Source organism: Lytechinus pictus, chromosome 7 (assembly GCF_037042905.1).
Source record: "Lytechinus pictus isolate F3 Inbred chromosome 7, Lp3.0, whole genome shotgun sequence".
Classification (NCBI taxonomy): domain Eukaryota; kingdom Metazoa; phylum Echinodermata; class Echinoidea; order Temnopleuroida; family Toxopneustidae; genus Lytechinus; species Lytechinus pictus.
In genome coordinates, this window is record NC_087251.1 from 36961901 (window position 1) to 37106079 (window position 144179).

The 144179-nt window shown below is 37.4% G+C and overlaps 3 protein-coding genes and 1 long non-coding RNA gene across 6 annotated transcripts; 2 read left to right on the plus strand and 2 right to left on the minus strand.

Annotated features, from left to right (window-relative positions):
• Window positions 1-809: 809 nt before the first annotated feature.
• Window positions 810-13808, minus strand: LOC135154774 (uncharacterized). Its single transcript, XR_010294215.1, has 5 exons — window positions 13683-13808; window positions 12750-12899; window positions 11729-11881; window positions 10704-10850; window positions 810-7511 (listed from the first exon to the last, which is right to left on the minus strand). It is a non-coding gene; the product is annotated as an uncharacterized LOC135154774 (long non-coding RNA).
• Window positions 13809-18396: 4588 nt separating this feature from the next.
• Window positions 18397-22096, plus strand: LOC129264576 (uncharacterized). Its single transcript, XM_064101444.1, has 3 exons — window positions 18397-18972; window positions 20052-20221; window positions 20775-22096. Exons 1-3 carry the CDS (start codon window positions 18703-18705, stop codon window positions 21718-21720), a joined length of 1386 nt encoding a protein of 461 aa, XP_063957514.1. The 5' UTR covers window positions 18397-18702; the 3' UTR covers window positions 21721-22096.
• A 4171-nt stretch (window positions 22097-26267) lies between these two features.
• Window positions 26268-57900, minus strand: LOC129264450 (mucin-5AC-like). 2 transcript variants are annotated; one of them, XM_054902326.2, is made up of 14 exons: window positions 57702-57900; window positions 55500-55593; window positions 54515-54574; window positions 51822-52007; window positions 50984-51038; window positions 50308-50480; window positions 49900-49936; window positions 48689-48841; window positions 44343-44432; window positions 40630-40714; window positions 37779-37886; window positions 34275-34346; window positions 31276-31374; window positions 26268-29707 (listed from the first exon to the last, which is right to left on the minus strand). In XM_054902326.2, the coding sequence occupies exons 1-14, from the start codon at window positions 57791-57793 to the stop codon at window positions 29500-29502; spliced, it is 1512 nt and encodes a 503-aa protein (XP_054758301.2). In that variant the 5' UTR covers window positions 57794-57900; the 3' UTR covers window positions 26268-29499. The 2 variants fall into 2 exon arrangements, with proteins under 2 accessions (XP_054758301.2, XP_063958674.1); XM_064102604.1 differs by lacking the exon at window positions 44343-44432.
• A 10756-nt stretch (window positions 57901-68656) lies between these two features.
• LOC135154775 (uncharacterized) lies at window positions 68657-99249 on the plus strand. Of its 2 annotated transcripts, XM_064102606.1 has the most exons (9): window positions 68657-68825; window positions 69659-69696; window positions 78824-79041; window positions 81069-81200; window positions 82360-82449; window positions 84743-84849; window positions 86064-86129; window positions 93788-93856; window positions 96056-99249. In XM_064102606.1, exons 3-9 carry the CDS (start codon window positions 78834-78836, stop codon window positions 96149-96151), a joined length of 768 nt encoding a protein of 255 aa, XP_063958676.1. In that variant the 5' UTR covers window positions 68657-68825; window positions 69659-69696; window positions 78824-78833; the 3' UTR covers window positions 96152-99249. The 2 variants fall into 2 exon arrangements, with proteins under 2 accessions (XP_063958676.1, XP_063958675.1); XM_064102605.1 differs by lacking the exon at window positions 69659-69696 and having other exon boundaries at window positions 68739-68825.
• Window positions 99250-144179: the final 44930 nt, after the last annotated feature.

The following is a 144179-nucleotide window of genomic DNA, read 5'->3' on the forward strand; positions in this document are numbered from 1 at the left end:
ATGGAAAATACTTGTTTAGGGTGCTTTTCGAGACCCCATGGTTGCACATAGTAGGCCACTCGTCAATGAAAGTGCCCCCCCCCCCCCCCGATATAGATAACCATTTCTTTAGCCAAAGGGACACTTTTGTAAAAATCTACCAATCACTGCCCTACCCACAGACTAGAAGATTGATGAACGAACAGCCTAGCATCACTTCATGTCAACCTTCAGGACCTGGCTAAGAAACTTCTCTGACATGATCGAAGGAACTATAAGCAAGAAGGAAATAATTCTATGGTCTGCAAATCATGCTTTGTATGATCAATTGATCATTGCAAAGAAATGAAAGACTCACAAATTCCCATGAAAGATTTTAGATGGTACAAGATCATTAGCAAATTGAATCATTTAGTGGAGGCCCTTCTCCAAATATAACTTGCGATAGTAAGCAGGTACATGCATACCTTAACCTTATAAAGCCTTGGGGGGGGGGGGGCTTCTTAGCTAAGCCTCCCTCAACATATTCGCGATTTTAAATCTGTAATGATCAGGTCACAACATTTTATGAAATTTTTCTCACGCAACTTAAGACCAAATTCACAACGTGATGGTATGGGGTTGCAAAGTTAGGCAATGTTTTGTAAGTGCATGTCAGACACGAAATTGGTCATTTAATAAATGTGATTTAATTTGACAAATCCAATGAAAATTCATTCTGTATGTACATGTAGCCAAAATTCATAAATGTATCATTATTTTTACTTTTACTGATTACAAGCTATTGATTTGAAATAGTGACAACACCCCCCCCCCCCCCCCCCCCGGTCTATGTAATTTTAAAATAGCCTGGGCTATATATAGGGTGAAATAAAATAATTTCCCCTCACTTTAAGGGATTACATTTCTGAATACCTGAATGTGATGAAATTTCCTCTGAACAGGAAATCTATTCAAATTTCATTCCAAAGAGTGTTTCCTCCTGGACACATGTTGACAAAGACTTTAAGAATCTGCTTTATCAGAATTCAAACAAGTGCAATGTGGTTTAATAGCTAGAGTTACTGACTAAGTCAGAAAATGTATCAGATGTATGTAGCTTCCCTTTTGGTGACAATATAGGCATGCATGAGGAGCAAAAAATAGTCTTTATTGACTCTGACTCTGTAATACCAAGACTTCACATTGCCTTTCATTTCATCAGAGTCAAATAAATGGGAAATCCAATAAACACAGGAAAATGTCAAATGGCTGGAAAAGACAAAATTGACCAACTGGAACTAGATCCGATGAGAATTCCTCTAATGCCATCACAAAGAGGCCAACACTCTCACAAGAGATCAGCATCTGTGAGTCCAAGAAGTGCATGAGGTTTTGAAGAGCTGGATATCATGCGTAAGCTGAAAGGAACACCATTCCTTGTGGTCAGATAGTACATGAAGATCATCACAACATAACCAGATTCCAAACACCAAATATAAAGATGTCATATGCAACTGAAACTACTTTCAGGAAGACAGCAGTACTCTCTTCAAACACACATCGCCAGTTCCTCTCTCTTCTCTTTGTGCAGAACAAATGATTATCTGCGTCGATTTGGAGTGCAAACCAGTTTTTCATCGATCTTGACCAATGGCACCAAGCTCCAAAGCCATATTGACAACACTGCTCCATCAATATTTCAAATATCAATAGGGGTCAACTTGAAACACTACTCTGGGAAGGCTCTAGAAATAAAAGTTTGACATTCCACTTCTGAAACAAGATTCCAGACTTACTTATATTGCTCTGATTGAAGGAGCATTTTTTTTTTACACATTGTGGAAAAAACTCATTGAAGTGTACAACCCTCATAAAAATGGGTGAAAATTTTAAATCCGAAGTTGAAGATTTGGGCAGACAAACCTATATTGAGAATCTACCTTGATCATCACATATCTTAACATTCGTGCAGTCCACAATATCTCTTCACATTCTGTGAATACATGATGGATACACACTCAGCAAACATGAGGTTTATGTACGTACATGGTGAAATGACTGTGATAAAGTTTGAAATATTTATTCAAATTAGTCTGACCCAAAAAAATAACACATACAGAAAAGAGAATATATATTGCAAAATCATTCACATTGCTCTATCATTGCTCTGCAATTAAAAAAATCAATGTCTGTATATAAAAATTTCTTATAAAAATTGTTTATCTTCTTAGCACGTTACTAAATCAGTCATGGCAGATATCATGTTGCAGCAATGTGAAACAAAAAGAAAGTTAGAGCAACAGCTAGAACAAATAGTACTGGGAGGTATATAAAAAAGGACTATCAATGGATTGACATACCTTGTACAGCCAACAAAAAGATAAATAAATGGGGGAAAAAACAGTAAAGGTAAAGAGAAGGGATTACAATCATTAAAAGAAAAGAGAAAAAAATCCTGATATGGGGAAAATTGCTGCCCAATATTTTCACAAAAGTTATTGCCCTCAGTACATAAACTGGAAAACTGATTGCATTGTCTCACATACTTAAGGCTACAAAAATATCATTGAAATCATTATTAAAGCACTTACATTGTGGCAAGTTGTATACCATGCACAACAGTGTCCAATGCCCTTCTCTGCACACTGAAAAATATATCTCTTGGTAGTGATGTCGCTAATTGTGTGATTCTGGCAGGAAGATCCCAGCTCAAACCAGACAGGAAGCCATGTTTGCAAGGTTTAGGGCCTACCACCATCGATTGGGGTCAACTGCTATGGTCCGTATATTGAATGAATCTTCTGGGCTGCTGGTCTTACATTCTTTTTCAAGAAATAACAAAAATCATGAATACAAAGCAAGCATATAGTACAATCAAAGACTATGGGCAGGGACAGAGATTTTCCATTTCAAAACATGGTCATTTCCGTTTCTGAAAACCTACAATTCTGTTTCAAACTTGATTTAAAATGGAGATTCTGTGTTTGTACAAAGCAAAGGCATGAATTCAGTTTGCAAAGGTAAACTCAATGAAATATCACATGAAAAGAAGACAAACAAAAATAATCTTCCATTTTGATTTACAGGTATTAAACAGAAAATCACTGTCCCTAATATACAGTACATGTCGGGCAGGTCAAAACTATTTTACATACAGGTAATAGACAAATTAAAGAGGGGTTTCACAAAAATTTGAGAATGTCTCAATATGCTCTAAAATTTTCATTTGCATGTGAAAATTAAGGTATCGCCATATTGGTTAGATCTCCCAAACAGGACGAACTCTACTGAAGATGGGGCTGTGCATTAAACACTTACATGTATGCAAGATTTGAGTGTTATTTAACAATTCATGAAACTTTTCCCAGAATTGTTTCTCTAGGAGTCATAAACTTTTGAAGCATCTAATACCTATATAAACATAACTGGCACCATACATTACTGAGACTATGAGAACATTGAAATAAACTAAATCAACTCTCAATTGCATACAGTAAAATAATGCCTCTGCCATTGAAATACATATTTCATAATTTCAAATAATGGCCTCCAGGACATTTGACCTTGTGACTAAAATAATCAAAACAGATCCTCACTCGCATCCATATAAGTTGAAATTAAAGTATTAAAACATCTTCAGTTTTTGTGAGAAAGAAATATTTTTGGGCATACAATAACCCTCAAATGGTTCTTTACTTATTGAAAAAAAAAAAAAAGTTCAAAATGACCTCTGTGACTTTTGACCTCATAACCCCAAATCACTGTGCTTCTGATATGAATACATGAAACAAGTATTCAATTATTTTGTTACACCCGCATGCATACACAAGCCAATTTTGAAGTTGAACCCTTACATGGTTCTTTATCATGGGAACAAACATATTTCTGGTACATATTGACTCCAAATCTAATCAGATTCTTGCCACTCCAATCTAAATGAAGTTGATCCCTCAAACAGTTCTTCAGTGGTTGCATGAACATGATATTTAAATAACATATTTGTCATCTGTGACCTTTGAATGCATGACAATATCTTCTGTAATATATTGATTGAATTTTATAGGTTAATAACAAACTTCCCTATACTGTGCATTTGAAATACCCGTTATCTATAATTTAGATAAAAAATGAAAATGAAAATGAAAATTTACATATCATTAGATTGGACAGAACATATCAACATTATTCATGGGAAATAAGTATATATAAAGTATTGCAAAGAAAATGGGGGAGGGGGGGGGTATACAATTCTACGACAAGTAGCTCCAGGGTAAAAAACCAGAGATAAAACTCAAGAGGCAAAAACTCTGGAAAACCTTTGGATCCACTTTTGCAGAAATAGTCAACATACACTACCCCCCCCCCCAACAATTACCATTAAAAGGTCTTGTCACATCGTTCCCTTCATGCCTTACATGTAGCTTGCGGTATCTTTTTGCTATCTGTAGGTAGCCTGCATTAACAGTATCTCGCACACAGTTGCCTACAAGAGTGCAACAAAGTCTGATTTTCCAACAAAGAAAGCATTTTGTTGCAGGAGATTGATTGGTGGTGATTTTTTTTACCTGATTGCTAAGAAAGCATGAATGCTTGTAAGCAAGCAACCAGAGGACCGATGGCTTAAGGTCCCCTCCGAAGGACCTGGTACTGAGGATTAATGCCTTACCAAAGGGCACTAGCGCACCAAGTGGGAATCGAACCCGGGTCACCGGAATACGAGTCCCCCGCTCTACCGACTGCCCACAACTTACCTGCAAGGTTTGCACAGAAGGATGTGTCAGGGCCTTAACTTTATCAAGAGAAGGTAGCAAATTAAGTTAACTTCACAAAAAACTACTAGGCATAATAACCCACATATTAATAATTATAAACTTCATGATAATTGAAATAATTTCCAACCTTATGCACATATCAATTTTTTTACTCCTAGTAATAATCATGTCCTACATAGTATGCCAGCAAAGAGATAATAGCTTGGACCTGCTCCTTGGATCTACGCAAAAGTAATCAAAACATATTTAAACACTGGGTTCATAAGTAGCTGGCATTTAGTTCATTCACTTTCATTTACCGGTACATACCGTAATGGAAATCTCCCGTGTTAGGTAGACGTTTTCAGTCGATTCATAAATTTTCAATTTAATGAATACTCAAATCTTAAAACTTAGATTTATGAATGTTTCAGTATTTTCTGCTTCAAATGCTTAAATCAAAATCATGTTATTTAAGATTGAAATAGTATCATCAGCAATTTTGAAAAACAAAATAAATTTTAAAAATGATTGAAATAAATAGGAAATTTTAAAAATTATAAACTTCACAATTTCGTTTTCAAAGGAAAGTCTGATAAGAATCCCACAAAGCATCCAGAAACAAAAGTTTGGAGCTGTATTTGAATAATTAGAGCATCTAATTTATGCATAAATATAAAGCTTAATGATTAATAATCAAAATTAAGTGTACAGTCTGTAGGTAACATTGTAGGTGACATGCATACCAATTTTTGTTGCAGAGCGCGGTAGACAGCAGAGGTGACTAACGGTCATTACAATTAAGGACACCATGCTCATACAGATTTATCAAAACAAGTAATCCTCCTTTGATCTTGGAGTATTCTAAACAATTTTTTTGTGATGATTTCCTCACCCTAAATAATGCCACAAATATTTGATTTTTGTGAAAGAATGAAAACTACACCGTTTTTCTTCTGATTTGGTAATTTTGATAAACTCTTCTTGCATTGCAACGCATGACAGGATGGGATTCTAGTACGTAGCGTCATGCTTATCACCCATGTTTGCAGGTCAAAAGTGGTTGATTATTGTATACTAATCCAGTGTTTCCACCCTTAGGAAATTTCCTGAATTCTGGGAAATTTATTATCTCTTGGTAATTTTGAGAAACATAAATAAATATCCCAAAACTCTAAAAATCTAAACTCACAATAATTTTCCTCATTATATAGCTCAAATTCTTTTTCTGCTCGCTCTTTATTCGTGATTTTGTCCCCATTTTAAGTGTGTAAAAAAAAAGGAGCCCTTAAGACTCCTTGGGGTGCATTTTGAAGTCGGGTTTAACTTAAACTCAAGTTTAAAGTTGTGGTTTAAGTATGGATAGCCAATTGTTACATGAATCACTTACAGTAGAGATATCATATTTCAGCTCATTGGCTCTCAAATCATTCATAATTGTCTAGGAAGTATAAATAGATGATTGTCTTTACCATTGAAGAATCAGGAAAGAGCACAGTAAATATAAGAAACATACAACTTAATAAAAATGTTGACACATTTGGCTTCCCATAATTTTAGCACAGAGTTAGACCATGGTCTGACTTCAGAATACAGGCCCTTGAATTTTGGTCATTAGGCCTGGTTCATGCAGGGCCATGTACCATCTATTTAAAAAAAAATAAACTTCAAAATTCCAGGTTATTCATTTCCAGCAAATCTGTTTTTTAGCTGTGGAAACACTGTACTAAATCTATGTTTTTGCAATTGTCTTACCATGGTTTCTGCATATTCCATTTCAATTTCCTTGTTTGTTATTCTTTGTAGACTCCATCCGAAGCAAAAAGTGAAATTGACAAACGGTATACTAATAAAAAGCCCTTTTATTAAACTACAAAACACAATGAAGTTTTATGCACTGTCGTCACTTGCCAGTTGAGTATTTTCTGAAGAAAAACTCAGATAAAGCAGGCTTTGAAAATAAGTCTAAACATAAGTTTCATTAACTTCTCACAGACCTGAATTCTGTCACATCAGACAATTTGAGCGGGGTTGGGATTACATGAGTCGGAATGTAGAAAATATTAAATACTTTCTTGGTTTCAAAATAATGAATTTGAATCTTAAATGAACAAAAACTTACAACCCTTGAACTTTTGGTAATTTCTTTCTCTAGCTATGTTTTGGCTATGACTGCTGTGTCACAAAACTATTACAGATAGAAAGCTATAACAAAAATTTGCAAAGAAAACATGGCAAAAAATATTGCCCAGCGATAAATATGTGAGTTATTTCCATGTAATAATGATAATAATAACAAAATAAAAATAACGTAACCTGGAATTTGTTTTTTCACGTTTTAACGCATGTAATCCCAATACTATTTGTGAGAATAACATCAAAGAGTTCAATGGCCCAAGGCATTGGGGAATGAGTTGCAATCAAACACAACTCTCAAAATCAAACGCAACTTGATTATCAACCAATCAACAGCATGCACTTGAGACTTGCGATTGATATTCTGACTTGTGTCACAAGTGTCGCAACTCTTTCTTCACCGGTCCCAGGTCAGTGAAAAACACAATGACTAATTTTAAAGCCAGCTAATTTGAAAATTCATAAAAACATGATACTCATCTGGGAAACCAGGAAAATTGTGACATTTATCAATTACACTTTTTACTTCAGATGAGAACTTCAGCAATGAAGGTTGTTCTCCTGGTCTTGTGATCTCTATCTTGACTCGGAACACATCTGATCTTAATCTCTGAGGTTCTGTTCTTGATCTTGAGCTGCAAATCTTGATCTTCAAGACTTGATCTAGGGAAAAAGAAAAGGGGCAAAAGCATTAATTAGTAAACATACAAGCTGATTCACAAACCACGAGTCTCGCCTGATTTAGTGATCAATAAAATACATGCAATATAATCTTTTGACCGCTAAATCACTATTGACCTTATCATCCTCAAGAACACACGTGTGGTATAACCAAACAATTTTTTTAACCCAGCATAAAGTTGCCATAAACACAATTGATGCAGATATAAAGTACAAGTAATGTGAGTAAGTTGAACAAAAACTTGAAAGAGTGTTGCCCGCCTTTAGACCCCTAGATGACCTTTGACACCATCATCCTCAACATATGCATGGTTTAGGGCTGTTGCTAGGTCAGACTAGGTTTGGTGAATAAATTTATAGATTATCATTAACCCGTTGAGCCCTACGGCCAAGATAACTTGCTAGGGGCATTTTCACGGTAACTAACATTACACGGCACAATTTTATACACATTTCATTGCATGCATCTCTAAAACAACAAATGATGGGAGTTTGCTTTTGATAGAGTTCATAAAGTGAACCTTGCTGTATACTCTGATACTAAGTTTTTCAATGCAACCACATTTGTTACGCATCAGCAAGCAAAAATGTGTCGGTAACTTAAGTTACGCAATAAGGACATGCAATTTCAGGGTGTTCAGTAAAATTCATGTCCTTGAGTAGATAGAGTAATAAGTTGGATGTAAATATACCTTTGTTACTAGGTTAAGATGTGTCAAAATATTAAATAATTTGTTATAGTCTTTTGGGGGCTATGTATGATAATTTTTCCACGACCATGCTGGTAACTGACGTTACACTTAAATTTGCCATAGAGATAACACATGGAACATTTCAATGAAAAAACTTTTTCTTTTTCTTAATTCCTTTTCTTTGATTTGAACATTTTATTACTTGTCGGCAATTGACATTACACATGTACCATTGCTATATGATTTTCAAATGCATAATTTTCTTGGTACTGATATGTAAGGCTTTTAAAATCATAAAAGTTTCATAATACTTCACATTTTAACTGATCAAAAGATAAGAAATGTATGTTTTACTTACTCAGGGGGGGGGGGGGGCATAGCAGCTACATGTATTCCTATGCATACTTTACACATGGATTTTTTTCTTTTATATTTACTTTTTAAACCTTTTCCTTCTGCAACCCCCCCCCCCCCGAAGAAAAAGAAAAAATGGCAAATTTAATTTTAGTAAGGGTCTCCTCCCCTACCCCTCCCCTGAATCTCATGCAACCATGCAGTTTTATTGATTTTTAATTCTGGTCAGTACAAGCAATGCTTGTTCATATCTGTCGGATTTCAATTGTCTACATAATTTGTTTAATCATTCTCATTGGTAATTTCCTTTTTTAAGCCGTCAACAGAAAATAAACTACAGGTTCTAAACTGAAAGTGTGAACTATTTGTAAATTAGAAAAAAGACAAAGTTTTAGTAGATCCATGCTAGGCCCGTTTTGAAAGTCCATTTTTGATGCACATGTACATGGTGTGTTTTTCGTTCATGTACACGTTGTAAACACTGCGAGCGTCTTATGTTTTCAGTGTTTCCGACATTTCGACACGGACCCGCATCAACATGTCAATATAATATAAAAAGGGGTCTCTATATAGCCTAAGTCGCGGTTTTAAAGCTTACCTGAGAAGTTAGAAGTATCAATCCACAAAAATTGGTGCAATTAAAAAGTTTACTCAGCTTAGCAGCGCATTGAATTAATAAAGAATGCAAAAGAAAATGAGTGCAGGGCCCTAGCTAGCGCCAACGTTCGTTGGATGCGCATTTTGCATACTGTATGTACCGTACATGCATGCACAGATCGCTGCAGAATTAAGTGTAACTGAAGTTATCGATTGATTTTCATTATTTTATTGCCAATTTGAGGAGCGTTCCTTCGTAGGCTTGTGGCACATGTGTACGAGCGTATCAACACGTAACTGCAGCAATGATCGCTGTCGCAATTGGTGATTCTCAAATTGGCTCTGAGTGTGATTGAACAACGCTTTCGAGCTAGCTTTCGAGACCGGAGCAGACCCATTTCGTGGTACAAAAACTTGAGTCTCCATAATGAATGTGGATTAAATCAGCGATTTTGGAAGTAAACTCTAGGTTAATTGAAATATATTGACATATTAGTGATTAAAACATGTACAGTGTCTGAGAACTAAGAATTAAGGTGAGGCTGTGAGCATGTTCACTGACTTTACACTCCCATGCAAGCTTTATGCAGAAAATGATGCTACCGTGTACACGATGATGGAATTTAGTACACGTGCACTGACTTGACCGTGCGTGTACACGTGTACCCGAAACGGGCCTAATCCATGCAACATTGATCAAATCTGTCAAATTTCACTTTTCATCTATACTTGTATTAAACCAAATACAAAAATTGTATCACACCTCCAGAGCTACAAACCAGTACATTTTTGGCGTATTTAGTACGTTTGTGCAGCCAAAATACGACAGTACGTTTTTTCTTTTAAAAATACGCTTTTGTATTTAAAAAAAAAAATATATATATTTTTTCTATTTGTCTCAACGTGATATAAATCACAGTATGGCATAATCATTCATCTAAATACAGCAAGTAGGCGTACAAGGCAAAATAATGAAAAAATGAAATGTATGACATTTTTTTATACACACCAATAACAGTAAGGGTTTATGTTCAATTGGCCTAATGCCAGTTTGTCCACTATCCATATGGTCTAATTGCCATTTAGTCCACTCACCATTCCATCTAATAACCAGTTGGCCCAATAGCCATTTAGTCCATGTACCATTTGGTGTAATTGGACTAAAAAATGAATATTAGACCAACTGGTTATGAGACGAAATGGCCATAAACAAACTGGTGATTAGACAAAGTAATTATTAGACCAAATGGTTATTGGACCAAATGGTTGTTAGACAAAATGTTGGACAGAATGGCATTAGACTAGATATGAAATTACTTTAAAAACAAGGTTAGGTGTTCTTACAGTATCCAGAAAATCTATTTAAAATTCAGTACTACACCTTGATATGGTGATGAGCATGGAGCATTACACATTTTGGACTATTGAATGTTGTTGACAAGGCTCATACCTACATGGAGTAATATACTTTGTACCTCATATGAGACCAATGTCAACAAAGTGGGTGTATACCTAGTGCCAACTTAGTTACCTAAAACTTCCTTGTTGTTGTTCCTGGGCTGAGTAGATAATCATGGTCATGGTTGATGACATCACAGTGCTTTCTTCCTGCTATTGATTGCGCTAATTCCAGTCCTGTGATGTTCTGTCAATTTCATCAAAACTCAGAGACAATCTCCTGTTCGGGAGAGAGACAAATTGGTGCCAAATAAAAATGTGATAAGCAGATACCTTATGAAAAAAATACCATGTTCATCTCTCTACATGTACTTAAAATATTCATAATATACTTTTGTTTTCAGAACATCTTTTGTTATCATCTATACACAAAAAGAAATTGGATTTTGACCTGTGCCACTGTGGGACAAAATATTAGATGGAAAAATTTTGTTTCTTTTACGCTTTTGCAAATCAAGTCTTATATTTGGAGACTGCCTCCCATATTATCAGAGATTTTCAGATACTGGCTGTGCACTTCTACTCATTGTTGATGTATGAGTGGGATATCACACACCTTGTTCACCTTGCCAAAGGGAGGATCCTCATAGCATCAACATTCTTGGCATTCAAATGATCATAATGATATACATCCAACTTTCTTCAAGCTACTTGTCCAAACTTTATCCTTTGATTAAAATTCTATTTCACACTAGTAAGCTCACTTCACAATTTTTCACGTTGTTCAAATTCCACAGGTAGAGTTGCCAGATAATCATTTTTAATAAAAAATTTATTCCCTAAAATAAGAAAATTCATATCAGGCAATATTGTCCCAAGTCCATGTTTAATTCTTTCCTGATTCAAATGAATTTACTTGATCTACTTTAGATATGAAATGACTACACCCATCAAGCAAGGTTAGGTGTTCTTACAGTATCCTGAAAATCTACTTAAAATTCAGTACTACACCTTGATATGGTGGCATATATGGAGCATTACAAATTTTGGACTATTTGAATGTTATTGACAAAGCTTGTACCTACATGGAGTAATATACTTTGTACCTCATATGAGACAAATGTCAACAAAATGGGTGTATACCTAGTGCCAACTTACCTACAACTTCCTTGTTGTTGTTCCTGGGCTGAGTAGATAATCATGGTCATGGTTGATGACATCACAGTGCTTTCTTCCTGCTATCGATTGCGCCGATAAATCCGACAGTCCAGTGATGTTCTCTCAATTTCATCAAAACTCAGAGACAATCTCCTGTTTGGGAGAGACAAATTGGTGCCAAATAAAAATGTGATAATCAGATTCCATATGAAAAAAAATACCCTGTTCATCTCTCTACATGTATTTAAGATATTCATAATCTACTTTTGTTTTCATAACACCTTTTGTTATCATCCATACACAAAAAGAAATTGGATTTTGACCTGTGGGACAAAATATTAGATGGAAAAATTTTGTTTCTTTTACGCTTTTGCAAATCAAGTCTTATATTTGGAGACTGCCTCCCATATTATCAGAGATTTACAGATACTGGCTGTGCACTTCTACTGATTGTTGGTGTACGAGTGGGAAATCACACACCTTGGTCACCTTGCCAAAGGAAGGATCTTCATAGCATCAACATTTTTGGCATTCAAATGATCACATTGACATACATCCAACTTTCTTAAAGTTACTTGTCCAAACTTTATCCTTTGATTAAAATTCTTTTTCACACAAAGCTAACTTCACAATTTCTCAAGTTGTTCAAATTCCACGGGTAGAGTTGCCAGATAATCATTTTTAATAAAAAATTTATTTCCTAAAATAAGAAAATTCATATCAGGCAATATTGTCCCAAGACCATGTGTAATTCTTTCCTGATTCAAATGAATTTACTTGATCTACTTTAGATATGAAATGACTACACCCATCAAGCAAGGTTAGGTGTTCTTACAGTATCAAGAAAATCTAGTTAAAATTCAGTGCTACACCTTGATATGGTGGCATATATGGAGCATTACAAATTTTGGACTATTGAATGTTATTGAAAGGCTCATACCTACATAGAGTAATATACTTTGTACCTCATATGTGACCAATGTCATCAAAGTGGGTGTATACCTAGTGCCAACTTAGTTACCTAAAACTTCCTTGTTGTTGTTCCTGGGCCAAGTAGATAATCATGGTCATGGTTGATGACATCAGTGTTTCTTCCTGCTATCGATTGTGCCGATTAATCCGACAGTCCTGTGATGTTCTGTCAATTTCATCAAAACTCAGAAACAATCTCCTGTTTGGGGAAGAGACAAATTTTTGCCAAATAAAAATGTGATAAGCAGATTCCATATGAAAAAATACCCCGTTCATCTTCTACTTAAAATATACTGTTTTTATCAATATAAACAAAACCAAATGGGCTTACTGTTGATGTAGTTTCTATTCAATTTTTGCAAAACAAGTTTCAGATTAGGAGACCATCTCCCATATTCATCAGAGAGTCTCCAATACTGACTGTGCACCTATACTCATTGTTGATGTATGAGTAGGAAATCACACCTGAGGATCTTCATAGCATCAACATTCTTGGTATTCAAATGATCATATTGACATACATCCAACTTTCTTAAAATTACTTGTCCAAACTTAATCCTTTGATTAAATTTTGTTTTCACACTGTAAGCTAATTTTACAATTTTTCAAGTTGTTCAAATTCCACGGTTGCCAGATAATCATTTTCAAAACAAATTTTATTCCCTAAAAACAGAAAATTCATATCAGGCAATATTGTCCCAAGTCCCTGTTTAATTCTTTCCTGATTCAAATGAATTTACGTGATCTACTTTAGATATGAAATGACTAAACCCATCAAGCAAGGTTAGGTGTTCTAAAATGATCCAGAAAATCTAGTTATAGTTCAGTGATATACCTTGAAATGGTGGCATACATGGTGATTGACAAATTTTGGACTATTTGAATGTTATTGACAAAGCTTGTACCTACATGGAGTAATATATTTTATACCTCATATGAGACAAATGTCAACAAAATGGGTGTATACCTAGTGCCAACTTACCTACAACTTCCTTGTTGTTGTTCCCGAGTTGAGTAGATAATCATGGTGATAGTTGATGACCTCACGTTGTTCTTCCTGCTATTGACTGCGCAAATAAATTCCAGTCCTGTGATATCCTCTCAATTTCATCCTGTTTGGGAGAGAGATAAATTGGTGCCAAAAAATTGTGATAAGCAGATTCCTTATTAAAAATTACCCCTTTCCTCCATGTACTTAAAATATTCATAATCTACTTTTGTTTACATAACATCTTTTGTTATCATCTATAATACTCTATACACAAAAACAAATTGGATTTTGACCTGTGTGACAAAATATTAGATGGAAAATTTTGGTTTCTTTTATGCTTTTGCAAATCAAGTATTATATTTGGAGGCTGTCTCCCATATTATCAGCGATTTCAGATACTGTCTATGCACCTCTTCTCATCGATGATGTATGAGTGGGATATCACACACCTTCATAGCATCAACATTCTTGGCATTCATATGATCATATTGACATACACATCCAACTCTCTTGAAGTTGCTTGTCAAAATTTTCTCAAACTTTATCCTTTTTTCTGCTGCACACTAGCTAACTAAATAAGTTATCAGGTTGTTCAAATTCCACAGGTAGAGTTGCCAGAGTAATATTTTTTATTTTCTAAAATCAGACAATTCATATCAGACAACTTTGTTCCATGTCCCTGTGTAATTTTTTTTCCTGATTCATATGAATTTACATCTACTGTGGATATTAACTGACTAAACATATAAAAGAAGGTTTTAATAGTATTCTAATAGTATCCAGAAAATCTAGTACAAATTCAGCATTACACCTTGAAATGGGGCGTACATGGAGCCTGACAATTTTTTTACTAGGTTGAATGTTGTTAACAAGTCTTGTCCTGACATTGAGTAATATACTTTGTATCTCACAATGTTACGCCGCACAAGTCACCCAGTGAAAATTTCTGTTGAGATATGATGGACATATACTGGCTTTGTTGAGTTGAACTTGATTGGAAAATTACTTCATTTTTGCATCGAAAACTCAATGAATTCAAACAGCTTGTTTCCAGATATCTCATGAAGATATGAACATATTTGTATTTGCATTAGAAATATGACAATCATTTGACAAAGGGGTCTACCCCGATCCTTAAAATTATTCTGCATTTGTGACAATATTGTCAAAAACATTAGAAAATCTTGTCACCTTCTAATCAAGGATCATGAAATTGCACACATCTACAAACAAATTAGTAAATGTGATTCCAACCCTTTTTTGACAAAATATCTGTCTCGTTCGTTCTCCTTCTTTCAAAATTGAAAACAAATGGCCGATCGATACCGCGCGACGAACGCGACATGGAGATCTAACTTTTCCTTTTTTGAGGGTCCAGTTGGTGCCTGTATGTCAAGATTCTGTGTCACGATAGACCTTCATCCATATAATTTATTTTTCCCCCTTTTATTTGGAGTGCTAAATTGCGACCCCGTTCTACCCCATTTTGGAGAGTACCCGATGTCTGCTTAGTATTACACAGAAGAGTCCTGGGTTAGACTTGGTCTTGCTTCACTACACCTCATCAATAGACTCAAATTTTTCATCCACTCTGTACCGGGTGCCTATGGCTATGCCCCAAAATTAATTAAGCCAAACTGTATTAATTTTCAAAATAAAATAAAATTTTTAATAAAATAAAGTCAAAGAGGTGTCTAGGTCTTTGTATAATTTTTTTTTTATTTCTTACCCTGAAAAAGACCTGAATCTGCTGTTTTGGTCTAAAAAAAAGAGAGAATTATTCTTCTTCCATTGAGTAGTCCTCTTTGTAGAGTATAGTCTTGAGATATTATCATTGACTTATTGCATTTTTAGGTGCATGATTCATGAATAGACCACAGTTCAACTGGAGTAAATCTAGTCTAAGTACCTGTTTTCATTTTATTTAAGTTAATGTAGGTCTAGGTCTATATTTTTGCCAGCATAATATTTGAACAATTAAAATCATCTTGGGCCTGGCACAATAGTTTGTAGTAGTCTAACGTTAGCTTGTATAAAAATTACAAATCCCTGTGGCCATGGATTGGGGGGGGGGGATAAAAAATACATGGCCCTGCTGGGGACTAGTACTAATACTATTACTCGGTCCTCACACTAACTGCGTGCATGATGGCTAGCTGTCTCTGACTCTGTCTTAGACAGCTGGGAGCCGTCTGCTTCGAGGAGTTTTTTAACATTTTTTTAAATTTCTCCACGTACGTACACAGCCACCATTAGGGGGTTAAAAATGCAAAATACCCCAGACAGGGCTCATCGATTTTTGTCTTTATTTCATAAAAATGTATGAAACGAACTGGACCAAAATAAAGAATATTGGCCTGAAATGCACCAAAAAGGGGAAAAATAAACTTAAAAGGACAAAAAAAAATCAGTGACTTTCTTCGGCTGTTGCACAACTTCACTTCCCTGGTTTATCCGAACTTGATACATAAACATATGGCCATTGAGTCCCTGTACAGATCGAATTAGATCTTCGATCTCTGTATTGTAATTGGTGAGTGGAGCGAACAGAGTTCAGTGGAACAACCAATAAAACAGAGTCCGAAGCTTTTGGTCTAACTCTGTCTGTGACTGTCTGACTGTGTAGGAGGAAAAGTCTATGTCAAAAAAGTTGACAAAACGGCTCGGTTTTAAAAATGGCAAAGGTAAAAATGGCAAAGGTAAAAATGACGAAGGTATAAATGACAGCAGTAAAAATGGCAGAGGTAAAAATGGCAAAGGTAAAAATGGCAGAGGTAAAAATGGCAGAGGTAAAAATGGCAAAGGTAAAAATGGCAAAGGTAAAAATGACGAAGGTATAAATGACAGCAGTAATAATGGCAGAGGTAAAAATGACAGAGGTATAAATGGTCAGTCTTAAACCCCAATGCCAAAAAATTCAAAAAGCCCCTCCATGCAATCAGTAGATTAAATACGGTTCTGAGAAGAAAATTGGAATTATGTTTGACTAATGGAAAGGGTAACATTTTTAAATGATATTGTAGGTCTTCTGCACCAAATTGGTAACACTTGAGTTGGTATTTCTTATTGTTTCCTGGACTTACATGCACGGCCTTCTCAATTCAAATTTGAAGCACACTTTGGATCCCAAGTGTTATACTTAATTCAGTAGGGGAAATTCACACTGATATAAAGTTTATTGGAGAAATAGCAGCAAATAATTAAAATGATATTGGTGGGGGTTTTAGGGAATCCATCAAAGATTTAAAAAGCTATTAGAATTTTACATTTTAACGGTGACGTCATTTGCGAGCAGTTTTTCCCACATACCGTAAGGGCGCTAGTATACACCCAACCCAAAAAGTACCTCGCTGAGGTCAATGACCCATTCTTGACCGGCCTAGTTCCGTAACGCGTACTCTAAATTTGATGCGCATCGGCACACTTATGCCTGTAGCATAGTTCTGTACGCACACCGCATTGCACATCGTACATACGAATAATTGAATAGAAGAAATCGAGTGAAATCTTACCTTTCAGATACACTTTGCGACGAAGTTGGTGTTTCCAGATTGGTGAGTAACTTATAAATATTCAATTTTTATGTAATTTTTTAGTCCAAAATATGTTAAAACGCTTAGTCTCGCCCATCAGGGGGAGCACGGGTTCTGTAGGTCTAGACTAGTCGCCTTTCTTATCGATAATGGCCGTTTCGTTGTTGTTAGCACTGATCGAAAGTGAACGTACACGGCGAGATGGCGCTCCTCTAGTATCCGCCCAGCGTATGATTTAGCTTTGCTTTTGGCAAAGGGCCAATGGCAATGCAGGATATATGTATATTCTAGATCTATTAATTGATTGATTTGGAAAATGTACTTGTACTACAGTCAGCTTTAGTTTCACCGGTGATTACTCCATGATGAAAATAAAGGAGATTATGAGATATGTTAAGAATATAAAAGTGACTTGATGATGGATGATTATGATGGTGATTAACTGACTATGGATAATAATGATGATGATGATGATGATGATGGGGATGATGATAGGTGATGATAATAATTTCATGTGAATATGTGATGATGACAATGATGACGATGATGGTGGTGGATAATGATGATAATTTGGCGATGATGATGATGGATAATGAAGTGATGGATAATGATGATGATGATGTTGATGATGATGATAATAATAATTTCATGATGTGATAATAATGATGATGATGATAGAAGATGATGAATGATGGTGGTGGTGGATAATGATGATAATAATTTGGTGATGATAATTTGGTGATGATGATGATGATGACGAATTGACGATGATGGTGATGGATGATGATGATGTTGATGATGATGATAATAATAATTTCATGATGTGATAATAATGATGATGATGATAGAAGATGATGAATGATGGTGGTGGTGGATAATGATGATAATAATTTGGTGATGATGATGATGATGACGAATTGACGATGATGGTGATGGATGATGATGATGTTGATGATGATGATAATAATAATTTCATGATGTGATAATAATGATGATGATGATAGAAGATGATGAATGATGGTGGTGGTGGATAATGATGATAATAATTTGGTGATGATAATTTGGTGATGATGATGATGATGACGAATTGACGATGATGGTGATGGATGATGATGATGTTGATGATGATGATAATAATAATTTCATGATGTGATAATAATGATGATGATGATAGAAGATGATGAATGATGGTGGTGGATAATGATGATAATAATTTGGTGATGATGATGATGATGACGAATTGACGATGATGGTGAATGATGATGATGATGACGATGATGATGATGATAGAAGATGATAAATGATGGTGGTGGTGGATAATGATGATACTAATTTGGTGATGATGATGGATAATGATAATAATTTCATGATAATAATAATTTGGTGATGTGATAATAATGATGATGATGATGGTGGAAAATGATATTGGTGGATAATGATGACTTGATGATGAACAAATTCTATTTCTCCCTTAGATCATGCCCCGTGCTCCTAAATGGAAACAGGACGACGTAGCTGCGGCGTTACGTAGAGTACGGTTCAGTGAGCTTTCGATAAGAAAGGCTTCACAGGAATATAGAATTCCCTACGAAACCCTGCGTGACAAAGTATCAGGGAGAGCTCCGACATCGGTTTCGAGATTCGGTCCACGACCATTCCTCACAGAGAAGGAGGAGGAGGAGATAGTACGATGGACGATCAAGATGGGGAGAATCGGTTTTGGACAAACCAGGGGAGACATTCAGTCCGTAAGTATGCAGAAAAATTTTCTTCCTGATGCTTCGTGAAAGGTCGAGTCCATCCTAGAAAAATGTTGATTGGTAACAATAAAGAACAATCAAACAAAAATATCGCTGAAAATATAATCGTTATCGGATGTAAAATAAGGAGGTTATGATATTTGTAAGTTTCACTTATTTTTCACAAAACAGTTTTATGCACAACTCAGTGACATGCATGCAAATGAGAGAGTGGATGATATCCATCACTCACTATTTTTTTATTGTTTGAATTATGTCAAATTACAGATTTGACAATTAGGACCAACTTGACTGAACCATAAAATGATAACAAAATTGAATTAATTCTACATATTCTTGGATGAATAAAACTTTTTGTTTCACGTAAGAATGAGAAGAAAATGAAATTATTTCATATTTCATGCACATTACATAGTGAGTGACGTTATCAATCCCCTCATTTGCATACTGACTGGACCAGGATGTGCATTTAACTGTTTTGTGACTGAAATTAAAGAAAAAAAATAAAATGTTTTATTTTACATCCAATTTTGATGAAATTTGACTTTTCTCCTATTATTTGAATAAACTTCGGGTTTGGGTGGACTTGTCTGTCATTAACAAAACCAATTTCATCATGTAGCTAACGTGATAAATCGATAAGAATGTTGCAATTTTGGTAATGCTGCTTAAGGGCTACTACTTTTCTTACTGTTATTACAACAACAATAATAATGATAGTAAAAATTGAAATAATATGAATGGTAATGATAATAATAATAAAAACAATGATACTAATAGTTATAATGGAAGATAATTTTTGACAATTATATTTGTTATATAGATTATAATGCTATTAACACAGCTAATAATACAATAAATTAAAATAAAGACATATAAAGTAATGAAGAATAATAATTGTATAACACTATAAATTATTCATTAGCTCTTACATGTAACTGTTAAAAAAGAAAAGGAAATATTCCTCATAACACCATGATCTTTCAAGAAAATTGCAGAAAGGTATTTAATCCACTCAAATAAAGATGGAGAATAAAATGAAAGTCTTTGCTTTTCTTGTTATTCAGGTCGTGAAGAAAATGCTTGACAAAGATGGCAGGGCAAACCCCTTTGTAGAAAACAAGCCTGGGAAGCGTTGGTGGAGCAGTTTCCGTGCAAGGCACCCTCAATTAGTTTTCCGGAAGCCACAACCAATTGGAAAAGAGCGTACAGCAGTTACAAAGAATCGAATAGACAAGTATGTCTTCACAATTATATATATATTTCTGTTAAAATAGGTTAAATACAGACCGAGTATTCTTTTTTTAATAACATGTTGCCATTATATCCTTCTTTCCTTTTTCTTCTTCCTTTTATTTTTCTTGTTCCTATTATTTTCTTCTTATTCTTCTCCCTTTTTTCATTTTCTTCTTCTCCTGTTTCTTCTACTTCTTCTAGGAAACGAGTCACTTTCCATGATAATATTTTGCCCAAGATTTTCATCAAGATTTTCATGAATGGCATAATCCTAGTTGTTGTGTGTTTGGACAATCAATTTTTAAACAGCCATTTGGAAAAAGTAACCAGCTAAGTTTCATTCATTTTTGGTACAAAATTAAATGGATGACAATAATATATGGAACAAATTACTGAAATAATATTTTGTGTGTGTGTGTTAATCAAAAGACAAAAATAAGGCTTCAAAATATTAAAATGTCTACACCCAACCCCCATCATACATGCAAGTCATTAATCAAATACATATGAGTGAAGGTGTTCCACATACCTTTGTGTTTCTCCCTCATTCACAGATGGTTCAAAGAATTGGAAGAATTCTTAGGAGAAAACAATGCAAGAAGCATTCTCGATGAGCCAAATCGACTCTTCAATGCCGACGAATCAGGATTCCCGCTTGGTGGGAGAGCATCTGATCGGGTATTGTCATTAAAAGGCGAGAAAGTCATCCAACAATTTAAGAATGCTGAAAAGGGACAGGTAACTGTGCTTGTCACTGCATGCGCGAGTGGTAGCTTTTTGCCACCAATGATTGTTTTACCGGGGCGACACGGTGACGGTTCTGCATACCAAGGAGCGCCAAGGGGTGCTTTCTTTGCTAGGACCAAAAACGGCTGGATGGATAGCAAAGCCTTTTATGGTTTCATTGCTAATCTTTTCCAGCCGTATTTGGTCCAGATGAAAGTACCCCTTCCAGTGCTCCTGCTCGTCGATGGCCTTTCGGCACATCAAACGCTGGAGGTAGCGAAGCATTGTGAGGCGAATCGGATTCTTTTGTACCGATTCCCTCTCAATGCTACGCACATCCTCCAGCCGTGCGATGTGTCTGTGTTCAGATCATTAAAGGCATCGTGGAATCGAGCGGAGGAGCAGTTCCGTTACCAAAACCCCGGTGATTATGTCACAAGAGTGACGTTTTCGCGCGTGTTCGCCGGCGCGTGGAAGGAGCTTCTGGGGAAGCCAGAAATTGCATCTTCTGGTTTTCGGGCAGCAGGGATCTACCCGTTTACGAAATTGTTTCGTGAAGAGCTACTACGTCCAGCAGACTTGTACAGTTTCATAGATAAGAATCCTCAAGAAGGAGAGACACCATCATCTAGGAATAGTGCTTTTATTCCGGTAGACGATGACATGAGGTCATCTCAACCCGATGAACCTGATGATGATGCACCATCTTCGTCATCAGCTCATCGGGAACATGGAGTCAGCTGCATCGTGGATACTTCCGAGTATCCATGGTGATGCTCCATGTGGAGACAGGCCTCTAAACGAGGCATTCATCTCGCCGTCGCTAGATGAATGCCTCGTTTATCCCGAGATTGAAGTCTCAAATCAAAGGAGAAGGAAAAGGCAACTGCCTGAGGCAATAAGTGGAGAGGCGTTTATAAGATTCGCCGAGGAACGAGCGAGAGAGAAAAGAGCGGAGGAGGAGAGGAAAAAACAGAGAAGAGAGGAACGGGAACAGAATAGAGTGGAAAAAGAGAGAAGGAAGGAAGTTGAAAAGGAGAAGAGGCGAAAACGACAACAAGAACTTGAGCAGAGGAAACTAGAACGGGAGAGGAGAGTAAGAGAGAAGTTACAGCGGATGAAAGAAGTGATTGAGAGGAAAGCGAGAGAGAAGAAAGAAAGAGAGGCAGAGAGAGAGAAAAAAAAGGGCGGTAAGAGGAGAGAGAAGAGTGTGAGGGTGGATGATGATGACGATGATGTGTATGTATGCCCTGAATGTTTGATGATGAATGATGATGAGTGGATTGGATGTGATTACTGTATGGCGTGGGTACATCACAAGTGCTCTGCTCTTTGTGATGTACCAATTGTAGATGTAAATAAGTATATGTTTAAGTGTAATTTCTGTTAAAATTTAATAGGTATAAGTTATGTTATGTCAAAAAGTGCAATTTCTCTTACATGAGCAAGTCTGATGGTGACTATACTCTGAATATATAATATAACCTCTGCAATCTAATGTAGTGTAAAATGTAAACTATTCTATAGCTCTATCTCTACACCATTCTCTAATCTAGACTCCAATCTCTATATCTGCAATCTATTCTGTAACCATGCAATCTATATTATGAATTGGTTTCAGAAGTTCTCTAACCCCTTTAATAATTGTTCTGGTCAAGACTTTACAGCCAAACAGGTTTTTGACAACCTTGAATGCTTGACCAAAATATAATTATTCTGAATTGGAGGGAGTTGACCTTTTAGGGAGAAGATGAAATATAGTGAATAAGAAACCGATTTATGTGCGTGCGTCAAAAGTTTAGCTGGAAGAAGAATGAGTAATACTTTCTTAAGAAAGATGGAATTGATAGACATATAGTTTCCTGTTATACTTCTTGTAAAAGATTTGATTAAGTATTGATTATGTATTGATATGTTATTAAATATGTATTGATTTGTTTTTTAATATATTGAATATGTGAGATATCATCACATAACAATATATTCATCCGTCATGAACTTGTTTCTGCTATAACTGGAAGATTCCTGCTGCTCGGTTGGCATAGCGCAGTTACCTGTCCCCTTTCTCTTTTGTTTTTTTTCCCCCGAAATGTATTAAAGGGGAGTATCTGCTTTAACATGTTGGTCTTTCTAGCAAGAATAAATTATTAAAAGGCTTCTACATCAATGCCAATATTTGTTAACATTTACATTTTATGTATAACTGTTAAATGTGATTATTTTCAAAAAGAAAAAAAAGGCTTCTACCGTGATGTATATTATTTTGCTTGTCGTTTGAATTCTTTTAAGTTTATGACGTTTGTTGATAGAGAGTGACATGAAAGTAAACTATTTTTGGGAGCATGAGGAGGAAAATACGTAAATAGGCCTATATAATGAAGACTATATGACACTTATAATAAAAACCAAATCAAATAAAGAGCAAAAGAGGTGAAATATTTAATGAAGGGGGATGTAGGAGGTGGAGGAGGAGAAAAAAATAGCGAAAAACAAGAAGAAAAACGTGGTATACCAATGGCAAAGAGAATTGGCATTAAAAGGAAGAATGATAATTAATGAGACAAAATGGTATGGTGTAATAAAAAAAAATGAAATGTCATTTTTTTTTTTTTTTATGAAAATGGTTTTTATTGTACCTCAAGTATATCAACATACAAATCATTTCACATCTGCTCCTGAAAGAATTTTTTTTGGCAATCATGAACCACTGATTAAAAAATTGAGAAGAAGGACTCTAGGAGCCTATCTATATAATATATTTTGGTGGATAAAATACGTGGCAGCTGCTAGTATACGACCTCTGTCAATTTAACCTCTGCCTTTTTTACCTCTGCCATTTTTTTTACCTCTGCCATCTTTACCTCTGCCATATTTACCTTCGCCATTATTACCTCTGCCATTTTTACCTCTGCCATATAATCATATTACCGTACCTTTGCCATTTTTACCCGGCACTGACAAAAACTGCACAAATAAAATGAATCAGGTTAAAGATAAATACCTCCTTAATAATATTGCTCAATGCTGAATCTAACATGATGATGGTCGGTCAGCACGGGCTCAAATGTAAAGTTCAGGGTCAGCTGCTCACGACTCGACTAGTATTACTATTAGTAACGTTAGAGTCAGGGATCCGCGGCCGAATTAGAAGCGGGATTTTGGAAGGAATTGCTCTGGAGCATGCACGGGGATCCAGCGGCCCAGACCTGTTGCGTTGAGAGCCCGAGTGGCATGTCTATCCGCTCAAATTTCCGAGGTCGTGGAGTGGCAGGCTATACTGGTTCGCCTGCTATTGGTAAAATCAGACCAACTTGGAATATACAAGAGTACCGGTAATGCTGTGTAGGTCTACTGATACGTTTTTAAACATCAAATCTAGCCCAAATTTCTACAAAATTAACAGAAAAGTTCATCAATTCGAAATTCCCGCTGCGAGTACGAGGCCCCATTTTTTCCCCTTGTGAACGAAGGTATCCGACATCTAGCCATCAACGAGAAAAGAAAAATTACCTGTTTAAATCATTAATGTTCCTGTTATTATAGTTCCCACTGTCACAAATGATTTAAAACAAAATTGATATCTGGAGTCCAATGCAGCTTCCAAAATAGGCTTGCACTATAAATTAATGAAATCTTGTCTTTTCTTAAGTCGGCATATGCAGATATAAGTTAGTTAGAGATATAGACAGATTTCTGGTAGATGCTGATAAAACAAATAGTCTATTTGAAATTAAAGGAAAAACGATAGAATTAAGACAGTCAAAATATAAGAAAACTTTTTTTTTAAAATCATTATTAAAATACTGATTCACTTCACTCTCCTTATAATTGCCATCACCTTCATTACCATTAGCATAAATAAGGAGATTCAGATTTTTCATTCATCATGACACAGAATAACTGGATTGGATATGGTGAAATTTAATTTGCTGCCCATGAATACGAGTGTCATTGGTAAAGAAATCCAGAGCTCCCCATTATCACAGTCATCAGGTGTCTTCATCATAATCATCATCATACATCCTTCATTATCATCATCATTATAACCTCCATTATCATCACCAACAACATAACCTCCACCATCGTAAACATAACCTACATTACATCCTTCATCATCATGAAAACCTCATTTATCCTCATCACCATAACCTCCATCATCATCACCAACACCTTCATTACTTACATCCTTTATTATCATTATCATCATCATTATAACCTCTGTTATTATCATCATCAACACCATCAACATAACCTTGCTTCATTACATCATTCATTATCATCGTTATAACCTCCATTATCATCAACACCATCAACATAACCTTGCTTCGTTACATCCTTCATTATCATCATCATTATAACCTCCATTATCATCATCACAACCACCATCATCAACACCATCAACATAACCTTGCATCATTACATTCTTCACTATCATTATAACCTCCATTGTCATTCATCATCATCATGTACTTCATTACATCATCATTATAACCTCCATTACCATCACAACCTCCATCAACATAACCTTGCTTCATTACATCCTTCATTATCATCATCATCATTATAACCTCCATTATCATTCATCATCATCATATTATACAAATAATGCATGCAGCCGAGTGCGTTAGTGGAAATGCAGAGCACGCAAGGTTTCTTTAGATAGGTGCCGCACTGTGCACGAGCCGCTTGTGGCGAGTGCCCAGTGTGCTCCATCTGAAGAAACCGAGCTTTCTCTGCATTTACTTTTACGCACGACAGAGCAAGTGCATTATTTGTTTTATAAAATAGCAACACAGAAATTTTTTTTTTTAAAGTTACAGTACAGTTTTGTTGGACTTCTACCGCACTGGTTTGCTTGAGCGTGCAATGTCAATTTTCTTTGCGCACCTTTTGCACTGCCGTGCAGTGCACAAAAAAAGTTGGATGTCATGTGACGCGTATTGGCCAATCGCGATGCTTGAAATAATACACATATTTTATAAACTTCATTACATCATCATCATTATAACCTCCATTACCATCACAACCTCCATCATCAACATAACCTTGCTTCATTATAACCTCCATTATCATCATCACAATCACATCCTGCATTATCATCATCATTATAACCTCCATTATCATCATCATCATATACTTCATTACATCATCATCATTATAACCTCAATTATCACCATCATCATCTCATTCTGGTTATAAATTCTTTTAGAAATCTTATTAAAATTCACGTTGCAGCCAGTTGGCTACATGGATAAAAAAAAAACTAACCAAAAATGGGTCAAAATTTTTCAGTGAATCAGAATTTTTGGTCACAGAAGACGTGTAATGGGCATAAATTTATTTACCGGTACTCAGCCATATGATTTAAGACTATTTCAGACAGCATGAATAACAAACTTTGCTCTTTGCCATTCAAATGCAAGTTAGACTTTCATAGTGATATCAAATCGATTCATAAAATTTTCTCCTGATTTCCAACAATTCTAATGGCTATACTAATTCTGTATTATCTTCACTCACCCTTATTTTTTACATTCCGTTCATATAATTCAAAATTGGTCTTCCATATTCTCGATTGTAAGTTGGTATACTGAAATATTGTACATATAAACTGTATTTATATGGCTATGATTTTTTACATTTTGTGAATTTATGAATGAAGTTGCAATCAATTAAACGATATATATATATCTTTCATGATATTGAGTCATAAATATTTTGGATATGAATGATCTGATGAGAAATTTCTAGACATGTCATAAAGCCTATTACATCTACAATCTTTTGCTACTTGTATAAATAATACATGCTTGACAAAGAAAATATATTATATCATAATATATTTGACACTATATGGATACACATAATGCACATTTACAAAATAAAATACATTTATACATATATATCTGCAAGTAACATAAAATCTATACGACACCAAACACTAAGAAACTTGCTTTTTAACAATATCAATACTATATTTTTTACACTAACATTTTTAAAAGGATTTTTAAAAGAGACAACTTATTTTTAAATGATTAAATATGAAATTCATCAATATCAGGTAATAAAAACATTAAATCCAAAAAGAATATGAATGTAAAAAATATATATAAAATACATGTCATAATCCAATATCACTTGGAGTATATGAAATAATCAATTGCTGGTCTAATGAATGTTACAATTTCAAAAGTACAGTAGAGCCAACTCTTACATGTTTGTAGTTATCACAGTCAGTATCCAAATTGTACTAAAAGCCTTCACTCATCCAAAACTGCAATTAGAGAACGCTCACACTACACAAGCAAATGTGATTGGATTTGAAAAGAAATTGCATGAGCACTTGATACATGAACATTCCAACCTATAAAATCTGAATGAACAAAGTTCTGAATAGTGATATAGATGACAAAATAAAAATTCCAGTGTGTTACAACTTACAAGCCTCCCCATAGGAATAAAAAACAAATTCACTTCCAAACAGGGGAATGGTTATTACATCATCATCAGCTGCAACTTGAAGTCAATTTGGGCTTTACTCCGACCGAAGTACTGGAGCAAAGCAGAATTCTGATTTTAGTATTCCTAGCAAAGCTAGTATGGCAAACTTCAAATATATCTTTACTTTTTGGAACTTTCATATTTAATGCACAATGCGATTTGTTAAAAATTGTGTTGTAGGCGGATCGTGTAAGTGTGCGAAGAATCTGTGCGCAATAAGGTTGATTTCTGCAAATATCTTCTGTGCCATGGGTGAGAAATCAAAACCTCCTTATTAACTCCCAAGAATTGCTTAACGAATTAATCTGTTATAATGATAGTAATAATGACAATGATATCTGTATTTATAGCACTCTTTTCTGGGATACAGAGCAAAACTATTATTACCCTGGTTTTAGCGAGCTACCACTTTATCAGTAGAGCTCAATGTATTCAAGGAATAAATCCTACCGGGTACCCATTACCTCATCTGGGTTGAGTGGAACACACAGCAAATAAATTTCTTGCTGAACGAAATTACACCATGACTGGGATTTGAACCCACGATCCTCTGTTTGAAAGTCCAAAGACTAATCCAAATGGCCACAGGACTCCACTGTATGAAGCTACCCGAACTTCTTCTGCATCTTGTACTCCAAGAAAGCAATGAACCAATTTTCATATTTTCACTCAATTTTATAGCAAAAAGCTGAAGCTTACTACCACCAAACTATTTCTTATAAAGTTGGGTCTGTTTTCCTTTATATCTTAATAAAGCTCAAGTTTGTTTTTGTCCCAGTGAATTATTAATGCATGCTTAATGAAGGATAAAAAGTGAAAAAGGGACTATATACATTTTGTAAATTATTTTAAAAGGATGCAAGAAAAGGAAAGAGAATTGTAGTACACAATATATATATATAGTAACAATAAATATTATAGAGGTCTAAAACTTTCATGATACATACTTTTTCATGATACTAGTATGAGAAAAAATGTAATTGTGGTTAGAATGAACAATCCACAACTACCAAAATGCTTCACGGCCAACGACACATACAATGATTTATATCAACCTAATGTACATTTTCTTACATTGGCACACATAAGATGGGTATTGTTAAATTCAAGATTATACATTGTACATGTATTACATATCGTCAAATACGACAAGTCAATGACCACACTTACTTAATCTTTAATCCTGTCATAAAGTGTCAAGTTTTGAAGCATTGCACTGTCAATAACACAGAAGTATGTCCACGAACATTGCTCAAACTTTACAGATGCTGTATGCCAAGCTAAACACAGAGAGCTAGAGTATGTGTTGCGACATTCCTGATATCATATAACTACGCTCAGTACATTGAGATATTGACATAGGAAATCATCAATTGCCAGCAAACACTTATCAAGACTACATCAATGGGAAGTACTGTCAAACCTGTCTATAAGGCCATCCAAGAGACACAGAAAAAGTGGTCACTGAAGACGGGTTCTATATCAAACTTCTGAAGGTTTCCACGGCGAAGAAGTATAGTGTGGTAGGTTTCACGGTACACCATGTATCTTTTTTTGGAAAGTGTTGGTCCTGAAAAGGACCACCCAAACTCGACGTTTCGACAAGTGAATTCTTGACATCTTCAGGACAACAAGAACCTTCCTGAACAACTTCTTCTGAAGACAACAGGAACACAGTTGTCGAGACATCGAGTTTGGGTAGTCCTTTTCAGGACCAAAACTTGCCCTAGAAAGATACATGGTGTACCGTGAAACCTACTACACTAGGTTTTATATTAACACATATTCTTTTTAAATGGGAGACAATTTTAGTAGCCACTAAAAACAGGTTTTCTCGTAGCTGAGTTAATTTTTCTTTTCCCCAAAACTATAACATCACAGATCATGGTGGCATTGCTAGTGGGAGGATCTCCATGATAGAAGTAGCGTTCTGGACATTTTAATGCTCGTAGCTATATTAGTATTATATTTAATATTTCTGCAGCTTTCATTGATCTGTTCAACTGGTTTCAGAGGTTTCACCCTCGTTTAGAATATCCTAGGACAACAGACTCATAGCTCTGTAGACAGTGGACCACTGGTTCTTGTAAACATAGACCCCTTGGCAAGATTAGGTTCAGGTCCATTGCAGTTATTCTGGTCTGGCCCTGTTACAAGGGTGGGATCTCTGCCGGTCTTCTCCACGGGTCCAGTGATATTCTCTTTATTTGGTCCAGCGAGGTATTCCGGATTGGGTCCCATGTTCTGCATATAATCTTGCCTGTGAGGAAAAAATGGAATGAGTCTTTCATGCAATTGTACAATAATAATATATCTCAATATATAATTTTTAAGGCACCAATTACCTAGTTACCTATTCAATGGTGCACTATATTACCCCGGCTTCAGCTCCAGCTGCTAAAGGAGCTTGGTGCCTTTGAGGAATTAATCCTTACCTGGGTTGAGAGCAGTATAATGTGGATCAGTTTTTGCTGAAAGAAATTACAACATGGCTGGGCTTCAAATCCACGACCCTCTGTTTAAACTTAAAGGCAAGAGTCAGAACCAACAGACCACAACGCTCCAACAATTGTTTCGGTGGCTTGGGTCTAGTAACACAAAGTTGAGCAATCAGTTGTATGCTTGATAATATGATTAATTGTGATGATTAATTATGTATAATCCGAAGACTCCTGGAGCTCTCAATAATGCACTGGTCAAACTCCAGAATTGTATATCAGATATAAGACAGTGGATGATAGTGAATAAGCTAAAACTAAATGACAAAAAACTTATTTTTTTGTTGCGGCCTCTACTTATAACTTGCGCAATCTTCCAAATGTTCAACTTGATGTTGATGGTACAATCATTAGACCATCAGAAAAAATACGAAACCTCGGAGTCATATTTGATTCCCGCATGTCAATGTCGTACCATATCTCTCATATCTGTAGCACAGTCACTTTTTATTTAAGGAACATTTCTAGAATCAGAAGGTTTATTGACCAGTCTGCCTGTCACAATGCTGTTCATTCATTGGTTCTGTCTTGTATTGATTATTGCAATGGGCTCCTTTCTACAATTCCCTCTAATCAATAAATCCGTATTCAATGACTACAAAATTGGGCAGCACAATTAATTTTAAAGGTTTCCCGAGATCAACCTTCCCAACCACTCTTTGATTCTCTTTACTGGCTTCCTTTTAAACAGAGAATTACGTTCAAATTACTCTTGATTGTCTACAAAACACTGAATAAACAGGCTCCACAGTATTTAAGTATTAAACTGCTTGAATCTGTATACACCAACTAGAGCACTTAGGTCGGCCAGTGATCACCTTCGCCTCACATATTAATTAACTCGTACATTAGCTGGTGACAGAACTTTTACGGTGTAAATGTAATCAATGTAATCATGGAGAGATTTTGTTCCCCTCAATTTTCACAGATACTCTACTCCCAAACAATCTTAATAACCCTTGCTGTTCGCGTCCTTGTATTCATTAGCCACAAATAACAGGACAACAAAATAATAAGAAAAAATAAACAAAAACTCTTTTGAAACTCAATTGCTTGCTACAAATCATTCACATAAAATCTAAATATTTACTTATTTTAATGAATAGGGACAGTGATTTTCTATTTAAAACAAGGTGGTTCATGAACCACGAGTCTCACCTGCAATTTCATTTCAAACTTGATTTAAAATGGAAATTCGGATTTGTTATAGAAAATGTACACAGCAAAATCATGAAAAGTAAAGAACCAACACAGATTTTCCGTTTTGATTTATCGGTAAACAGAAAATCCCTGCCCCTACAAGAAAAAGACATGAAGAAATTGAACTCACAGGAGATTGTTTCTATCAGGTCCTTGGACCGATGATTGGTCTGGTCCCTTAGCTCCGGTGGTACTGGTGTGAGATGATGGTGGGCTATATACAGGATAACTGAAATGAAAGAAGAAATGTTATCAAACATGAATACATGAATGTAAGTAATTCTAATAATTCAAATGATAATAATAACAATAAGAGTATGTAAAACACACATCAAAAAGGGCATCTTAAACTCAAATTCTTATTAAGCTGCCTGGTTAAAAGTGAGCCATTAGCAGCGTAGGAAATAAATGAGAGCGACGGGCGATTTCGCCCTCATGAGAGCTCTAATAGCCCCTAAATTCCCCCCAAAATGCATGCTTTGGGGGCGACCATTCTTTTCAGAGTCGCCCCAAGATCTGTCACAAACAGTATTCAATATTATAGCAGAATGATATTTGCATTTAAGGTCTACTGCATAAATGCTTGTTGCCCCTAAAAAGTAGCCCTTAAAATGAAATAAATAGCCCCCGAAATTCTGCAATCGCCCCAATGTCGTGAAAAAGATAGCTCCTTAAAAAAAATGAAAATAATTTCCTACCCTAACTACTAGTGACGTGCTCCCTTGAAACCATTAATAGTTTCACTAAATTATTTTTGTGATTTTTGTAGTGCTTGAAAAAAGCACATCCTATGCTATAAATGATGTATAAAATTTACAAACAACAATCCACACCAGTACTTGATTGAATATAGAAGGAATTCACTGATGAAAGCTCCAGAGAACAAGGAGAAAATGAGGTTTGAATGTCAGGATATACTAAAGCATGCGATGTGTACAATGGGCAATCTCTGTAAAATTTCCAAGCTGTCCCCCCCCCCCCCGCAAAAAAAAATGGTGTCAATAGTATTTCATCTTTTACTTAAATTTACAAAGTAAAATTTTGACACAATAAAAAAGGAGAAATACCCTTTCAGATTATTAACTTAATGATATTTTTGGGGCTATTTACAAAGAACCTTCCTGAGATATACTTATTGTTGGTTTTGAGTGGCTGGTAAAATCTAATGGTTCCATGACATTTGCTCCGGCGACAACTGCTCCACTGTAAATTCAATACACTATTCGAATGACCAACTTCATCCCTGGGTTAAATACTATACCCTATTCTAAACCTAACCCTAAATCTAACATAAAACCCTAATTGCAACCCTATCCCTATCAGTGAAAAAAATACACGGGGGCGGCGGGCGAATTCGCCCCGGAAATGCCTAAAGTCGCCCTCGAAATCAGCCAAAATCATGCTTTCAGGGGCGACATAAAATCTGAATGTTGCCCCCGAAATTATTGCCGAGTGATAACAACTCAACGACCCACTAGCGCCATAGATATGCTCGAGCTCCGCTTACCATTTAAAAATCATCAAAATCCACACTCGAAATCATGAATAAGCCTTGAAAATAGCGAGGAGCACAGTTTCAAATTCCGAAGTTGCGTCTTTTTTTCTGTACCACGTATTTCCACACACATGGTACCAGGTATGGAAAAAAATCAACGCGACGGTCGGGAAACAGTTGCATGTATAGGGGTCCATTATGACTACCACCATGTGCAATTTCTAATGCACATGTTTCCCCTCCAGATATCACAATTCTGTGATAAAATAATTCGAATTACACAGGAAATAAATCCCAGAGTCTAGTAACCTATCATTGGTGAGTTGTCATTCGGCTTTGCTTTTCAAAACGGCCTATTAACATCCAAAATAACTTACCTTATTTATTAATTATAACTTAAAAATCATTTGTTTTATTTTTCTCAGGGATGTGGTAAATATCAGACAATAAATCATCAAACAAAGCTCCATCTATTTTACAAGGCCGGCGGCAGGCGCACGCATTGGCACTTGTATTAGCTAGCCAGTCTGAGCTCTGTCTCTCTGCCAGATCTCTGGGGGACAATTCGCTCAGTAAGGGCCTCAATGATGGTGATTTTCTTTTTCAGACAGAGTTTACATTTCAGGTATATTATTCAAAACTGCCAATAATGTTTGATGATTTCTTCATTGTCATGTATATTTAAGTTCTTAATGAATACATTCTCACCAAATTTAGACTCCCCCATAGAGAAATGCAATTTTCATGGAGATCTGCGTTTTCAAAGAACTTCACGAAAAGTTATGGTATGTGGGCCTTTATTACATGTACATGGCCAAGTACAGGAATAGACGGAGTAGAAATTAGATATTGAATTCATTTATATCCAAGTCCAACTCACAGTCACACCCACACACACACACACACCCACACACCCAAGATTCTAAGCATGAAAAAAATAACTTAAAAAAATCATACAATTTATATTAAACAAAAAGTAATAATTCATTAATGAGTGAACAGGTATTCCTAAAAATACAAAAAAGTAGCATTCAAAAAGAGCCCCCGCAATGCAAATAGTAGCCCCCAAAAGGTAGAAATGGAGCCCCCGAAATTTGACAAAAAATTTAAAATGGAGCCCCTGAAAAAAAAAATTATTTTTTTCCCTGATCCCTATATCTTATACAAAATAAAGCCCGGAGCAATTGTCGGCGGCGGAGCAAATGTCGTGTCACCAAATTTAACATCCTGTCTTCAGTTAAAGCTACTGTTTCCAGCACTTGGTGACTGGCTCCTGAGCACTGACGTCAAAATTAACCTGGTAATTAATTTCATGCTACAGGACCTCCGCATGAGCGGTGCGTTGGCTTAGTTGGTAAAGCATCCATCTCACAACCGGGAGGTCAGGAGTTCAAACCCCGGCCGCATCAGACAAAAAAACGTTAACAGATGGGCCCATGATCACTTTGGCAAAATGAATTTTCGGAGTATTTCTATTTCAGATTTATATTTCGAACAATAAAATATGGGTTTTCATGTTAATTTTTAAATGTTTTTATTCATGTTTATATGTTTATTTACATACCGGTATATAAAAGGGGTCAACAGAAGAGAAATTAAGGCACAAATTTTATTTGTAATAACATTATTCTTACTTTGATTTCACTGGTGAAGAATGAGCTTGTTTCTTGGGACCACTGAGTGTCTTCTTGGAGGGCATTGCAGATCTGAAATGAAATAAACATTTAGTTAGATAAATCGCCTTCCAGCAGGAAATGTGATAACAATTCTTTCAAAAAATTGCAAAAGCATGCTACCAACAAATTTCATTAAAAGTGTACTCCAGGCTGAAAATATTATTTAAACAGATAAAGTAAAATCAGACAAATAAAACACTGAAAATTTCATCAAAATTGGACAAAAAATAATTAAGTTATGACATCTTAATATTATGCATTATGCAATGAGCAAGCTGATGATGTCACATTCCCCTTGTTCTTTTGTATTATATGATATTATACTTATTCAAATATTGTCCACCAAGAATGAACAAAACTTGGATTGACATCTGATGCAATGTGTAAGATAATCTTTGCTGCAACTTACTTTGTTACAAGGGAGACAATCATACTTTAGTACATATCATTTTTTTAACATACAATTTCAATTTCTAATTATTTTCAGCCCAGAGCTCCCCTTTAAATGAATTAAAAAATGTAGCAAGCAAACAAATATGAAAAGGAGGGAGGGGGTAGAGGCTGTTTCGAGTGACCAACCTAACCTAACCAGGATAGATACAATTTCACAGGCTATAAGGTTTGAGCACAATGGTGGGCCACTCTGCAGTATTGTCTACTGGTCACTGGTATAACTTTAATCAGAAGTTTGTTGATAATAAAGAGAATGAGAAAAACATAACTAGCACTGATTGGGGAGGGGAGGGAACCCAAATGTAATTAAAATGACGGCATATGATATCATTGTCAGTATGTTCATCAATCATAATGAATTGATCACTATTCAGACATATTCAGACACAGCATTAACATATCAAACTAAAATACACTGATATCTGCCACACACATCTCCTCTTATCAAATATCACACTTTCTCTTGATAATACCAGTCTATGTATCATACTTTCTATGCAGTACTTGAATGCACGAGCGCTGAAAGGCAGCTTGAGCTAAAGCCGTGGTAATAATAATAAATATCAATGCTCCTCGGAATAGATTGTTTCTAGATAGATGGCGCAATACAAATGCCTATTATTATTATCATTAATACCAGTGATTATTACCAGTCTATGTACCATACTTTCTATGCAGTACTTGTATAAATCTACCTTGTACATGTACATGTAGTCAAAGTCCATCCATAGCTAAGCAATACTCCACTACAAGGACAGCTCTCTAAAAAGACATTTTATTCAAGTCAGGTCAGGAGACTCTTCTCTCTGTCCGCAATATTTACACAATTTTCCCAAATTGAGACAAATAAAAATAAAAGGCAGGAAGTAGAAAGGCGATTCCTTGATTTCATGATCGTTCACTTCAGCAAACAACTTCCTCAACAGGACTGTATATTACAATCATCAGAAAAGCTGTACCACAAAAGTGACTTAATACACATGAGACCTAACCTTTGTACCTGTTCCTTTGTGGACACACTCTTTGCCATAAAAGGCTATCATGTCAGAGAGATTTCAAAGACAAACTATCAAATAAGACAAGGTAAAAAAAAAAAAAACGAGCTGCAAGTATAGTGTTGGGAAGAGTTGATGTTTCTTCAAAAGATACATGTATGTTTTTTAAGAATAGGTTGGATCTCTAATCAGACACGTTTCCTGTTTGGACATGCAGTGATGATGTATAAATCAATGCATGCCATGGCATTAACACACTGAAAAAATAATTTAAATCATGTCATCTCACTACATGATCACAGTACAAGACATTCTGCAACCCTAAATTAATGCAATATAAGCACATACATGTACATACTCCTATAATGTCAGGAATTACAGTATGGAACCAACTTAAAAGTTCTCTTGAAATGTCACCTACTTTACAAAGTGTTAAACACACTCTTAAATCTTTACTAACTGCAGATGAGGTGTAAATGAATTCCTTGAGTAAACATGCATATTCAACATTTAAAAAGAAACCATTCATATGTCATTTTTTTCAAACAAGGTTTACTTTTTGGATAATTTGGTTTATGATTTTTCTTTCAAATTTACTTCATATCATTCTACGTTAGTTAAAAAAAAAATCAAAATTCAAAAGTTTAATTAAAATCGTCAAAGTTGAATATCACATGAGTATATTTAACAAGGTTGCCAATAATAATTATTTCATACATGTTTATATTCTTCTGTATAATTTATGTAGAAATTGTTTATTACTATGTCATAGGGGGGGGGGGGACCAGTAATCTCTTGTCTCAATCATAATGTTGGCTTTTCAGCCTACATGTATAGGGTCTAATCAAACTTAATTTATATGCCAATCATTTTGTATACATGCATGCTAAATCATTTATTGCACAGCGCCCTCTTCATTCAGATTGTGTCAATCTGGGCAGGTGCTCACATTTAATTATTATTTGAAATAAATTTTTTTTCTCGTGAGCTCTACTTCTACCCAGGTTGACACTTCTTCTTTTTAATTCTTGATTTGATTCTAATTTAATTTGTTGTCATCTTCAACAACTATATAGTTGTATTTTACTATTTTGTAGTACATGTATGTATGTTATCTTTGTAAAGTCACATGGATTGGAAAGGAAGACCTTCGGGTTATAGTTATTTAGTTAATCTTTTTCCTTTCCCGGCATCCATGTGACTCTCCTATTCCTATTGTTTGTATATGTTGTTTATGTATTTGATTATGCCGAATAAAATAATAATAATAATAATAATAATATATTTTTCATTACTTGTTTATTATTACTGCAATTTGTTGCCACCCTGTATAAAGATCAGAAAAATGAATAAATGAATAAATTACGCAATAATTAAATAATAAATAAATAAATTAATTAATTGATTAATTTAAAAACATTAAAAAATAAATACATTAATAAACATTAAAAAAATAAAAATTAGATAAATAAATAAATAAATAAAAATAAACAAATGTGAACACATGACATTGCATCTGATTGGCCAGAACAAATAAAACTGAAAATCACTATTTGCCAAAAGAAACACTCCCGTGATCCACCACTCACACATAGATAGCCCTAATATTCGAATTACATTCACTTTGTGCCTTTCCCAATACAAGCGCTGCCAATGTTCATTGTCATGGGAGGCTTGTTGGTCCACCACTATTTCCTTGGACATAGCATGCACTGTAAGAATTGAAAAATTTAAGACATCTTTCTCCAAGGATGATGAATTCCAATCGCAGGGAAGAATAAAGATTAATCAAGAAAGCAAGCAGTAAAACCAAAGGAGATCTGTATTCTGTAGTATTAAAATGTGGTTGGTTATCACAGTGAAAGAGAAACACTATAAAGAATGCAAAGTACTGAGTACACTGTGGTGGACCAAATATCTCAGGATTAGCAAGAATGAGTGGTGTCTCAATTAGGGTGCAACTTACCCAAATGTCTTGTAAAATGCAGACAATTTATCTTAAAATGTAACTTACTTGGAGGCTGCCGGTTTCTTAATGGCCATGGAGCTGCTTGCAGCTGCAGTTAATTTCTTACTGGGTGAACTCACTGCTGCACTTGTTGTAGGGCGCTTCTGAGAATCCCTGGAATCATGCATAGTACAAAAACAAATATAAAATCATAAGAATACAAGCTAAATCTCGAGACAATTATTCACATTAAACCTGCATAAATCATTTACTAACATGCACTGTTTGGAGAAATCCTTCAGAAAATTTTTAAGTTCACACTCAGACAGCATCATAAAAAAACTTGCCTTCTATACATGCATCTGATAAGCATAGAAACACCTAGGTAAGTGATCTGCGCTATGCAAGCACCGATGTACATTAATGGATAATTTCCTTATCTTTGTTTTTTAACAAAAATTTCACCGTAACTGTAGTATAGGGAAGTATATTCTTTGATAGCAAGCCAGCGCCGTTTTATAACAAGTGGAATGCCTCTGGCCGTCTCACCTGCATCACGCGATTCAATATAGCAGCAGTGCTGATTTTGAAAACTACTATAACTCGCACAAGATGTTCAGTGATACTTGGTTACTCTTATTTCCACGTTTTATGAACTAGACCAATACACTTATAGAGATATGATGGCAATTCAACAAATACCCCCAACGTGGCCAAAGTTCTTTGACCTTACATGACCTTTGACCTTGATCATGTGACCGGAAACTCGCACAGGATGTTCAGTGATACTTGATTACTATTATGTCCAAGTTTTATGAACTAGACCAACACACTTTCAAATTTATGGCTGTAATTCAACAAATACCCCAATTTGGCCAAAGTTCATTGACCCTAAATGACCTTTGACCTTGATCATGTGACCTGAAACTTGCACAGGATGTTCAGTAATACTTGATTACTATTATGTCCAAGTTTCATGAATCAGATCCATAAACTTTCAAAGTTATGATGGTAATTCAACAGATACCCCCAATTCGGCCAAAGTTCATTGACCCTAAATGACCTTTGACCTTGGTCATGTGATGTGAAACTCATGCAGGATGTTCAGTGATACTTGATTAACCTTATGTATAAGTTTCATGAACTAGGTCCATATATTTTCTAAGTTATGATGACATTTCAAAAACTTAACCTTAGGTTAAGATTTTGATGTTGATTCCCCCAACATGGTCTAAGTTCATTGACCCTAAATGACCTTTGACCTTGGTCATGTGACATGAAACTCAGGCAGGATGTTCAGTAATACTTGATTAACCTTATGGCCAAGTTTCATGAACTAGGTCCATATACTTTCTAAGTTATGCTGTCATTTCAAAAACTTAACCTCAGGTTAAGATTTGGTGTTGACGCCGCCGCCGCCGTCGCCGTCGGAAAAGCGGCGCCTATAGTCTCACTCTGCTATGCAGGTGAGACAAAAATCAATTCATGAAGATGATCTTAAAACAACTATGTACTAGCATTCTTGTTACGAACCACTCCAAGTCCTCAACTACAGATATCTGGACAGGTTTCTAACCTGTAATGCCACATTCTCAGTAGTGCACATGTAGTCTTGCCCTCTTGAATGACAACATACAATTACATTAATCTTCATATAAAACTACAATAATGGTGTAATCAAGTCGCTAAACCAGTATTTTTCCTCTCAAAAAGATTTAGTTGTATATACAAATAGGCTGAATTATTCTCTGTATTACTAGATACATGGATTATCAGAAGGTTTTTGACTAACAAACATTTTGTCAATGAGATACCACAGTGCTGGTCAAATCGCTCCCCTTTATCACAGAAAATGTGAAACTCAAACCATGACCATAGTAGGAGTTCTCTTTCTCACGTTGTATATTCCCATCATACTGGTGTATAATGCATACCTGCCAACCTTTGATAATAAAAACTCAGTATCAAAGCTATGAGGGCACTGAGCGCCTGAGTGGGGGCGCCTCCTCCCCCCCTTCCCCTGCTCCGGTGAGTGTGGATATGTGTGTGTGTGTGTGACTGTAAGATAAACTTTGATGCAAGTAAGTTCAAGAAATTAAGTCAAGATCTAAATTCTACACCATCTTTTCAAGAACTAGCCTGGATAATATCAGTACACAATCACACACTGCTGTTTTATTCCACACAATACTGACTTACCCCAAAAATCGGAATTGGAGTTCAAAAATCAGAAAAATTCTGCCAAAATCGGAATAGTTGGCAGGTATAATAATGGATTTCAAAGCAAGCATACAATCATATCTTAACACCAGCAAGACATCTTCTATGAATGTTATGAATGTACACATGAAATCACCTACAATATCAAGACCTTGGTCCGTAACGCAATGGTTAACGATTAATCGCTAAATGAAATGGCCTATCAAATTCATTGTTGCATATGCACTTTGCTCACTAGACAGACTAGGAACCAATCAGAATTGCTCTTTCAAATTAGCGATTAATCGCTAACCTTTGTGTTACGGGGCCCAGCCTCTTATTCACTCATAATTCAAATCCCCCTGAAATATTTCAGAGAATCCTTCAAATAAGAAATAAAATTCAATTCAAATAAAATTCAAAGTATTTTTCAATCTATCATGTAATTTAGCGGAAACATATCCTTCCTGGGGTGTTATAACCTCACATGTTTTGGTTTTTTGGTTGGGGGGGGGGGCAGCTTAGAAAATGCTGTACATAGCTTTAGTAACATGGCAACGATGACATTCTTGGCAAAAGAATATTGACATTCATGTAATTAACTCCAAAATCAAGTTTTTTCTGATCTGATCTACTAATGCATGACATTAAATCAATCAAAAGATTATCTCGATAAAACTAGGGAAATTTAATTAAAATGATTATTGTCTTTACTTACGATGTAGAGGGAGCTGTAGTACTCCTGGATGTAACAGTACTGGTGCTTGACGAGGGCCTAGACTCAGGGAAAGTCACTACTTTACCTGATTAAATAGATTTTAAAAAAAAGTTATCTTAAGACTTTGTCTATCCCTTGAGTTGCAGAGATAAAAGACTGAAATGGAGATAAATGGCTAAAATAAACATGAATTCAATAAAATAAGAATTTTATAACATATTTCAGGCTATGAAAAGGCAAATATATCACATATGTAGTTATTGGTAGGCCTTTACAGGGATATCTGAAATGTGAAAGAAGTACAGAATTTCACTGGTCATGGGTCCTTGATGCATTAGATGTTACTTTTATCACAACTTTGGCACTTAATGTAACTTCTATGGTAGTGATGCTAAACAGCGAATCACCACTGGGTGGCAAAGTTACTATTCCTGGAACAGGGCTCTGCACTTTTAATATACAGTAACTGGAGAGTGCCTGAGCAGGGAAAATGTTCACCCCTATTATACTTTATAAATCCAGGGAATAATTTTGCTTTACAAATTTGAATAGCATTTTGGTCATTTAAGTGAAAAGCTCTCAACTAAGTAATGTACAGTCCTATGTAAAAATATGCTATACAAATTGCGATACCGGGAAAATTATTCCCTGAAATCAGTCATAGATATGAATTTAAAAAAAGTTCCTGTTATTCTTAGATAGAAGATAGAGTAGCAATCGAAAAGACTCTCAAACATCAATCTTTCACAGACCGATATATTAAAGCAATTAAAATGGCTTCTTAACATGCTTTCAAGTTTAAGAAACAGATACAATTTGGGAAGGACAGAAAAGTTCAATAGAAATAGACAAAACACTCAAGCAGAATTTTAAGAGGCATGCAAAAACACGGTAAATCACAACAACAAACTAAGCAATAATTTCTCTAGAAGAGTTTGTGTCATGCAATAGCAGAATTTCATTAAATAGATACATAAATGAAATATTAAAGCCAAAGTATAACACAAAGACTGGAGTAAAACTACAACTATTGAAAATTAGAATGCTTGTTTTAAGATCATTAAACTTGAAACAGATTATAAATTCATCTGAAATACATTTTAGGTTCCTATCATTTTTAAAGAGAAAAAAAGAGGCAAATAACAAAAGATTCAATTTAAGTTTGACATTATTCAATAAGCATTAATGTTTGAAATGCTTGAAACTAAGTTTCTGCAAAAGATTTGACATCAAAATGTCTTATTTCAGGGAAATAATGGCATCTCAGGGAAATAGCATCTCAATTAATAATTTAGTTTCATAAAATGCAAAAAAATCTTATCTGAGAAAAAAACATCTGTAATAGAGCCATCCTCTAAAGGTGTCTTCAACATCTATATGCAATATTTTGCATTAGATGATCAGTATACAGTAACATGTGTAACCTGTAATCATCATACAGTCTTGCATTACATAACACATCATGTCTAACCACTGTATACTGGCCTAGTTATTACGCTTATTTGTCAGCATAAATTGTTAACACTAGTGGGGCTGCAGTGGGTTTTTTGTTTTTTGTTTTTGTTTTACTCAATTTCAAGTTATGTTATTCAATATATTAACTGGAAATCCAAACCAAATATAAAAGGCCAATCTACACTATCAGACGTCATGACCTCCTAAACATTTGTAATCAATGTTCTCTTCCACACACAAAATGGCTGGAATTATTTTCCCCCAAAAGTTTTACTTTGAAGGATATATAATATGCTATTTATGTTCTGTTCTGATTACTGCTTACATTCGTCTCCAAGTTTGCCAGGGAATTAAGTACCTATTTACACTGACCCCTTTTCTACAGAAGCAATATAGTAAAGCTAGAGGGGTTGCATATTTTAAAAACATTTCTTATCTCAATATATTACATACATCAACCACTCTAGAAACTTGCTTAAGGTTTTGAAGTACCTGTCTTTCAAATAATGACTGTAACCTTTGACATACATGTAGTTGTTAGAACCTTACAATAACTACTGCTGGGCTCCGTCTTACATAGAATTACGATTGATCTAATTAACCTCAACTATATGGAAATCCATCAATGTCATAATTTTTATCAAAGAAAATTTGCACAATGTCCTACGTGTATACAAAGAGGATCACACTGAATTTTCAAGAAAACTTTCAATGTATGAATATACAACAAATCTAGAAAACATGAGGAACATGCTTTTTAGATGATGACATTGCTGGTTTTCCATAGTTGTGGTTGATTTGATAAATCATAACTCTTTGCAAGACAGGCCCTGATCTTAACCAACTCCACACTGATTGATTTCATGTAATACTGGAAATAATGCAATCGCTTTGATCGTTTTTTTTTTTATGTGATTGTGGCACAGGAGTTTGTCCACACTTGGATCTGGTGTCTATTGTCCTTACTGATAGCTACATGCCGTTTAATCTTGACCAAAGTCGTCACATTGAAAAAAACATCCCCCCCACCAAATCATAAAAATTCCTTTCTAAATTGATGACAAAAAATAAGAAAAGACCTAATAAAATCAAAAGATAATGCTATTGTATTCATTAAAAAATCTCTCTCAGCTCTCACATTCAAATCAAATCTTTGACATAACTGAGTCATTCCACACAAATCTGTAGCTTTAGGAAAACTGCTGTTATCAAGAGGATACTTTAGAACATTCTCATTAGAGAAAAAGTAGCTCAAAGAAACTTTCTTCCATTAGCTATCACCATAGCAACAATTAGATGCATGATGCAAGGGTTAGTCACATGATGATGATAATGATGATGATGACGACGATGATGATAATGCAAGCTAAGCCTACTACACAAGAGATGAAGAAGGTTTACACAGTGGTGACAACACTGTTGGTAATAACAAAAGTCAAACTATGTTAAAGGGAACAATTTCAACACTTTTTGCTCACTACGCTGTCCACTATCTGATCAGCCATCACATACATGCCTATCTATTGGAATTCCTTTGTTTGTAAGCAAAGAATATTCAATTCGCAATTTGACGCCAGATAAAACACAACTTAAGTGATATCCACCAGTTACATTTTTATTTCACAAATAATCTGAGACTATGGTTACATGTAACATTGCCTGTGGGGTTACAGAAATTTGTTCGACTTCAGAGAAATTCAACTATTTTTGGCATAAACTGGTCTAAAAATTGGCTTTGACTTGGGTAGATATTTGACTTATGGAAGGTCGAATTATGCAAATTTCCCGGTTTATATACTACATAGTATGTTCATATAGTAGATATGGCTATGCAATTTACTTTATGGTCTGGAAAGTGTATATACACAGACAAACACAGAACACTGCCATCTGCAATCATAATTAAAATAATCAATATCTACTCCAATGATAAAAAGGACTTTGCATTTAACATCTTTGCTAATAAAACAAAACTCTGCAGTATGCAATCATGATAACAAGAATCAATATCCACTCCATGGATAAAAAGGATTTTGCATTTAACATCTTTGCTAATCAATAAAAACTCTGCAGTTTACATCATAATAAAAATAATGAATATCTATCTGCTTCAGAAGACATTCAATTAAAAAAAGTTGATAGGATACATGTGTGTGGTGGCAGGTCAGATATAAACCAATAGCTAGAAGGACGTTAGTGACTAAATGCCCTTCTGCTTCTAACAAACACAGAGGACACAAGTAAGCAATGAGACTTGCTTGAGTCGGCTTGTTCCGTCGTGACACTATTGGTGGTCGATGTCTTGGGGAAAGTAACTTCAATCTGGCCTGTGATCACTCCTCCAATCTCTGTAAATTGGCAACACACAGTGTGTGACAAAACCAGGAATAGCAAATTAATAAAGGCAATGCCATAAGGACATTTACCACACCTTTATTTTTTGCTCTTTCTCAAATTCAGGGGCCGTTGCATAAAACTTTTTACCTGAGAAAACTCAGGTTGTTTTTACCGGAGTTTTTGCCCTGTGTTAAAGTCAATGGCAGAAAGCAGACTAACATTAGTTTTCAGTTTTTACCACAGTTTTCTCAGGTAAAAAAATTTATGCAACAGGCCTCAGGTCAATTTTTATGGTTAAAAGTTAAAACTCACCGTTGTAAGTACAAATGGATCTAGAGACAACAAATAAATTTGATCTGAAATGTCTTCTTACATGAGAATCAAAACTAATCACCGAATCAGACATGTGGGACTATACACAATGTTTGACACTTAAGAGAAATTAATGCATCTATCACTTGCAAGTCTATTTTTAGGTCCGCAAATTGATCATATATCCTCCATTTGATTGCAAAGTGGCACTTAATAGCTGATCTGGATCTTGGTGGACATGAGCTCAATGTGTCTTTGTACATATAGCCCATCTGAACCGTAACGTGAGTAACCACTTTATCTGCACCCCTAGTAAAAACCATGTGTTCTTTTTTTTTTTTATTATATACAAATTTGTCTCCCTAATATACTTCTTTGAAATGGATATAATCAACTTTCATAAAAGCCTTGCATGAGGACACTTTTCACTTATGTCCACTTTTCATTTTATGCATGTCCAAATCATGTAACATGAGTAACTGACACATTTCAAAGATTTGCCAGGAGCATAATGAAATTTCCCAAGTTTTGTTTTTATACAAAGGATAGTCAGACTGCGTACTATGTTGTGATAAAGAGATGTTTAGTTCCTATCAATAATAATGGAGTTACAGCTCAAAGTATGAGTCAAGGTGTCTCCAAATGTAACGTGAGAAACCGTGGAATAGCCCAAAGGTATTTGATACAGTTGGAATTGATCTATCAATTGCCAAATTGCAAGAGAAATTTGCTATCAATTGCAAAATTTTCATGTAACACCCCCAGTTGTCAGAATGTGAGACACATACCTACCCCCTCAATCAATTGCAAATAATAAAATCCCATATAAATTATAAGCAAACAAATGGTTTTATCCTCTTATTAAAAAAAATGCCATTTCATTGAAATAATTTTTTTTCTTTTGCTTAATAGCAATGCTAGCATAGATTTGCCAAAGAAAAAAAAGAGAGGGGAGTGATTAAACTATGTGTAGATTCAAACAGATCCAGTTGAATACAATTTAGAACTGATTTTAAAAATAAATCAATATTCAAGCATACTTGGCACATACATGTAACATTACAAGAACAGAACAAAAGAATGCTAAACAGAATCAACAGATCCTTTCCTTCTAGTCTGGCTCAACAATACTTACTACTCATGAGGAGCAAAATTATTCACATATGCTCACATTAAATCATAACAAAAAAAGCTGAGTCGAATAGAAGTACAGTTATTTGGCTCTTTATCTCCAAGTCAAGGCAGATATAAAAGCATTTTCAGCAAGAGTAAAAATGATAGAATATCATCAGAACATGCAGCAAAAATAATTCTTCCTTGCTAATTAATACAAAATCACTAATATATTGTGAAGATAAGCTACAAGAACTTTGCAAGAGTGAGGGGGGGGGGGGGAGAGTAGACAACAGTATTAACTTGTACCCTTTGTTTTCTCCCTTTTACACGGTTCCCACAGAAATTTGAAAACAGAATTCCATAACTTTCACATGACTAAATTGCCGCTTTCCATGACTTCCCGCAACGTCCCGGTAGTTATGTAGAATTTGGGATGTCACAAAACCAGGAAAAAATAGAAATCATGAACACCAATTATAATAGCAGAGTGTGAGAGTTGCGAGACATGACAAACTGGAAAGCTGCCGTAGCCAAGAGGTAAATGCAATTCCATGACTTTTCGCAAATTTTCCAAATTCCCTGACTTTTCCCTGACTTTCCATGACCACAAATTTTTCCAGGATTTTCCATGACTGTGGGAACCCTGTTTAGAAAGAGGTATGAATGTCAACTTTATTCTTGTAGAAAATCTTTCAACAAATCTCTCCTTCCAATGTCACTATGTTTGATTTTTCAGTGATAATGCAAACATTATTATTGCAGTAGAATTACCACATCTCAAAATGTATTTCCTGCAGTACCTTATAAGACATTTTATGAGGTATTTCAAGAAAATTACAATGAAATGGTAGTACTTCAGAACCAAAATCCTAATGACCTGGTACCGGTTGAAGAAAGAGTTGCGTTTTAACACAAGTCAAAATATCAATCACAAGTCGTGTGGTCCAGTGGTTAGAGCATTGGACTCATAATCGCAAGGTTGTGAGTTTGAATCCCAACTCTGCCATTGTCGCCACTTTGATGAAAAAGGCCCGAGAGTGATATCTGTCGTCTATAACGTCAGCCACTATGACTGATAAACCTAGACGTAAAATGTTTCCTAGGTAATTGGTTATATACCAGCTTGGCGTTTACCAGCAAAATGCTGTCCTGCCGAGTTCCTGCGGGAGTTACCATAAACAGAAACAGAAGTCCCAAATGCATGCAGTTCATTGGTTGAAAATAAAGTTGCGTTTGATATTTAGAGATGTGTTTGCTTGCAATTCTTTCTGCAACGGGACCCCTGAAGGTTTACATGTACACTCCGTCTACATGCAGTTGGTCTACTCACAATTTAGTCTAATTGTTGTTTGGTCTAATACCCACTGAATCAAGTTCAATTATCAGTTAGTCTAATACCCAGATAGTCTCAATTTCCACTTCATCTCCAAATTATTGTGCTCTTCGTCAAATAAAAAAAATTGATTAACAGTTTCTATAATCAAACAGACTAAATAGTGTTAAATGAAATGGATATTGCCTTCAATAGAAATAAGACCAATTAAAGAGCAAGATAAATTGCAATAAAACTAAATGATAAGATGGATGATCTGGGGTCCGTTTCTTAAGCTGTTTGTAAGTTAAGAGTGATTTTAAGAATAAATGGTGATCCTTTCTTGTGAAATGCTAGTCACCATTAAAGGGGAATCCAACCCAAATAAAAACTTGTTTTTATTAGGAAAAGAAAAATCAGACAAGTTGATAGGTGAAAGTTTGAACAATATTGGACAAACAACAAGAAAGTTATGAATTTTTAAAAGTTATAAATATTGGTAATCACTATACTCATGGAGACTTCAGATTGGCCGTATATGGGATGTCATAGTGATGTAAGGCAAGGACTACTCTTCCATGTACTCCAATACATATTATGGCTAAAATGTCATTTTTCCCAAAAGTTTTATTTCAAATTATATTTTTCTTTCATGAGGACATAAAACAATATACTACCAGGATTATATTTAGATTACTTCCCCAGGGGAATGGGTACTTAGGAGAAAACCACAAATCCCTGATAATAAAGTACATGGCCTATGAGAAAGTTGTCCTTGCCCCTTGTCATAATTTACTTACCCAGTTGCCAATTTGAAATCTACATAGTGTTAGTGATTTCAATTTCAAAGCAGCTATAACTTTCTTATTGCTTGTCCGATTTCTTTCAAACTTTCACCATTCCGTTTAATTTATTTTTCTCCTTCCCAACACAATATACAAATAGCGAATAGGCATGAGTGCGATGGTGCGAGATTTCGCATGAGGTGAAAGAAAGATGCTCTATTCAACGAGGCGTTAGCCGAGTTGAATAGAGTGTTTCTTTCTTTCACCGAATGCGAAATCTCGCACCATTGCACGAATAAGAATATTTGCTATTTGTGTTGTACAACGCCTCGGAAGTTAGCGAAAATATGTAAAAACAAAGAGTTTTTCCTGCAGTAATCTATGAAAAGGGAGCAAAAATATGGAAAGCGAAAAGCAAAATCCCACAAGCGAACACCTCGGGCAGCATTGCGCATTTAGCCAGCAGGCTATACGCGTATTGCACCTTCATTTTTACTGAGCGCAATGAATTGAATCGTATTGTGACGTCACCTCCTAAGCCGTGCAACGGTACATTTTGGATGGTACGTCTTTTGTGCAACGGTACGAATGTTTGACATTCAGCCTCCCATTTGCTCGCGTACAACAAGTTAAGTAGGCGTTGTACAACATTTAATGGCCAAGGCTGGATTCCCCTTTAAATGTTCATTGGTGATCAAGCGGCAATTTACTTGATCCAAATGGGTGAATTCACATTACTTACGTGATGCGCCACCCTTTTGGGTGCTGGATGAATCACTCTTCAGCATTTGGAGTACGGCCGATGCTTTCGCTTCGTCATAGTTGGTTGAATCTACGGCCATTTCAATCATCAACTCACTCACATTAGGGAATTTCTTCTTCAAATTTGCCTTCACTGTGGTTATTTTGCAGATTTAAAAAAAAATCATAGTGATTCTGATAGTAAGACAAAGCCTTGTTAATTCCAATTTTCTGTCACCGTAGTTATACTTTATCAACAAAAATGATATTCAAGATTAGATAATTTTATAAATGGTTCTGTAAAAATGAGACAGAACACCTCAGTGAGATATGGAGGTTTGCACACACAAGATTCAAATATTGATAGATCTACAAGTTTAAAATGAATAAAAATAAAAAATATGAAATTGTTTTATAGTGCATAACACAGCAATTTATGTCCTTATGCCATAATATGAAAGAGAAGTAGAAATTAAGAAATGAAATCAGAAACTAAGATGGTATTCATGTCTAATGAATGTCATATGAACCGTGCCTAACACAATTGAACGACGAAATTAATATTTCTTTCTACAATTTAGGTCAAGGTGAAATATAACACTGATGTGGCAAAATGATGATATTCAGTGACAATCCTCTATTTCAATTATTCATTATCACCTTTTGCATTTTTATTCCTTTTTTTTTCTTCTTTGAATAAATGTCAATATAACAGAATATTGTTAATAATTACAATAATAAAAAGATGAATTTTTTCAAAGTGCAATCACTATGCGGGCTTTGATAATAACTTCTAATGATTATACTGCAAAAAATTAACTACTTAAATAATTCAGTACACAGGTGGGTCTTCAATGATTAAAAAAAAGGAACAGATAGGCATTTCTTATCACAATAGGATAAGAATCTTTTAAAAATTTTTACAAAAGAATCTAAAATACTAAAAGCAATTAATTCTGTGCTGTACATTATTTATGAGCTAGAAAAAGAAGGATTTTCAAAAAAAAATTCATGTGTTCACAATGTGTCAATTATTTCCCTCAATTCAAATAAGTACTGCAAACAAAAATAAACTGTTAATTTCCACAAATACTTGAAGAGTGCAATTATGGCCTGACATGGCAAACTATGAATACTTATTATTCAACAATGTCATAAAATTGATATCACTGCCGATGTTATTTAAATCTAAAGGAGTTTTCAAACACTTACCAGTTTGTTTTTTCATTGCTGTCAAGGGGGCACTTTTCTATGGGGAAAGAGAAATAAAATAGAATTATTCTTTATATCTAGGAACAGGTGAAGTTCTTCACTTATTATTTTAGAAATACAAAAACAGTGTGATCAAGCCAAGTATCAGAACACATGTTGCCCATGGTATAATCTATAAAACTAGGAGGCACTGGGTGCCCCCCCCCCCCTCCCCTGGCCTAGTTAGGTTAAATCCTATCATGAAAACTGCTTTATGGGTTTTTTGCTTATAGTACATTAAAACCAGTCATATCTCTGTGGCAGTCATTTATTTACAGAATCAAATCAGCCTGGATAAATTGTAAGATAATCCAGTTATACCGTTGGTTTTAAAAGACAACATGTGGTACTCTACGGACAAAATCTTACCTTGGGAGAAGATTTTGGATGAGCTTTCTTAGCCACAGGTTGGTTGACAACTTTTTGTCCCATCAGGCCCAAGGCTGTTTTGGCTTCATCCTTGTTGAAATCGTATGTCTCTAATATCATGTCCACTACATTGGCCTGGGTGTTAGCAAACATGTGCCGCATCTCCCGCTTGACTGTACATGTAATTTTAAAATTCATTTGAAAGTTTTTGCATGTTTACTTCAGAAGTTCACGAATAATGAAAATAAAATGTTAGCAGACATCCTGGCTACATTGTCAATTTGAATTTTGTCTGCAACACCTGAAAATTCTATTGTTTGTGATGTTTCTCATTCATGTCTCATATACATATGTATTTTTTTTATAGATAGCCCAAAGTAAATAGTATTTTAACATTTAACATCCATATTAATCTTGGTGAAACATTTAAAAATTGACAGCAAGTATTCAAGACCAAACTACATGACTCTTAAAAAAAAGGAAAGTACATGAACACCAAACCATACATATTTTTTTTAATTTGAAGGTCAGAGATTATTGTGAGCTGGATTTTTTTCATGGTTAAAGGCTTAAAAGTGAAAAAAATAAACATATACAATCATGAAGATATCATTAAATATTCAGAAAAACATTGAGAGTGAACTTATCAAGAAGATTTTGCAGAATGTGATCTTACCAGCTTCCTTGTCAATGGGAGGTTCATTGAAAGTTGTCTCGACTACTGGAGGGGTCTGCAGAAAAAAAAGAGCAATGTTAAAGATAAACTCTGGTACTGGTAACAAGGGAAAATTAAATTTTCTCAGAATTGAACAAAACTTAAACAGAATCACAACAAGTGGAGCACCTCTGGCAGTCTCGCCTGCATTACGCAATTCAATATACATGTAGCAGCAGTGCTGACTTTGAAAACGACTATTAAATAATAATTTACAAAAAACGCCATTCACAGAATAATAAAAATACTCCATTCACTGACCCTATATGACATATGGCCTTGATCATGTAACCTAAGACTTGTGCAAAATTATCAGTGATACTTGATTAACACCATGTACACATTTCATGAAATATATCCATAAATTTTCAAAATTATGAAGGCAATTCAACGGTTTTCCCCCCAAATTGCCAAAGTTCATTGACCTTCAATTACCTTTGTCATGTGACCTGAAACTCGGGCAGGATGTTCAGTAATGCTTGACTACCCTTATGACTAAGTTTCATAAACTAGGTCCATATACTTTCTAAGGTATGTCATTTCAAAAACTGAACCTTAAGTTAAGATTTGATGTTGACATTACCGCCGCCGTCAGGAACACGGCGCCTATAATAGTCTCGCTCTGCTATGCAGGCGAGACAAAAAGGAGTAGTTGGCAAGCCTGAAAGTGCACCTTCAAAAAGTATCCCTGGCCCTAAATCCAACTTTAAAGCCTGCAATTAAACTACTTGGCAAAAGTTAAGATAAATCCAAGCACCACACTGAATGTGAGCCCAGATGGGCAATGACTGTGTCCTACCGGTTTAGCTTCCTGTCTGCGCTGAGCTGACTGAACCCGCCGCCTCTCCCGCTCCTTCTCCAGTTTAGCTTGTTGCTCTTGACGCTTTTTTTCCGCTTCCATTTGTTCTCTTGCTCTCATGAGAGCGATCTCCCTCTGCTGTTCCATCACTTTACAAGCATTGCAAGTACTCCCCTCAACATCAACCTAACAGAGTAAAAATAGGAGTATTTGAAGATGAAAAGAATAATGAACATCATTTTTTTTTATATAGCTCTTATCAAAATATCGAGTGGAATTAAAAAAGGTGGTTTAAAATTTATTTTTACCATAACGAACTATCATAATTTTGTATCATAGGTATCAAATTACGCTTAATTTTACTGCGTATATTAAAAAATGTCCAATGCTGATGCGTGCTTTTGTCACAGTGCGCCAAATTGACGCCTGTGGTTATCCATGCTATTTTATTCATGAGTCCACTGTTCTGAATTATGAGTCCACTCTTCAAACAGTGGACTCATGAATAAAATAGCGTATCTAACCATGGTACAGGCGTCAAATTGGCGCACTGTGGCAAAAGTGCGCATCAGCATTGGAATTTTTTACACATGCGCCCGATACACGCTAAATTAAGCATAATTTATACAGGAAATCTGCATAACCATGGATTCAACCGTGAGTTTTAAAAACCACCATTGTGAATTCAGGCTATAGTGCCTAACAGATGCTCTGCTAATGCCAGGGTAATTATGATGCTTTACTGTAGTGTACAGTGCTTTGAGATTTCTGATAAAGTTAGAGTTAAATGCTACATGTATAAAAGTATAATTATAATTTATTAATATGCACTTGGAATGATCCAATGATTCCTGGTAAAGATCTGTTTTTGTGAGAATGCTCTAGATTTGCGATTGTTATCATTGTTTTATATACCATTGGTCAATGCAGATTTGAGCAAATTAATTTTACTAGTTTATAGTCCGTGGTCTAAAATCTAAATGTACACCACCTTTTATGAAATCCACCCATTGGTCTGATTTCACAAAGAAAAATGTTGAATCCATGGCCTAATTAATACACAATTTATGCAAAATTTCATGCACCAATTAATGCTTAGTTTTGCATGCATTAAGAGAAAGGGGTGTACTAATGTACATCTTTGACACATGCATAGGGTCCTACATTCATCCCTGTAGCTACATTGTTTAAGTTTTAATGAGCCCACTACTTTGAATGAATGGGTATAGTGTAAATACAAACTGATTTCAGCAGTGCATTCCCACCATGGTTTGACTCGTCGTCCATTTTTGTGAAACACAAATTTAAACAATCCGGGGGCCGTTTCATAAAGCTGTTCTTAAGTTAAGAGCAACTTTAAGAATGACTGGTGAACCCTTCTTATACGTGCTAAACAATCGCCAGTTCAATACCATTTACCACAAGAAAGGATCACCAGTCGTTCTTACAGACGCTCTTAACTTACAAACAGCTTTATGAAACACCCCCCATGTCTTAAATTCAGCCCAAGAAATTAAATGACATCATATGGAATGCTCTAACCTGAAAGTTTCAAGTAAATCTACTTTGCGAACTTAGGCCTTCAATCACGTCAATCAACCAGTCATATTAAGAGACGACTTCCTAGCTCTTGCTAGGAAGTCTTGCTCCTAGCTCTTACAATAACATCACATAGAAACTTTTGCATTTGAATTCCCAGACATGTATACAATTCAAAATCTACAAAAGTTCAAAATATAAATCAGGTGGTTTTTTTTGTTTCCTAACATTTTTCTAATAAACTGAATTTTAAGATTGATGTTTGAGCCATTACACGTCCAAACATTTGTTTGTATACATGTACTTACTGTTATGTGATGATAAGACATATCTCACATATTCAATAATATATCAATACATAATCAATACTTAAAGGAGAATGAAACTCTTGGAGCAAGTTAGCTTTTGTGAAAGCAGAAAAATCAAAGAATAAGATCAACAAAAGTTTGAGTAAAATAGGACTAGCAATAGAAGAGTTATGAGCATTTGAATGTCGAGATCACTAATGCTATGGAGATCCTCCCATTGGCAATGCGACCAATGTCTATGATGTCACAGATGAACAACTCTCCCCTTTTGGACACTGAAAATATACCCCAGAACATCTCTTTTTACTCATTCTAATCATATGACAAACGATTCATCAATGATATAATGTTGTGAAACCTCTGTACTTGTCCTCTCATAAAGAGAACACCTCACCTCGTGATATACTCTATAAAAGTGAGAATATAAGTGAAATAAGTACTAAAGTAATGAGGGAGTTGTACGTGTGTGACATCACAGATCTTGGTCGCATTGCCAATGGGAGGATCTACATGGCATTAGTGATCTCAATATTCAAATGTCCATAACTTTCTTATTATTCAATCAATCTTCCTCAAACTTTAAACAATATGTTTCTTTGATTTTTCTCTTTGATATGGATTCAGCTGGTTTCAAGGGTTTCATTCTCCTTTAATCAATACTTCTACAGGAAGTATAACAGGAAATCATATGTCATTGTTTACAACAATGATTCGGAAAATCAATGTCATGAAAGGGAAAAAAATATTCAAATTCACTATCAATATATTACCTTGAAAAATCAATTTCATCAATTCAACAATCTAATTTAATTAATTTATCCAACTAGTACATGTATATCAACATACCTCTTTGGTCTTGCATGTTCTACATTTCGGTTTGGCAATGGGCTGCATTGGAATATAAGCCTGGAAATTAGAGAGAAGTTCAACAAAATCAACATATTAAATCCTGGATGAACACGAATCTCACCACAAAAGAACAGGAACTCTATGTGATTGTGCACATAATCTCTAGGATTATAACCATACTTCCTAGGCTTAACATGCAAATCTTAAGCAGTTCCTACATACATGTACATGTACTAGAGATGTACAGAGATGTAGCTTTGAGCTATTGAATGTAACAAACATTTATGCATCTACTCTTATCATTCATATATATGCACAAAGACATCTAGATAACTGCAATAACACATACAGAGCCATACAGAAATAAAAAGAGGATCAGTAATAAACGTGATAATCCTAATAATATTCTGCTTTTATTTAGCGCTTTGATATATTGGAACAAAGTCTCTAGTGCTTTTTAAATATATCAACCTGGTAATCAGAGTTTTGCTTCCCTGCAAACATGCATGTTGAAAAGAAGTTTATAAACAAATTTGATATTTCTGCACTCCATGGGGAGCATTCCACCAAGAAGTTTCCGAACTCAATTGCTTGGTATTCAACATTGGCATACTAAAATATTGTGTTTTAATATCAGAAAATATTGTGTCTCTATCAGGAAATTCCTTTAATGCTTTATAAGCACCTATATGGCAGCACATCTATTCCGATTGTTCCAATTGATGTACTTCAAATTTGACTATGTATTGTTTGATTTTGTTGTGCTTTGTAAACGGAAAATGAATAAATCTAAATCTAAATCTAAATTTAAAAAAGCCGGGTAGCAGCGATTGGTATCCTCAGGCAAAAAGAGCTTAATAAATAAATCCAGCTATTATTATTATCAAATTGCAGGATCTCAGACAGTAGACTATATTTCATAACTTAGCTTTATAACTTGCAAGGTATTGAAACAGAGCCCTGGTCACATTGTGATACATACCCGAGGTTGGGCGGGACTCCTCTGCTGTGCCTCATAATACTCTTTCCGAGGGTCAACCCACTGGGTTTTCTTAGTCATATGGTTGATGTAGAAACTATGGAGAAATGAAAAAAAAACAGTAATTCTATGAAATGTAGGAGTATGACTGCGTCCCCTACCAGAGACTTAAAACCTTAAAAAAGGCTATATTAACAGGTTCATTGACTAATTCAAAACATTTTCAAATCTAGAAAAAACATGCAAGCTTCAGTCCCTGTACTAATGGGTGTTCTGCTTAATTATGATGCCAACATTGTAAATTTACCTTGTACATAGACTGAACAGATGGATGCCCATGCATAATGTAGAGACAGCATTGAAAAAAAAAGGGAAGATCATGACGCTCTAGACCGAGTGATCTTCCCAGTATTTAGCAAATCAGACATTAGCAAAAATGGCTCCATTATACGGCAAATATTATAATACTTCAAATATTCCTTGGACCACTGCTTGCAAAACATTCTTCAAGAACATTGATAATCCTTCACTCTTCACTCAAAATTGATGGTAGCCCCTAAGGGGCAATCTTGAATGACATCATCTTTCTACTAGACGTCTTTATGAGTCACAGTATACATGTACTTGTGGATTGACTTCATATCACTTGTCTTTGTGTGAATGCATTCTGTAACAGGGGTAGCATATTTTTATCTGTATTTAACAGTGCAATTATTTCAATTTTTTTCACATCCCTTTCTTTACTTTGCCCACTTTCTGTCTCTATTTCTCTATCCAGTTGACTTCTTTCTTTTCGCTTAAAAACATAGTCTCTTCCATCCTTTCTCTTCATTTCGCTTCAGCTGTACATCATTCCTACCACTTTTCATTTTTTGCCTGTATGAGTAATTATTTGCCCATTCCTTATGTTGTATTGCATTACATGTTTATTTATATTCCTTCAATGTTTAAATACTTTCCAATTTATACATCTCTAGTGTTTATTTAAATACTTTATATTCTTATTGTATGTAATGCCAGTGTAGGACAAATTTCTATGTATTTAATATGGGCCAATAATCGAGTCTCTTCAACAGCTTTAATTGCACTGCACTGGTTGAACATCTAGCGTCGGTCAGAAAAGCGGCACCTACCGGTATGTCCTGCTTTGACAGCTACTTGTAGCGCGCTGCTACTGGAACTAACATTAGCTATGGTAGGTGAAACAGAAATGATGAGGCACCTGGGGGCCATTTCAAAGCTGTTCGTAAGTTGAGAGCGATTTTAAGAATTACTGGTGATCCTTTCTTACGCGCTAAACCATCGCCAATGAACATTTTGGTATATACCATTTACCACAAGAAATGATCACCAGTTGTTCTTAAAGTCGCACTTAACTTACAAACAACTTTATGAAACACCCACCTGGTTGGTGCCCTGGCCTAGTTATAAATTCCATTCCATCCCAGGCTACAATTACCAATAACTAATGCAGAAGCAAATGGCTGCTGCATCTTCAAGGTTGCAGATCACATGCGGTGCAGTGCGGCGCAATTTATTGGCTCTCCTGTGGATTGTCATTGACTTTTAAACGCGTGCACAATGCGCTATGTCAAACAGAGGGTGGGGGCTGTCGAATGCCGGGTGCAAAAGATGGCGATATATTTCAAGATTTTATAAAATATTGAGAATGAGATAGAACAAGAAAATATACATTGCAATTACAAATGAACAAATATCTATTCTCAACATTGTCATTGATGCAAATTTCATTTTGTAAAAAGACATTTTAGATAAGAAATATTGCGAAAAGGTGAACATGTGAAATTCTGGGCAGCTAGGGGCCTAGCCCTAGGCCTACATAGATCTTCAAAAAAAAAGACGAACAAACAAACAAACTAACCTTTAAGCATGACAAATGTTTACTATCATCTAAATTACTCATTCATTACATTCTTTCTGTACTGAACTGGGATAGAGATATATGCACTTCGAGCTCTAGTCGAGGGACTTGACAAAACTTGAATAGACTCAAAATTTGTGTACTACTTGTACTTAGCAATGGGTAAGCCCGGCGATTCAGCTAGTGTGCAAATTGAATACCCAATCACAGAAACATGAGATCCCTGTGAGATATGCCTTGCATAAAACTCGCACGCACCGGCAATATTACTCCCCCTGTACTGTTCGAGCTGACTAAGTTACATGTAGATCTACGGTACTCACTATCTCCCAATATTTGGTTCATATTTTGCTTCCCATCCCTGAGGAAAGGGCATTGAAGTCCAAGGAGCTGCACTGCCTGTTAAAGTCGTCATTTTCGTTTCGTTTACACTAAATATTTGGTTTCGAATGGACTCAGCGGATTCGCCTGACTAGACTTCGCCCAAGTCAATCACAGAAGTAAACAGACGAGCGCAGGCGCGCGCATGCGTATGCACGTACATGTTGATCTAATATTTGAGCTAAAAATAGCGATGATGAGATGGGGCCTATACATAGAGATGTATACTATCTCTATGGGCCTATACAACTGTAAGTCGGGTAAAAACGGGGTAACCATCATACTTGATTTTTTTTTACTTTAATGATATATCTACTGCATCATGAAAATATAATGAGTCATTCATGATTTTCATAATTCCAACGAATTTTAAATAGCGGCATCCTTTTGGTACTTGAAACTTACAAGTCAGCTCGGCCCCTTAGAGACCCCTCATAGCACCGTTGGAGAGGAAGTAATGCGTCAAGTTACAAATTTATCTTATCAATTTCATATCCAAACATAAATGATTGCAATCAAAGAAAATTAAAACTTTTCATTTTCCTTTTCATACAAACAAATTGACGCTTGTCACCATCTTCTCCTCTCCTGTGTCACTAGCCGAATTCAACCTTCATATTTTATGAAATATTTCCACTATTAGGAAGTTAATATTGAGGTCTGTGATGTCCCTTTCATTTCCACAACAATTAAAAGAATGTTCATCTTCATCCTCACTTGCTTGCTTTAACACTTCTATATACCTTTCTTCATTGTCAGTTCGTTACTACTTTCCTTTTATTGTTTTTCTACATTATTTTAGATAACTGAAATCAACTTTTTGAAGGCTTCCTCACTACGCCCGTTTGCAATGTCAGATTTAATTATACAATACCCCGTTCTCATGACCGCCCTAAAACTAGTTACTAGTATACTGGAAACTGACACCGTTCTCACTACCGTAACTAGTTTACTGGAAACTAGTTTAGTGGAAACTAAGGGTGTTTTTTCACTCTCTCATAATATACTTACACACTTTGAAAGGCTTGACACAAGCAATCTTCCAACTCTACCTTTGCTTGCTCGCTTCACTCACTCGAGAGTGATCTAGATCCAGGGTATTTGTAAGGACGTGCTACAATAAGTTTTGATTTGTTTTTTTATGGCGCAACTAATGGATATAAGCCTACTAGTTTTTTTTATAGCTATCCCAATTACGTCATTGAATTTTACGGCTATCCGTCATATATTGTTTCAATTTACGACCGAGGGACCACGAGACCGGCCGAGGGTCCACGAGGCTACGGTTTCAAAAGGCCCAATTTTGTCAAAGTCAATGGTATCGGCTTTCCGGCCGCCTAGACCAGGGGTTCTCAAACTACGGCCCGCGGGCCTGATCCGGCCCACGGAGCTTCTCAATCCGGCCTGCGAGACTATCTGGGTTTTTAATCACTTTTAAGTCACACTATGAAACATAGCTTAATATGATTACATTGTGTATCCATGTAGACATAACCGTATAATGGCAGTCAAATAAAAAGTTTAGTGGAGTCTTTTCTGTCTGTTCGATCTACTTTCTTATTAGTTGACCAGCGCTGTTCTTACCTGTTCTTACCATGTTTGGATCTATATACAGGTGCGAAAGTGCATTTTCCACAATGAACATTATAAAGAACTAACTCATACTGAAGTACCTTGACAGGCTAGGGCCGCGGAACGGTTTTCAAAGTGGGGGAGGGGGGATTGGCCATGCAAAAAAATCACAATCATATGGTCATTTTTACGTTTTTGTACATGGTTTTGGAAAAAAGTGGAGGGCTGCCCCCCCCCCCCCGCCCCTGCTTGACAAGTGAACATTTGCACCAGTGCCTTCGTCTGGCAATTACACCTTTTGTGCCAAGGTTCAAGCAAATTGTTGCTGACAGACTGTCACTTTCCACATATTGAAAGTGACTAGGAGACTATCCTTGTTAGAGTCTACAACATACATGCTCTATTATTCATTTTACTTTGACTACAAAAAAATATTGATACTTCAAGACATTATCTGTTACCCCAATACCAGGTATGTATAGATACAATCTAGATTCCTTTTAACAAAGTACCACAATTTTGTAATCATTTATATTGAATCTCGCTGTATTTTGAAATCTTTTCTAATTTTACCTGCGTTCCATATGAAACTGTTATAAATTTGTTGGATTAAATGCTCCCAAAATAAGGGCCAGATTGCACAAGAGAGCATCTAGGACCCCGACCGCAAGGGTTTTTGCGCTTCGCGCACATTCTTTTCTAAGTATCCACTTCACCCTGGCCCTTTCAGGTTTACAAGGAGTCTCATCTGTCCCTTCAAAGAAAATGTTTAAGAACCCCTGGCCTAGACTTTTTGTCTTTATATAGGTTGAAATAAACATTAGACTTCTAAATAATTGGGAGTTGCAAGAAGATATTTGTAATCAGTTGCAATTTTTGTTGCAATCTTACAACTGAAGTATCAATTTTAGCTGATGATGAAGATTCACAGCATTTATATCGTGCCATATTTCTGTTAAAACATTCACAGGCGCAGGCTCATACACATCTGCTGAAATAAGTGAGTTTTGAGAGATGATTTGAAGAGTTCAAAGTTGTCCATTTCACGAAAAGAAAAAGGTAGGGAGTTCCAGAGGCGTGGAGCAATCGATGAAAAGGCACGGTCTCCAACACATCCCTTTAAGCAGTGGCGGATCCAGGGGGGGGGGGGGGCACACATCCAGCCCATGCCCCCCCCCCTTTGATAGTCATAATTAAAATTTTTAATGTAAATATGCCCGTTCTTACATAAGTGTGACCCCCCCCCCCCCTGTTGAAAGTCACAGCATCTATTTCTAATTCAAATATGTCGTTCACTGACACAAGTGAGGACCTTTTTATTGGGGGGGGGGGGGCTTGTCAAATTTTACGTGGACGAAATGACCTTCAATTGTAGATGATTTTTTTTTGCTTGTCAAATTTTCCTCGGGAAAAAGTGCCCCCCCCCCCTTGGAAAATCCTGGATCCGCCCCAACCTTTAGGTGTGTGATGGGTACATGAAGAGTAGAGTGACATCAGTACCACATGAGCGCAAGCCGGGACGTAGACGGCGTTATTCTTATAATAGTCCAGGATAGAAGGGGTCGAACCTTGTTTTTTATATATATACAATGTTTTTTTATGGTTTCTTGTCAATTCGAGGGTGCTGATTCCGAATCTGAATGATGCCACTCGTGTAACCTTGAGCATTTTCTGCAAATTGGCAAAATCCAATATGGCCGCCAAAATATTCAAATTACCCATGAAAATCATAAAATTGTCCACACATTGGCTTTAAAGTACATGCAATTGTGCTGCCGGAGTGAAATAATATCTGAAAAAAATGATTTTTGTCAAAATATTTATTTTCTTGATATCAAAATGGCCGCCATCATAGACCCCTGTACAATATGAATGGGGAAAATTAATTTTTACAAAATTGAGCACTGAAATGCAAGTAATTATGATCTATGAGTGAAGCAATGTCTGTAAACATGATTGCTAACGATATATATCATTTGTTATGTCAGTTATGTGATAAATCCTGTATTTTGATATTCAAAATGGCCTTCAAAAGCCCTAACACTATTATGTACAATGTGAATGGTGACACAAAAAAATCACAAGAGTGAGCACTAAAATGCATTTTGTTGAGATAAACGAGTGGAATACTGACTAAAAACATTTTTGTTAACGAAATTTATTATTTAACATGCCATGTATGTGATAAACCCTGTATTTTGATATTTAATATGACCGCCAAAGGCCCTAAAATTATGATCTACGATGTGAGAGAGGACAAAAACAATCACAAGGTGAGCACTAAAACGTATTTTTTGTGGTAAATTAGTGGAATACTGTCTTCAAATATAATTTGCAACGAAATATATTATTCGGGTTTCATATTTGTGTTAAATATTGTATTTTGACTTTCAAAATGGCCGCCAAAAGACGTTGACTGTATTATGTACAATCGATCTGGGAAACCAATTTTCACATGAGTCAGCACCATAACATGCATATAATTGTGATTTAAGAATAAAATATTGTCTGAAAACATAATTCCTAACAAGATATATCATTCATTCTGCCAGGTAGGTGATAAATAATGTATTTTGAAAGTCAAAATGGCCGCTACAGGCCCTAACAGTAGGCCTATTATGTACTTTGTGAATGGGAACATATAATTTTAACAGAATTTGGCTTTGCTTGACTAAATGGTGTTGCATGTATGAGTGAAATATCGTCTGAAAATATGATTTTGTAACCAAATAGATAATTTCTTATGTTATTTAGGTGATAAATGCTATATTTAAATTTCAAAATGGCTGCAATATGTTTCTTTGTGGAAATTATCTTTCCCCATTCAAATTTTACATATTAAGATAAGGGACTATGGCGGCCATTTTTCATTTTTAAAAGGCTGCATTCATCACCTTTATGACACAAGCTATGATATATTTCGTTAGAAATCATTGGGTTTAGACAATACTTAACACTTACATCAAAATTAAGCCATTTTCATAGTAAAAATTTTGTCAAAATTATCTGTCCCCAGTTACAATGTACATACTACTTTGGGCTATGGCAGCAATTTTGAATTTCAAAGTATAAAGGCCTTTATTACCTTCTCAACCATTATGTGATGTATTTAGTCAGAAATCATGTTCAAGACCAAATTTTACCTATACATCACATAGTTACGTGCGTTTTTGGTTCTCATTCTGGTGATGATTAGTTTCCCTATACGCATGTTACAGAATTTGTAGGGGCTTGTGCGGCCGTTTTGAAAGTCAAAATACAGTATTTATCACCTATGGGAGAGGAAATGTTATATTTCATTAAAAAAATCACGTTTTCAAACAATATTTTCCTTATACAACATAATTATATGGATTTCATAGTCAGGCAAATCCTAATTCTTTCAAAAGTATTTGTCCCCATTTACATTGTAGATAATACTGTAAGGGCCCATAGGGGCCATTTTGAATTTTACAATAGAGCATTTATCTCATGCATGAAAAATGAAATGATATGTTTCGCCAGAAATCATGTGTTTAGACAATATTTCACTCGTATAGATTACAATTACATTCATTTTATTGTTTTTACTCTTGTGAAAATTAGTTTCTTCATTCGCTTTGTTCATAATACAGATAGGGCCTATGGCAGCCATTTTGAATGTCAACATGCAGCATAATTACCGAAATTGCAAGGGAAATGATATGTTTCGTTAGAAATCCTTGTTGTCAGACAGTGTTACACCAATATTTCGCAGTTATTGGCATTTTAAAGTCAAACAAATTCAAAGGTTGTGAAAATTATTTGTCCCCTTTTATATATTGTACACAGTATAAGGGGTCTATGTCAGCCATTTTGAATATCATAATACAGCATTTATCACATTAGATAGTATACAAATGACATAGTTTTGTTAATAGCAAAAAGAAGCTGCTGAAAACTGCTTATCTAATAAAAGAGAGCCAATGGAGTAAATTATAAAGTCAAAAAGGGGCCTAAGCTTTCGATCCTAGCAGAATCTTCGTCGGAGGCAAAATGACAAACATATAAAGTGGAACAACCATAATATAGACCACAAACAAGCTACAGCAACACTAGAAACAAGGAGACAAAAGGGGCATTAGTGAGTAGAGAAGACCAATCAGGTTAGTGAAGGGGATGAAAGAAAAGGAGTAGGCAGACACAAAGGGAAGTTAGTGTAAGTAAGGCCAAGAGGGATTACGATAATGAGGCAGGCAACATCAAACAGGATCTGGAACAAAACAGTGATGGAGGGATGAATAACTAGAGAATTAGTGAGAGGTGGGTCAAACAGGTTACAAAGAAAGGCTTAATAAACTGGTGCATAAGAGTGGGGGGAAAAAATAAGAAAAAGAATGGGGAACAACTGATAATGTGCAAAAGACATATAAGTATATATGATAAAGCATTAAACAAACTAAGAGAAGAAGGTAAGTGTAAATATGTATCTATAAGTGATATGTATATAAATATATCCAAAAAAGAAATGTATATGAAAAAATATATAAATATATACACATATGGTGTAACTGATATGGTAATCCGCTAGGTGTGACGGGAAAAAACATAAGACTATATAGTAGGAAAGAAAAAAAATTCTGTATACATGTATGTGAAAAAGAGGAAGCAAATTGCCTAAAAAGGTAAAAGCAAATATAGAAGAGAGGGGGTGTATTATGAAGAAACCATAGTATACATGTAAATAAGCAAATGTGGTAAATCTAAAAGAGGTGAGTGGAGAAAAAACAAATATATATATATATATATAATAATTATTATATCGCCTGAATAAGGAAGGAAAAATTGGAGCTGAGCTTGTATGAGATATGGGAGGAAAGTAGAGTAAGAAACTATAATGTAACTATTCAAAAGAGCTGAGGGGAAAAATTATATGTATATATAAATTGAAAGTGGATAGGAAAGAAAAATCAGTCGTTCCCCTCTTGGATGTTCAGGCCATGAGGTTGGGTGGTGCGAAGTCGTCTCATCCAGAGCTTCTCCCTGCTAGTACGGACTGAGTCAGGACGGGTACCTAAAGATTCGATGCCCTGTAGCATCATGTCAGTGATGGAGTGGTTGGGGAGGTTAAAATGGCGGCCAACTGGAGTGTCCAGCTTTGCTGTGTTGACGGTGGATCTGTGCCCGTAGAATCGTTTCTTGAGTGTGGTCTTGGTTTCCCCTATGTATTGTACCCTACAAACTCTGCAAGTGATGAGATATACAACATTAGTGGTAGTGCATGTGATATTGCCCTTGATTTGGTGAGACAGGCTGGTAGAGTTGCTGGTGAAAGTATCGCCCTCGTGAAGGTGTATTTCACATATGATGCACCTGTTGCTGGTGCATTTGAAGGTGCCATGCTGTATGGGAGAAGAATGGTTAGTGAGGGAGGGCACTTCAGCACGAACAATGAGGTCCCTGAGATTCGGTGGGCGTCGGTATGCTAGAAGGGGAGTATCGGGAACGGCCTGTTGGAGACGATCAGAAGTGTGTAAAATGTGGTGGTTATCAAACAGGATTTTGCGGAGAGGGGGTAGATTGGGATGGAAGGTGGTCACAAGCGGTATTCTGTCGGTGGTCTCCTTGTCACTTTTTGGTTTGAGAACTTCAGATCTGGGGAGAGAACGAACTTTGTTAATTGCCAGTTGGACTGCCCTGGCCCCGTGGCCCCTAGCACAGAGATGTTTCTGCAGATTCCTGGCATGGAAGGAAAAATCAGGGTCCTCGGAGCAGATACGGCGAAGTCTGAGGGCTTGACTGTAAGCGATGCCGGTTTTGCAGTGACGGGGGTGGCAGCTGGATGAGTGGAGGTACTGGTGGGTATCTGTGGGTTTAGAGTATAGGGTAGTGGTGATACCATTAGACTTTTTCTGGACTGTAACATCAAGGAAGTGGGTTTCCTGTTGGGAGAAATCAGAAGTGAATTGGATGGTCCTGTGGAAGGAATTGATGTGGTCAATGAATGTATGGAGGCTGTCTTCATCCCTGGTCCAGATGAAGAAAATGTCGTCTATGTAACGCCACCAAATCCATGGGCGACAGGGGGCTGAATCTAACATCTGCTGTTCCAGCTTCGTCATGAAGAGACAGGCGAATGAAGGAGCCATCCGGGTGCCCATTGCTGTACCGAATATCTGTAGGTAGTGCTTGCCCATGAATGTGAAGTTGTTTTTTGTTAGTACATGAGACATCAGAGATTTGATATCGGATATGGGGGGACTGGAATGGCCACTGGCGGCCAAGGCTTCACATGATGCTTGGATACCTTCGTCGTGGGGAATGCTGGTGTACAGTGAAGAAACATCGAAAGTGCCGATGATCGCAGTCTCGGGTATCTGGTCCTTGATGTCATTTAGTTTCCTGAGAAAGTCTGGAGTGTCGTGGATGTAAGAGGGTGCACGTGAGACAAGGGGCTTAATGTGGTAATCAACAAAAAGGGAGATGTTCTCTGTTGAGGATCCATTTCCTGAGAGGATGGGTCGACCGGGGTTGCCAGGTTTGTGGATCTTCGGGAGGAGATAGAAGCGGGCAGGTTTAGCATTAGTAGGGGAGAGAAATTTGTGGGCCTTCTCAGAGAGATACTCGCGTTCTTTCATGTCATTCAGTGTCGATTGGATCTGTAGGGAGAAATTACAAGTAGGGTCAGAATCGAGGAGTGCATAGTGAGATCGATTATTGAGATGTTTCATGGCTTCATCGATGTACTGCTGGCGGTCCATAACAACGACGGCTGATCCTTTGTCTGCAGGCTTGATGATGATGTCGGACCTGTTTTTGAGTGATGAGAGAGCCTGGCGTTCTTCTCGAGGAAGGTTGTCATGTGCTCTGGTGTCGAGGGTATCTGTGGAGCGAACTTGGGATGAGACAGCTTGGATGTAAGCCTCTTTTGCCTCCGACGAAGATTCTGCTAGGATCGAAAGCTTAGGCCCCTTTTTGACTTTATAGTTTTGTTAATAGTCATGTTTTCAGACAGTAGTCCACTCGCAGGTCACAATCACATGCAATAATAGTGCTCTTGTTTGAAAAAATATTTTCCCCATTCATATTCTACATAATAAAGTATACAGGGGTTATGGCGGCCATTTTGAATATCAATAAAATAAATATTTTGTCAAATATCGCTTTTCCAATTGGTATTTCACTTCTGCACAACAACTACATGCATTTTATAGCTAATGTGTTGGCAATTTTATGATTTTCATGGGTAATTTGCATATTTTGGCGGCCATATTGGATTTTGCCAATTTGCGGAAAATGCTCAAGGTTGCAAGAGTGGCATCATTCAGATTCGGAATCAGCACCCTCGAATTGACAAGAAACCATAAAAAAACATTGTATATCTAAAAAAACAAGGTTCGACCCCTTGTCTATGGGGCCTATCCTGGACTATAAGTCACATAACCTAGAGCTAAACCATGGATAGCCTTGAAAGTCAGGAGAAGGATTTTGAATTCGATACTGTACAGGGGTGATGTGGCCATTATGTCGTTGTACCAGTATAAGCAGGCGAATGTTCTCAAGTTTCTTGCAATTCACCATTTAAAGGTCAAGTCCATCCCAGAAAAATGTTGATTTGAATAAAAAGAGAAAAATCAAACTCGCAAAACACTGAAAATTTCATCAAAATCGGATGTAAATTAAGAAAGTTATGACACTTTAAAGTTTTGCTTATTTTTTACAAAAGGTGATATGTACAAACTATGATGAGAAGTTGATGATGTCCCTCACTCACTATTTCTTTTGTTTTATAAATTTGACAATGAGGACCAACTTGACTGAATCATATTGTATTCAACAATGCTCATTCCACATGTTGAGGGAGGAATTAATTCCTGTTTCACTTGACAATGATGAGAAAAATAGAATATTCCCTATTTCATATAATAAAATACAAAAGAAATAGTGAGTGGATGACGTCATAGTCTCCTCATTTGCATACCCACCAGGATGTTCATATAACTGTTTTGTGGAATTAAGCAAAACTTTGAAATGTCATAACTTTCTTATTTTACATCCGATTTTGATGAAATTTTCAGTGTTATGTTTGTTGGATTTTTCTCTTTTGATTCAAATCAACTTTTTGTTGGGGTGGACTTGTCCTTTAGATGATGTAGGCCGACATTGTCGCATTATGTACTGCAATAATTTGAAATTAAATTGTGGTTGATTCTGTATAGAACAATATGAATTACTGATTGGCAAGCTTCTGTATAGAAACGCCTTTAATCGGTTTTGCATCATAAAGGAATCAAAATGAGAGAAAATGTAGTAAGAAAAAAATAAATCAAAGTGGGAGAAATTTTTCCAATGGGACAGAACACCACCACCCCTTGACGATAATCGTTGAATCTTTGACTTTTAAAAGACACACTTACTTTTATATATTCCACTAACCAAGTTGAACGTTGCTGCATAAAGAAAATGTCACAATGATGAATATCAGGTAAAGCGGTAAACGGATTTGATTTTTTTTTCAATTTGGCTTGTTAGACGTATTTCTAATTTGTAAAAAAAAAGAAGCAATTTCGTAAGTTTTTTTTTCCTTTCCACCCACGTTAAAGGTTTCATCTCCCATTATTCCCTCTTCCGGTTGATTTGTGCTAACCTGGACTGGGCGGGGGTTGATACGACTGCTACGTACTCCTACTGAGTATTTTAACCACCTATATATCATACTTTTAAAAAAAAACCTTTAATTCTAATTTCATCAAAACCGCATCACACCGTCTTACCATTTTTATATTGTTTTCTAAAAAAAAAAAAATCAGTGGTAGGCCTACTTACTGAAAATATAGAATTGCTGCAACTGTTAAGGGACAATCCATAAGCCCATGAAGAAAACAAATATGGACAGACCTCAAGCCCCGTTCGTTCTCACACACCAAAATCACCTCCTCCCCCCCGTCGTCATCTCCCTTTATTTATATCAACAACACAACAGTATAGTGTGCAATTGTTTTATGTTTTGTTGCGCTCTGTGATAACCACCTAATCCCCCATCATTTCCCCCTCCCTATCACATTCTCTTTCTCTCATTTTCCATCCCATATATTTTCTCTACCATAGAGATGTTCTCCACCTATCTACTGCAGATGTAGATAATTATGTCCTTACGCGTACGGCTTGAGCGTATGAGTGAGTGTGTGATACACATTGGTAGGCAAATACACAAATACACGGTTCTCACCGTACAGTATGTTTGCCATCACGATGCGGGAGCGAGCTCGGCCGCTCCGAATATGGATAATTAATGCGATGACGTCAGCGGTCGTCTTGGATGATAGTGGTCTTTCCGCATCAGCAAGACTAAGGATAAATTAGTGCCGTGTGCAATGTTTCGTCTATGCTCCTGATCGGTATTACATCGACTGCTTTTTTTCATCACGATTATCTTTTATTCGGAGATAACCTGTTTTCAATCATATTAACTCGTAACTCATCTTGACTGTTAAATACATCTCTAACACTTCCTCTATTTCATCACCTATATCCAGGTAAGTAAATCCTCTTTTTTTACAATTATTCCTTCGAGAAACGTCCATGTTTATCGCCTTACGTTAGCAATGACATAATAATGTTCCAAATTGTGTCTTTCATTTCTTGTGTAAACATTTACTCATTACCAAATACATATTGTATGTATGTACGTATGTATGTATCTGGAGAAAAGGTTTAATACCACAAGTACGACATATTATATCGTTTTGATTTAACATTATAATCGGTCTTTGAGAAGCATGTTCAATTTGTATGGTCCATCCAGAGCGGACTCGGTGGTTGCTAAATCATATGGCGACGTCATCTTTGATGCACGCTATCGGGGCAATATTTGCAACACTTATAAAGAGCACAAGATGGCGGATACACAGCACATCTGGTGCATTCGCCATCATGAAAAAGGAACGCAAATTAAAGCAAACTTCACAGTGTTCTCGAATATTTGCCCCTTGACGTCCATGTAAAAAATATAATATCTCACAATTTTGAAAATACGAATGCTACAATCCCGTAAATGTATATGGGATTTATTATGTATATGTACACGTATAAAGGGCCTAATCTATAATGAAAATGCCAGCATACGCTACAATACATTTTTTCTCCTACAACCACTTTTAATAACTATTTCTGAATCAGTGTTCATTAATGATAATTTTATGGGATGTAGATGTCAACATGTAATTTCGTAATTAAAACTAGCGTGAGTTATTTAGTAATATTGTTCAGCCATTAATATATCAAAAGCCATTCATTAATGATAATTTCATACGGCGTCATAGATGTCCACGTTAAAACCATCATCGTATTTTATTTTTATCTCATACAGCCATTTTCAATAACTATTTCAGTATCAGTTCATTAACGGTAATTTATGGGGTGAATATAATTGTATATGTTCACCTTTATAATTTATTTATAAAAAAAAAACAGCATAAGCTATATTTATAGTCAATCATTTTCCCCCAAATATTCAGCCCATCTGGTATTTTGTTTTGATAGCCCATATCCACTTATCCACACTATGCTTCACATTATAATAATAGCCGAATTATTGAATCTATTTTGGGGGTTCTCTCTTCTGTCTTCCTTTATGTAAAATACTACGTTATTATGTATAATAATTATTGTTACCATAACGGATGTACGGAATGCTCCATTGTTGATGTCATGTTTGATGTACCTTTGCTCATTGTAAGCAAGTCCATATTTAAAGCCGATTCTTTTTAATGTTAATGCAAATTTACCTATTCAGTTCTATTGTATAATTGCTTTTTGTTTGCAACCAATGTCCTATGTCTTTGTAATTTCATTTTTTATGTACGTTTCAACCTGCCTTGAACCAGTATAGGTTCATCGACCTGGTTTTGGTTGTTACTTTTTCATTTTTTCACATTGTTCATTTGTATTATGCTTTTCTTTGAATAAAGAAATGATTACAACCAAATGACTATTTAAGTATCCATTCATTCATACTCAACTTTATAGATTAAAATATTTATAAAAAGTAAAAATGTCTGTTTTGGCTATGAATTAGAATATTTTCTTCAACATGCAATGTTCCTATAGTGATAAGGATATGTCTTTGAGGAAAAAACAGATGATGGATGCACCCCTACCCCCCATTTTTAATTTTAGTAGCCATGCATTTATTTTTTTGTGTGTACATGTTCACATGTAATTTTGTAATGAAAAAAAAACCCACCTGAGGTATGATGTTTTCTCTCATTGTTTTAATAACTATTTCAGTACTCGTTCTTTCAGAATCATCTTTATAGATGAATATATATATATACTATATAAACGTGAAAATGTCTGAGTTATAATATTTTCTTCAACATGCAACGCTCTTATGATCAGGATTATTTTGATCTTTAAGGAAAAGCAGATGATGGATGTAATTGCCCATGCAGTAATTATTACCCACGCTATAATCTAACCGGGTGTTATAAGAAATGTCAGAAGGAGAGCTCACATTAATATCGGCGTAATATCTGTACGATAAAACACGACAGCTGGTCATGGTGATGATGTCATAAAGCGTATACTAATTTAGTGGCATACTGACCAAGACAAAGGCAATTGTGAGCTTCGATGATGCTGAAATGATCTGGTTTTTCACATTGTAACAATGAAATTAAGTATAGGCCTACTTAGTGCTGAGTGCAGACAATAAAACTACAACGTCGCGTCGGGCGAGCCCAGAGAGACAAACTTTATTGAATGAAATATTTTATCACCTATCTTCACAATTAAATATCTATAACATGGCAGAACTTGAACACTTTCAAATATATTCATTTTCTGGTGGGGTTTGCTAACTTTTTAGCACCACTGTATTTTTCAAACTTGCCTGTGGAAAGGGAAACAAAAATAAAATAAAATAAACTTTATGGAGTTCCGAAGGATTTTTGACGAAAATATCTTCTCTTCCTTTTTTTTCAGGAAACCATTTCAGCTGTTATGTTTATCAATGAAATTAGAGCACCCCGCGCTCATCCTATGCTAATCTTGAGATCTGTTCCCATTTAAGCAACAACAAAAAAATGAGGAAGGCGTGGTCCATATTGCGATAAAATTATTATTGATTCGAAACTGGTATGAATGTGGAATAATGTAATAATGAGTGTTTCTGCAGAATAATCGTGCATGTCTTTATAGTTTGGGGCATATATAACCCAGAGAGCTCCCGCCCGCGCAGCGGGCGGGAGCCCAGAAGCTTACCGTGTATTTTACCATTGTCACCGGACTAGGGTGATTTATGGTCTAAATATTTCTCCAAATGAATTGTGAAAACGGAAAGGATACAATTACCACGATTATATGGATGAAGGTCTAACGAGTGGCAGATTCCTGACATCTGGGCACAGTCTGGAACCTCAAAAAAACGAAAAGTTATCTCCTTCTACCCAGTCTCGATCGGCCATTTTGTTACGATTTTTAACAAAAATGGCCGATCGAGACGGGGTAGAAGGAGAGAACTTTTCGTTTTTTTGAGGTTCCAGACTGTGCCCAGATGTCAGGAATCTGCCACTCGTTAGACCTTCATCCATATAATCGTGGTAATTGTATACTTTCCGTTTTCACAATTCATTTGGAGAAATATTTAGACCATAAATCACCCTAGTCCGGTGACAATGGTAAAATACACGGTAAGCTTCTGGGCTCCCGCCCGCTGCGCGGGCGGGAGCTCTCTGGGTTAGGGCATATACTGATCTATAGTATACAGTGCGTCCCAGAAAAAACGAAACCGAGATTTAGCGATGATTTATCATAACTTAATCATAAATAAAATAGACAAATGACCTACCAATGTAAAGCTTAGAATCTCCTCTTTCATCTGGTATTACTTAGATTATTTCTCACTCACGCATGATTGAGCAAAAACAATTCGAAGAAAGGATGCCAAAAACTCATTTGGCGGGGGGTATCTGAATTTCAAAAAGAAAATCACATGACTAAAAAGTTCAATATCTTCTCTTTTTTTTTATACCTAAATCACAGAAAATGGTCAAGTAATAAAAAAGTTATGATCCCTCGAAACAATGCTTGTATTTCCATAATTTCATTAAATAAACGTGTTTTCACCGGTTTCCCACTGAAGCTATCGCACGGTAACAAAAGACTTAATGCATGGCTGATCGTCAACAAAACGGAGTGTCGAGTGAGTTTGATCGCTAGCCTGTAAAACCTCTTCATTTTATGAAATTATTGAAATTCAAGCCTTATTTCAAATAACCAGAACTTTGTTATTTCTTGACCATTTTCTGTAATTGAGGTATCAAATTAAAGAGCAGATATTGAACTTTTTAAAAATGTGGTTTTCTTTTTAAAACCCAGATACGGCCCGCCAAGTGACTTTTTGGTATCCCCTTTTCAAATTGTTTTTGCTCACTCATGCGTGAATGAGAAATATTATAAGAAATTTTAGATGAAAGAGGAGATTCTAAGCTTTAAAATGGTAGGTCATTTGTCTATTGTATTTGCGATTAAGTTATGATAAATCATCGATAAACATCGGTTTCGTTTTTTGTGGGACGCACTGTACATATCGTATCTGTGATTTGATGGAAGCGATGGTTTAATTCAAATTAAACCATCAAATTCTTAAATACATTTAATTTCATGTTCGCTATTCGAATATATACGCCGAATGAGTGTATGAAGAGCACAATACCCTAGAATATACAACTGCGAATAATGCCCCTACAATAAGAACCAAAATCCTCAGAAATTCCAATTCTATATACAATCTAAAGATATTGGGTAAAAATGCTCCATGATGGTAATTATGTTAAACAAGGGTTTAAAAAATTTAGCTGATCTCAATGTAAAGTTGAATTACAATTAGCTTTAATTAAAACTCAAGTATGTTTCATTCCTGTTAACACATAGAGCAAAAAGAAATCAAGGACCCGTCTCAAAAAGATTTCCAATCAAACGCATTTCCATTAACGAAGTACAACTTGACGTTCAATCAATCAAAATGGCGTACTATACGGATTTGGGCTTGATTCTTAATTTGAGTTGCGATTATCCACCTCTACGCTCTAAAAAATATTGGGTAAAAATGCTCTGTGAGGGTAATTATGATTGTGTCCAACCAACATTGGGCATTTCTTTTGGACATTTTTATCTATCCAGTGTGATAAAAATTTTGCCCATTCTAAAGTAATTGCTGCTTATCTTTTTGACCTTACTGGACAATATGCTTCCCACATTGGGTAAAATACTGCCCAAATTTGGTTGGACACATAATTACCCTCGTGCTGGTTAAAATTTTACCCAATATTTTTTACAGTGTATTTCCGATTCTTATCAAATACATTTCCCTTTTTTCATTTCCTAAACATTTTCTTAATGCATCTGTTTCTTTTTTTTTTTTTTTTATAGAAAACGAAACACTTATAACTTTTAGTTTGTTTTGTTTTGAGGGGCGGGGGGTATTTTTGTAGAATTTGAAAGCTCAGTCATTTTCGGGAGCATAATATTGATACGGTGAATTTTAACCCTGAAACGGAAGTAGCTCTTCCACGAGAATTGGAAACGAAGAATGTTTTCATTAAGATAGGCCTATTTACTGTGAAAGAAAACAATGCTCCCTCACAAAATGAATTATCAGTTGGTAATGGATCAAAGTGGTTTTTGAAGTGAACGTATTATTAAAAGTGCTCACATGGCCAACTTTGATTAGAATGTTATTTTGGTAGTCAGCATTGGATCTGTTCTTCCGGTCAAAGTATAAATTTTGGATTTTTTTTATCAGAATTTATTGATTGGTATTATTTCTTTACATTCCACTCGCCTAAAGAAGGGGGATCATGACCCCAACGATCAAGACAAAAAAAAAGAGGAAAAAAAGGAAATGGATGTGAAATTTATACATTATTTTTTTAATCTATCGCAGAATTAGACATTTGTATTAAACAGGTTAAATTTTGCCACATACGGCATGACAGCCCCCCCCCATTTTATTTTATTTTTATCAATAATGTTTGAGGGGCTTGTTATGCTACTGCTACATTCTCGTGCCAGTTCGCCATTCAGAACAATACTCTCGAGTACATCGAATTAATTTTTATTTCTGAGACACGATAAGTCATAAAGGCAAAATCAATGTAGAAAAAAAGCCCTAAGAAACTGATATGCTACTGCTACATTCTCGTGCCAGTTCGCCATTCAGAACAATACTCTCGAGTACATCGAATTAGTTTTTATTTCTGAGACACGATAAGTCATAAAGGCAAAATTAATGTAGAAAAAAATCCCTAAGAAACCGATATTTATATGTTGGGTGACAGATTCTTGCAATGATTGTTAATATTGTATGAAAACGAATCAGACGAGCTTCCTTATTGTGAAATGCCAGTGTGTGTATGGTAATACCCCGGTCACATTTGCTCTGCGGCGGCCATACGGCGAGTCGAAAACAGCCGTTTTATTCATTTTTATTCAAACCACCTTTATGTAGCTGGTACAATAGTCCAGGATAGAAGGGGTCGAACCTTGTTTTTTTATATTTACAATGTTTTTTTATGGTTTCTTGTCAATTCGAGGGTGCTGATTCCGAATCTGAATGATGCCACTCGTGTAACCTTGAGCATTTTCTGCAAATTGGCAAAATCCAATATGGCCGCCAAATTACCCATGAAAATCATAAAATTGCATCCACACATTGGCTTTAAAGTACATGCAATTGTGCTGCCAGAGTGAAATAATATCTGAAAAATGATTTTTGTCAAAATATTTATTTTCTTGATATCAAAATGGCCGCCATCATAGACCCCTGTACAATATGAATGGGGAAAATTAATTTTTACAAAATTGAGCAATGAAATGCAAGTAATTATGATCTATGAGTGAAGCAATGTCTGTAAACATGATTGCTAACGATATATATCATTTGTTATGTCAGTTATGTGATAAATCCTGTATTTTGATATTCAAAATGGCCTTCAAAAGCCCTAACACTATTATGTACAATGTGAATGGTGACACAAAAAAATCACAAGAGTGAGCACTAAAATGCATTTTGTTGAGATAAACGAGTGGAATACTGACTAAAAACATTTTTGTTAACGAAATTTATTATTTAACATGCCATGTATGTGATAAACCCTGTATTTTGATATTTAATATGACCGCCAAAGGCCCTAAAAATATGATCTACGATGTGAGAGAGGACAAAAACAATCCCAAGGTGAGCACTAAAACGTATTTTTTGTGGTAAATTAGTGGAATACTGTCTTCAAATATAATTTGCAACGAAATATATTATTCGGGTTTCATATTTGTGTTAAATATTGTATTTTGACTTTCAAAATGGCCGCCAAAAGACATTGACTGTATTATGTACAATCGATCTGGGAAACCAATTTTCACATGAGTCAGCACCATAACATGCATATAATTGTGATTAAAGAGTAAAATATTGTCTGAAAACATAATTCCTAACAAGATATATCATTCATTCTGCCAGGTAGGTGATAAATAATGTATTTTGAAAGTCAAAATGACCGCTACAGGCCATAACAGTAGGCCTATTATGTACTTTGTGAATGGGAACATATAATTTTAACAGAATTTGGCTTTGCTTGACTAAATGGTGTTGCATGTATGAGTGAAATATCGTCTGAAAATATGATTTTGTAACCAAATAGATAATTTCTTATGTTATTTAGGTGATAAATGCTATATTTAAATTTCAAAATGGCTGCAATATGTTTCTTTGTGGAAATTATCTTTCCCCATTCAAATTTTACATATTAAGATAAGGGACTATGGCGGCCATTTTTCATTTTTAAAAGGCTGCATTCATCACCTTTATGACACAAGCTATGATATATTTCGTTAGAAATCATTGGGTTTAGACAATACTTAACACTTACATCAAAATTAAGCCATTTTCATAGTAAAAAAATTGTCAAAATTATCTGTCCCCAGTTACAATGTACATACTACTTTGGGCTATGGCAGCAATTTTGAATTTCAAAGTAAGGCCTTTATTACCTTCTCAACCATTATGTGATGTATTTAGTCAGAAATCATGTTCAAGACCAAATTTTACCTATACATCACATAGTTACGTGCGTTTTTGGTTCTCATTCTGGTGATGATTAGTTTCCCTATACGCATGTTACAGAATTTGTAGGGGCTTGTGCGGCCGTTTTGAAAGTCAAAATACAGTATTTATCACCTATGGGAGAGGAAATGTTATATTTCATTAAAAAAATCACGTTTTCAAACAATATTTTCCTTATACAACAGAATTATATGGATTTCATAGTCAGGCAAATCCTAATTCTTTCAAAAGTATTTGTCCCCATTTACATTGTAGATAATACTGTAAGGGCCCATAGGGGCCATTTTGAATTTTACAATACAGCATTTATCTCATGCATGAAAAATTAAATGATATGTTTCGCCAGAAATCATGTGTTTAGACAATATTTCACTCGTATAGATTACAATTACATTCATTTTATTGTTTTTACTCTTGTGAAAATTAGTTTCTTCATTCGCTTTGTTCATAATACAGATAGGGCCTATGGCAGCCATTTTGAATGTCAACATGCAGCATAATTACCGAAATTGCAAGGGAAATGATATGTTTCGTTAGAAATCCTTGTTGTCAGACAGTGTTACACCAATATTTCGCAGTTATTGGCATTTTAAAGTCAAACAAATTCAAAGGTTGTGAAAATTATTTGTCCCCTTTTATATATTGTACACAGTATAAGGGGTCTATAATGACAGCCATTTTGAATATCATAATACAGCATTTATCACATTAGATAGTATACAAATGACATAGTTTTGTTAATAGTCATGTTTTCAGACAGTAGTCCACTCGCAGGTCACAATCACATGCAATAATAGTGTTCTTGTTTGAAAAAATATTTTCCCCATTCATATTCTACATAATAAAGTATACAGGGGTTATGGCGGCCATTTTGAATATCAATAAAATGAATATTTTGTCAAATATCGCTTTTCCAATTGGTATTTCACTTCTGCACAACAACTACATGCATTTTATAGCTAATGTGTTGGCAATTTTATGATTTTCATGGGTAATTTGCATATTTTGGCGGCCATATTGGATTTTGCCAATTTGCGGAAAATGCTCAAGGTTACAAGAGTGGCATCATTCAGATTCGGAATCAGCACCCTCGAATTGACAAGAAACCATAAAAAAACATTGTATATCTAAAAAAACAAGGTTCGACCCCTTGTCTATGGGGCCTATCCTGGACTACAATAAAAGTTAACACGGCCGTTTTCAACTCGCCGCGCCGTACGGCCGCCGTAAAGCAAATGTGACCGAGGTATAACTGTGGTGCTGTCAGATTCGTAAGATTTTGCCAAGTGAGGTAACATTTACAGCCTTCTTGATTACATGCAATAACCTTATCCCACCATAGCCTTGCTGAGATTCATCCGAGCATTATCAAAACAATGTGATGTTTGAAACGCATTTCCAACATAGTTCATATTACAGGTCATTTGTACCCAACCATGCATCAACACACGTCACACTACGTCACTAACGGTCATGGCATGGAGGATTTTTTTTGGGGGGGGGCACTCTCTCTATTCTTCTGCATGAATATACCAATCACTGTCGATTCCCCTCTTTAAATATCAAGCTGAAGATAATTTTGTTTAAAATAGAATTTAATTCTATTGAATTCTTTATTTATTTCATTTCCTTTCAAACATAACACAAACTAATGTGAATCATATACAAATTAACAGATTGACATTTTAAAAAAGCAGCATAAAATAGAGCATATGGAAATGAGAATTTATTAACAAGCAAAATTTCTGAACACATTGATATCAGGTGTAAAATAGCAAAAATGTCATATTTTTAGTTTGTTGAGATGAATGAACCAGTATCTGAAAAAAGGTAAAGTACTTTAACATGTGCGCGTGCTTGTGTGGGGTGTATTGGGTGTATGTATATGTGTTTGAAAAAAAATGTGTTAAGGTACCTGGGTGGGTGGGTGTGTTTACGCGAACGCACGCAGATGACACTGGCCCGTATTCTGAAGTCGGGTTTAACCATAGAGATGTATACGGGTTTAACTTCAACTCAGGTTTAAAGTTGTGGTTTAAGTATAGATAGCCAATTGTTACATAAATCACTAACAGTAGAGATATCATATTTCAGCTCATTTGGCTCTCAAATCATTCATAATTGTCTAGAAAGTATATATAGATGATTGTCTTCACCATCGATGAATCAGGAAAGGGCACAGTAAACATAAGAAACATACAACTTAATAAAAATTTTGACACTTTTGGCTTCCCATAATTTTAGCACAGAGTTAGACCATGGTATAAGTTAAACCTGACTTCAGAATACGGGCCTATGTGTGTAAACTTTGCAATTGATGATCTTGAATTTGATATTTTTCATTCATTATATCTTTTATCTATCCATTTCAGTGTTTCATGTTATTAACTGTATTCTTTTTATTTTTTATAGAGAAAACGACATGTTGTACGTGATTCTGAACGTGTTGCTCCTTGGAGCCTTGGCAAGTAGCGAGTACTCAGGAATGTCTCTGAGGGATCGAATTGCCTTGAGGAACCTCCTCATGAACAGCAACTACTACGACTTTCCTCTAGCCCCGTCACAACGCGACCTAGAGAACACAGCCATCAACTCAAAGGTCGTCATTCCACCTTTGACATTCATCCAAGGTATACCACTTAGCATTATTTAATCTTTATTCTCTTGGTATATGTCTCGCCTGCATGCAGAGCGAGAGTATAGGTGCCGCTTTTCCGATGGCGGCCGTCGTCGTCAACATTGAAATCTTAACCTAAGGTTAAGTTTTTGAAATGTTAAAGTATATAGACCTAGTTCATAAAAATTGGGTATAAGGGTAACATCCTGCCTGAGTTTCAGGTTACATGACCAAGGTTAAAGGTCATTCGGGGTCAATGAACTTAGACCATGTTGGGGGGAATCAACATCGAAATCTTAATCTAACGTTAAGTTTTTGAAATGTCATAACTTAAAAATGATATGAACCTAGTTTATGAAACTTGGGTATAAGGGTAATCAAGTATTATTGAACACCCTGCATGAGTTTCAGGTAACATGATCATTGTCAAATGTAATTTAGGGTCAATGAACTTTGGCCATGTCAGAGTTATTTGTTGAATTGCCATAATAACTTTGAAAGTTCATGGATCTAGTTCATGAAACTTGGACATAAAAGAAATCAATATTAATGAGCATTACATGCAAGTTTCAGGTCACATGATCAAGGTCAAAGGTCATCTAGAGGCAATGAACTTAGACTATGTTAGGTGACTCAAAACAAAATTTTAACTAATGTTAATCTTTTTAATGTCAAAACTTTGCAAGTATGATATGGATCTAGTTCATAAAACGTAAGTGTAACCAAGTATCAGTGAATATCCTGTATGAGTTTCAGGTCACATGACCAAGGTCAAAGATCATTTAAGGTCAATGAACTTTAGCCATCATAATTTGAAAGTTTATGGATATAATGTAGTTCATGAAATGTGGACATATGGGTAATCACGTATCACTGATCATCTTGCACAATTATTAGGTTACATGATCAAGGTCTAACATCATTTAGGGTCAATGAACATAGCATTTTATTATCATATGAATGGTGTTTTTGTGAATAATTATTATATATAGTTGTTTTCAAAATCAGCACTGCTGCTAATATTGAATCGCGTAATGCAGGCGAGACTGCCAGAGGCACTCCACACGTTTAAATTCATATTACTCCAATGAAACAAGTACTTTTATCTCGTGGATAATGATAATTGCTTCCTTATCATCATTTAATATGGATAGATTATTATGATTGTGTTCAAGGCAACGGTGTGTCTGAATTATTATGAGTTAACCATCTTTACTTCATATTGCACATTCAACATGTTCTAATTCACATAATGGTAATCTTTTTTATTTTTTAAATTCTAAATGCTCACTGTTCTGTTAGATGTCTGTCTGTCACCTTTCTATTCAGACACCACTGGGTGTACTCAGTAAGCGTCTGTAAGGAAAGACTATGTGTGAGTGTGGGTGTCTGTGTATCTGTATCGCTCTCTCTGTGACTGTATGTGGTTATCTATATGTATCTATCTCTCTGAGTGTGTGAGGGATGTCTGGGTGGATGTGTGGTGGATATGTGGGTGAATGTGGGTGTCTATGTGTCCTTGTAACTGTCTGTGAGTGTGTGAGGGTAAGTGTAGGGGTACGTGTGGGTTTCTTGTATTTGTATCTCTCTGTCTGTGAGGGTATGTATGTGTGGAGGTGCAGTGGCCACCAAAAATTTCACTACCAAAAAAAATTGAAGAAAAAAAAGAAAAGGAAAGGGAAACAGTGAAATATGATAGAATTTTCAGATTGAGACAGTCTACATAATAGCTTTAATCCGCACTTCTTTCTTTATTTATTTTCCTATTAAGCGCATAGAGACGCCCATGAGCAGTGATATGCGCTATACAAGCAACGTCGTATTATACTGGTTGTTATTATTATTATTATTAAATCTACCACAAATTCAATTTTGTTGTTTAAAAGGTCATATGTTTGCTCGCTCGCTAGCTTGCAGCTATTTGGACATTTGCCCAATACGCCATGTCCGGCTCCCTCAAAGTCCATTACACCATTATACCTTTTTACATCGATCGGCATGTGATCCTTTTTACACCTTTTTACCCTCTTTACTATTCAGGAGGCACCGGTGAGGGCGTCCAACACCTCGGCGCTGAAGGAGACATCCCCAACAGACAGAACCCGATCCCTGAGGTATCCAGTCAGTATGACAATCCTCCCAACCCTTGCCCTCCCGGTGGAGATCTCGCAGGTATTTATCAATTCAATATTTTTTTTCCTAAATACGGTATTAGGTACAGGCCTTAGTACCATCACCTGCCATATACAGTGCTGGAATAAATCTATTAAAGTCCATGGCTCCCGATGTCCTCAGAATTGGCCTTGATGGCCTTCCACATATACGTACGTAGACTTTTACAGGCCAAAAGTGCATGCCATTTTTGCATGTGGCCTGCAGTAATCCAGTGCATGAGTCACATTTAAAAGTACATTAATTTTTATGTGATGAAAATAAACTTATATGTTACTGCTGTAAATACGTTAGACTGTCATTATTATTTTCATCTTTTGGACAATGCGCTCATGTCAAGGGAATGAAGTTTATTAATAATATTAAATTCACTACACTAGTGAGCACCGCATTCCGTTTCCTTTATGCACTTCGGTGCCCTTTCTAAAAAAAAATAGCATTACCCCTTTTAATTCTTCATTCGGGCTCTGCATATTATCGTTGATTTTTGGTAAATTAACGTTCTTTGTTGCTGCGTTTTGTCCTGAATCATCCAAATGTGGACGTAGGATGTCGGTATAAAGGGCGGTTGCTTCTGTCTACTTTTTCAAAATCATGTACCTTTAAGTCAAATAAAAACTCAATTCATTACGTGCCATAAAATAGGAGGATATAGGCCTAAGCGAGGGTATACAATATTCGTGTTTTGGTTCTATACGTGTAATGTATTCACATCTACTATAGATGTTTAGATTGCTATTGATACAAGTGGATAAATTCCCGGACAGGGTTAATGTTACTTTATTTTATTTCATGAAAGCAAACGGTGAATCAATCACGAGTAAAACGAATATCAAGTCCGATTCCTCATAACATAGACATGTGCGTGTTTACTTACGTTCAAACAGAGCGTGGGCCCAGTCTTTTTTTTTCTTTCTTTTTTTAGATGGTAGGGTGAGGCCGAAATCTCCTATCCCTCCCCTTACCCTTTTGAATTTGATTGTGGATAAATTACACTGTAGATTTACAATTTAACCCCAGAGACGATACCATGATTAGCATACCTTATAATAAAACATTTGTTGTGACATTGTTCTACATTGATAACACGGAAAAGGGTATATGGTGTAACAAATTAATACATGGGTATTGTTTTGAGTCATATTTTCTCCATTTTCAGGAAAGAAACCGGTGGAGTCTAAGGTTCATGATCTGATCTGTGCTTGCGAGGAGGGGTGGGATCTCAAAGAACGCCGAGATTGTTCTGCAGGTATAAACAAAACATTACTCGATATAATATCTTAGGAGGTGTTGCAAGAAAATGTTTGCAATCAATCTGCAAATATTCTGTTCCAATTTTACAATTGATAGATCAATTCTAACTGTGGCAAAATCAGATTACAAGAAGCAGATTAAAAATCAATCGCAATTTCGCAATTAATTTCAAAACTTATGATTGATTTAGGGACCGAAAATAGACTTACAATTGATCACAAATTTCTTGCAACGCCCCATTAGTCAGATTTGATTTACCTCATATACACCAACGAAACCGACTCCCAATCGATCGACGATCTGCCATTCGATATAACGTTATAGCTTTGATCTGTTTGGGGTCGGTTCCCGCTGAAGACAGAATGAGCCAACATTAATTAATATCTAAAGGAAAGAAAAAGTTTTAAAAAAATAAAGTTTCAGAAAAGGGCATTCTAAGGTCGGGTACACTTTATCAGACGCTTTTTGTCTCGCCTGCATAGCAGAGCGAGACTATATGCGCCGCTTTTCCGACGGCGACGGCGGCGGCGACGTCGTCAACATAGAAATCTTAACCAAGGTTAAGTTTTTGAAAGGTCATCATAACTTAGAAAGTTATGGACCTAGTTCATGAAACTTGGACATAAGGGTAATCAAATATTACTGAACATCCTGCCTGAGTTTCAGGTCACATGACCAAGGTCAAAGGTCATTTAAGGTCAATGAACTTAGACCATGTTGGGGGAATCAATATCAAAATCTTAACCAAGGTTAAGTTTTTTAAATGTTGTCATAACTTAAAAAGTTTATGGACCTAGTTCATAAAACTTAGACATAAGGGTAATAGTGTCTCACCATATATCCTGCTTGAGTTTCACGTCACATGATTAATGTCAAAGGTCACTTAGGGTCAACAAACTTTGGCCATGTTGGGGTTATTTGAGGAATTGTCATTATAACTTTACAATTTTAAGGATCTAGTTCATGACACTTGGACTTAAGAGCAACCATGTATCCCTGAATATCATGTGCGAGTGTCAGGTCACATGACCAAGATCAAAGGTCACTTAGGGTCAACAAACTTTGGCCATATTGGGGGTATATGAGGAATAGTCATCATAACTTTGAAATTTTATGGATCTAGTTCATGACACTTGGACATAAGAGCAATCAAGTATCCTTGAATATCCTGTGCTAATTTCAGGTCACATGACCAAGGTTAAAGGTCATTTAGGGTCAACAAACTTTGGTAATTTTGGGGGTATTTGTGGAATTGTCATCATAACTTTAAAAGTCTATGGATTTAGTTCATGAAACTTGGACATAAGAGCAGCAGTGTATCCCTGAATACCCTGTGTGTGTTTCAGGAACATGGCCAAGGTCAAAGGTCATTTAAAGGTCAATTAACTCTGGCCGTGTTGGGAGTATGTGTTGAATTGGCATCATAACTTAGGAAGTTTATGGTACTTGCTCATGAAACATCGACATAAGGGTAATCAAGTATGAATGATAGTTTTGCACAATCCTTAGGTCACATGATCATGGTCAAAGTTCATTTTGGGTCAATGGACATAACATTTTATTATCTTATTAATGTTTTCTTCTGTGAATAATTATTCATTAGCTGTTTTTTCAAAGGAAGCACTGCTGCTATATCGAATTGCGTAATGCAGGCGAGACTGCCAGAGGCATTCCACTTGTTTAATATTCCCAGTCAAATATAAGCATGATCGGGTCCAATAATTGACCCGATGTTTAGTGAAAACTGTAAGCCAAATATACGAAGGGTCGGGATAAGTGGACTCGACCTTTCGATAATTTGGGAGACCCTTTTCTCGAATGGTCGGGTTTAAAAGATTGCCCGGCCTGACACGATATACCGATGTGACGGAACAAGCCGATATGATTTCTTTCACTAAAAAAAAAATGATCTCAACTTGAACTAAAGATAGACTTCGTATTTAATAATGTATGGAAAACATACAGCTTTAATCGATTTACTGTAGGGAGGACGTTTCTTAAACAAAATCTCGAAAAGTAAAAAAAATAAATAAAAAAGTTTCAATTCATCGATAGATTTTAGTTTTAAATGTTATGCATCATTCAAAAATTCAAGAATAAAATCCTTCACATAATATTAGGGTGTAATACCGAAACTCTTGAATAATTTTTGGACGCATTTGAGACCTATATGGAAGAGTATGAATAAGTTTTCGGAAATGTAAGAGATAAAACAGTTATGTTACTAATCTAACGTAAATAACAATTAATTAATTTTGTTCACTGATTTGGTTTCTTGATTATACTAGCTCCAAAGTGTTGCATGCCAAACATGCCGAATGATTCGGAGTTTGTGAACCAATATCAGCTGACTGAACGGGCCATAAAGAACCAACAACTCTACTCTCAAACAAGGGTATGTGATTATAAAGATGATGACGATGATGATGATAACCATAGGCGGCGGAAGCGGGGGGACGGGGGGTCCTGTCCCCCCTGAATTTGAGGTGGGGACGCCCCCCTACAATTTCTGTTGATTTTTTTTTTGGCTTGTCAATTTTGTTTCCTGCGTCCCCACCAAATTCAGGTGGACCCCCCTAAAATTGTTGTGGCCCCCCCCCTAAATTTGTTTTGCTTGTCCAATTTTTATACTGTGTCCATCCCTAAATTTCAGGTGGACCCCCCCCTAATTTTTTTGGCTTCCGCCGCCAATGATGATAACAGTGTCGAGGTGAAGACAATGATAACTGATGATAACTAACAACAATGATCATGATGCTATCGATAAGGACGATTATGAACATAATATTAACTGTGATATTTTAGATGAATGTCTTGATAATTTGTAGATGAATAACAACACGAAAAAGTAAATTCCCTTAAATCAAAATGGAAAAAAATTCCCAACGAAAATGTGTTGATTAAAACGGTGCGGAATTACTTGATCGTCTAATTTCATTTTTTGGCAGTCGTTATTAGATAAATTTTGCTAAGAAACCTTAGCTGAGAAGTTACGCCATTTTGATCTGAGAACTTTCATTTTGTGTTTAAACATGAAAGGTTTATTTAGTACATATTATATCTATAGAAATAAAGCCCTTTATAAAATGGATCCTAATCAAATGATTTGCTAAGATCTGTCGCGTAAGTTGGCGTAACCGATCATTTATTTTAGCGAAAATGAAAAGTTGCTTATGACCGGTCATCGTTTTGGGCTGAAAATTGTTTATCATATTACAAGGAGAGTTATGAATTACAATTTACTAACTAACTTATAAAACAAATAAAACACATAATTTTGTTTGGGAATAAAAATATTTAAACAAATTTGTTACCTTTGAAACAGTCTAACTCGGTTTTGCCTTGGGCGTGTTAGAACAGGTCTCGAAGTACCTCGTTAATTTACTTTGTCTATTTCGTACTAATGCCCTCGATGATGTGTATTATTAATTTATTATTCCATCTTTGTTTGTCCGAAAGTTATCTCAATGTCGTCATACCCCAATCTTTATCCGGGCATTAGTTGATTTATCTAGCTAATCGGATGGTCCTTCACGTCATGACAGATTCAAAGTGTAATTAAACCGGCAAAAAGACATTGATTTTCGATGTTTTTTTTTCATTTTTCAGAATAAGTATTCTACGGGAGTTAAGCGCTCAGACCATATGGCTAAGAAGAGTCCAGTATACAAGAGGGTAGGTATAATTCTGTCAGATAGTATCAAAGATGTTATCAATGGACTTTTATAGTAATCAAAATTTACCATCATTAATATTATGATTTGTTAAGTATAGGTAGGTATAATTCCTTCAGATTATTATCAAAGGTGTTATCAATAGACTGCAAGTAATATATTATGATCATTATCATTATTATGATTTGTTAGGTATAGGTATATATGTATAATTCCTTCATATACTATCAAAGATGTTATAAATAGACTATTAGTAATCAAATATTATCATCATTATCATTATTATTATGTTACTATCACGATCGATATTACTACTATAGCTGTTATTGTTGTGTTTGTTATTAATTATTATTAAAATTAAAGCTATTCAATCACTATTATTAATATTGTAATTACAATTAGTAGTAGTAGTAAATAATAATAATAATAATACATGAAATTTGTATAGCGCACTTTCCATCTTGATTAGATGCTCAAGGCGCTTCAGAGCAGAACAACAAAAACTATATACATATAATACATGTCTGAACAATAAGTCAATGTCTATTAAAAACACTCTTATACAGGTATGTAAAAGTGTTTTATGATCCTAATTATCACATTTACTACTACTACTATCATCATCATTACTATTAGGAGTGGGCTATATACATGGGTCAAAAATACTTTTTTGTCAATTTAATATGGCAACAGTTTTTAACTATTCCTTGTAATGTATCTCAACATGAAATGACAATATTTTTTTTCTCGGGTCCGAGAAAAAAGTGTGCCGGGCCAAAATCCAAAATGGCCGCCAAACCCCCCCCCCCAAATCACAGTTTTGGCCACAACTTCTTTATTTGGTGGTCGTTTTCTCTGGTTTTGGTGTCTATTCATATGTTTTTGGGGGCAGGCAATCTGTTTTACCTGAAATTAATACTTAAAAAACATTATTTGTAGTGTTAAAGGGTTATTTTACCTAAATTTACACATTTTTAGACCCATTTTTTGTATGAGGCGCCGAATGTACCAATATTATATAGAACAATTATTTGTTATATAATCATTATTTATTAAATAATAACTATTATTTATATATAATTTACATTTTATTTGTAAATAACTACTATTATATAAAATATCATTTCTAATTATTTATATATAATTCCAAGTAATACTTCATTATTTGTAAATAATAATAGTTCGACATTCCATTATTTATAAATAATGATTATTTGTTTTTCATTATTTATAAATAATGATTATTTGTTTTTCATTATTTACAAATAATGATCTTTTGTTTTTCATTATTTATAAATAATGATAATTTGTTTTTCATTATTTATAAATAATGATTATTTGTTTTTCATTATTTACAAATAATGATTATTTGTTTTTCATTATTTATAAATAATGATTATTTGTTTTTCATTATTTATAAATAATGATTATTTGTTTTTCATTATTTATAAATAATGATAATTTGTTTTTCATTATTTACAAATAATTTGTTGAGTTTTCCATTATTTATAAATAATGATTATTTGTTTTTCATTATTTATAAATAATGATTATTTGTTTTTCATTATTTACAAATAATGATTATTTGTTTTTCATTATTTATAAATAATGATTATTTGTTTTTCATTATTTATAAATAATTTGTTGAGTTTTCCATTATTTATAAATAATGATTATTTGTTAAATAATGAAAACGTCTACTTCATTATTTATAAATAATTTTTTCGAGTGCACCATTATTCTCATTATTTATAAATAATCATTATTTAATGTTCGAGTTTTCCATTATTTATAAATAAAGATTATTTGTTAAATAATGAAATATCTACTTCATTATTTATAAATAATAATTTTGTTTCAATATCCCATTATTTATAAATAATCATTATTTATAAACAATTTTTACAGTTTGCCATTATATACAAATAATCATTATTTATATACAAATAACCATTATTTATTAAATAATGCCATTATTTATTAAATAATGCCATTATTTATTAAATAATGCCATTATTTATTAAATAATGCCATTATTTATTAAATAATGCCATTATTTATTAAATAATGGAAAACTCGCTATAACATGCAAATGTGGGACCGCCCATGATATGAATATTCATGATGCGATTTCCTTTTTCGTGATTTTTCTTCACAAATTTTTGTCCATTTCCTCTTCATAATGACATTTCTTGAAGCAATTTTCTAGGGATATGGTCTGATTGTAATATTCTTCATTTTCTATAAACTTCGTCTTCGTAGAAATATCAAAAAGTGTAATTTTATACGATTTTTCCTACAGTTCACAATCCCCATAGGCGCGCGTGTACGGTAGGGACAACCGGTGAATCGACGGAGTGCTCTTCATCGAAATACTACGTTGGTTGGTCCCCGGAAGTGGCGGGCGGAATTTAGCCCGAATCCTCGATGGAAGTCGATCAAGTGCATATGAGCTGAGAGAGTGAAATATCAGTGTACTTGTACAGGCCCTTCTACTTTTTATAAATATTTCTTGTTGCTTTTTTTGTTAAGTTAATTTTTCCTGGTGTAATGATAAGTTTCAGTTCTAATAATGCACTTCAAATACATTTTGGAGTGTCTGTTTGAGGCGTTTGGGGCGATTTCACCCTGGCCCCAAAATGCTCGCAACGACAATACGGGGGCATGATGACCCCTAATTTTTTAAAAACTTATTTTTCTATTGAAAATTATCACAAAATTCACCAAAAGTGTGCACGAAAGCCTTCGTATTTGACTTTTAAAACTCCAAAAAGTGCCCAAATGACAAGCTTGGTCGCTTCGCTGTGTCGCTTTCAACTTGAGAACGTTTACGCGTCTGCTTCCCCCCCCCCCCCCCCCTCCTCCGAAAGAAATTCTGTATACGGCCATGCTCTAAAGAGCCTGGCACATTGATTTATGTATACTTTCATTTTCATTATTTTTATCTCATTATCAATATGGCCTTACGCAGAATTTTTTCCAGGGGGGCCGGGGCCGGAGCATATGACGCGCGTAAACTTTCTCAAAAAAATCTAGTTGAAAGCGAGACAGCCACGGGACCAAGCCCAAATGACAAGCTTATGGTCGCTTCGCTGTCTCGATCGCTTTCAACTTGAGAACGTTTACGCGCGTCTGCCCCCACCCCCCGAAAGAAATTCTGTGAACGGCCATGCTCAAGAGAGCATATGGCACATTGATTTATATGTACTTTTCATTTTCATTATTTTTATCACATTATCATCATGGCCTTACACAGAATTTTTACCGGGGGGGGGGGGGAGCAGCTAGGACGCGCATAAAGTTTCTCAAAAAAATCTTGAAAGCGAGACAGCGACGCGACCAAGCTCAAATGACAAGCTTGGTCGCTTCGCTTTTTCAAGATTTTTATGAGAAAGTTTACGCGCGTCCTGCTCCCCCCACCCCCCCCCCCGGAAAAAATTCTGCGTAAGGCCATGATGATAATGAGATAAAAATAATGAAAATGAAGTATACATAAATCAATGTGCCATATGCTCTTTTGAGCATGGCCGTTCACAGAATTTCTTTCGGGGGGTGGGGGCAGACGCGCGTAAACGTTCTCAAGTTGAAAGCGATCGAGACAGCGAAGCGACCATAAGCTTGTCATTTGGGCTTGGTCCCGTGGCTGTCTCGCTTTCAACTAGATTTTTTTGAGAAAGTTTACGCGCGTCCTGCTCCCCCCACCCCCCCCCCCCCCGGAAAAAATTCTGCGTAAGGCCATGATGATAATGAGATAAAAATAATGAAAATGAAGTATACATAAATCAATGTGCCATATGCTCTTTTGAGCATGGCCGTTCACAGAATTTCTTTCGGGGGGTGGGGGCAGACGCGCGTAAACGTTCTCAAGTTGAAAGCGAGACAGCGAAGCGACCAATTAAGCTTGTCATTTGGGCTTGGTCCCGTGGCTGTCTCGCTTTCAAGATTTTTTTGAGAAAGTTTACGCGCGTCATGCTCCAGCCCCGGCCCCCCGGGAAAAAATTCTGCGTAAGGCCATATTGATAATGAGATAAAAATAATGAAAATGAAAGTATACATAAATCAATGTGCCAGGCTCTTTAGAGCATGGCCGTATACAGAATTTCTTTCGGAGGAGGGGGGGGGGGGAAGCAGACGCGTAAACGTTCTCAAGTTGAAAGCGACACAGCGAAGCGACCAAGCTTGTCATTTGGGCACTTTTTGGAGTTTTAAAAGTGAAATACGAAGGCTTTCGTGCACACTTTTGGTGAATTTTGTGATAATTTTCAATAGAAAAATAAGTTTTTAAAAAATTAGGGGTCATCATGCCCCCGTATTGTCGTTGCGAGCATTTTGGGGCCAGGGTGAAATCGCCCCAAACGCCTCAAACAGACACTCCAAAATGTATTTGAAGTGCATTATTAGAACTGAAACTTATCATTACACCAGGAAAAATTAACTTAACAAAAAAAGCAACAAGAAATATTTATAAAAAGTAGAAGGGCCTGTACAAGTACACTGATATTTCACTCTCTCAGCTCATATGCACTTGATCGACTTCCATCGAGGATTCGGGCTAAATTCCGCCCGCCACTTCCAGGGACCAACCAACGTAGTATTTCGATGAAGAGCACTCCGTCGATTCACCGGTTGTCCCTACCGTACACGCGCGCCTATGGGGATTGTGAACTGTAGGAAAAATCGTATAAAATTACACTTTTTGATATTTCTACGAAGACGAAGTTTATAGAAAATGAAGAATATTACAATCAGACCATATCCCTAGAAAATTGCTTCAAGAAATGTCATTATGAAGAGGAAATGGACAAAAATTTGTGAAGAAAAATCACGAAAAAGGAAATCGCATCATGAATATTCATATCATGGGCGGTCCCACATTTGCATGTTATAGCGAGTTTTCCATTATTTAATAAATAATGGCATTATTTAATAAATAATGGCATTATTTAATAAATAATGGCATTATTTAATAAATAATGGTTATTTGTATATAAATAATGATTATTTGTATATAATGGCAAACTGTAAAAATTGTTTATAAATAATGATTATTTATAAATAATGGGATATTGAAACAAAATTATTATTTATAAATAATGAAGTAGATATTTCATTATTTAACAAATAATCTTTATTTATAGATAATGGAAAACTCGAACATTAAATAATGATTATTTATAAATAATGAGAATAATGGTGCACTCGAAAAAATTATTTATAAATAATGAAGTAGACGTTTTCATTATTTAACAAATAATCATTATTTATAAATAATGGAAAACTCAACAAATTATTTATAAATAATGAAAAACAAATAATCATTATTTATAAATAATGAAAAACAAATAATCATTATTTGTAAATAATGAAAAACAAATTATCATTATTTATAAATAATGAAAAACAAATAATCATTATTTATAAATAATGAAAAACAAATAATCATTATTTATAAATAATGAAAAACAAATAATCATTATTTGTAAATAATGAAAAACAAATAATCATTATTTATAAATAATGAAAAACAAATTATCATTATTTATAAATAATGAAAAACAAAAGATCATTATTTGTAAATAATGAAAAACAAATAATCATTATTTATAAATAATGAAAAACAAATAATCATTATTTATAAATAATGGAATGTCGAACTATTATTATTTACAAATAATGAAGTATTACTTGGAATTGTATATAAATAATTAGAAATGATATTTTATATAATAGTAGTTATTTACAAATAAAATGTAAATTATATATAAATAATAGTTATTATTTAATAAATAATGATTATATAACAAATAATTGTTCTATATAATATTGGTACATTCGGCGCCTCATATTTTTCAGCCAAAAGTTAGGTTTCACTGTCTTGTGAATCTTGGATATTGGACGATACGAGTTCCACAATAGCAAGTAGTTTCATATAGTTATATTGCTCTTATTCCTCTACTTTGGGTTCTACGGATATTTTCGAAATATATCTTATTAAATACAGAAATGTTATTTATCCATAGGGGCCATACAGTATATGCAATGTATTTTACATACTGCACTGCATACATGTATATCCATACATTGACCACCATGGCAAGGTCTACAGGTAGATCTATATAAACTATAGTGTCATAGAAATGACCTCTTGAATTAGATGCCTCAGAAATTGAAGATACTGCATGTTTTGTCTCAGAAATTGAAGACATGTTTTGTCAAATATGCTCATTCAGGGGGCGGAGAGGGGAAAACATCATTGACAATGGAAATATAGTCAACCCCACATTATGGCATTTACACTGGTTATTCTGCTACCATTATGGTAACTTTGCCATTCAATTGTAAATTGCATGGAATCCTTGATTCTGATTGGCCGTTGATCAGCGTTACCATGGTAGTTAACTGACAACATAAACATTGGGTTAGACACAACCAGGTAAAAACAAGCCTCCAAATGAAGAAGATACATGTATGGCTAAACAGATGTGCGTACACGTACATGATGTTTACACTGTATGTGCAATTTATGTTTATCATCGGGTTACATATTTCCATCATGTATATCAGGTAACAAGCAATCAAAGTCACAAGTCACAATCTAATTCTAAACCTCATGAGCTCACTTCTATGACACTAGTTTATATACAGGACTTGTTATATGTCATGGTGGTCAATGCATGGATATATGCAGTGTAGTATGTACAGTACATTGTATACCATACAGCCCCTATGGAAAAATGACATTTTCTTTTATTTGATAAGATATATTTCGCAAATATCCGTCAACCCCAATTTAAAGATATAAAAGCTCTATATCTATATGAAGCGTCTTACTACTGGTCAACTGGTATCGTCTAAAGAACCATGACACAATGAAACCTAATTTTTGGCTGAAAAAGCTACGGTCTAAAAATTAGTAAATTTAAGTAAAATCACATTATAACTCTACAAATAATGGTTTAAAAGTACTAATTTTAGGAAAAACAAATTGCATGCCCCCAAAACATATGAATAGACACCAAAACCAGAGAAAAGGACCACCAAATAAAGAAGTTGTGGCCAAAACTGTAATTTTGGGGGTTTTGGCGGCCATTTTGGATTTTGGCCCGGCACACTTTTTCTCGGACCCGAGACAAAAAATATTATCATTTCATGTTGAGATAAGGTAAAAGAAATACAAAAAAATTGTTGGCACAGTAAAACCCAAAAACGCCCATTTATAGCCCACTCTTTACTATCAATGTTATAATAATAATAATAATATAGAGTATTTATATTGCGCACATATCCACCTTGTTAGGTGCTCAAGGCGCTCCTATATTATTATTATTCTCATCATCATCATCACTATTTTGGAAACTTGCCCCCTAAATTAATAAGCTGAGTTCACAATTTATTTGTACATTTTGTGCAGAAACATTTTAAGTAACACCGGAGAAGTGTTTGCAAGACACGACTGATTTCCTTCAGTGAGTTCATCAACATTTCTGTCCGACCAACATGTCAGACCTGGCAACTTTCCTTGAGTTTGCTTTGCCGAAAAGCACTGTTACTATGGTAACTGTCGGATAAAACAGCACTTGTCGGATAAAACGTCTGACAGGTCTTTCATGAAACGCTCCCTATATGGGTTTCAATCTGTCTTTTCATTTCTTTTCACAGAGCATCAATTCTTATCTTCCTGGCAATATGGTGCGACACGTGTCTAAGAAATCTGCCTATCCCATTAGGGTAAGATCATAATGAAATAAGAGATTGGCCATTACATCGGATGAAATATTGGTTCTAATATTGGAAAGGGGGATTTCCAGCGATGTCTTTGTTTAATGACTTTGTTTTCTACGTATGTAACATATCGGATGATGTCTTTATAGATATTGCCTTTTCCCTCAAGCATAAAGGAAACAATGGAGCAGTATTCAAAATCAAGGTCATTGACCTATTTTGTTCTCTATATCTCTCCAGTTTGGTTTTGTAAAATTGATTTGTGTATTTCTTTTCATTTATCTATCTACCTAATATTTTTATTATGATCATTATTTTCTGTTCATTTATTATTATAAGTGTTTATTCTAATCATCATCATAACTATTAATTTTATTATTATTATTACTATTATCATTATTATAATTTCATTCATTCATTTATTTATTTGTCCTTTTTATTGTAATCAAAGGGGTACTCCAGGCTGAAAATCATGGCTTGAACATATGAAGTAAAATCAAACAAACAAAATACCGAAAAAAATTATCAAAATCAGATAAGGAATGAAAAAGTTATGACAATGAAAATCTTTGCATTATTAACAGGTCTTTGCATTCGTCATGAATATTCGATGAGCTAGCTCATGCTGTCATATACTCACTTATTATATGCTTTATTATATGAAATTATCTTTTTTATTGAATCTTGCCAACAATAATGAACACGAGTTTGGATTGACAACCGACTTAACCCATATTTCATTGCTGCCACTTATTTTGTTACAAGGTAGACATATCACAGGTATGAAAATATCAAACAATTATGATTTCATGTACTATAACATGACTTCGTTAATTGTTATCAGAATGTGATGAAATTTTCAGCGTCTTACTTGGTGAAATTTAACTCCATTTATTCATATATCATAATTATTTTCAGCCCGGAGTGCCCCTCTAAGAGACTCTTGCAGGGAACCCGTGAATAAACATTTTTTTAGACCCGCCCCCATCCCCTCGCCCCTCGGTACGGAAAATCTCGTTAAGGCATTCAAGAGCTAAAACGCACTAATTGCATGGACCAAATTGTCACTATATTTTATTTGTTGTAAACCACATTATTTCAAACCACATTATTTCGCCTACATTCGATTTCAATACAGTATATCTGAAAAACACATTTTTATGCCATCATCAAAGGAAAGTTCAAGATTCAGGCCCCTATTAACAGATCTGCATGGAAATTACTAAATAAATAAATACAAATACAGGTGCATAGCATGTACAATCTTTTTCAATAGCGCCACCTTTTGACAAAATATCAGTAACCTCATCTGGGGGCCGGAGGCGAAGAAAGACTTGTGTTCAATCCTTTAGTATACACTTTTAGAAATTCCTATGTAAAATTTTAACCAGTATGAGAGTAATAATGTGTCCAATCAATTTTGGGCAGTAGTTTACACAATGCGGGAAGCATATTGTCAAGTCAAAGGTTAAAAAGTAGCATGGGCAAAATTTTCATCACACTGGATAAATAAAAATACCCCAAAGAAATGCCCAATGTTGGTTGGACACATTGGAAATCTTTCTGAGACAGGTCCTTGATTTTTCTTTGCTTTATGTGTTAACAGGAATGAGACATACTTGAGTTTTAATTTAAGCTAATTGTCATTGCAAATTTACATTGAGATAAGCAAAATTCTTTACACCCTTATTCAACTGGGGGGGGGGGGGGTCAGTTTGACCCCGCCCCCCCCCCCCACGTCAAATTCGTCACTAAGCCGCCGCGCGAAATTTTTTGACCGCGCCACTCGCCGACTTTTTAAAGTCTTGTGCATCTTTTGAGACCAAGCTTGCGACGCCCGGATAGCGACTTCCCCCCAAACCAAATACCTATGGCAAAGATTTAGAGCAATCCGATTGGTTGAAGAAACAGCTACGGGTCACGCCCATGGACAATAACAACGCCTACAATTGGAAATCATCACGTTACTCGACAAAAAAAAGGCTTTACAATACATCACGTGACAAATAAATTGAACTAAATCAGGTATATCGGATACATTTCCCATCATGATGATCGAGCACGCCCAGTTATAAATTAAAATATTCCACTTGCATTAGAAGTGACAACAGCATGACTTGATAGAATATTAATCTTTCAACTTCACAAATAGGCCTACATGTATATAATTTGTTATTATATCACTTTTATTTTCTTCCCCCGCAGACCTACGTTAACCCATACACCTACAACCAGCCGCATTTGAATTCTGTGGTGGCAAAGAAGGCCCCTCTTTATTCTGGCGCCAAGCTCAACATGTGAAAACATCAATCTTTATCTCTCTCTCTCTCTCTCTCTTCGTCTCACCCCCCCCCCTTCCACGCCCTCTTTCCTCTCATCCTATTTCTCTAATTCCAGTCCCCACTACCCCTACTAACTAACCCAACTTAAAAGACTGGTATTTCGTGTATTGTTAATCATGGTGTGTTTACTTGATTCCATATTTCCGAATGAAAAAAAAACTGTTCCTTTAACAAAGTTCAATTTGGATCATAGTCATACAGGCAGATAAGCGTTGGATTTGGTAAAATAAATCGAATGAATAATTATTGATTCTTTCTAGAATTGTCAAAAAGAAAGTGATGTGCGAAAACATAATGCTTAAATGTTAAATATCTTAAATATCTTACATTTAATTTTGAGGTATTATGTATCTGCCCACGCTGTATTTTCAAAATGTACTTGAAGTGATATTATCAAAGACGCGTGGATTACTGGAGATAACGGATGTTAAAATCGATAAATCCAATAAGCTCTGACTAGGATCAGCTGAGAAAGGTTAGTGATCATTTTTAAAATCTTCTTTCTCAAAATTATATCTTTTTAAAATATGAGTCTGCAATATATGAATTCATCTTTATATAGTATGTTTTCTCTCTAAATTTTTTCTTTCTATCTATCTTTCTTTTTCTTTCTTTCTTCTTTTCTTTCTTCCCTCCTTCCATCCTTACTCCCTTCCTTCCATGCATCTTTCTTTCTTTCCTTCCTCCCTTTCTTTCTTTGTTTCTTTTTCTTTCTTTCTTTCTTCCTTTCTTTTTGTTCTCCTGCGTTTCTTTTATATCATTTTCTCCTATTCTGTAATTACCCTATGTATTCATTATATTCCGTTCATTATTACTCCCCCCCTTATCTGCTCCTTTGTTTCTACGATTTACTTTTTTTCTTCTTTCTTAAATGTTTCTTTTTATTTCTTAAAATTACATTTACTCACATTTCTATCTTCTCTTTCCCCTAATACATCTCTTTCTTGTCACATACATTAATGCTTATTTGGGGGTGATAATATTCATAATAGTTATACGATTTAATTTGAATTAAGCCACTGAAATCGTTTAATCTTTTAAACGTTCTGCAAATTCTGCTATCAATTTAATTTTACTCGGGCTGTGTACATAGAAGTGCATTGATTATTGCTATAATAATTGCATTATTTTTCATTTCTAGTAAATACGACGCCTTATGAGTGACATAAATGTGTAGAAAATATCACGATTAATTCAAGGTTTCTTAGATTGATATCAACTTTAATGCTATGATGACGTTGATGATTTGTTGCTATAATTTCAATACTGCACCTATATAGGGCTTTTGGATAAAACGAAATATTGTCGCCCTGAAACTTCGTTTCAACATTTTGGTAAATTTCATCTGCTGTAAATGAGCATGCAATATATAAATCTTGTTCATAGTGAGTGAAGTACACATTAATGTGAGTAATATTCGGTATTTTTACAATAACTCATAGACGTTTACTCTGGTAGTTTGACCAAACAGTTGAATTCTCTTTCGACAAACACGGTTTGCACACGCAGCGGCTATCATAGAAATATAGAAAAGTATGATTCATATTTCGCATAAATTTGTAAAGTTAATATAATCAAGTTGAAATATCATATCACAATAAGTCGTGTGTATCTTGACTGCAGTATGTCTTTTATTTGCACATGTAAATAAAATTATATTGTGAAGAGTATCATAGAATTAAGATGTAATTATGAAATGTACATAATATTATTGTAGAGATATTTATGGGTATAATAAATCACACTAATTCATTAACGTAATTGTTATTTATACGACTCGAGTATTCTCCCGACCAAGAAAGTGCAATACGCGAAATAGCCTTGTAAAATAAGCAATTTCTGTTAATACAATGCCAGATAAATTGATTGGATTCGATTTCATCTTCATATACTATAATATTATATTGTTATAAGAAGTCATGTTTCATAGAGTTCTGAAAAGAAAGTTCCCTTGATGCGACCTCATCTTTGTAATCGTAAAGGCCGTACATCACCAACAGGGATGTCGCCGCGCGACGCATCCAATTATTTTCATTTCAATAATTACTGTCAAGGGCAAATCTGCGACAAAAATGTTCTCATAAAGGTGCGAATTTTAGGAGATTAATCGGAGTCGTCACGAGTCGGGTGTCAATCAATATCCGCGTGAAAGTAGCGGACACGTCTATGTGACGTCACTGGGACGTCTTGACAATCGCAACGACGCGTCGCGACGTCTTTAGGACGTTTCCAGGATGTCTCAGAAACAAAATAATCTCTAAAAATGGTGAGAAATCTTGCAAATTTTCTTTGTGGCGGATACAGAATAGATTTTGATTGAGTAAAACATGACAGTTTTTCACATTCACACCATTTAATTGTTCAAGAATTTATGATATCATACTGTCAGATGATCCTTAAGGTTTTTTAAATAAAAATGGCCATGATTCGCGAATGTTCCTGGTCACCCTACTGGTGGACACGTTGCTCTAACTGATCAAATCTAGACACCTGAATTTTTCTTACTCTCAACACAAGACTGAACCGATTGGTCTCTTTAATGGCAGAGACAGAGCAGGGGCCCGTTGCAGAAAGAGTTGCAATCAATCGCAACTCTAAAAATCATGCGCAACTTGATTTTCAACCAATCAACAGCGCGCATTTGGGACTTGCGATTGATTTTTTGACTTGCGTTTAAACGCAACTCTTTCTGCAACGGACCCCTGAGCTGTTCTTGATCCAGCCATCCAAGCTGGATAATTACACATGCATCATCACATGGACCTATCCACGGAGGATTATCTGTTGTTACTGGGGGTGCTGTGACAATGCTCAGCACCCCCAGTAACAATAGAATAATCCTCCGTGGATAGGTCCATGCATCGTCATCGTCAAAAAGATATTCTTCTTCGTATGTTGTCATAAATTGAGAAAACCATGATTGTTAATTGGTATTTTAAGTATTAAATCCAAATGTAAAATGCTTGTAGTAAACTATATTTTGAAAATTAAAAACTAATAATGTATGTTTATGATTTATCGAGATACTGGCAAAATCAATAAATTCCCTCACAGTAATTGCTTCTGCTGCATGTCGTTTTGCATTTTCTTAAACGTTGTGATGAGTTTCTGTATGTAAATAATTATGTTGGGGGAAATGATATAAATTTCTGCAGAAGAAATTGGCATCTAACCATCACCTGCCAGTAGCATATATAGTATAGGCCTACACTCTAAAAAAAAATGGGTAATAGTGCTCAATGAGGGTAGTTATGTGTCCAACCAACATTGGGCGTTTCTTTTGGGCATTTTTTTATTTATCCAGTGTGATGAAAATTTTGCCCATTCTAAAGTAATTGCAGCTTATTTTTTAAACCTTACTGGATAGTATGCTTCCCGCATCGGGTAAAATACTGCCCCAAATTGGTTGGACACATAATCACCCTTGTGGTAGTAAAAATTTTACCCAAAATATTTTACAGTGCAATAAACCTAATTTATCTAACATTTTTTTTTGCGAAATGTATGATATTATAGTTTACATATGTGCTGTTTCGAGAATAAATGAACACATTGTTATGATGGGTGAAATTAGGCACTGCTGAAAAAAAAACATTCACATGTCTCGAAAGGTGCGGTACAATTCTGTAATGTAACCAACATCTCAATGGCCTCAGGAAATCAAAGGGAATTGGGAGCAGTTTTATGATTCCGGACTTTTCGCATTTCCTCGGAGGAAACTCTCCAACGCGCCAATTCCTTTGAAAATGCAAGTCAAATCACAATGGAGAGCTGAGAGGCTTTTGTCGAAAGTTGATGGACCGGAACAGCATCGGAATCTCTTGATTCTGGACAATATCATTTTTATCATTTTTCTTCCTTGGCGAATCTTCGGATGATCTGCTGTCCCAGTCCAACAACTTTCGACAAAAGCCTCTCAGCTCTCCATTGTGATATTGCTAACAATATATAATTTATATGCACTGACATAGCAACGCACCTTGCTCATTGCACAACAAAATGAAAAAATTATTGCTCTTCTTTTTCTTCTTTTGAAGCCCCTCTCTCCTGTCTTAATTGAATTAATTACTGTTGGATTTGACTTAATCGACAAAATGATCTGGGCCCTGTTGCATAAAAGTTTATGTATTGATTTATGTCATGATTTATGTCACGATTTATGTCATACAGCATAAATCACGCTATAAAATCATGACATAAATCCATTTGAATGACATAAATTTATGTTGTGATTAAAATCAAGACATAAGCGGCGGCTTTCCGCAAGAAGTGACTGAAGGGTAATTTCACGATTATTTTTTTTTATTATGCCCTCTGTAATTTGATGATATTTTGAGTTTTACTTGGACTTTCGAAATAATTTTTGTGTCATTGGATAGCGTATGATGTATTCTTTCAATATTTGAAAAACTAACAATCATAAATATTTCCCTTATTTTTATAACCAAAACTAGGCCTAAGCTTTAATAGTTAATGTGTTTACTTCGTTGAGGATAGGACATTTTCCTTAGAATAATATCATAATTTAAATATCAACGTCACATATTTTACAAGCACCACCCCTCCCTCCCAAAATAATGCTAATAACTCTGACTTTCAGTCTAGAATCGCCCCTTTTGTGCTTAATTCAGATGTGATTAAACAAGAAGTTTGCTACACACATTGGCTGATTTCAAGTCCGGTGTTGGCGTTGATGTTGGAAGTTGGATATTCCCCCTAGCTCCAAAACATATTTTGTGTGTTGGAAATCATGTTACCATGGTAACGGCATACTATATGACAAAAAATGGTAAAACATTTTCAGGTTTAATTACTTCATCAATTTTCAACCAATTCTCATGAAATTTGGTTCACACATTAAGTTAGAAGTAAAGGTGTGACAGACACATATTTTGTGTGTGTCGAAAATTGTGTTGCCATGGTTACAACATATTATAGGCCCCAAATTAGGTTTAAAAAATCTATTGGTTCCAACTACTTGATTAGTTTTCAACCAATTCTCATGAAATTTTGCTCACACATTTGCCTCGAGGTAAAGATGTACAAGACATATTTTTGCATGTGTCTGAAATCGTGTTGCCATGGTAACATTATACAATATGTCCAAAATTAGGCAAAAATCTTGAGGTTCAAACTACTTCATCAGCAATTCTCATGACTTGATCACACATACTGTACATGTAGGTCTTGGGTAAAGATGGGCAATAAATATATTTTTTCCATGTGTTGGAAACTGTTGCCATGATAACGGCGTAGGGCAGGGGTATTAATCACCTTCATTGATAGTTCTAGTTTAAGTTACCCCAAAATTTTGCTTGCTCGCAGTTTTTTGAAATTTTGCCCTTTACACCATGTCTGCCCTATAAAAATTTAAATTCCTGAAGCCACCCCTTTAAACTAAAAGAAAACTCCTTTGCAGAGAACAATATTTATATCAGTCATCCCCAAACCATTAACTCCGATTGACAACTATGCATATATCCCTGTAATAATTTATTCATTATTTTTCTAATTCTATATAATTTCAGTTGTCTATTTTATAAGCGTGTCATGGAACCCTCTTGCCTGAGCAGTTTGGGCGAGGGTCACACATTTGGAAGCACAGTGGGGCAATTTCGTCAAGAAAATATTTGACATAAAATATAAATAAATAAATAAATAAATGAATAAATAAATAAATAAATAAATAGGCCTAAATAAAAATGTTCCTCACTTCAGAACAATGGTCTAATCCAATGGTTTGGTTTATTGTTTTTTGCTAAGAAAAAAATAAAAGAGATACGGTTTTCCTTGCCCAAAACTGGCCAAGATGGGGCGATGGGGGGGGGGGGCACTTAAAAAAAAAATGCCCACTTATTGTCCAAATTTCAAGAGGAGTGCATATGAGGGGCCACTACTCATCACAGCTTTGTGCCTAAATTGGGACACATTCATGCCACCTGTATCCCTTGATCCATGCCTCTGTCACCCATCATTTATATTTTTTTCATCTTTAAGCACCTGGCCATTTTCTTTCTATCTCTCATCAAATGTAACCAACCCCCTCCCCAAAAAATGCTTTATCATATTTTTACATTTCATTATCTTCCACCCTCCGAGGTTGGCCCACTATCATTCTCGAAATTTATCTCTTTAATTCTCTATACATCTCTCTAACTCTGTTAATGACTTCTTCACATTTCTACTTTTTTCCTCTCCCTTCTCCCATTCTAATTCACCTCGCCTCTCTCTCTCTCTTTCTCTCATTATTCCTTATACAGTGTAATTTTTGCATATCTGGATCTTTCAAATTTTTTCATGATATTTCCTTTTCATTTCTCGCCCTTGCTAATTCAAATCTTCATCTCAATCAATTATTTTTCTAATTTGACAATTCATGGGACAACTATTGGTTTTAACTGGTATCAATTGGTTTGATATTCCAGTATGGTTAATGGGTTTAAGATGGCATTAACTGGTATATGCACCCATTGAGTTTCTATGGGTTCCAACTGGCATCAAATGGTCCAGTTTGGCTTATGGGTTTTAAACTGGAATATATTGGTAGATAAACCAGCAAGGCCTATTGGTTTTAACTGGTATTAACTGGTGTACTAATTTATACCAGTATAGTTAATTGGTTTCAACTGGAATCAACTTGTATGTTTTCAGCATGTCCAGTTGGGAAAATTGGTTTCAACTGGAATATACTGGTATGATGGGAGTTTACCAGTTGTGCCAATTGGTTTCAACTGGTCCCAGTTAAATCCAGTTGAAACCAGTTAAAATTTCAACTGGTTTCAACTGTTTTTTTTTACCTGGGTTCAGAGTTTATAAAAAAATAATCCTACAATTTTCTACAAATATTAATTACTATTTCTAGTAGGGAAACGTGTGTTCTGAGGGGCAAATCATATTTTAACCCCACCCCTCTTCCTCCCGATTCATTGAAAGCAACAAAACAAAGAGATGAAGCAAAAAGAATGACATTTTGTGTAAATTTATTACTTTTAAAATAAATACACACCAAAATTTGTAAAACAATATAATCTTTTCACCTGTCCCATGTCCTTTAATCATGACTGTATAAACATGATTAAAAGAGGTACATACACATACAAAAATATTTCATTATCAGTTGTTAACACTTAATGTATAAAATATAAGAAAAAATTATAATTCATAATTATTTTTTGCTTTTTTAAAGTAGTTTCAACTTGTCTTTTAATTTACTTGATTTATTTGGGTTCAATATACATTTAAGAATATTCACGTACTGCTAGCTTGCTTCAATTGAGTGAATCTAACTTAATTAGGCAAAGATGATTATTACTTATAAAATCATGTTGAATGTACTTATATTTTCAATTAACGCCTTATTGAAATAATGCATGAATATTCATTAGAGCAAGTCATTTTTTTTTTACTGTCATAGGCCTATCTATTTGTGTTTGAAATTGTTTTGGATAAGGGTGTGCATTTTATTCTTTTGTTGAATTAAAGATTGAGCAACATTAAATTTAGCAGAAAATTTCAGATTTCTTTTTAGGTTTTCGGAAAATGCTTATATTTTTCTCATTGTTTTATTTGTAAGAATGAAACGATCGCGTATAAATATCTGTCAGTACCTATACATGTACAGGCAAGTGACAATGCACAAAGTCTAATATTTGGATAAAAGATGTTTAAGATGAAAATGATGCCACTAAAAGTGGGACGATGGGGGGAGCGGACTTTTTAATCACGAAAGTCCACTCCCCCATTTGATTTTTTCAAATATTTTAGTGATTGTTTTACTTAATTGAATTAAAGGAGAATGAAACTCTTGGAGCAAGTTAGCTTTTGTGAAAGCAGAAAAATCAAAGAATAAGATCAACAAAAGTTTGACTAAAAAAGGACTAGCAATAGAAGAGTTGAGCATTTGAATGTCGAGATCACTAATGCTATGGAGATCCTCCTTTTGGCAATGCGACCAAGATCTATGATGTCACAGATGAACAACTCTCCCCTTTTGGACACTGAAAATATACCCCAAAACATCTCTTTTTGCTCATTCTAATCATTATGACAAACGATTCATCAATGATATAATGTTGTGAAACCTCTGTACTTGTCCTCTCATAAAGAGAATACCTCACCTTGTGATAGACTCTATAAAAGTGAGAATATAAGTGAAATAAGTACTAAAGTAATGAGGGAGTTGTACGTGTGTGACATCACAGATCTTGGTCACATTGCCAATGGGAGGATCTACATGGCATTAGTGATCTCAATATTCAAATGCTCATAACTTTCTTATTATTCATTCAATCTTCCTCAAACTTTCAACAATATGTTTCTTTGATTTTTCTCTTTGATATGGATTCAGCTGGTTTCAAGGGTTTCATTCTCCTTAAGTTATTGTAACTTAATTTTCTTGAGTAAAAATGGATGCAAAGAAAAAAAAGTAAATTTTACTTAAAACTGCCAAACTCATAAATACTGGAAAAAATTTAAGTAATTTTTTGCCACAATTTTATACAGTCATTTCAACAATTTTTTTTTTACAGTGTCGATTCAAATGAAATATATTATTCATATCCTAAATGAATACAATACCTAAATCAAGTGTACAACTACAAACATGACATAATACATTAAAAAAAAAACATGAATAACTATATCGCATTTGTATGCTTAATAGACTTACTGATTATTTTTCGGACAACAATTTATTTGATCCCTTTCAATCTGCATATCGTCCCAAACATAGTGTGGAAACTCTCCTGGTCAATGTGTCCAACTCTATTCTTCAGGGTATGGACAAAGGAAATATCTCAGCCATGTTCTTACTCGACTTGTCTTCTGCTTTCGATACCGTCAACCATACTGTTCTACTTAATACACTCAGTTCATTTGGTGTTAGGGGTCAGGCATATGAATGGTTTCAGTCATATCTTTCCTGTCACTCGCAGATTGTCTGTATTAACGACTGCAAATCTAGTAGTATGCCTCTCTCTCACGGTGTACCGCAGGGTTCTGTGGGCGGGCCCACTTTGTTTTTGATTTACCTGATTAGTTTGGGACATATCTTACAATGCCATAACATCAATTATCATATCTATGCCGATGACATCCAACTCTATCTCTCCTTCAAACCAAACCAGGCTGATGCAACAAATGCAATCGCCCTTCTTGAGAATTGTTTAGCTGACATTCACTCCTGGCTGGATAGTCATTCATTGAAATTGAATCCGTCCAAAACTGAGTTTCTTTTATTTGGTTCAAGGGCTCAACTTAGTAAGGTCAAGTTGTCATCGGTCTCTTTTTCGGGATGTACCATTAATGTGTCCCAGACGTGTCGTAACCTAGGGGTCATGTTTGATTGTGGAATGTCTATGTCAAATCAAATAACCACCATTTGTAGGTCTGTAAGGTATCAGCTACGTAATATTGGGTTCATCAGGAAATATTTGTCAAAATCTGCTACTGAAAAATTGGTCCATGCTCTGATTTCTTCACGACTTGATTTCGGGAATGCCTTACTCTACAATTTACACAACACCTAAACTCCAAAAGCTCCAGAACGCTGCAGCACGTTTGGTCACCTATCTAACAAACATGTTCATATCACACCCATTCTGAAATCTCTTCATTGGTTAAAGGTTAACGATCGCATCATCTTCAAAATCCTTCTCCTTGTATTCCATGCAATTAATGGCTCTGCTCCACAGTACAATATTAATCTAATCAGCAAATACACTCCAGTCAGGTCCCTACGTTCATCCAACTCTGGTTCCCTAGTTATTCCTAAATCCGTTAAGACATGGGGGGTTCGGGCTATTGCTCACGCGGTTACAGCCCGATAGACCGCGGGTCCGATAGACCGCGGGTCCGATAGCCCGCGGGTCCGATAGTCCGCGGGTCCGATAGACCGCGGGTCCGATAGACCGCGGGTCCGATAGACCGCGGGTCCGATAGTCCGCGGGTCCGATAGACCGCGGGTCCGATAGCCCGCGGTGTGTGTAAAATTATGGTCAGGATATAGTGAGATCCAATGCCATCAAGAGGTCAAAAGGCCAATGATAAGGCGAGTCCATTGGGGTTCTATAACGATGACCCAAAGGACAATCGCCCCCTGACATCTACTTCAAGGAAAATATTATCCCCATATTTTATCGTCAGGGACTGTTACCTCCCCCCCGGAAATTTACCCTCTAGACGCCATACGGAGCCATCGACTTGACGACATGGCGAGATACTTTATCTTGCAATGTCGACTAAATAATGGCGCGATACGTTATCCTGCCAAGTCAGTCCACTTATAAAAAGTTATATGTCAACATGGCGAGATATTTTATCTTGCCAAGTCGACTTAAATAATTTACATGTCAACATAGCGATATACAGTGTGTATCGGGATTCTCGCCGGGGCTTGTACACTTCATATCTCGCCATGTGGACATATCGACTTGACAAGATAGAATATATCGCTATGTCAAAATAATAAGCGTATTAATTACTTAGGCGGCGGAAGCGGGGGGGGGGGACCTTTCCTCCTAAATTTGAGGTGGGGGACGGTCCCCCCTAGATTTTTAGTTGAGAACCTTTTTTTTGCTTGTCAATTTGTTTTCTACGTCCCCCCTAAATTGAGGTGGACCCCCCCTAAAATCTTTTTGTCCCCCTAATTTTGGTTTATAACCTTTTTTCTTGTCAAACATTTTTCAAAATTGGTGGTCCTTCCTATAAATTTTGGTTGATTTGCTTGTCAATTTTTTTACCTGTGTCCATCCCAAAATTTCAGGTGGACCCCCCTAAATTTTTTTGCCTTCCGCCGCCAATGATTAATCAAGACATGGCAAGATAAAGTACCACGCCATGTCGTCACGTTAATGGCATTTTCAAGGCTCCATACTAGGGGTAATTATCCGGGGTAATTATCTGGAGGGTAAATTTCCGGGGGGGGGGGGGTATCAGTCCCCGCCGGTAAAAATATGGGGATAATATTTTCCTTGAAGTAGTTGTCAGGGGGTGATTGCCCTAATTGGGTTATTGTTATAGAACCCAGGCGCGGATCCAGGATTTCGTGGGGAGGGAGGGGGGGGGGCAAATTTGACCTGATTTTTGGCGCCCATATGTGTACTTTTCGAAAAATGGCGCCCACTCCCTCCCGGCCAGGCTAACTAAAGTGCCTTAAATGGATTTTGAATTATCTTATAATCACATTTTAAAAAAACCAAAGACCACTTTTTCATGTGTTCTTGAAAAAAAAAATCCATGAATATATAATGTAATATCAATGGGAGCGCAAAGCACGAGCGATTTTTTTTTTTTTTGGGGGGGGGGGTTCAATTTGGTTTAACTTCTTACCAGAGTAGGCCCTACTAGAATATTCTGTGAATGGGAGCTGTAGTTTCTGTACTGTTGTGTTAGAATACCCTTCAATAATATTAATGATAACCTCTTGGGAATAATGCGACCTCGAAGCAATCGACTAATTCTCCTCATCAGTGGCGTATTTATTCAGCATGGGTGCACGGGGGGGGGGGGGGGGGGGTGGGTGGCGAGGGCACCAAGTTAAAAAAAATAAATGAAATGAGGGGGTAGACGTCAAAGAAAATCTGATATTTCATTCTTAAAAACAAATTGAGGTATCTCACAAGGCCTAAATAAATAATGAGAACGCGAAGCGCGATCTGATTTTTTTTTAAATAGATTTATCATGTATTATATCCTGAAAGCCTAAGTCAGGGGCGGACCCAGCTTCCGCCATTAGGGGGAGGGGCCATTTTTTCACCCATATTTTCCCCGATCGGCCGCTCAAAGTTGATTTTTTTTTTGTTTCTTTGAAGGGGTTGTCCCAGTGCCGTAATGAGCCAACAATTTCGAGGGGGCTCGATATGGTGTATCGAATAAAATTAATAAGAAGTTGCCAGTGAGCGAAGCGAGCAAGCAAATATGCTGACATTTTTATTACAAAAATACAAGGTTGTGATAGATTTTGACATAATATTTGGAAAATAATATTATATTTCATCCTTATCCCTTTCCTTTTCTCTCTATTTTTTCTTAGTCTTGATTCTCTCTTCTTCTTCTTTTTTTTTTTTTTGGGGGGGGGCAAAACACCCATGTCCTAACAGTCATTTCCTAGCTTTACTTTATAAGCAACATAAATGTGTAATAATCTCTTAAGCCCTATGTAATCTAAAAATGAAATTTCATGTATTTTGTCCTGAAAATTGAACATTTTGGGCAATGTTTGTGAACCTGAACAGCGTATATAACTAGATAATTACCACGAGCGCGAAGCCGAGCAGAAATGTTAAATATTCGTTCTGGCCTGGTCGAAAAGGGACATGTTAAGGATGTTTTGCAGTTAGCCATTAAGACGATACATATTTCAACGATTAAATAATGCGAGCGCGAAGCGCGAGCTGAACTTTTTTGATATTCCAACCTAAAAAGATGAGAATTCAAATCCCCCAATGGGACATTCGATTCATGTTTGTCAATCATGAAAAAGGATGGGTAATTTTTGGTATCTTCCTACAATAATAATGCGAGCGCAAAGCGCGAGCAAAATTTTTTTGATATTCTGATTCGAAACTGGATAATTTTAGCACGTTTTGAATAAGATCAAGCTTTGTATCCTAAAAACATGCGTGCGCGTGTTTTAGAGTTAGACAGAATCCTGGCAATCTGAATACATTTCATTTTTCATCATAAAAATCAATAATGCGAGCGCAGAGCCCGAGCTGAAAATAATATTTGAAATTCCGATATGAAAAGGGTCAATTTAAGCACTGTTTACAGCACTGTGTATATAGGGAAATTTGAAAGCACTATATAAATAATGCGAGCGCGAAGCGCGAGCTGATATTTTTTTATTTATTTGACCTAGGATCGAGACATTTTAGGCCTAAGGACATTTTGTCATCATATAAGAATGATGACTATCTTCTCTTTGTTTTCCTAAAAATTTATTTCTGAAAAAGGGACAATTTAGTTATAATGAATTTATACAAATTTTATTTCATATTTATTAATCTGTTAAGCCTAATGAGTGTGTGAAATTTGTTGACAGTGCATGAGGCCTGAGAACTGGATACTTTAAGTATTTTTGTAATCATGAATAGGATTCATTGGTTGATATATTTTTAGCAAATAATGCGAGCGCAAATCGCGATCCGGATTTTTCTTTTAATGGGGGGATTTAAGTAGTTTGTTATAAAATTAATATATAGGTATACATAACTCACCAATCAAAACGCGAGCGCACAGCGCTAGCTCATAGGCCTTTATTATTTTTTTTTTATAATCGAGACACCTGAAAAGGTATATTTAGAGAATCTTATATGAAATATAAAAAGACAATACATAGGCCTACTTGGCATATAGTGCGAGCGCACAAAATGTTGCAAATGTTGATTCAAACCATAAAACGGACATTTTCCAGAGCACTTAAAACATAAATTGGTAAATAAAACAAAATAATGAAAGATCGATGTCCGAGCTGAATTATGTTTTGTATATTGATATCAAAACTTGATATTTTAAACTACATATCAGCCTATTGAGCTGTATTTATATACTGACTTAAGAAGGACTAAGGTATAATTCCTATTCTAATTGCTTGTCCTTTTCTCTTCCTTTTTTCTGCTTCTTACCCCTTTTTGCGCCACCATGGGGGGGGGGGGGGGCAAAATATTTGCCCCCTGGATCGACCTATGTATGTTGACTTGAAAAACACTAACACTTACATGTGGGATTGAAGCAGAGGATGCAACCTCATTAATCAAATATTGCGAGCGCGTTGACAATAACCCTTTTTTGTGACCCTGAACAGGGTATCTATCTCGCTAAACAGACTTAAAACTCGAAAACATTTTTTTTCTGTTATCGTAAAAACGGGATATTTTAATTCAGCCGCATTAATTGAAGTTTTTTGGCAGGACATATATTTTACTATAAACAGGCAATGTTGCGTCCCCGGTCGAAAATGAATTTGCATGAAGCCCTCTAAGTTCAAGGTCAATTTGGCGCCCTCGGTTGAACATAAACTTGGCGCCCCCATCATGTGAAATATAACTTTGCCCTCCCTCCCCTCTCTGAAACATGTATTTGTCGCATTATGGTCAAAATTCAAATTAGCGCTCCCCTAGTTCGAACATCGATTTGGTGCCCCGCTAGATCGAACATCAATTCGGCGCCCCATAGTTCGAACGTCATTTTGGCGCCATCAAATCGACGTCCAGGTCAACATCTCCCTCTTCCGTTTCCCATCTCCTTTTCTTTCTTTTTTCTTTCTTTTATCCTCATTCCCCTTCCTTCCTTTCTCTTTCTTTCTCTCTTTCTTTCCCCCTCTTCTTTCCCCCCTTTCTTCTCTTTCCCCCATCTTTTCTTTCCCCCTTTTCTTCTCTTTTTGCTGTCTTTTCTTTCCCTCTTTTCTCGTTTTTCCTCTCTTCCCACTTACTCTCGCTCTTTTTTCTTCTTCTTTTCCCCCTTTTCCTTACTCCGTTCTTTTCTTTTCCCTCTTCCACTTTTTTCTCTTTTCCCCTTTACTTCTCCCTTTTTCTTTTCTTTCCTTCTCCCTTTTTTCTCTTTTAATATTTTTTCTTCTCTCTCTCCCCTTCCTCCCTCTCTCTCTTTCTTCTCGTCTTCCTCTCTCTCTCTTTTTTCTTATCTTTCTTCCCATCTTCCTCTCTATTTAAATATTCTTCTCTTCGTTCCTCTTTTTTTTCTTCTTTTTCCTCATTTTCCTTCCTTTCTTTTCTTCTCTTCCTTTTCCCTCCTCTTTTTTCCCTCTTCTTTCCCCTTTTCTTCTCCCTTTTTTCTTTGTCTTTCATTTCCCCTTTTTCTTCTCTTCCTTTCTCCTTCTTACTCTCTTTCCTATTCTCTTCTTTTCCCATCTTCCTCTTTCTTTTTTTATTCTCTCCCTTTTCCCCTCTCCCCGGCCCCCCCTCTTTTTTTTGGAGCTGGGGGTGGGGGGGGGGTGAGGCAGTTCCCCCTCGGCCCTCCATGGATCCGCACCTGATAGAACCCCATGGCCTCGTATCATTTGACCTTTGGACCTCTCGATGACATTTGATATATCTGATCATAATTTTACACACACTGCGGACTATCGGACCCGCGGTCTATCGGACCCGCGGACTATCGGACCCGCGGACTATCGGACCCGCGGTCTAACGGACCCGCGGTCTATCGGACCCGCGGTCTATCGGGATGTCCCCGCTCACGCTGGCCCTGTTCTCTGGAACGATCTTCCCCTGACAATCCGTGAATGCACGTCCATTGATACATTTAAACGTTACCTCAAGACTCGTCTATTCAATGCCTCTTACTCTTAATTGTTCCTGAATCTATTACTATTATATTTGTACTTTTTCTCTTTCTTTCTTTCTTCTTTCACTGCGCCTTGGGCACTCTGCCGAGTGGATTTGGCGCATTAAAAATCACATATATTATTATTATTATTAATAAATATTTCCATTTAAAAGAGAAAGATTTCTGTAAGATTTCATGAAGAGGAACTCACAGTGATGTAATATATTCTTATTCTCCTTTTCTCCTCTTCCACCCCTCCTCTTCTATTTCTTCATAATCTTCTTCTCCTCTTCCTTCTTTGTCGCCTTCTTTTCTACTTATTGTTCCTTTGTATTATGACTTATCATCATTATCATTATAATAATTTTATGATAAAAATCATAAAAAGGTATCCACAATATCAATATAATGATTATTATCTTTGAAAAATGAAAATGAGTACTTTTGTTAATTTTACAAAGCGTTTAGAGAATACTTAAGTCAGTGAACAGTCATCATGGTCATATAGTTCCCTTGCCTGGTGCAACCAGGTCCATGGCGTCACGTCTTCAAAAGTCTTGACTCTTGAACAATCTGAAATAAGAAGAATCAGTGCAAACCACGTTAGCAGCTCAACTTGATAATAGCAGAGTGTTCACATTCATGTACAGTATGTATGATTTATGGAAGAGCCTTATGATGTTGCAATCACGGGCTTAAATTAAAAAAAAGATAGAATGTGAAATTAAAACAAGTGGAATGCCTCTGGCCGTCTCACCTGCATCACGCGATTCAATATAGCAGCAGTGCTGATTTTGAAAACTACTATAACTCGCACAAGATGTTCAGTGATACTTGGTTACTCTTATTTCCACGTTTTATGAACTAAACCCATACACTTATAATAGAGATATGATGGCAATTCAACAAATACCCCAAACGTGGCCAAAGTTCTTTGACCTTACATGACCTTTGACCTTGATCATGTGACCTGAAACTTGCACAGGATGTTCAGTAATACTTGATTACTATTATGTCCAAGTTTCATGAATCAGATCCATAAACTTTCAAAGTTATGATGGTAATTCAACAGATACCCCCAATTCGGCCAAAGTTCATTGACCCTAAATGACCTTTGACCTTGGTCATGTGACGTGAAACTCATGCAGTATGTTTAGTGATACTTGATTAACTTTATGTATAAGTTTCATGAACTAGGTCTATATATTTTCTAAGTTATGATGACATTTCAAAAACTTAACCTTAGGATAAGATTTTGATGTTGATTCCCCAACATGGTCTAAGTTCATTGACCCTAAATGACCTTTGACCTTGATCCTGTGACCTGAAACTTGCACAGGATGTTCAGTAATACTTGATTAACCTTATGGCCAAGTTTCATGAACTAGGTCCATATACTTTCTAAGTTATGCTGTCATTTCAAAAACTTAACCTCAGGTTAAGATTTGGTGTAGCCGCCGCCGCCGCCGTCGGAAAAGCGGCGCCTATAGTCTCACTCTGCAATGCAGGTGAGACAAAAAATGGGTTAATAGTCTCCGAATATTATTTTTGATACCCGTATATTGAAGTCAGAAAATATATTTCATTTCAATCATATCATTGGAGAAAATGTTCATGTGTGGTGTAAGGAGGGCAAGGGTGCAGGGTAGGCGACTCACCTCTAGTAGTGGGGGAAATAAGAGAACTTTAGAAGAGGGGAAGAACAAGAAATGGGGGGAAAATACATGAACACAAAATTGAGGTCAAGGTCATGTTTATGTTACCAACTTACCACCTATCTCTACTACTACTATTTTATTCATAAATGCACTTATATTGTGTTTATGCTTGTAAGCTCACATTGTTAGTCTCTTTGTTGAGATTCTAATAAAAAATAAAATCAACTGAATCTGAATCTCTTGCAAAAGTTAAGTGGAAAATAATTGTTACAATAGTATGGATCCAATAGTCTACCTAGATTTTGTTTTCATTTTGACGAGTTACATTGTTCTTGCTCTTACATATTTTTGAGAATGCATTCCATAATTATATTGTCATTGATTGAAATATTAAGAAGGCTCAGATGTCAATTCAAACTTGACATTCTATAAAAATTCATGAGATTGATATTATCCATGAATTAAATAGATATAACAGTACATCACATTTACAACCGCTCTTAAGAGTAAAATAAATAAAACAAGTGGAATGCCTCTGGCCGTCTCACCTGCATCACGCGATTCAATATAGCAGCAGTGCTGATTTTGAAAACTACTATAACTCGCACAAGATGTTTAGTAATTGGTTACTCTTATTTCCACGTTTTATGAACTAAACCCATACACTTATAGAGATATGATGGTAATTCAACAAATACCCCCAACGTGGCCAAAGTTCATTGACCTTACATGACCTTTGACCTTGATCATGTGACCTGAAACTCGCACAGGATGTTCAGTGATACTTTATTAGTCTTGTGTCCAAGTTTCAAGAGTCAGATCCATCAACTTTCAAAGTTATGATGGTAATTCAACAGATACCCCCATTATGGCCAAAGTTCATTGACCTTTGACCTTGGTCATGTGACCTAAAATGCGCACAGGATGTTCAGTGATACTTGATTACTCTTATGTCCAAGTTTTATGAACTAGACCAACACATTTTCAAAGTTATGGCAGTAATTCAACAAATACCCCAATTTGACCAAAGTTCATTGACCCTAAATGACCTTTGACCTTGATCATGTGACCTGAAACTTGCACAGGATGTTCAGTAATACTTGATTACTATTATGTCCAAGTTTCATGAATCAGATCTATAAACTTTTAAAGTTATGATGGTAATTCAACAGATACCCCCAATTCGGCCAAAGTTCATTGACCCTAAATGACCTTTGACCTTGGTCATGTGACATGAAACTCAGGCAGGATGTTTAATAATACTTGATTAACATTATGGCCAAGTTTCATGAACTAGGTCCATATACTTTCTAAGTTATGCTGTCATTTCAAAAACTTAACCTCAGGTTAAGATTTGGTGTTGACGCCGCCGCCGCCGTCGGAAAAGCGGCGCCTATAGTCTCACTCTGCTATGCAGGTGAGACAAAAATAAATATTACCCTACAGTATACTTGTATTTACAAGTAGAATGTTCAATAAATACAACTTTATATACAAACTCACCTTCATACTAGAAGCTTGACCCCCTTATCCAAAGAGAGATTTCTTGTTCAATGGCACACAGTGGCAGAGTGTCTGGACTTCCATCTCCTTCCAGTTGCTGTCCCCCTCTTTCTTTCTACCTCTTCTCACCGTTTGTGTGGTTCACCTGTTAGAAAAGTGAATACCAAATTTTTCCATAGTAACAGATGAGAATGAATTCATATGTACATTTTGTATCAACAACAACAACTGAAGTCCCTTCTTTAAAAAATATTGTTATCATTACAGATTTTGTCAAATATATTTGACAGGGGTGTTGGACTTTTGGTACAGTTTCACTGGCTATTATAAGAACTGTGTAAAAATGAATTCTATCCATGAGTGCATTGTGAATGAGGTCTAGTCATTCAACCTTGAAATGGTTTGATGAACACACTAAGAATCAGGGTTCAAATTTGAGCCTTAGGGGTTGGTACAGTAAGGGGTGCTAGAGAGAGCAATGCTCATTTGTGCACCTTCACTGGTGTAACATAAGCTACATTAAGCACCATATAGGGTGCAGATTTGAACCATGTAATGAAAGTTCATTTTTTTAAAACATTTTTAATGTTTAAGTATTATACACCTTAAAAGGTAAAATGTTGCCCCTTTTATTGTGCAAACGAACATTTATGGGTGCAAACAATAATAAGGACAATTTCACCTTTTATCACTTAGGGTGCAATATTATAAGGAGAGTACAAGTGTTTCATTTAGGCTTCAAATTTTTTAACTTAGAAAAATATGTTAGAAAAATGATTTACAAACGCAATATATGAATACTACAAATGAAGATACATGTAGCATCCTAACCGATTATTACAGCGAGAATCAAGAGGATCCAGGGAGTTTGAATTTTCGACCCCCTCGCGCCCCACCCGCGAAATGGAAAATTTGCCAAAATTGGCCAAACTTGAGCAAATAATTTTTGTTTAATATAGCCCCCCAAACCCCCACCCCCCCAAATCAGCCGTCTTTGCTCCCTGGGATGTTTTAGCATCCTAACCGATTATTACAGCGAGAATCAAGAAGATCCAGTGCCATTTGATGTTATTTGTATTGTGACCTTTGTTGTATTAATATATTAGTTTAATATTCAACTCGTTATGATACATTGGTGTCTATATTTATTAGAGTCTTACACCAACGGAGGTCTAACCCTTTTATTTAATAGTGAGCTAGTTACGAATCATCATGATTTTGTTATTCAGATGATATTGTAAAAGAGGAGAGAAAAGTAAAAGGCAGTTACACCAGTATGTTGTATTAGTATTATGATGATTCGATGTTGCAACCGCAAATTGTAAGCGCGGCATCTAGTGTTGGTCTCTTGGCCATGGTCATTAAAGACAGTCACACTTAACCTCAAAGTTGTCTAGTTTATTTACTTACGTCTTATATATTATTAACCCTTGGCGCAGGGAGTTTGAATTTTCGACCCCCTCGCCCCACCCGCGACATGGAAAATTGGCCAAAATTGGCCAAATTTGAGCAAAATAATATTTGTTCAATATTTCCCCCGAAACCCCCCCAAATCAGCCGTCTTCGCTCCCTGGGATGTTTTAGCATCCTAACCGATTATTACAGCGAGAATCAAGAGAATCAAGAGGATCCAGGGAGTTTGAATTTTCGACCCCCTCGCCCCACCCGCGACATGGAAAATTTGGCAAAATTGGCCAAAATTGAGCAAAATAATATTTGTTCAATATTTCCCCCGAAACCCCCCCAAATCAGCCGTCTTCGCTCCCTGGGATGTTTTAGCATCCTAACCGATTATTACAGCGAGAATCAAGAGGATCAAGGGAGTTTGAATTTTCGACCCCCTCACCCCACCTGGAACAAGGAAAATTGGGCAAAATAGAGCAAAATAATATTGGTTCAATATTTCCCCCAAAACCCCCCCAAATCAGCCGTCTTCGCTCCCTAGGATGTTTTAGCATCCTAACCGATTATTACAACGAGAATCAAGAGGATCCAGGGAGTTTGAATTTTCGACCCCCTCGCCCCACCCGCGACATGGAAAATTGGCCAAAATTGCCCCACCCGCGACATGGAAAATTGGGCAAAATTTGCCAAAATTGAGCAAAATAATAATTGTTCAATATTTCCCCCGAAACCCCTCCAAATCAGCCGTCTTTGCTCCCTGGGATGTTTTAGCATCCTAACCGATTATTAAAGCGAGAATCAAGAGGATCCAGGGAGTTTGAATTTTCGACCCCCTCGCCCCACCCGCAACATGGAAAATTTGGCAAAATTTGCCAAAATTGAGCAAAATAATAATTGTTCAATATTTCCCCCGAAACCCCTCCAAATCAGCCGTCTTCGCTCCCTGGGATGTTTTAGCATCCTAACCGATTATTACAGCGAGAATCAAGAGAATCAAGAGGATCCAGGGAGTTTGAATTTTCGACCCCCTCGCCCCACCCGCGACATGGAAAATTGGGCAAAATTGGCCAAAATTGAGCAAAATAATATTTGTTCAATATTTCCCCCGAAACCCCCTCAAATCAGCCGTCTTTGCTCCCTGGGATGTTTTAGCATCCTAACCGATTATTACAGCGAGAATCAAGAGGATCCAGAGAGTTTGAATTTTTGACCCTCTCGCCCCACCCGCGACATGGAAAATTGGGCAAAATTGAGCAAAATAATATTTGTTCAATATTTCCCCCGAAACCCCCCCAAATCAGCCGTCTTCGCTCCCTGGGATGTTTTAGCATCCTAACCGATTATTACAGCGAGAATCAAGAGGATCCAGGGAGTTTGAATTTTCGACCCCCTCGCCCCACCCGCGACATGGAAAATTGGCCAAAATTCGCCAAATTTGAGCAAAATAATATTTGTTCAATATTTCCCCCGAAACCCCCCCAAATCAGCCGTCTTCACTCCCTGGGATGTATTAGCATCCTAACCAATTATTATAGCGAGAATCAAGAGGATCCAGGGAGTTTGAATTTTCGACCCCCTCGCCCCACCCGCGACATGGAAAATTGGCCAAAATTCGCCAAATTTGAGCAAAATAATATTTGTTCAATATTTCCCCCGAAACCCCCCCAAATCAGCCGTCTTCACTCCCTGGGATGTTTTAGCATCCTAACCAATTATTACAGCGAGAATCAAGAGGATCCAGGGAGTTTGAATTTTCGACCCCCTCGCCCCACCCGCGACATGGAAAATTGGGCAAAATTGGCCAAAATTGAGCAAAATAATATTTGTTCAATATTTCCCCCGAAACCCCCCCAAATCAGCCGTCTTTGCTCCCTGGGATGTTTTAGCATCCTAACCGATTATTACAGCGAGAATCAAGAGGATCAAGGGAGTTTGAATTTTCGACCCCATTGCCCCACCCGCGACATGGAAAATTTGGCAAAATTTGCCAAAATTGAGCAAAATAATAATTGTTCAATATTTCCCCCGAAACCCCTCAAAATCAGCCGTCTTCGCTCCCTGGGATGTTTTAGCATCCTAACCGATTATTACAGCGAGAATCAAGAGAATCAAGAGGATCCAGGGAGTTTGAATTTTCGACCCCCTCGCCCCACCCGCGACATGGAAAATTGGCCAAAATTCGCCAAATTTGAGCAAAATAATATTTGTTCAATATTTCCCCCGAAACCCCCCCAAATCAGCCGTCTTCACTCCCTGGGATGTTTTAGCATCCTAACCAATTATTACAGCGAGAATCAAGAGGATCCAGGGAGTTTGAATTTTCGACCCCCTCGCCCCACCCGCGACATGGAAAATTGGGCAAAATTGGCCAAAATTGAGCAAAATAATATTTGTTCAATATTTCCCCCGAAACCCCCCCAAATCAGCCGTCTTTGCTCCCTGGGATGTTTTAGCATCCTAACCGATTATTACAGCGAGAATCAAGAGGATCAAGGGAGTTTGAATTTTCGACCCCATTGCCCCACCCGCGACATGGAAAATTTGGCAAAATTTGCCAAATTTGAGCAAAATAATATTTGTTCAATATTTCCCCCGAAACCCCCCCAAATCAGCCGTCTTCACTCCCTGGGATGTTTAAGCATCCTAACCGATTATTATAGCGAGAATCAAGAGGATCCAGGGAGTTTGAATTTTCGACCCCCTCGCCCCACCCGCGACATGGAAAATTGGGCAAAATTCGCCAAAATTGAGCAAAATAATGTTTGTTCAATATTTCCCCCGAAACCCCCCCAAATCAGCCGTCTTCGCTCCCTGGGATGTTTTAGCATCCTAACCGATTATTACAGTGAGAATCAAGAGGATCAAGGGAGTTTGAATTTTCGACCCCATTGCCCCACCCGCGACATGGAAAATTTGGCAAAATTTGCCAAAATTGAGCAAAATAATAATTGTTCAATATTTCCCCCGAAACCCCTCCAAATCAGCCGTCTTCGCTCCCTGGGATATTTTAGCATCCTCACCGATTATTACAGCGAGAATCAAGAGAATCAAGAGGATCCAGGGAGTTTGAATTTTCGACCCCCTCGCCCCACCCGCGACATGGAAAATTTGGCAAAATTTGCCAAAATTGAGCAAAATAATAATTGTTCAATATTTCCCCCGAAACCCCCCCAAATCAGCCGTCTTCGCTCCCTGGGATGTTTTAGCATCCTAACCGATTATTACAGCGAGAATCAAGAGGATCAAGGGAGTTTGAATTTTCGACCCCATTGCCCCATCCGCGACATGGAAAATTTGGCAAAATTTGCCAAAATCGAGCAAAATAATAATTGTTCAATATTTCCCCCGAAACCCCTCCAAATCAGCCGTCTTCACTCCCTGGGATGTTTTAGCATCCTAACCGATTATTACAGCGAGAATCAAGAGGATCCAGGGAGTTTGAATTTTTGACCCCCTCGCCCCACCCGCGACATGGAAAATTGGGCAAAATTGGCCAAAATTGAGCAAAATAATATTTGTTCAATATTTCCCCCGAAACCCCCCCAAATCAGCCGTCTTTGCTCCCTGGGATGTTTTAGCATCCTAACCGATTATTACAGCGAGAATCAAGAGGATCCAGGGAGTTTGAATTTTCGACCCCCTCGCCCCACCCGCGACATGGAAAATTTGGCAAAATTTGCCAAAATTGAGCAAAATAATAATTGTTCAATATTTCCCCCGAAACCCCCCCAAATCAGCCGTCTTCGCTTCCTGGGATGTTTTAGCATCCTAACCGATTATTACAGCGAGAATCAAGAGGATCAAGGGAGTTTGAATTTTCGACCCCATTGCCCCACCCGCGACATGGAAAATTTGGCAAAATTTGCCAAATTTGAGCAAAATAATATTTGTTCAATATTTCCCCCGAAACCCCCCCAAATCAGCCGTCTTCACTCCCTGGGATGTTTAAGCATCCTAACCGATTATTACAGCGAGAATCAAGAGGATCCAGGGAGTTTGAATTTTCGACCCCCTCGCCCCACCCGCGACATGGAAAATTGGGCAAAATTCGCCAAAATTGAGCAAAATGATGTTTGTTCAATATTTCCCCCGAAACCCCCCCAAATCAGCCGTCTTCGCTCCCTGGGATGTTTTAGCATCCTAACCGATTATTACAGTGAGAATCAAGAGGATCAAGGGAGTTTGAATTTTCGACCCCATTGCCCCACCCGCGACATGGAAAATTTGGCAAAATTTGCCAAAATTGAGCAAAATAATAATTGTTCAATATTTCCCCCGAAACCCCTCCAAATCAGCCGTCTTCGCTCCCTGGGATGTTTTAGCATCCTCACCGATTATTACAGCGAGAATCAAGAGAATCAAGAGGATCCAGGGAGTTTGAATTTTCGACCCCCTCGCCCCACCCGCGACATGGAAAATTTGGCAAAATTTGCCAAAATTGAGCAAAATAATAATTGTTCAATATTTCCCCCGAAACCCCCCCAAATCAGCCGTCTTCGCTCCCTGGGATGTTTTAGCATCCTAACCGATTATTACAGCGAGAATCAAGAGGATCAAGGGAGTTTGAATTTTCGACCCCATTGCCCCATCCGCGACATGGAAAATTTGGCAAAATTTGCCAAAATCGAGCAAAATAATAATTGTTCAATATTTCCCCCGAAACCCCTCCAAATCAGCCGTCTTCACTCCCTGGGATGTTTTAGCATCCTAACCGATTATTACAGCGAGAATCAAGAGAATCAAGAGGATCCAGGGAGTTTGAATTTTTGACCCCCTCGCCCCACCCGCGACATGGAAAATTGGGCAAAATTGGCCAAAATTGAGCAAAATAATATTTGTTCAATATTTCCCCCGAAACCCCCCCAAATCAGCCGTCTTTGCTCCCTGGGATGTTTTAGCATCCTAACCGATTATTACAGCGAGAATCAAGAGGATCCAGGGAGTTTGAATTTTCGACCCCCTCGCCCCACCCGCGACATGGAAAATTTGGCAAAATTTGCCAAAATTGAGCAAAATAATAATTGTTCAATATTTCCCCCGAAACCCCCCCAAATCAGCCGTCTTCGCTTCCTGGGATGTTTTAGCATCCTAACCGATTATTACAGCGAGAATCAAGAGGATCAAGGGAGTTTGAATTTTCGACCCCATTGCCCCACCCGCGACATGGAAAATTGGGCAAAATTTGCCAAAATTGAGCAAAATAATAATTGTTCAATATTTCCCCCGAAACCCCTCCAAATCAGCCATCTTCGCTCCCTGGGATGTTTTAGCATCCTAACTGATTATTACAGCGAGAATCAAGAGAATCAAGAGGATCCAGGGAGTTTGAATTTTCGACCCCCTCGCCCCACCCGCGACATGGAAAATTGGGCAAAATTGGCCAAAATTGAGCAAAATAATATTTGTTCAATATTTCCCCCGAAACCCCCCCAAATCAGCCGTCTTCGCTCCCTGGAATGTTTTAGCATCCTAACCGATTATTACATCGAGAATCAAGAAGATCCAGGGAGTTTGAATTTCGACCCCATTGCCCCACCCGCGACATGGAAAATTGGGCAAAATTGGCCAAAATTGAGCAAAATAATATTTGTTCAATATTTCCCCCGAAACCCCCCCAAATCAGCCGTCTTCGCTCCCTGGGATGTTTCAGCATCCTAACCGATTATTACAGCAAGAATCAAGAGGATCCAGGAAGTTTGAATTTTCGACCCCCTCACCCCACCCGGAACAAGGAAAATTGGGCAAAATAGAGCAAAATAATATTGGTTCAATATTTCCCCCAAAACCCCCCCAAATCAGCCGTCTTCGCTCCCTGGGATGTTTTAGCATCCTAACCGATTATTACAGCGAGAATCAAGAGGATCCAGGGAGTTTGAATTTTCGACCCCCTCGCCCCACCCGCGACATGGAAAATTGGGCAAAATTGAGCAAAATAATATTTGTTCAATATTTCCCCCGAAACCCCCCCAAATCAGCCGTCTTCGCTCCCTGGAATGTTTTAGCATCCTAACCGATTATAACATCGAGAATCAAGAGGATCCAGGGAGTTTGAATTTCGACCACCTCGCCCCACCCGCGACATGGAAAATTGGGCAAAATTGGCCAAAATTGAGCAAAATAATATTTGTTCAATATTTCCCCCGAAACCCCCCCAAATCAGCCGTCTTCGCTCCCTGGGATGTTTTAGCATCCTAACCGATTATTACAGTGAGAATCAAGAGGATCAAGGGAGTTTGAATTTTCGACCCCATTGCCCCACCCGCGACATGGAAAATTTGGCAAAATTTGCCAAAATTGAGCAAAATAATAATTGTTCAATATTTCCCCCGAAACCCCTCAAAATCAGCCGTCTTCGCTCCCTGGGATGTTTTAGCATCCTAACCGATTATTACAGCGAGAATCAAGAGAATCAAGAGGATCCAGGGAGTTTGAATTTTCGACCCCCTCGCCCCACCCGCGACATGGAAAATTGGCCAAAATTCGCCAAATTTGAGCAAAATAATATTTGTTCAATATTTCCCCCGAAACCCCCCCAAATCAGCCGTCTTCACTCCCTGGGATGTTTTAGCATCCTAACCAATTATTACAGCGAGAATCAAGAGGATCCAGGGAGTTTGAATTTTCGACCCCCTCGCCCCACCCGCGACATGGAAAATTGGGCAAAATTGGCCAAAATTGAGCAAAATAATATTTGTTCAATATTTCCCCCGAAACCCCCCCAAATCAGCCGTCTTTGCTCCCTGGGATGTTTTAGCATCCTAACCGATTATTACAGCGAGAATCAAGAGGATCAAGGGAGTTTGAATTTTCGACCCCATTGCCCCACCCGCGACATGGAAAATTTGGCAAAATTTGCCAAATTTGAGCAAAATAATATTTGTTCAATATTTCCCCCGAAACCCCCCCAAATCAGCCGTCTTCACTCCCTGGGATGTTTAAGCATCCTAACCGATTATTATAGCGAGAATCAAGAGGATCCAGGGAGTTTGAATTTTCGACCCCCTCGCCCCACCCGCGACATGGAAAATTGGGCAAAATTCGCCAAAATTGAGCAAAATAATGTTTGTTCAATATTTCCCCCGAAACCCCCCCAAATCAGCCGTCTTCGCTCCCTGGGATGTTTTAGCATCCTAACCGATTATTACAGTGAGAATCAAGAGGATCAAGGGAGTTTGAATTTTCGACCCCATTGCCCCACCCGCGACATGGAAAATTTGGCAAAATTTGCCAAAATTGAGCAAAATAATAATTGTTCAATATTTCCCCCGAAACCCCTCCAAATCAGCCGTCTTCGCTCCCTGGGATATTTTAGCATCCTCACCGATTATTACAGCGAGAATCAAGAGAATCAAGAGGATCCAGGGAGTTTGAATTTTCGACCCCCTCGCCCCACCCGCGACATGGAAAATTTGGCAAAATTTGCCAAAATTGAGCAAAATAATAATTGTTCAATATTTCCCCCGAAACCCCCCCAAATCAGCCGTCTTCGCTCCCTGGGATGTTTTAGCATCCTAACCGATTATTACAGCGAGAATCAAGAGAATCAAGAGGATCCAGGGAGTTTGAATTTTCGACCCCCTCGCCCCAACCGCGACATGGAAAATTGGCCAAAATAGAGCAAAATAATATTTGTTCAATATTTCCCCCGAAAACCCCCCAAATCAGCCGTCTTTGCTCCCTGGGATGTTTTAGCATCCTAACCGATTATTATAGCGAGAATCAAGAGGATCCAGGGAGTTTGAATTTTCGACCCCCTCGCCCCACCCGCGACATGGAAAATTGGGCAAAATTGGCCAAAATTGAGCAAAATAATAATTGTTCAATATTTCCCCCGAAACCCCTCCAAATCAGCCGTCTTCGCTCCCTGGGATGTTTTAGCATCCTAACCGATTATTACAGCGAGAATCAAGAGAATCAAGAGGATCCAGGGAGTTTGAATTTTCGACCCCCTCGCCCCACCCGCGACATGGAAAATTGGGCAAAATTGGCCAAAATTGAGCAAAATAATATTTGTTCAATATTTCCCCCGAAACCCCCCCAAATCAGCCGTCTTTGCTCCCTGGGATGTTTTAGCATCCTAACCGATTATTACAGCGAGAATCAAGAGGATCCAGAGAGTTTGAATTTTTGACCCTCTCGCCCCACCCGCGACATGGAAAATTGGGCAAAATTGAGCAAAATAATATTTGTTCAATATTTCCCCCGAAACCCCCCCAAATCAGCCGTCTTCGCTCCCTGGGATGTTTTAGCATCCTAACCGATTATTACAGCGAGAATCAAGAGGATCCAGGGAGTTTGAATTTTCGACCCCCTCCCCCCACCCGCGACATGGAAAATTGGCCAAAATTTGCCAAATTTGAGCAAAATAATATTTGTTCAATATTTCCCCCGAAACCCCCCCAAATCAGCCGTCTTCACTCCCTGGGATGTTTTAGCATCCTAACCGATTATTATAGCGAGAATCAAGAGGATCCAGGGAGTTTGAATTTTCGACCCCCTCGCCCCACCCGCGACATGGAAAATTGGGCAAAATTGGCCAAAATTGAGCAAAATAATATTTGTTCAATATTTCCCCCGAAACCCCCCCAAATCAGCCGTCTTCGCTCCCTGGGATGTTTCAGCATCCTAACCGATTATTACAGCAAGAATCAAGAGGATCCAGGGAGTTTGAATTTTCGACCCCCTCACCCCACCCGGAACAAGGAAAATTGGGCAAAATAGAGCAAAATAATATTGGTTCAATATTTCCCCCAAAACCCCCCAAAATCAGCCGTCTTCGCTCCCTGGGATGTTTTAGCATCCTAACCGATTATTATAGCGAGAATCAAGAGGATCCAGGTAGTTTGAATTTTCGACCACCTCGCCCCACCCGCGACATGGAAAATTGGGCAAAATTTGCCAAAATTGAGCAAAATAATATTTGTTCAATATTTCCCCCGAAACCCCCCCCAAATCAGCCGTCTTCACTCCCTGGGATGTTTTAGCATCCTAACCAATTATTACAGCGAGAATCAAGAGGATCCAGGGAGTTTGAATTTTCGAACCCCTCGCCCCACCCGCGACATGGAAAATTTGGCAAAATTTGCCAAAATTGAGCAAAATAATATTTGTTCAATATTTCCCCCGAAACCCCTCCAAATCAGCCGTCTTCGCTCCCTGGGATATTTTAGCATCCTCACCGATTATTACAGCGAGAATCAAGAGAATCAAGAGGATCCAGGGAGTTTGAATTTTCGACCCCCTCGCCCCACCCGCGACATGGAAAATTTGGCAAAATTTGCCAAAATTGAGCAAAATAATAATTGTTCAATATTTCCCCCGAAACCCCCCCAAATCAGCCGTCTTCGCTCCCTGGGATGTTTTAGCATCCTAACCGATTATTACAGCGAGAATCAAGAGGATCAAGGGAGTTTGAATTTTCGACCCCATTGCCCCATCCGCGACATGGAAAATTTGGCAAAATTTGCCAAAATCGAGCAAAATAATAATTGTTCAATATTTCCCCCGAAACCCCTCCAAATCAGCCGTCTTCACTCCCTGGGATGTTTTAGCATCCTAACCGATTATTACAGCGAGAATCAAGAGGATCCAGGGAGTTTGAATTTTTGACCCCCTCGCCCCACCCGCGACATGGAAAATTGGGCAAAATTGGCCAAAATTGAGCAAAATAATATTTGTTCAATATTTCCCCCGAAACCCCCCCAAATCAGCCGTCTTTGCTCCCTGGGATGTTTTAGCATCCTAACCGATTATTACAGCGAGAATCAAGAGGATCCAGGGAGTTTGAATTTTCGACCCCCTCGCCCCACCCGCGACATGGAAAATTTGGCAAAATTTGCCAAAATTGAGCAAAATAATAATTGTTCAATATTTCCCCCGAAACCCCCCCAAATCAGCCGTCTTCGCTTCCTGGGATGTTTTAGCATCCTAACCGATTATTACAGCGAGAATCAAGAGGATCAAGGGAGTTTGAATTTTCGACCCCATTGCCCCACCCGCGACATGGAAAATTTGGCAAAATTTGCCAAATTTGAGCAAAATAATATTTGTTCAATATTTCCCCCGAAACCCCCCCAAATCAGCCGTCTTCACTCCCTGGGATGTTTAAGCATCCTAACCGATTATTACAGCGAGAATCAAGAGGATCCAGGGAGTTTGAATTTTCGACCCCCTCGCCCCACCCGCGACATGGAAAATTGGGCAAAATTCGCCAAAATTGAGCAAAATGATGTTTGTTCAATATTTCCCCCGAAACCCCCCCAAATCAGCCGTCTTCGCTCCCTGGGATGTTTTAGCATCCTAACCGATTATTACAGTGAGAATCAAGAGGATCAAGGGAGTTTGAATTTTCGACCCCATTGCCCCACCCGCGACATGGAAAATTTGGCAAAATTTGCCAAAATTGAGCAAAATAATAATTGTTCAATATTTCCCCCGAAACCCCTCCAAATCAGCCGTCTTCGCTCCCTGGGATGTTTTAGCATCCTCACCGATTATTACAGCGAGAATCAAGAGAATCAAGAGGATCCAGGGAGTTTGAATTTTCGACCCCCTCGCCCCACCCGCGACATGGAAAATTTGGCAAAATTTGCCAAAATTGAGCAAAATAATAATTGTTCAATATTTCCCCCGAAACCCCCCCAAATCAGCCGTCTTCGCTCCCTGGGATGTTTTAGCATCCTAACCGATTATTACAGCGAGAATCAAGAGGATCAAGGGAGTTTGAATTTTCGACCCCATTGCCCCATCCGCGACATGGAAAATTTGGCAAAATTTGCCAAAATCGAGCAAAATAATAATTGTTCAATATTTCCCCCGAAACCCCTCCAAATCAGCCGTCTTCACTCCCTGGGATGTTTTAGCATCCTAACCGATTATTACAGCGAGAATCAAGAGAATCAAGAGGATCCAGGGAGTTTGAATTTTTGACCCCCTCGCCCCACCCGCGACATGGAAAATTGGGCAAAATTGGCCAAAATTGAGCAAAATAATATTTGTTCAATATTTCCCCCGAAACCCCCCCAAATCAGCCGTCTTTGCTCCCTGGGATGTTTTAGCATCCTAACCGATTATTACAGCGAGAATCAAGAGGATCCAGGGAGTTTGAATTTTCGACCCCCTCGCCCCACCCGCGACATGGAAAATTTGGCAAAATTTGCCAAAATTGAGCAAAATAATAATTGTTCAATATTTCCCCCGAAACCCCCCCAAATCAGCCGTCTTCGCTTCCTGGGATGTTTTAGCATCCTAACCGATTATTACAGCGAGAATCAAGAGGATCAAGGGAGTTTGAATTTTCGACCCCATTGCCCCACCCGCGACATGGAAAATTGGGCAAAATTTGCCAAAATTGAGCAAAATAATAATTGTTCAATATTTCCCCCGAAACCCCTCCAAATCAGCCATCTTCGCTCCCTGGGATGTTTTAGCATCCTAACTGATTATTACAGCGAGAATCAAGAGAATCAAGAGGATCCAGGGAGTTTGAATTTTCGACCCCCTCGCCCCACCCGCGACATGGAAAATTGGGCAAAATTGGCCAAAATTGAGCAAAATAATATTTGTTCAATATTTCCCCCGAAACCCCCCCAAATCAGCCGTCTTCGCTCCCTGGAATGTTTTAGCATCCTAACCGATTATTACATCGAGAATCAAGAAGATCCAGGGAGTTTGAATTTCGACCCCATTGCCCCACCCGCGACATGGAAAATTGGGCAAAATTGGCCAAAATTGAGCAAAATAATATTTGTTCAATATTTCCCCCGAAACCCCCCCAAATCAGCCGTCTTCGCTCCCTGGGATGTTTCAGCATCCTAACCGATTATTACAGCAAGAATCAAGAGGATCCAGGAAGTTTGAATTTTCGACCCCCTCACCCCACCCGGAACAAGGAAAATTGGGCAAAATAGAGCAAAATAATATTGGTTCAATATTTCCCCCAAAACCCCCCCAAATCAGCCGTCTTCGCTCCCTGGGATGTTTTAGCATCCTAACCGATTATTACAGCGAGAATCAAGAGGATCCAGGGAGTTTGAATTTTCGACCCCCTCGCCCCACCCGCGACATGGAAAATTGGGCAAAATTGAGCAAAATAATATTTGTTCAATATTTCCCCCGAAACCCCCCCAAATCAGCCGTCTTCGCTCCCTGGAATGTTTTAGCATCCTAACCGATTATAACATCGAGAATCAAGAGGATCCAGGGAGTTTGAATTTCGACCACCTCGCCCCACCCGCGACATGGAAAATTGGGCAAAATTGGCCAAAATTGAGCAAAATAATATTTGTTCAATATTTCCCCCGAAACCCCCCCAAATCAGCCGTCTTCGCTCCCTGGGATGTTTTAGCATCCTAACCGATTATTACAGTGAGAATCAAGAGGATCAAGGGAGTTTGAATTTTCGACCCCATTGCCCCACCCGCGACATGGAAAATTTGGCAAAATTTGCCAAAATTGAGCAAAATAATAATTGTTCAATATTTCCCCCGAAACCCCTCAAAATCAGCCGTCTTCGCTCCCTGGGATGTTTTAGCATCCTAACCGATTATTACAGCGAGAATCAAGAGAATCAAGAGGATCCAGGGAGTTTGAATTTTCGACCCCCTCGCCCCACCCGCGACATGGAAAATTGGCCAAAATTCGCCAAATTTGAGCAAAATAATATTTGTTCAATATTTCCCCCGAAACCCCCCCAAATCAGCCGTCTTCACTCCCTGGGATGTTTTAGCATCCTAACCAATTATTACAGCGAGAATCAAGAGGATCCAGGGAGTTTGAATTTTCGACCCCCTCGCCCCACCCGCGACATGGAAAATTGGGCAAAATTGGCCAAAATTGAGCAAAATAATATTTGTTCAATATTTCCCCCGAAACCCCCCCAAATCAGCCGTCTTTGCTCCCTGGGATGTTTTAGCATCCTAACCGATTATTACAGCGAGAATCAAGAGGATCAAGGGAGTTTGAATTTTCGACCCCATTGCCCCACCCGCGACATGGAAAATTTGGCAAAATTTGCCAAATTTGAGCAAAATAATATTTGTTCAATATTTCCCCCGAAACCCCCCCAAATCAGCCGTCTTCACTCCCTGGGATGTTTAAGCATCCTAACCGATTATTATAGCGAGAATCAAGAGGATCCAGGGAGTTTGAATTTTCGACCCCCTCGCCCCACCCGCGACATGGAAAATTGGGCAAAATTCGCCAAAATTGAGCAAAATAATGTTTGTTCAATATTTCCCCCGAAACCCCCCCAAATCAGCCGTCTTCGCTCCCTGGGATGTTTTAGCATCCTAACCGATTATTACAGTGAGAATCAAGAGGATCAAGGGAGTTTGAATTTTCGACCCCATTGCCCCACCCGCGACATGGAAAATTTGGCAAAATTTGCCAAAATTGAGCAAAATAATAATTGTTCAATATTTCCCCCGAAACCCCTCCAAATCAGCCGTCTTCGCTCCCTGGGATATTTTAGCATCCTCACCGATTATTACAGCGAGAATCAAGAGAATCAAGAGGATCCAGGGAGTTTGAATTTTCGACCCCCTCGCCCCACCCGCGACATGGAAAATTTGGCAAAATTTGCCAAAATTGAGCAAAATAATAATTGTTCAATATTTCCCCCGAAACCCCCCCAAATCAGCCGTCTTCGCTCCCTGGGATGTTTTAGCATCCTAACCGATTATTACAGCGAGAATCAAGAGAATCAAGAGGATCCAGGGAGTTTGAATTTTCGACCCCCTCGCCCCAACCGCGACATGGAAAATTGGCCAAAATAGAGCAAAATAATATTTGTTCAATATTTCCCCCGAAAACCCCCCAAATCAGCCGTCTTTGCTCCCTGGGATGTTTTAGCATCCTAACCGATTATTATAGCGAGAATCAAGAGGATCCAGGGAGTTTGAATTTTCGACCCCCTCGCCCCACCCGCGACATGGAAAATTGGGCAAAATTGGCCAAAATTGAGCAAAATAATAATTGTTCAATATTTCCCCCGAAACCCCTCCAAATCAGCCGTCTTCGCTCCCTGGGATGTTTTAGCATCCTAACCGATTATTACAGCGAGAATCAAGAGAATCAAGAGGATCCAGGGAGTTTGAATTTTCGACCCCCTCGCCCCACCCGCGACATGGAAAATTGGGCAAAATTGGCCAAAATTGAGCAAAATAATATTTGTTCAATATTTCCCCCGAAACCCCCCCAAATCAGCCGTCTTTGCTCCCTGGGATGTTTTAGCATCCTAACCGATTATTACAGCGAGAATCAAGAGGATCCAGAGAGTTTGAATTTTTGACCCTCTCGCCCCACCCGCGACATGGAAAATTGGGCAAAATTGAGCAAAATAATATTTGTTCAATATTTCCCCCGAAACCCCCCCAAATCAGCCGTCTTCGCTCCCTGGGATGTTTTAGCATCCTAACCGATTATTACAGCGAGAATCAAGAGGATCCAGGGAGTTTGAATTTTCGACCCCCTCCCCCCACCCGCGACATGGAAAATTGGCCAAAATTTGCCAAATTTGAGCAAAATAATATTTGTTCAATATTTCCCCCGAAACCCCCCCAAATCAGCCGTCTTCACTCCCTGGGATGTTTTAGCATCCTAACCGATTATTATAGCGAGAATCAAGAGGATCCAGGGAGTTTGAATTTTCGACCCCCTCGCCCCACCCGCGACATGGAAAATTGGGCAAAATTGGCCAAAATTGAGCAAAATAATATTTGTTCAATATTTCCCCCGAAACCCCCCCAAATCAGCCGTCTTCGCTCCCTGGGATGTTTCAGCATCCTAACCGATTATTACAGCAAGAATCAAGAGGATCCAGGGAGTTTGAATTTTCGACCCCCTCACCCCACCCGGAACAAGGAAAATTGGGCAAAATAGAGCAAAATAATATTGGTTCAATATTTCCCCCAAAACCCCCCAAAATCAGCCGTCTTCGCTCCCTGGGATGTTTTAGCATCCTAACCGATTATTATAGCGAGAATCAAGAGGATCCAGGTAGTTTGAATTTTCGACCACCTCGCCCCACCCGCGACATGGAAAATTGGGCAAAATTTGCCAAAATGTAGCAAAATAATATTTGTTCAATATTTCCCCCGAAACCCCCCCCAAATCAGCCGTCTTCACTCCCTGGGATGTTTTAGCATCCTAACCAATTATTACAGCGAGAATCAAGAGGATCCAGGGAGTTTGAATTTTCGAACCCCTCGCCCCACCCGCGACATGGAAAATTGGGCAAAATTGGCCAAAATTGAGCAAAATAATATTTGTTCAATATTTCCCCCGAAACCCCCCCAAATCAGCCGTCTTCGCTCCCTGGGATGTTTTAACATCCTAACCGATTATTACAGCGAGAATCAAGAGGATCAAGGGAGTTTGAATTTCCGACCCCATTGCCCCACCCGCGACATGGAAAATTTGGCAAAATTTGCCAAAATTGAGCAAAATAATAATTGTTCAATAATTCCCCCGAAACCCCTCCAAATCAGCCGTCTTCGCTCCCTGGGATGTTTTTAGCATCCTAACCGATTATTACAGCGAGAATCAAGAGAATCAAGAGGATCCAGGGAGTTTGAATTTTCGACCCCCTCGCCCCACCCGCGACATGGAAAATTGGGCAAAATTTGCCAAAATTGAGCAAAATAATAATTGTTCAATATTTCCCCCGAAACCCCTCCAAATCAGCCGTCTTCGCTCCCTGGGATGTTTTAGCATCCTAACCGATTATTACAGCGAGAATCAAGAGGATCCAGGGAGTTTGAATTTTCGACCCCCTCGCCCCACCCGCGACATGGAAAATTTGGCAAAATTTGCCAAAATTGAGCAAAATAATAATTGTTCAATATTTCCCCCGAAACCCCTCCAAATCAGCCGTCTTCGCTCCCTGGGATGTTTTAGCATCCTAACCGATTATTACAGCGAGAATCAAGAGAATCAAGAGGATCCAGGGAGTTTGAATTTTCGACCCCCTCGCCCCACCCGCGACATGGAAAATTGGGCAAAATTGGCCAAAATTGAGCAAAATAATATTTGTTCAATATTTCCCCCGAAACCCCCCCAAATCAGCCGTCTTTGCTCCCTGGGATGTTTTAGCATCCTAACCAATTATTACAGCGAGAATCAAGAGGATCCAGAGAGTTTGAATTTTTGACCCTCTCGCCCCACCCGCGACATGGAAAATTGGGCAAAATTGAGCAAAATAATATTTGTTCAATATTTCCCCCGAAACCCCCCCAAATCAGCCGTCTTCGCTCCCTGAGATGTTTTAGCATCCTAACCGATTATTACAGCGAGAATCAAGAGGATCCAGGGAGTTTGAATTTTCGACCCCCTCGCCCCTACCGCGACATGGAAAATTGGCCAAAATTCGCCAAATTTGAGCAAAATAATATTTGTTCAATATTTCCCCCGAAACCCCCCAAAATCAGCCGTCTTCACTCCCTGGGATGTTTTAGCATCCTAACCAATTATTATAGCCAGAATCAAGAGGATCCAGGGAGTTTGAATTTTCGACCCCCTCGCCCCACCCGCGACATGGAAAATTGGCCAAAATACGCCAAATTTGAGCAAAATAATATTTGTTCAATATTTCCCCCGAAACCCCCCCCCAAATCAGCCGTCTTCACTCCCTGGGATGTTTTAGCATCCTAACCAATTATTACAGCGAGAATCAAGAGGATCCAGGGAGTTTGAATTTTCGACCCCCTCGCCCCACCCGCGACATGGAAAATTGGGCAAAATTGGCCAAAATTGAGCAAAATAATATTTGTTCAATATTTCCCCCGAAACCCCCCCAAATCAGCCGTCTTCGCTCCCTGGGATGTTTTAACATCCTAACCGATTATTACAGCGAGAATCAAGAGGATCAAGGGAGTTTGAATTTTCGACCCCATTGCCCCACCCGCGACATGGAAAATTTGGCAAAATTTGCCAAAATTGAGCAAAATAATAATTGTTCAATATTTCCCCCGAAACCCCTCCAAATCAGCCGTCTTCGCTCCCTGGGATGTTTTAGCATCCTCACCGATTATTACAGCGAGAATCAAGAGAATCAAGAGGATCCAGGGAGTTTGAATTTTCGACCCCCTCGCCCCACCCGCGACATGGAAAATTGGGCAAAATTTGCCAAAATAGAGCAAAATAATATTTGTTCAATATTTCCCCCGAAAGCCCCCCAAATCAGCCGTCTTCGCTCCCTGGGATGTTTTAGCATCCTAACCGATTATTACAGCGAGAATCAAGAGGATCAAGGGAGTTTGAATTTTCGACCCCCTCGCCCCACCCGCGACATGGAAAATTGGGCAAAATTCGCCAAAATTGAGCAAAATAATGTTTGTTCAATATTTCCCCCGAAACCCCCCCAAATCAGCCGTCTTCGCTCCCTGGGATGTTTTAGCATCCTAACCGATTATTACAGTGAGAATCAAGAGGATCAAGGGAGTTTGAATTTTCGACCCCATTGCCCCACCCGCGACATGGAAAATTTGGCAAAATTTGCCAAAATTGAGCAAAATAATAATTGTTCAATATTTCCCCGAAACCCCTCCAAATCAGCCGTCTTCGCTCCCTGGGATGTTTTAGCATCCTCACCGATTATTACAGCGAGAATCAAGAGAATCAAGAGGATCCAGGGAGTTTGAATTTTCGACCCCCTCGCCCCACCCGCGACATGGAAAATTGGGCAAAATTTACCAAAATAGAGCAAAATAATATTTGTTCAATATTTCCCCCGAAAGCCCCCCAAATCAGCCGTCTTCGCTCCCTGGGATGTTTTAGCATCCTAACCGATTATTACAGCGAGAATCAAGAGGATCAAGGGAGTTTGAATTTTCGACCCCCTCGCCCCACCCGCGACATGGAAAATTGGCAAAAATTCGCCAAATTTGAGCAAAATAATATTTGTTCAATATTTCCCCCGAAACCCCCCAAATCAGCCGTCTTCACTCCCTGGGATGTTTTAGCATCCTAACCGATTATTACAGCGAGAATCAAGAGGATCCAGGGAGTTTGAATTTTCGACCCCCTCGCCCCACCCGCGATATGGAAAATTTGGCAAAATTTGCCAAAATTGAGCAAAATAATAATTGTTCAATATTTCCCCCGAAACCCCTCCAAATCAGCCGTCTTCGCTCCCTGGGATGTTTTAGCATCCTAACCGATTATTACAGCGAGAATCAAGAGAATCAAGAGGATCCAGGGAGTTTGAATTTTCGACCCCCTCGCCCCACCCGCGACATGGAAAATTGGGCAAAATTGGCCAAAATTGAGCAAAATAATATTTGTTCAATATTTCCCCCGAAACCCCCCCAAATCAGCCGTCTTTGCTCCCTGGGATGTTTTAGCATCCTAACCAATTATTACAGCGAGAATCAAGAGGATCCAGAGAGTTTGAATTTTTGACCCTCTCGCCCCACCCGCGACATGGAAAATTGGGCAAAATTGAGCAAAATAATATTTGTTCAATATTTCCCCCGAAACCCCCCCAAATCAGCCGTCTTCGCTCCCTGGGATGTTTTAGCATCCTAACCGATTATTACAGCGAGAATCAAGAGGATCCAGGGAGTTTGAATTTTCGACCCCCTCGCCCCACCCGCGACATGGAAAATTGGCAAAAATTCGCCAAATTTGAGCAAAATAATATTTGTTCAATATTTCCCCCGAAACCCCCCCAAATCAGCCGTCTTCACTCCCTGGGATGTTTTAGCATCCTAACCAATTATTATAGCGAGAATCAAGAGGATCCAGGGAGTTTGAATTTTCGACCCCCTCGCCCCACCCGCGACATGGAAAATTGGCCAAAATACGCCAAATTTGAGCAAAATAATATTTGTTCAATATTTCCCCCGAAACCCCCCCCAAATCAGCCGTCTTCACTCCCTGGGATGTTTTAGCATCCTAACCAATTATTACAGCGAGAATCAAGAGGATCCAGGGAGTTTGAATTTTCGAACCCCTCGCCCCACCCGCGACATGGAAAATTGGGCAAAATTGGCCAAAATTGAGCAAAATAATATTTGTTCAATATTTCCCCCGAAACCCCCCCAAATCAGCCGTCTTCGCTCCCTGGGATGTTTTAACATCCTAACCGATTATTACAGCGAGAATCAAGAGGATCAAGGGAGTTTGAATTTTCGACCCCATTGCCCCACCCGCGACATGGAAAATTTGGCAAAATTTGCCAAAATTGAGCAAAATAATAATTGTTCAATATTTCCCCCGAAACCCCTCCAAATCAGCCGTCTTCGCTCCCTGGGATGTTTTTAGCATCCTAACCGATTATTACAGCGAGAATCAAGAGAATCAAGAGGATCCAGGGAGTTTGAATTTTCGACCCCCTCGCCCCACCCGCGACATGGAAAATTTGGCAAAATTTGCCAAAATTGAGCAAAATAATAATTGTTCAATATTTCCCCCGAAACCCCTCCAAATCAGCCGTCTTCGCTCCCTGGGATGTTTTAGCATCCTAACCGATTATTACAGCGAGAATCAAGAGAATCAAGAGGATCCAGGGAGTTTGAATTTTCGACCCCCTCGCCCCACCCGCGACATGGAAAATTGGGCAAAATTGGCCAAAATAGAGCAAAATAATATTTGTTCAATATTTCCCCTGAAACCCCCCCAAATCAGCCGTCTTCGCTCCCTGGGATGTTTTAGCATCCTAACCGATTATTACAGCGAGAATCAAGAGGATCCAGGGAGTTTGAATTTTCGACCCCCTCGCCCCACCCGCGACATGGAAAATTTGGCAAAGTTTGCCAAAATTGAGCAAAATAATAATTGTTCAATATTTCCCCCGAAACCCCTCCAAATCAGCCGTCTTCGCTCCCTGGGATGTTTTAGCATCCTAACCGATTATTACAGCGAGAATCAAGAGAATCAAGAGGATCCAGGGAGTTTGAATTTTCGACCCCCTCGCCCCACCCGCGACATGGAAAATTGGGCAAAATTGGCCAAAATTGAGCAAAATAATATTTGTTCAATATTTCCCCCGAAACCCCCCCAAATCAGCCGTCTTTGCTCCCTGGGATGTTTTAGCATCCTAACCAATTATTACAGCGAGAATCAAGAGGATCCAGAGAGTTTGAATTTTTGACCCTCTCGCCCCACCCGCGACATGGAAAATTGGGCAAAATTGAGCAAAATAATATTTGTTCAATATTTCCCCCGAAACCCCCCCAAATCAGCCGTCTTCGCTCCCTGGGATGTTTTAGCATCCTAACCGATTATTACAGCGAGAATCAAGAGGATCCAGGGAGTTTGAATTTTCGACCCCCTCGCCCCACCCGCGACATGGAAAATTGGCAAAAATTCGCCAAATTTGAGCAAAATAATATTTGTTCAATATTTCCCCCGAAACCCCCCCAAATCAGCCGTCTTCACTCCCTGGGATGTTTTAGCATCCTAACCAATTATTATAGCGAGAATCAAGAGGATCCAGGGAGTTTGAATTTTCGACCCCCTCGCCCCACCCGCGACATGGAAAATTGGCCAAAATACGCCAAATTTGAGCAAAATAATATTTGTTCAATATTTCCCCCGAAACCCCCCCCCAAATCAGCCGTCTTCACTCCCTGGGATGTTTTAGCATCCTAACCAATTATTACAGCGAGAATCAAGAGGATCCAGGGAGTTTGAATTTTCGACCCCCTCGCCCCACCCGCGACATGGAAAATTGGGCAAAATTGGCCAAAATTGAGCAAAATAATATTTGTTCAATATTTCCCCCGAAACCCCCCCAAATCAGCCGTCTTCGCTCCCTGGGATGTTTTAACATCCTAACCGATTATTACAGCGAGAATCAAGAGGATCAAGGGAGTTTGAATTTTCGACCCCATTGCCCCACCCGCGACATGGAAAATTTGGCAAAATTTGCCAAAATTGAGCAAAATAATAATTGTTCAATATTTCCCCCGAAACCCCTCCAAATCAGCCGTCTTCGCTCCCTGGGATGTTTTAGCATCCTCACCGATTATTACAGCGAGAATCAAGAGAATCAAGAGGATCCAGGGAGTTTGAATTTTCGACCCCCTCGCCCCACCCGCGACATGGAAAATTGGGCAAAATTTGCCAAAATAGAGCAAAATAATATTTGTTCAATATTTCCCCCGAAAGCCCCCCAAATCAGCCGTCTTCGCTCCCTGGGATGTTTTAGCATCCTAACCGATTATTACAGCGAGAATCAAGAGGATCAAGGGAGTTTGAATTTTCGACCCCCTCGCCCCACCCGCGACATGGAAAATTGGGCAAAATTCGCCAAAATTGAGCAAAATAATGTTTGTTCAATATTTCCCCCGAAACCCCCCCAAATCAGCCGTCTTCGCTCCCTGGGATGTTTTAGCATCCTAACCGATTATTACAGTGAGAATCAAGAGGATCAAGGGAGTTTGAATTTTCGACCCCATTGCCCCACCCGCGACATGGAAAATTTGGCAAAATTTGCCAAAATTGAGCAAAATAATAATTGTTCAATATTTCCCCGAAACCCCTCCAAATCAGCCGTCTTCGCTCCCTGGGATGTTTTAGCATCCTCACCGATTATTACAGCGAGAATCAAGAGAATCAAGAGGATCCAGGGAGTTTGAATTTTCGACCCCCTCGCCCCACCCGCGACATGGAAAATTGGGCAAAATTTACCAAAATAGAGCAAAATAATATTTGTTCAATATTTCCCCCGAAAGCCCCCCAAATCAGCCGTCTTCGCTCCCTGGGATGTTTTAGCATCCTAACCGATTATTACAGCGAGAATCAAGAGGATCAAGGGAGTTTGAATTTTCGACCCCCTCGCCCCACCCGCGACATGGAAAATTGGCAAAAATTCGCCAAATTTGAGCAAAATAATATTTGTTCAATATTTCCCCCGAAACCCCCCAAATCAGCCGTCTTCACTCCCTGGGATGTTTTAGCATCCTAACCGATTATTACAGCGAGAATCAAGAGGATCCAGGGAGTTTGAATTTTCGACCCCCTCGCCCCACCCGCGATATGGAAAATTTGGCAAAATTTGCCAAAATTGAGCAAAATAATAATTGTTCAATATTTCCCCCGAAACCCCTCCAAATCAGCCGTCTTCGCTCCCTGGGATGTTTTAGCATCCTAACCGATTATTACAGCGAGAATCAAGAGAATCAAGAGGATCCAGGGAGTTTGAATTTTCGACCCCCTCGCCCCACCCGCGACATGGAAAATTGGGCAAAATTGGCCAAAATTGAGCAAAATAATATTTGTTCAATATTTCCCCCGAAACCCCCCCAAATCAGCCGTCTTTGCTCCCTGGGATGTTTTAGCATCCTAACCAATTATTACAGCGAGAATCAAGAGGATCCAGAGAGTTTGAATTTTTGACCCTCTCGCCCCACCCGCGACATGGAAAATTGGGCAAAATTGAGCAAAATAATATTTGTTCAATATTTCCCCCGAAACCCCCCCAAATCAGCCGTCTTCGCTCCCTGGGATGTTTTAGCATCCTAACCGATTATTACAGCGAGAATCAAGAGGATCCAGGGAGTTTGAATTTTCGACCCCCTCGCCCCACCCGCGACATGGAAAATTGGCAAAAATTCGCCAAATTTGAGCAAAATAATATTTGTTCAATATTTCCCCCGAAACCCCCCCAAATCAGCCGTCTTCACTCCCTGGGATGTTTTAGCATCCTAACCAATTATTATAGCGAGAATCAAGAGGATCCAGGGAGTTTGAATTTTCGACCCCCTCGCCCCACCCGCGACATGGAAAATTGGCCAAAATACGCCAAATTTGAGCAAAATAATATTTGTTCAATATTTCCCCCGAAACCCCCCCCAAATCAGCCGTCTTCACTCCCTGGGATGTTTTAGCATCCTAACCAATTATTACAGCGAGAATCAAGAGGATCCAGGGAGTTTGAATTTTCGAACCCCTCGCCCCACCCGCGACATGGAAAATTGGGCAAAATTGGCCAAAATTGAGCAAAATAATATTTGTTCAATATTTCCCCCGAAACCCCCCCAAATCAGCCGTCTTCGCTCCCTGGGATGTTTTAACATCCTAACCGATTATTACAGCGAGAATCAAGAGGATCAAGGGAGTTTGAATTTTCGACCCCATTGCCCCACCCGCGACATGGAAAATTTGGCAAAATTTGCCAAAATTGAGCAAAATAATAATTGTTCAATATTTCCCCCGAAACCCCTCCAAATCAGCCGTCTTCGCTCCCTGGGATGTTTTTAGCATCCTAACCGATTATTACAGCGAGAATCAAGAGAATCAAGAGGATCCAGGGAGTTTGAATTTTCGACCCCCTCGCCCCACCCGCGACATGGAAAATTTGGCAAAATTTGCCAAAATTGAGCAAAATAATAATTGTTCAATATTTCCCCCGAAACCCCTCCAAATCAGCCGTCTTCGCTCCCTGGGATGTTTTAGCATCCTAACCGATTATTACAGCGAGAATCAAGAGAATCAAGAGGATCCAGGGAGTTTGAATTTTCGACCCCCTCGCCCCACCCGCGACATGGAAAATTGGGCAAAATTGGCCAAAATAGAGCAAAATAATATTTGTTCAATATTTCCCCTGAAACCCCCCCAAATCAGCCGTCTTCGCTCCCTGGGATGTTTTAGCATCCTAACCGATTATTACAGCGAGAATCAAGAGGATCCAGGGAGTTTGAATTTTCGACCCCCTCGCCCCACCCGCGACATGGAAAATTTGGCAAAGTTTGCCAAAATTGAGCAAAATAATAATTGTTCAATATTTCCCCCGAAACCCCTCCAAATCAGCCGTCTTCGCTCCCTGGGATGTTTTAGCATCCTAACCGATTATTACAGCGAGAATCAAGAGAATCAAGAGGATCCAGGGAGTTTGAATTTTCGACCCCCTCGCCCCACCCGCGACATGGAAAATTGGGCAAAATTGGCCAAAATTGAGCAAAATAATATTTGTTCAATATTTCCCCCGAAACCCCCCCAAATCAGCCGTCTTTGCTCCCTGGGATGTTTTAGCATCCTAACCAATTATTACAGCGAGAATCAAGAGGATCCAGAGAGTTTGAATTTTTGACCCTCTCGCCCCACCCGCGACATGGAAAATTGGGCAAAATTGAGCAAAATAATATTTGTTCAATATTTCCCCCGAAACCCCCCCAAATCAGCCGTCTTCGCTCCCTGGGATGTTTTAGCATCCTAACCGATTATTACAGCGAGAATCAAGAGGATCCAGGGAGTTTGAATTTTCGACCCCCTCGCCCCACCCGCGACATGGAAAATTGGCAAAAATTCGCCAAATTTGAGCAAAATAATATTTGTTCAATATTTCCCCCGAAACCCCCCCAAATCAGCCGTCTTCACTCCCTGGGATGTTTTAGCATCCTAACCAATTATTATAGCGAGAATCAAGAGGATCCAGGGAGTTTGAATTTTCGACCCCCTCGCCCCACCCGCGACATGGAAAATTGGCCAAAATACGCCAAATTTGAGCAAAATAATATTTGTTCAATATTTCCCCCGAAACCCCCCCCAAATCAGCCGTCTTCACTCCCTGGGATGTTTTAGCATCCTAACCAATTATTACAGCGAGAATCAAGAGGATCCAGGGAGTTTGAATTTTCGAACCCCTCGCCCCACCCGCGACATGGAAAATTGGGCAAAATTGGCCAAAATTGAGCAAAATAATATTTGTTCAATATTTCCCCCGAAACCCCCCCAAATCAGCCGTCTTCGCTCCCTGGGATGTTTTAACATCCTAACCGATTATTACAGCGAGAATCAAGAGGATCAAGGGAGTTTGAATTTTCGACCCCATTGCCCCACCCGCGACATGGAAAATTTGGCAAAATTTGCCAAAATTGAGCAAAATAATAATTGTTCAATATTTCCCCCGAAACCCCTCCAAATCAGCCGTCTTCGCTCCCTGGGATGTTTTTAGCATCCTAACCGATTATTACAGCGAGAATCAAGAGAATCAAGAGGATCCAGGGAGTTTGAATTTTCGACCCCCTCGCCCCACCCGCGACATGGAAAATTTGGCAAAATTTGCCAAAATTGAGCAAAATAATAATTGTTCAATATTTCCCCCGAAACCCCTCCAAATCAGCCGTCTTCGCTCCCTGGGATGTTTTAGCATCCTAACCGATTATTACAGCGAGAATCAAGAGAATCAAGAGGATCCAGGGAGTTTGAATTTTCGACCCCCTCGCCCCACCCGCGACATGGAAAATTGGGCAAAATTGGCCAAAATAGAGCAAAATAATATTTGTTCAATATTTCCCCTGAAACCCCCCCAAATCAGCCGTCTTCGCTCCCTGGGATGTTTTAGCATCCTAACCGATTATTACAGCGAGAATCAAGAGGATCCAGGGAGTTTGAATTTTCGACCCCCTCGCCCCACCCGCGACATGGAAAATTTGGCAAAGTTTGCCAAAATTGAGCAAAATAATAATTGTTCAATATTTCCCCCGAAACCCCTCCAAATCAGCCGTCTTCGCTCCCTGGGATGTTTTAGCATCCTAACCGATTATTACAGCGAGAATCAAGAGAATCAAGAGGATCCAGGGAGTTTGAATTTTCGACCCCCTCGCCCCACCCGCGACATGGAAAATTGGGCAAAATTGGCCAAAATTGAGCAAAATAATATTTGTTCAATATTTCCCCCGAAACCCCCCCAAATCAGCCGTCTTTGCTCCCTGGGATGTTTTAGCATCCTAACCAATTATTACAGCGAGAATCAAGAGGATCCAGAGAGTTTGAATTTTTGACCCTCTCGCCCCACCCGCGACATGGAAAATTGGGCAAAATTGAGCAAAATAATATTTGTTCAATATTTCCCCCGAAACCCCCCCAAATCAGCCGTCTTCGCTCCCTGGGATGTTTTAGCATCCTAACCGATTATTACAGCGAGAATCAAGAGGATCCAGGGAGTTTGAATTTTCGACCCCCTCGCCCCACCCGCGACATGGAAAATTGGCCAAAATTCGCCAAATTTGAGCAAAATAATATTTGTTCAATATTTCCCCCGAAACCCCCCAAAATCAGCCGTCTTCACTCCCTGGGATGTTTTAGCATCCTAACCAATTATTATAGCGAGAATCAAGAGGATCCAGGGAGTTTGAATTTTCGACCCCCTCGCCCCACCCGCGACATGGAAAATTGGCCAAAATACGCCAAATTTGAGCAAAATAATATTTGTTCAATATTTCCCCCGAAACCCCCCCCAAATCAGCCGTCTTCACTCCCTGGGATGTTTTAGCATCCTAACCAATTATTACAGCGAGAATCAAGAGGATCCAGGGAGTTTGAATTTTCGACCCCCTCGCCCCACCCGCGACATGGAAAATTGGGCAAAATTGGCCAAAATTGAGCAAAATAATATTTGTTCAATATTTCCCCCGAAACCCCCCCAAATCAGCCGTCTTCGCTCCCTGGGATGTTTTAACATCCTAACCGATTATTACAGCGAGAATCAAGAGGATCAAGGGAGTTTGAATTTTCGACCCCATTGCCCCACCCGCGACATGGAAAATTGGGCAAAATTGGGCAAAATTGAGCAAAATAATAATTGTTCAATATTTCCCCCGAAACCCCTCCAAATCAGCCGTCTTCGCTCCCTGGGATGTTTTAGCATCCTAACCGATTATTACAGCGAGAATCAAGAGAATCAAGAGGATCCAGGGAGTTTGAATTTTCGACCCCCTCGCCCCACCCGCGACATGGAAAATTGGCCAAAATTGGCCAAATTTGAGCAAAATAATATTTGTTCAATATTTCCCCCGAAACCCCCCCAAATCAGCCGTCTTCACTCCCTGGGATGTTTTAGCATCCTAACCGATTATTATAGCGAGAATCAAGAGGATGCAGGGAGTTTGAATTTTCGACCCCCTCGCCCCACCCGCGACATGGAAAATTGGGCAAAATTCGCCAAAATTGAGCAAAATAATGTTTGTTCAATATTTCCCCCGAAACCCCCCCAAATCAGCCGTCTTCGCTCCCTGGGATGTTTTAGCATCCTAACCGATTATTACAGTGAGAATCAAGAGGATCAAGGGAGTTTGAATTTTCGACCCCATTGCCCCACCCGCGACATGGAAAATTTGGCAAAATTTGCCAAAATCGAGCAAAATAATAATTGTTCAATATTTCCCCCGAAACCCCTCCAAATCAGCCGTCTTCGCTCCCTGGGATGTTTTAGCATCCTCACCGATTATTACAGCGAGAATCAAGAGAATCAAGAGGATCCAGGGAGTTTGAATTTTCGACCCCCTCGCCCCACCCGCGACATGGAAAATTGGGCAAAATTTGCCAAAATAGAGCAAAATAATATTTGTTCAATATTTCCCCCGAAAGCCCCCCAAATCAGCCGTCTTCGCTCCCTGGGATGTTTTAGCATCCTAACCGATTATTACAGCGAGAATCAAGAGGATCAAGGGAGTTTGAATTTTCGACCCCATTGCCCCATCCGCGACATGGAAAATTTGGCAAAATTTGCCAAAATTGAGCAAAATAATAATTGTTCAATATTTCCCCCGAAACCCCTCCAAATCAGCCGTCTTCGCTCCCTGGGATGTTTAAGCATCCTAACCGATTATTACAGCGAGAATCAAGAGAATCAACAGGATCCAGGGAGTTTGAATTTTCGACCCCCTCGCCCCACCCGCGACATGGAAAATTTGCCAAAATTTGCCAAAATTGAGCAAAATAATAATTGTTCAATATTTCCCCCGAAACCCCTCCAAATCAGCCGTCTTCGCTCCCTGGGATGTTTTAGCATCCTAACCGATTATTACAGCGAGAATCAAGAGAATCAAGAGGATCCAGGGAGTTTGAATTTTCGACCCCCTCGCCCCACCCGCGACATGGAAAATTGGGCAAAATTTGCCAAAATTGAGCAAAATAATATTTGTTCAATATTTCCCCCGAAACCCCCCCAAATCAGCCGTCTTTGCTCCCTGGGATGTTTTAGCATCCTAACCGATTATTACAGCGAGAATCAAGAGGATCCAGAGAGTTTGAATTTTTGACCCTCTCGCCCCACCCGCGACATGGAAAATTGGGCAAAATTGAGCAAAATAATATTTGTTCAATATTTCCCCCGAAACCCCCCCAAATCAGCCGCTTCGCTCCCTGGAATGTTTTAGCATCCTAACCGATTATTACATCGAGAATCAAGAG

Coding starts and splice junctions, on each gene's coding strand:
- LOC129264576 (XM_064101444.1), top strand. CDS start 18,703: ATGCCCCGTGCTCCTAAATGGAAACAGGACGACGTAGCTGCGGCGTTA. Junction 18,973..20,051: donor CCAGGGGAGACATTCAGTCC/GTAAGTATGCAG, acceptor CTTGTTATTCAG/GTCGTGAAGAAAATGCTTGA. Junction 20,222..20,774: donor ACAAAGAATCGAATAGACAA/GTATGTCTTCAC, acceptor CCTCATTCACAG/ATGGTTCAAAGAATTGGAAG.
- LOC129264450 (XM_054902326.2), bottom strand. CDS start 57,793: ATGACGACTTTAACAGGCAGTGCAGCTCCTTGGACTTCAATGCCCTTT. Junction 54,575..55,499: donor GGAGTCCCGCCCAACCTCGG/GTATGTATCACA, acceptor TCTAATTTCCAG/GCTTATATTCCAATGCAGCC. Junction 48,842..49,899: donor AGCAATGAAAAAACAAACTG/GTAAGTGTTTGA, acceptor AAATAACCACAG/TGAAGGCAAATTTGAAGAAG.
- LOC135154775 (XM_064102606.1), top strand. CDS start 78,834: ATGTTGTACGTGATTCTGAACGTGTTGCTCCTTGGAGCCTTGGCAAGT. Junction 79,042..81,068: donor ACCTTTGACATTCATCCAAG/GTATACCACTTA, acceptor TTTACTATTCAG/GAGGCACCGGTGAGGGCGTC. Junction 81,201..82,359: donor TCCCGGTGGAGATCTCGCAG/GTATTTATCAAT, acceptor CTCCATTTTCAG/GAAAGAAACCGGTGGAGTCT.